We start from the raw sequence: 144,179 nt of genomic DNA, 5'->3' as shown, positions 1-144,179 counted from the left end.
GGCACTAAATAGCCAGTCACTGAAATTCACAGTGAGACCCCTGTTCTGCAGGTTTTGAAGCATTGTTCACACATCACCACAGAGGTTTTAGATTTTTGTATTTTGCAGGACTAGTCAAGACATGTCCACAATGTGGCAGAAGGATGCAATTATATTGCAATTGCCCATGAGTACAGATGTATATGAATACTAATGCAGGGTGCTCCAGAAGCAGGAGGTAATGTTAATGTCAGTAATGAAGTAATTTACTACACAACCAGGAATACTTTTCAATCTACTTCCTCAGCTGTGTGGGCTCAAGAGATAATGGCTGATCACACTTCCTGAACATTACAAAGTTTATATCCACTAATAATCTAGAAAACTTAACATTCATATTTGCTTACTATTTGCTTTAATTTACAGCCTTGTGCTAACTCATTAAACAAATGGGATAATGCCTAAATTCAGAAGAATCTTACTGCATGTTCCTGTGCAGAAATGTTGAGGCTGTGTTGTTCCAAGTGAGATTGTTATTCTGTTGGGACATCAGTTTCTTTCAAGGCTAGAAGAAGGAGTTTAATTTCACAGATCCAGCATTATGTACCAGATCAGGGGGCTGTCACCTCTCCAGTCCTTTCACCTTAGTAAATTCCTCCAGTGCTCTCTCCAGCTTTGTCAGAAGCAGCAATTTGAGGTTAGAAACATTGCCCTGTTCTTGTCACACCACCTCTACAACTGAACCAATAAAACAAGCAACTGGGCTGAATTTTTTCCCTGGTAGCCACACCACCCTCTTTGCACCTGCTCCCCAGCTGAACAAGCTGCAGTGCCGTATGGAACACACTGTCAGCCTGAGCCCTGCCCAGAACAGCTTCCCTTCCCCATGGGGCAGGACCACTTTTATTCCAGGACATCCCTCCTAAATCTCTTCTTTGAAAGAAGGCTAAAAACTCATCTCAAATTTTACCCACAGATTTCTCTACCTTCTTTCCATTGCTGGTAACTTTCACAGAGCCAACAAGTGCCATGCTAACTTCAATGAGTAGCTGCACTGAGTTTATTTTCATCTTAGAAGTACATGCATTGTATGTTATCAAGGAAAAAGTATGAGAGGGGAAAAAGTGTTAGTAGAATTCATATTCATGTTTCATTTCCACTAAAGAGAAAACAGAGAGAGTCTGGTCTGGAAGCCTTTTAGGACCAAAACAGAAACATGGGAAGAGGGCATGAGCTGTGTTAAAGCACTCTCCATGAGCAAGCCCCTGAATTTGATTTAGAAAAAGCAGTGTGCTGATCTAAATAGACTTTTTCCCCTCTAGGGATATCAGTAATAAAACCTGGATAGAATTTAGAGAAACACAGAAAAAGACCTAAAGATAATTTACAAGGAATATTGAAAGTATTAAATTATTTGAGCTTGGCTAAAGAATGACACAATAATATTTTCAGTTCACAAGCATTTTTAAACTTTATTTTTAAATGCTGTTTTCACGATGAAGTGAAGCTAATATGTGGACCACTCCTTTTAATACAGTATCTCCCTGGCAACCAGAGCAGCAAAAACAGAAAGGAGATTAAATGACCAATCATTCCTTCCATCTCTCATGTCTTCGATTTCTCTGCTGGATGGCTGATAAAGTGCTCGGACTCTGTGGCTCCTGTGGGTGAAGCCCAGTGCAGTGTTTCCTTTGGCAAGACTCGGTGTGTGCAGTTAGATGTTATGCTGTGCTGCTATCACATGGCTGTCTGAGGGAGAAAAAACCTCTCTGGAGCGCCAGCAATAAAGGCTTGGCTATCACAGGGCCAACACTGCAGAATTTCCCTACGAGTATTTTTAAGCCCTAAGTTGCAAAAACATCAAGGAGATTTTGGGAAGATCAGACAACTGGTCCAGGAACTATGGTAGGGAACAGTTCCCTGGAAGGGCATCTAGCTTGCCAGCCCAAAATGAGTTACTCACAGCAATACAGGAACTCAGAACAGATGACAGAGAAAATGCAAATGTGTTACTGACCGAGAAAAATTATAGATCCTCAAAATCATATATCTGAACTGAAATGTATAGTCTTCAAAATTATTCCAGCTAAAGAAGGAACACCTTCTGCCAGGCATGTCCCTGACGCAACCTTCTTTGTGTGTACTCAGAGTCCCTGCCCCTCTCAGTCTGAGACAGGGGGGCTGTCAGACACTCTCCCAGATCCCTCACAGTGTGCAGGGATCCCTCTGCCTCTGCAGGGAATGTACTGATCTTGCACCTCTCTGTCTTTTCTGGCTGCTCACTTGCTCTATGAGCAGAAGCTAGTTTTAACCTTAAAAACTGAAATTATAGCAATTACTTCTGAGACTGCCTTTATACCCACAGTGCAAAGGAACAACAGAGACTATAAAAACTGCTCAATCTAAGAGGGTCCAGTTTATTTGTATTTCATTTATTTCCCTCACCTTGCATTCTCAGAAGTTTAGAGTTTCTAATTCAGAGCTCTCCTAGTTCAAAAGCTTCGGGAGCTGCTCATTCCCAGGACAAGTTCTTTCTTATTCAGTTATGACCAAGGAAAACATGACTAAAACACACTGGAAAATAAAATGAAAACTATAAAATATGTTCTCAGTACTTATGGTCAGATTATTCAGCATTTGGCAGAAACCAATGAGGATATGGGAAATAGGCACAAAGAACAGCCCTAAATTTGGTAACAATACTTATTTGAAAATGCCTGGAACTCTCAATTAGCTGAATTAGGATCTCATCAGCCATATCCCTTTATGTCACACATGCTCTGAAAAATGGTTATTCTTTAGTGAAGGAAATAAAGATAGGGAAATCCCACTCAGCTGAACTGATTTTCTGATTGCATAACACCCATTTTAGTACCATTAGGTTCTGCAGTCTGTCAGCATTTTTTCCTGCCTGTGCTCACACAGATAAGTCTTATTCTCAAGAGCAGTCCATGAGGGAACTCTTTAACAGCTGTTTCATTCAGGAAACCCCACATGTTCCACATGTATCTCTTACTGAAGCTCTTGAAGGAGAAATTAGGTGACACATTCCTCAGGGACCTTGTTGGCCCTCTGAAATTAGTTTCACTCAGTGAATAAAGAAAGGAAAACTTCCCTAATTCTGTTTATCCATTATGATCTCACCTGGTAAAATGGGCCCATCTTAGATCCTCAGTAATGTTAATCTGGTAATTTCAGATCAAAACATAATTATATATTTTGGGTTAAGAAATTTTAAAATCTGTATAAATAAACAAATATAGACTATTTAATTTCTTTTGCAAATAACACTTAATGACCTTTTCCTGGCACAAATGTCATCCCTTTTTTTCCCAACAGAGCAGAAATTGTCATTACAGAAAGGGGGTAGCTGCTCCTGAATATAAACACCTACTGCCATGCTGAAGAGGAGCAGGCCTTCATACCAAAACAGCATCTACCCTCAGGTTCCTTGTATGAAACCACAATTTTGGAGGGCTGTACCATAGCTCTTAAGTGACTTCAAGCACTTCGTTCAGTCTTCCCACTCTTACCCAAATAATAATGCTTTATGGCCATAAGGGGACAGAAAATTCCAGGGGCATAAAATTCAAAAGCTAGTTAGTGTGTGCAGAGGATCTGCTCTAAAGAAGGACAGCTCTAACCACTGGGAACATGAGCCATTCCTACCTACTGTTCACATTATTTGTGCTATCTCTAACAGGACAGATACCATGTTTTGGCTTCTTGTCTTTCTTCTAAAAATTGCAGCCTGCACAAAATCACAGCACCTGCCATCTTCTGATTGAAAAGGAGAAAAATTCTTGCCATGCACTATAGCATTTTGACATTAGGAGCAATTATAAATGAGCAAATAATCACAGCTTTTTAAAAGCTTCTATGTCTCCTCCTATATTCCCCAAAATAACAAAGCCATGCGTAAAAACTTCACCTGCTGATTGTGCTGGAAGTATTGCCAGCAGGCTTTATAACTGAAATAGCTGTGGAGGAAAGAAACTTTTTTGGTGGAACATGCATTTAAGAAGAAACTGGAACTCTTCTACTGAATTTCTTTTGAGCATGTAAAACTGTCTGACTCAGTGATGCAACTTCCCATCCCCACATAAGTACTCTGGTATTTTCAAAATAATGTTTTGATTTTTAGTGCAATGTTATTTCATTCCAAAATTTTCTTCAATTGTGTGTAAGATATTTAAAAATAATGCTCTAGACTATTTTACTTTCAACATTTTCCCTCATATTTCTTATTTGCTAAAGCTGTTCTTTCTTTTATGGATGACACAGCAGGCATATCTCAAATATGTAAAATCCAAGTCACTGTCATTTGCACAATTTTTACTATTGCAGAACTCACAGTATCATATCAAAACTTCAGCAGAATTGTAGACCATCACACAAAATACTGGAAAAAATAAAAACTAGTAGAATTCTTCCATTGGCAAAAGGATAATACATATTTAATCTCATCTCAAAAGCACAATCATGACTAAGTCTGTTGGAATAATTCTGATAATGACATTAAAATTAATTAGAACGTAATTCTACTTTCAATAATGTCAGGGTTAGCAGAAGTAATCACTGAATAAACCAGCTGCTTTCCTGGAATATCTGTCTCAGGTGAAGCAGGATGCCTTTTGAAGAGGATGACACTGGGTGCGGTGTGTGCCCTACGGGGAAAATTCACCGGCCTGGTTTATTCAGTGAGGACATCCCCGCCCGTATTGGTGCCAGTGCCAGCAGCACCTTTGGTGTCCCCGTCGCAGCACGCAGAGCAGGATCGGCTCTGCTGGCCCCGAGCCGTGTCCGGGCCCATCGCTGCTGTCCTTCAGCACCAGGAGCGGCCGCTCAGCCCCGAGCGAGCCGGGAGCGCTGGGAGCGGGATGAGCCCGACACATTCCCAGGGAGCGCCAGGCCGGGCGGAGAACTCCCCGAGCTTATCCCTGGCTTCCCCTGCCACATCCACACCCCAGCATGACGGGTGCTGTGGAATAAACGACTTAGTCACACCCACACTGCGATAAAACCTGTTACTTCCTCAGTGACAAGGACATTTCCACATGTAGCTCATGTGCAGTATTAATAACGCCAACAGATGTCAGGAATTTGCAGCTGTCAGCTGTGGCTGGAAAGGGATTGCTAAAAATCAAAACCTGCAATATTTTCTAGAAAAATACTGCCATTTATGAGGTAGACTACCAGAGAGAGCATTATTTATGAAACAGTGTAGGACAAATGCTGAATTACCCACCTGATGTTTGTATCAGTAAAACATGGTAGGACAGAAGGAGAAAGAAAAGAATATGATGTTTATGACAATTTTACTCTAAAAATAGCATTGCTTGACATACACAAAGAATGGAAGATAATTTTGAGGAGCTACATGTTGTGAAACAGTGACTTTCACAGGCAACTGGCTTTAAAAAGAGGGATAGCACTATGGATGCTTGAATTTTTATAATGGTTGATATATATCCTGACACCTATGGAAAGTTATAGGATCAACCACCAGAAACCCTCTAATATTTGAACCAGTTTTATTCGTATCTCTATTTCCAGTCTTTTAGATACAGCTTTTTCCATCATTTTGTCAGTGCAGAAAAACCTTTAAGTATATTCTTAATCCTGGGATTCTGCTGCTGGGCTCTGTTCCTGAATTTACACCTCTCAACAGTGTTCTCCAGCTGTGTTTCCCTGCAGAGCAAAGAACAGAGGTTAATTTCTTTACATCTTAGGAGGGATTACTCTTTGCAACAGCTACAGCCAAGGTGGCAACCCAAATATTAACTTACTTAAGTGCAGTTCTTTTAAAAAAGCAAACACAGAGAAACTAAAATATTTATTTGAACTTACTAATTTTGTCTCATGAATAAATGCTATTCATTACCAGCTGAGCCAGCATGAAACCCCTCCACTGATCATTATTTTGCTCTATGAGAAGTAACAAAGGCTACTTTCACATGATAACAACTGTATGGCACACTTTAAAAGTTATAAGACAAGTACAAACAAAAAGATTTACAGTTAGGAAAATAAACCAGCATCTAAAAACTGGTAGTTCAATGGACTCCAAATTATGCAGGGAGGAAGTGAAATATTCAGGGAAATATATTTGGTCCTATTGTACTAAAACGTGGCATAATCTTGTTTTCATAACTGGTATTTTGTAAACAAATAGAGTGTTCATAAACAAATACAGCTTTAATAAATCTATTAAACACTCCTCTATGTAAAAGAGGAGGGTTTTTTCCAAATTAAGTATGCTGGCACATATTTTTTTCATTTCTTTGACTTTTTCTGCAGTGGTGAAATCTTATGTGGTGAAACTTGTTTTTAGGCACCAGAAGATATTTATGAGTGGTATGAAATAATTTCATTGAAAGCTAAGGACACTTTCAGTGACTGTAATGATTATAGGCACTGAAAACCTCTGCAGATTCACAAAAAATGAAATGGGCAAAAACAAGTCTTGTATGTGCCCTCTGGCTTACAGGCTTGTTTCTGGGAAAGCTACAGAAATAGCCTTGCTTCTTTTCAGCAAATCTTCATGCCTGGCCAAGAGCACTGGTTATTCTGTTCACAAGCAAGGTGCTGTAAAATGTGGCTGCACTGACTGCCTAGGTCAGAGATGAAGAAAAGAATCAAGGGGGGAAAAAATGAGACAAGGAAGGCAAAATGGCCTGTTAGGCAGTGGATGACTTAAATAACCTCAAACTCATACCCAAGCTGCTAATAATGTTTGAACAATCCAATTTTCCCCTTGGCTGGTCATGCTGTTTGTCCCTGAGAAAATGAAGGGCCAGTACACGTCCAGAGATTACATGTTCCTGTACCAGTGAAGCCTGCTTTCCCCAGAATGCCCAGCTTTTCCAGAAACCCTGCTGTTACCACTCAGCATCAAGAAAGCAATGGTCACCTTCATCCAAACCAAAACTTCTGTCTTGCCATTTCTGGTGTTGTGTTTTGCTTTGGTATAGAGCTACAGTAGCCTTGTAAATTCATGAGTAGCACTTGTGTCATGTCTTAAAATTAAAATCATCTCATTTTCACTAGTGTGTCGACAAGTTTTGTTTACTTTTCAAATATTTTCTCTTTAACAAGCCATAACGGAATCCAGTGTATATTATCTGTCTCCGACAACTAAGGATAAAGAATTTCTGTATCCTAGCAAGGCCCAAGAAGGCCTGCCTTAGGCAGAAGGCAGTTCCTGATGAGTAAAACCCGTTAACAGATCTAGTCTCCCTTACACTTGGCCTTAAATCTGTCCTGCACATGCTAAAATAACAGCACAGAGCACTGGAGCTACTTCTACAAAGCATTCCTGAGGCCAGGGCTGTTGGCTCTGTATCCCCTGCGGTTGCACGCACCATGTAGGCACTGAACAGTCTGTGACCACTCACACGCACCGAGCTGCACAGAGCAGGGAGGACTCCCTGTGCAGCATCTGTTTCCCATCAGCTGACACACCTGCACCTCTCCAGCAAAGAGCAGTGCCCGCGACTTGAAACTGGAGAGTTCAGTGCCCACCAAGCTCAAAACACTTCAGCGCCGGGGCCAGGAGCAGAATAGCCCCGGGAGGCGTTTGGCTTTGGGGTGGCTGTTCCCCAGCGCCAAACGCTGCCCGGCCAGGCTGGCGGTGCCAGAGACCGCGGAGCAGCCGCGGAGCTGCGAGGCCGCGCCGAGCCCGCGGTGCGCGGCCCGGGGATGGACGCTGCGGACTCACGGGACGGGACGGGGCCCGTAGGGACCGGCTGAGGGTGGGACCCCCTCGGGGGCAGCACTGGGCCAGCCCTACCCCTGGGCAGGGGCCGCTCCGCTCCCCGCTCGGTGCATCGCCCCGGCAGAGGGGCCAGAGGGGTCGCGCCCGGCGCCGGGCAGGGCAGGGCAGCAGCTCGGCGCCGCCGGGGCAGGTGGCGGAGGGAGCGGGGGGAGCGGAGGGCCCGGCCGGGCTCCAGCTCCCCCGCTCCAGCTCCCCGCCTCCGGCCCGCGGTGCCCGCCGTGCGGGGGTGGTGGCGGAGGGGGGTCCCCGGCCGCCTCTATAAAAGCGGCTGCGATGGCTCTGCCGGCAGAGCCGAGCGGGCGGCGGGCAGGCGGCGGCGGGACCATGGCGACGGGCGGCGGGCAGCACCTGCCCGCCCTCCTCCTGCTGCTGCTGCTGCTCCGGCCGTGCGAGGCAAGTGCGGGGCGCCCGGCGGGGCCGGCGGCCGGGGGGAACGGGCGGCCGCTCCGTGACGCGGCCCCCGGGGCCGCTGTGTCCCCGCAGGTGAGCGGCCGGGAGCCGGCGTGTCCCCGTCCGTGCGGGCGCTGCCCAGCCGAGCCGCCGCACTGCGCCCCGGGCGTGCCGGCCGTGCTGGACGGCTGCTCCTGCTGCCTGGTGTGCGCCCGGCAGCGCGGCGAGCAATGCTCCGCGCTGCTGCCCTGCGACGAGAGCAGCGGCCTCTACTGCGACCGCGGCCCCGAGGACGGCGCGGCCGCCGGCATCTGCATGGGTAGGTGGCGGTCGGGACATCCCCGCATGTGGCCGGGACACCCTCCCCGGGCCGGGCCCGCCGCGGGTGTCGCTGCCCCGCGGTTCGGTTCTCCCGCCCGCCCTCCGGGGAAGCGGCCGATCCTCAGCGCCGCCGGCGCTGCCCCGATGCTGCGGGAGGTGCCCGAGGGGCCGGGACGGCCGGGGACTGTCCCAGCGCCCTCTGCCCCTGCGAAATGCCTCCCCTTTTCCCACCAGTGCTGGAGGGGGACAACTGCGTGTTCGATGGGATGATTTATCGCAATGGGGAGACGTTCCAGCCCAGCTGCAAGTACCAGTGCACCTGCCGCGATGGCCAGATCGGCTGCCTGCCCCGCTGCAACCTGGACCTGCTGCTCCCCGGCCCCGACTGCCCCTTCCCCAGGAAAGTCGAAGTCCCTGGAGAGTGCTGTGAGAAGTGGGTCTGCGATCCTGATGATGAAGTGATTTTGGGAGGTTTTGCTATGGCTGGTGAGGAAACTAAAATTAGTTATTATAGTCATTAATAATAATAGTCATTAATTAATAATAGTCATTGTGAGCAGGAGGTGATATCATTGTGAAAATATCCACAGCATTGCCAGATCTAAGGCACATTGCTTGTATGGTTGGGGTTTTTTCTAACATAGAGTAACCAGTATACCAGTGGTTATGAATAAAGGCAGAGCTCATCAGGTAAAAGAATGATTCCGAGGATGAATATTCATGGCAGATTTAAAAGTTAATTAATGTAGTTGCCAATTTTTAAATTTCTGTTTATCTGGTGCACATTAGTTCTGTGACCAGAAGAAAACAAGGACAAGGTCCTAATCCTCCGAACATTCCCATACGAAGGGAAAAAAACCCAAAAACAAACAAAAAAAAGCTGCAGTCTTGCTAGTTGCTCCGCTAGAATATGTCACAATTTATAACATATTGTTACAACTTATAACATGTAGACTATGACAGTTTAGTCTACGAGAGACTCTCTCCCCACTGAATTCTGCAGCTCTTACAAGTGGTCAGCATGGTAGCTACAATGCCAGTGAATTCCAGCCTGTCTGTGATAGAGTGCTCATGTTTATTGATGGCATTAAAAACATTACAGAGTACTTGTAGAGGCAATGGTTATAAACATGGTGAATGGATTTGTAAGAAAACCCAACCCAACCACATTCCAAAGTGCAGAATTCAGGCTTTTAAAGAAGCTAGGTAAAATTTTCCCCTATTTCAGTTTTTCCCTCTTTTCATTTTTTCTACTGAATTATGTTGGCACCCCCTTTAAATTATACTCTTAGGTCAACATGAATTTTCATAACTTTCTTCTGAGAGTAGAGGGCATTGCATTCTCTTCCAGTCACTGCTCTTTGTGATCTTGGGCAGTTAGTTATGCCAAAACTCAGCTAATCCATTTTAAAAACAAGTGAGAAAGGATAGAGGAAGAAAAGCTTGAGTGGCTTTTCAGTGTGCTATGAAGTGTTAATTGTAAAGCACATAAGGTATAAACAAAAAGTTGGACAATTTTCTATTACCTTTCCTTTTCTTTGATTTGTCTGATGGTGACAGGCTAATCCATAAGATGCCTACAGATGAATTGTCTGCGTTCTTTCAGCAATGGCCATCCCTCTTGGGAGGCCACCTTTTTTGGGTCTTTGCCATTCAAAAGGCAGGAATGTTGTAGAGGAGCTTAACAGCAAGAGCTGTGACTCAGTTATATTGTCTCCTCCTGTTTGCTCCTGTGCTAATCAGTGAACCAAACTATTCAGCAATGCTTGCATAGAGCCAGGAGGGCAGGATGGTGGTCAGACGTGACCATGGCTTTAAGTACCTGTGATAGCTCCTGGAAATGGCTTCCCTCCTGCCTCCTCACCATTACCCTGGCTGCAAGATGTCAATAATTGACAAGATGGGGTGACTTTATGACTCTCAGGAGTAAAAGGGCTTTCATTCCATGCTGTTTATTAGTTTAGATAAAAAATTCAGCCTCTCTCAAATAATATCTAATATAAATATTTTTATGACATGGTTTAGAACAGATTTGTGATATATTTCCATTAGAAAGAATGAAGAATAAAAATCTGTTAGGGTTCTAAACTGATTTAAAAGTCAGCAGTAATTCTTCCAGCTGTGGACTTGAGTGAACAGAATCTAAATGCTTTGCTGATTACATTGATATGCATCTTTCTGGTTTGAAGCTTTTTTTTAGGTGTAGGAAGTTGCTACTCAGGATTCCTAAAAAGATAGCTTTTAAAATTTCTAAATCCTGTCAAAAGCATGGATTTTGGACCTTGTTTGTCTCACCTGTTCCTTCCCAGATATGACAGAGCTCAATTAGATAGTGAGGTTTCATGTGAGTTTTTCTTGTAATAAAGCTCTGTGGGGTTTTGTCTCCAGCCTACAGGCAAGAGGCCACACTCGGGATTGTGTCAGATTCAAGTGCCAATTGTATTGAGCAGACAACAGAATGGAGTGCTTGTTCCACGAGCTGTGGAATGGGCTTTTCCACCCGTGTTACCAACAGGAATCAACAGTGTGAGATGGTGAAGCAGACACGACTTTGCATGATAAGACCTTGTGAAAATGAAGAATCATCTGATAAGGTAATCTGCAGAGAGTGAGGCAAGGCAGCTCTTCAGCTCTAGTTCCAAGGCTGCAATATTAGGGTCTACAATGGTCCAGATGCAGCTGTACATAAATACACCTTTTAGCACGAGTGCAGCAGGCTAGCTGAGTGGGTTTGGTAAAGCATTAGACTTGCTGTGTTTGCTCAGTGCTGCACCTTCAGTGGGTGAAGGGAGGTGATTCTGCTCCTCTGCTCCACTCTGGTGACAGCCCCCAGAGCTCTGGGGCCCTCAGGAAAGACATGGAGTTACTGGCATTAATCCAGAGGAGAGCCACCAAGAACTTTACCCATGTGATAAAGCTGAGAGAGTTAGAGTTATTTAATTTGGAGGAGAGGAGGCTTTAGGGAGACCCTACAGCCCCTTGCAGTCCTTAAAGGGGCCTATGAGAAGGGTGGGAAGAGATTCCAATAGGGCCTGTTGTGGTAGGACAAGGACTAATGATTCTAAATTAAAATAGGTAGATTCAGAATAGATATAAGGAAGAAATTTTCTACCATGAGGGTGGTGAGATGCTGGAACAGGTTGCCCAGGGAGGTGGTCAATGCCGCGTTCTCAAAAATGTTCAATATAATTGGAAAAAGTTTTACAGAAATTTTAAAAGGCATGTATACATAGACTGAACAGTGCTCTCAACAACCTGATCTAGTGGAAGATGTCCCTGCTCATTGCAAGGGGGTTGGATGGGAAAACCTTTAAAGGTCCTTTTCAACCCAAACTGGTCTATGATTCTATGATAATTTAAGTCACCCCAAACGGGTCACTTCTGTTGCATGTGCAGCTTGACACCTTACAGTCTAACTTCTCCCACAAATGCAACTGTACTACCTGTACCTGTACATCAGAGTTGCTTCAGTGATACAGAATGGATATATCAGATTTCTAGTCTGTTGAGCATCTGGAACTGCAGAGAAATGTGGGCAATGTTTGCTTGAAAAATTAAACATTATCTTAATCCTTATGATTTTTTTTCCCCAAAGCAGACCCAATACTGACATTTCTGATGTAAAAAATTTGTAAATAAGAGAAAATACTTTTATACTTCTACACACTATGCAAGTGTTTCTATCAGAGAGAATAACATGTACCTATGTAAGAGGTCCATCAATTTATGTAATGTTCTGAGTGTTGGAAAGCATTTCTAAGGCCTTTGCTGTTTCTAAGGCCTTTGCTGTTTCTAAGGCCTTTGCTGAACAGTCTGCAGTTTTAAATACCATGTTTTGTAAAGGAGATGAAACATGTGGGAGGAGTTGAGGAGATTAACAAGAATGATCAGAAGTCTAGAAAACATGCTCATTTAGGGAAAACCAGATAGAACTGGACTTCTTCTGAATGCAAGGGAAGAGAGATGTGTTCTCATAATCGTATTCAGATATTGCAGCCTGTTTTGAGTGCATGGAGAACAAGAAATGGAGAGTTTAGACTGCATAAAATTAAGACATAAGTGAAAATATACTAGGCAGTAAGAATAATGAACTCTTGGTGTTGTCTAGGGCAGATGTGGAATCTCTGTGACTGAAGACTTCCAAAGACAAGTTAGTCAATCATTTGTTAAAATATAATGTCTAGAGCTGGTTGTGCCTTGAGTCACAGAAATGGGTGATGACTTTTGCAGTTTATTTTGCCCCCTTTTCTCCCCCTGAACCTAGTCCTGTAACTTGCTCTTTTGACTTGCTGATTCTCTGATGGAACTACACTGGCCTGAGAAGTTTTTCAGTTTAGTTTCTTATTGAATGTAGACTGGGCTTTTGTCAGATGACAAGAGTGGACTTTAATTATTTGGTCCAGTATCATGCTGGTGTCAAAGAACAGATCTTGCAGGTGTCACCTGTAGGTAACTACCATATGGAGGGGCTTGACAGCTGGCCTGCAAGCAAAGCTGAGTTAATAGAAGAAATAACAATTGATGATTTTGGAGTGTATCTATTGCAAGGAAGGAGACAAGGCTGTCGGCATGGAAACCGATTAGAAAAGATACGTGAAAATTTTTGTAAGCTAGACTATGTGCATAAGTAGATGTGTAAACGTGCCTTTTTAAATTCCTGTAAAACTTTTGCCAATGATATTGACACTAATTGCTTTGCACCAATGAATATAATAAGTTATTGTGATGTAGTTAATGACCTAAAATTACACTTTGTTAAAAATATATAAGCTAGAAAACACGCAGAATAAAAAACTACTTTCTTCTTAAACCCTAATCACGTGTGTATTTCACGTCCAACCTAACAATGACGCTCTGAAGCAGTTTCAGAGTCATCTTGCTGTTGAATGAATAAAGACAGCAAGTTTAAATTGTCAGAGTCAGCCTGTATCTCTGCACGTCAGTTGTTGAATGCTGTCTGTCCTATGCAATGACACATCTGTTGTCTCCATCTTTCTCCCAGAAAGGGAAGCGCTGTGTGCGGACGAGGAAGGCCGCCAGAGCCGTTCGCTACGAGTTCCGCAACTGCTCGAGCGTGCAGACGTACCGGCCGCGCTTCTGCGGGCTCTGCGGCGACGGGCGCTGCTGCACCCCGCACAGCACCAAAACCATCCACGTCCCCTTCCGCTGCCCCCAGGGCATCCTCAAAAAGCCCATGATGCTCATCAACACCTGTGTCTGTCACAGCAACTGTCCTCAGGGTAACGTGGTGTTCTTCCAGCCGTTGGACCCCACCTCTGGTGAAGCAAAATTATGAAAAGCATGAATTAGATAGCACAGAAAGTATCAGCAGTTTATACAAGACTTGACCCACAATCAGGTGAATGTAACAATTGCATATCTGAAACTTCTAAAATATTTTTCAGAATGGTCTTTCAAACTAGGTGCTCTTTTCCTACCCCCCCATAGTTTATTAAATACCTCATTTTCCATTTGCCCCATCCAAATGTCTTTTATTCACTTGAAGAAAATTTTGTACCTTGGACAGAGCCCTCTTTTTATCGTGATGGTGGCATAAAGATTACAAAGCCAACAGCTAGACTTTCCCCTTGAGTTAAGGGGATCATGCAGCAAGTTTCAGTGGGTGTAAGACTGGGCTTCTTGAGAGCAAATGTATTCCTTGAGGAATACATGATACTGCATCACATAAGCTTCCAGGCTCTTAATTTTCTTTCCATACTGCATATAAACACTCCAGCAGTGTTCTTTTTTCTTTTTAATGAAACTCTGTTTTTTGATGACAGTAAAAATCTTACTGATGGAAGTGTTACATTCTTGTGGCTTATAAAGTACCTTCTGTCAATATGTCTGGCTCTGAGGATTAAGATTGCACGTAGCCCTGGAAATGACATAGGGTAAGATCTCTTATCCTGAAGCACAGCAGGTTGATAGCTGACAGCAATTAAATTTCTCTTTGGTAACTTCACTAGCAGTCTAATCCAAAACCAGCTGAAGTCAGTGATGGATAAGAATTTGGTTCTAATCCATGTGTGTCTGTAGATATAACTATCTGGATGCAAAAATAATATATCTGTAAATTCCTCTAAAATACTAACTGTATCATTTGGTGCTTCATTTCTTAGAAAGGTGTGTATGTAAATAGAAACTGTACATACTGTAATATAACTTTACTAAGTAAATAAACTTTATGTGATTCAAAATATTTTTCCTAAAGTTGTCTTAAACTACCAGCCTTTAACAGCTAAAAGGAATGGGAAGATAAAAGGGTCTGCAGACTCCTAAAAACAAAAGATGATTTCTTGTGTTCATGTACCTCATTCTAATTGCTGCCTTAAAAGTCATGCAGTGTCTTGCTACAGGGAAGGATGAATCATTTGTGGGGTACATATTAGAAAGGAGGTTTTTTCAGACTAAGTTAGCCTGGGAGATAGGATGATGCAACTAAGGTTTGTGTGTCCTGAAATATAGTGGTGGTGGTGGCGAGGAATAATTACACGATTCTGAGTTCACATTTGGGTCTGAACAACCAACAAAGTATTTCATTGGGTCATGCAGCACTTCAGCCTCACAAAATCAGCCTGTGACCATGTTTGTGCTAGGTACTCTATGGCAATACCCTCGAGAAGTAAGAGCCTGAGGGTGGCAGTCTCATGCATGTTAAATAATACATGCAGCAGGATTGTGCCAATAGGTCATAAGTACAATTGTGGAGACATTCAGCTGCTTTGACTGTGAGACCCAGTTTAGCTTGGTGTGTGTCTATCAGTGACAGCAGAGCTGTACTTATGCCATAACTGTTCTGTACCCATGTGGTAGGAAAAAACTCTGTCTTGAGGAAAAAAGGCAGAAAGACAATTCTTAACATATTTTGGCCTAGTGTTCTACTCCTCTAAAGGAGCCTACCAAACTCTGGTTTGGTAATTCTTGAGACACAGGGTGGAATTCAGTTGAAGGTTAAGACTCCTCATTTTAGCCAGTGAAGCCTAAGGCAAAGATAACTATGGGCAAGCATCAACAGTTGGTAGGTTTTTAGTAACTTTTAAGTTATCCTTGAAATTATGAGGCCCTGGTGCTAATTCAGTTAAGCTTTAGATACATCAGGTCCTCACGTGGGGTCTTTGATGTTTTTCTCCATAAACTGCACCAATGATTCATTTCTCTGTAGTCATTGCTATTGTTATCAACACATTCCTGCCTGCCTTATGCATTCCAGGCAGCTGTAACAAGACTGTGTTTGTGCATGCATACAACACTCCCTGTCCTTGCACAATTCTATTCCTAATCATAGAATTGTGGAATAGTTTGGGTTGGAGGGGACCTTTAAGGATCATCTGGTCCAAACCCTCTCGAAGTGAGCAGGGACATCTTCCAGTGCTTCACGTTTACAGAGTCCTGTAAACTGACACTGAATGTTTCCAGGGATGGGGATCTCCACTTCCCCGGGCAACGTGTTCCAGTGTCTCACTACCCTCATTAAACAAAATTTCTTCCTTATATGTAGTTTTAATTTATCTCTTTTAGCTTAAAACTCCTCTTTCTCAGCGTTTCCTCAGAGGAGAAGTACTCCATCCTTCTGACCAGTTTTGTGGCTCTCGTCTGGACCTGGTCCAAAAGATCCATATCTTCTAATGCAATACCTTCTGTGCTAGGAAATGCCAGGACCTAGACAGGACATGGCCAGGACTCCTCAAAGCAGCTGAGAAGTGATTAAGGAGTAGGTCAGAATCCAGGAGAGATGGAAAAAGAGTTTTTTTAAAACCACTTTCACCCTACATCTCCTCCCTCTTCCCCTCTCCACCCCAAAAATCAGGCTGGTTTGTGCAATGCTTCTCTAATATAATGCAAGATGTCAAGTATTTCTCAGGGTCTTCTTGCAAATTACATGCACCTTGGTTTGCAAGAGATGCATCAACTACTGAGCAATGCAGCAATAATATCTGGACAAATTTAAACAATTTTTGGATTAATAAAATCCAGCTAATCCTGAGCCAGATGTAATTAGAGAGGAATGCAATCAACTACTGACTTCCTATGAAATAAAATTGTTCACTCACTTCATTTTGACAGTTCCTCTCTTCCATCCACACCCAGAGTTATTTATACTTTTGCATCAGCTCATCACTGCTGCATTTCTTCTCCTCTATCCTTCTGTTTTCTCTTAATGTTATCCAGATTTTGATGTCATTCCTTAAGTTTTACTTTTACTGGATCATACAAACAAAGCCCAGGCACCAGGCAGAAGCAGTTCAATAAGCAGCTTCCACTTTGCAGGCAAGTTAAAAAGCTCATCTGGGATATGAACCTGCCACCCTTTGTACATTAAGGTCATCCACTACTCTTAAGTTTGTGGGGTTTTTTTCCCACTACAAAGACAAGAGTTTTATTTCTGATATTTTTGAAGAGACATGCAGCTTCCTGCTGGGACTCCTCTTGTGGATGGTCCATCCCTTCCTTTGGAAAGGGAATGTGTGCACTATGGTCTATGAGTTCAAGAGCAACTTGAGTAGCTCCTTTTGCCTATACTGTTTCCCCAGCACTTTAAACTTCAGTCTGCACTTCAGTAAACCAGTGCCAAAATGCCCCCAGAACCTTTCTGTAACCTTTCTATGTCTTGTTTTACTTGAATATGGACAGTTACCACCTCAATCTTTGGTCTAATTTCAGCCTGTTCCCAAAAAAGCCTTTAACACTGAGTTAATTAAAACAGAACAGTGGAGTGCCAAAACTGTGAAATTGATGTAAGGAAACTCCAATGATAAGTTCCTGAACATTTCTTGTGTAGAACTGTGATTTTCCTAAAGAAGGAAAGTTAGATTACTCAGATTGAGAAAAATTAAAGCAGTTCATTTTCATATCTCCAAGGAATCATATCTGAGCACTTCAGGGAACATCACTCAGAGTTCCAAGGATGGGCCCATCCAGCAATGTGTACTGAGTATGTGCTGATGAAACAAACACAAAATATGCTGGTCAACTTGTTCATCCCAAGTTCTCTGACCAGATGTACCTTTCCTTTGCTACTGCCAGTGAAGGACTGCCCCAAAAATAAGTCACTTAACAGTTTTTCCTGTTAACAACTGGTAGACTAAGTACACCTTCAATAAAAAATATTGATGATACCCAGTGTTACACCCCACAGCACAGGTACACTGAGATGTTTATAGCCACTTCCAGGACTCTTTCATCTCTAGGATTTCATCAAAGCAGCATACTTCTTGCATTTAATCTGTTTTGAATTTCTCTAGGGCAGCAAAGATATTGAAAATATATCTTTTTTTTTTTTTTTTTGCCTTCATGGACTATGCAAGGAGACCAGCTGACAGCCTGCTCACTGATGCCTGACATTGGAGTGAAAACCTCAAAATGAGTAGAATTCTACAACTGATTTCACTAAGATAATGGCCTTTCTGTTTTCCAGTATAACTCCAGGAGCTGGAAAATGTATAATAAAATCTTCATGAAAAATAGAATCTTGCTATTTTTTTTCTAGTCCAAGCTATATTTTTCCTTCATCCTATTTTTAATAATTTCTAAGTGGATGGGGATGGGAAGGTGGATGGAAAAATATTTATTTATTGTTTCTAGTCCTACTATTTACAGATTATGACAAATATGAACTTCATGAAATAACATTTTCTTTCTCTCCTCTGAGAACTTACTACACTGGAATTTATTTTCCTTTTTTTTTTTTAATAATAAAATAATTATTTTGTACCAAAGCTTTCTATATGGACTCTTGTTTCAAGAAATCATTCTAGTTATATCCACCATGGTAGATTTTGTAATATGAGCTGTCTATTGAAGGCACGAAATTCAGTGGGACCTGAGGAAAAATTGTGCTCTGATTTTCCCTTTATCAATACCAGTTTGTGCATTACACCTGTTCTATGACCAGAGATACTACACTGATATCAATCAAGAGACTTACCATGCAACTGCAACAGGAAGAGTTGAGTTGCAAATATCTAGGAAATATTTTTAATATTAGTTTAAATCCCTGATGTTAAATTGTTTCTATAAAAGTGTAAAATTAGAGCTAAGTCTGTTTCTTTATCATTAAACATGTATTTAAAATCTCATGTTCTCCATGGACTGTGGAGGGAGCCCAGCAGATTGCCTGTCAGTGAGCTTGCTAGAGAAAAAATTCATCTCACACTGAGCCTCTCCACTCAGAGAAACAGAACTGAGTAGCCATTGCTGGTCAATTGACTTAATTGAATGATTTAGCAAAAAGGCAAAGAAACCCCTATTTATAACCCAAGATGTGGATTTATTCTGCCTTCGACATGCAAACGGTCACACTAAAATAATGAATAAAAGTACCCCACTGTCCTAAAACTCCTCCATGTCCATGGACGTTAATTTGGCTGTTGTTATTCTCAATTTCAGAATAAAGTATTTCGCCCAAAGTACTGCATTTCAGTTCATGCAGGGACACCTGGATCTCTAGTCTCATGCTGTTTCTCCTCTTCTGTAGCCTCTCATGCTGTCACCATGTGCTGAGACTGTTTTCCAACTTCTTCCATGTTTTTTCTTTATTTTCCTTATCCCACTCCTTCCTTATCCCACTCCCACTTCCTTATCCCTGTTCACTTCTACTGTGCCCTCAAGTGGTAAATGAAGGATGCACATGCACATCCCATTGCCAGAGGCCTTCCCTATGCTCCCCACCCACCCACCCATCCTGCCTTCTCTCTCTCTCCAGGAGACTTGAGCCTTCAGGACACACTGTGTCCATTGCAGCTTGGAGCTATCCATGCTTGGAGCTAATTAGAGCTTAGGCATGTCAAATTTATTTTTTCTGCTGGTAAAAGATAAAGGATATTTAGAAGGATATAATAAATTTTTTTCTAAAGAGAATAAAGTGTGTTAACTGAGGGAGATTTGCTCTCCTCTGCCTCTGGGTCTGGCTCAGCTAAGACCCACGCTCAGCACTTCATGTTGCTTGATTCATAGAAATTCAGAAAGAATCCATCCATTAGGCCAAACAGAGGCTGGAGGCTACACATACCCAGGATTGTGCTCTGATCATCAGGACAGAAGAGTAATAATGTTAGACCCCATGGGAGGATTGCTAGTTTGGGCTGTTTTGGCTTTCTTTACTTCTCTGTTTAATTATAGAATTGCACTTTAATATAAAGTTGGGAGTTTGTGCAAAGAGGCAAAGCCCAGAAATCTTTACATAGATTGAGACAGAATTAAATTCTTTGAATTGCCTTTGTATACAAGTAAAATCATTGAAATGCTTGGAAAGTTGGACCCTCACCACCTTGCAAACACTGTATTTTCATCCTGTAACATGTTATGCTGCCTACTTCAGCAAGAAAATGCACCTCTTTTGGGAAAAGGATCTGAATTTTAATACAATTAAAGTATTCTGCATAAAGTATTTAGCATTCTGCAGCTTATGTTCTCACTCTGTGGGCTGTGAGTTTGCAATTGTACATGAAAATCTGTCATCTCATAACAGGACTGTGCTAAGGGCTGCCTTGGCCACCGCTGCATTGCTCAGAGGAACGGTACAAGAGCCCATCACTTGGGGGCCAGGGTTACAAACAGTATTTCACTTCAAATTTACAATGAAAGATGTGTTTCAGCGGCCTGGCTCAGTTCTCCTGCAAACCCTGGAGAAGGGGGACACCTGGTGGCTCCAGCTCTTTTGGATTTATCAAGGATAACCCTCGGGTGAGCTGCTGAAAGCTGGGATGCATCCCGAAGGATGAGGCCAGCTGGTGTTGCCAATGAAAACTGCCACTGGCTGGGGAGTCGACAACAGCGGGGGAGGCCAGAAGTTCAATTTTTAAGTGTATCTAAAATTTTATTAGCATTATGGCAGGGCCCAGCCTCGTCCAGGACCTTCTCTGCTTGTGTAGACTTGAAAGTTTCTCATCCCAGACTCTCCATTGAAGTGGGAAAGACACAAAGGATGAAGGGAGGCCCTTTTCTGTAGACAGCACACAAGGCACTAAAAGCTCAGACTGTATGAGCAGCTTCCTCCCCACCACACACAATTTGTGGTAAGCCCAGGAAATGAGCCTTTTCTCTTAAGTCACCCTCTGCAACCTGAACCACAAGGGTTCTCCTCCTGCTCCTCCTCCTGCTCCTCTCAGCTTCACCCTTTCAAGTCTGCTCCCTTCAGAAGAAGTGGAGCAAAATGCTTTTCAGAGAATGGGAGGGATCTCAGGCCCCACAAAAGAGAGGCTTTTAGAGAATAGAAGGACTCTAAAATTCTCTAAAATGAGCCCAGGGAAATGATGGTCTTGGGAGCGGTGATTGTTTGCTCCACAGAGAAGAATTTGCTCTCTGTGTATGATGAAGATGTACTTGGGACAGTCCTGCTTCACCTGGTTACAAACCACCTTGGTTTGGGTCACAGAGTGCCTGGTGGAACATGGCTTTGCATCTCATCCTTCACCTGCATTAACCATTATTCAGTCTCACTGCCTAATCTTTCTTCTTTCAAGCTGTAGTGAACATTTTATTTTCCATATGATCCATATGGATCATATTTTCCATATGATCCACAAAGGGATCAGTGTTTGCAGCCCGTGCAAAGTGACAGAACTCCAACTCCATCAAGAGACAAGGAAGACCAGGATCTCCAGGGCTTGGCAGAGAGTCCATGCCCTGCCTCCCAGGCCCTTGGCACACACAAAAAAAAAACCAAAAAGGAAAAGAAAAAGAAAAAGAGAAAAAGAAAACTGCAGCCTTCAGGCCTGTCAGAAGTGGAAAGGTGGAAAGGGAGAGGGAAGGGACAGAAATTGTTTTGAGAAACAGGAAAAGCCTCAAGGCAGCTGTGCAGCTGTTACACAAAGTTCTTTGAGGTTATCTGTGTTCTTCTGTTTAAACTTATTTGTGCTTTTGGTTCATGGAAAGAACTGGTATGTTCTTGCTTTAATTCACATTTGTTCAGCATTTTAAATCCTCTCCCCAAATAAAAAAGAAAAAAAATCTCTTGAAATGCAAGTGCTGAACTTTACCCAGCTTTTCACCATTTCCATGAAAAGAGGTTTTCTAGAGGTTTTCCAGATTTACCACGAGGGGGAGGCAGCTGAAAAACTATGAGTCATCTGTTCTTAGAACTCATTTTTTAATGAAAAAAACTGGGACATCCACAAAAAGAGTGCAAGCAAATCTGTTTTCAACCTTAAGGAAAATATTAACTTTTTAATGTCTATTATCAATTCATATATTTCTAAGTAAAGTGGGTTTTTTTAAATCTTATTAACTGCAGTTAAGATAAAATTCAGCATTTCCCAGAGGAATGATATGTGCAAATGGAAATGATGCTTTTGCTTTTATATAGAAAGTGAAATAATAGAAATTACTTCTCCAGAACTTAAATGATCCCACAAACACATGCTGCATGATTTATATGAAGTAGATACAAAAATCTTTCTAAATTTCACATCTTACACTTCACATTGAATTACACAATTCATACTTGTGCTGAAAAAGAAGCTGTTTTCTCTTTCTATAGAATATTCTACACACTCCAAACCCTTTCCTCAAACTAATTAATTTCCTGTGTGTTTTAAACAGGGTTTTTAAGGACATATCTATCAAAAGCTAAGAACATGAAAAGTCTTAAAGTGATAACTAAGGTCATCAAAAAGCCTTCCACTGCCCACAGCATGACCAGACAAGGCAGAGAAGAGAGCCAGATGAGGCAGAGAAAGGTCCTGTCTCCAGCAGATCGGTGGCAGATCTGAAATACAAGAGACTAGTAATGTGTCTCTTGGATGACTTTTCTTGTTGAAGTGATGAAAATAAAAGGAGGTTTCTCCCTCAGTTTCTCTGATGACTGTACTTCAACAGCCATGAGGAATTTGAAGTCCAAGGTCAACATGAGCCAAGAGCTATGAAAAGCAGCTGGGGAAGCCTTTGGGAACACTAATTATGAGCCTGTGAGAAATGGGTCTTTTCCCCTGTGTGAGTCATGAATCTATCAAAGATTGGTATTCAATAGCAAGCCTTCAGAATAGGCCACCTTTGAAAGCTATAATGAATAACCTCGAAAGAAGCCCTTATAAAATCTTAAACATGCACAAGATACTAGCCAAGGGCTTAATAAAATACACAAGCCCCACATGCAAAAAAACAGGCAAAACAAACAGAAAGCTATGGCAACTCCAAACATAACAAGATGGACCTCATAAGGAGGAATTAACAGCAAATCTCTCAATAACTTGCCTTTTGTGGCCAGAGGTCTGCTATCTCCCCAGGGTACAGAGCACAGAGAAACCAAATTAAACTGTGGTTATCTGATGTCTCTAGTGAGATTCACTTCGTCGCACGTCAGAGCTCAGTGGGTAGCTGCAGTCCAGGACCGGGAGTCAGAAAGTCTGTGTTTGGTTCCCAGCTCTGCCACAGGCTTGCTGTGTAGCACTGCTCTACTTACTCAGCCTTTGTTTGCCTCAGTTTCCATGGCAGAAAGAGCCAGGGATTGCAACAGGGCTGCTGCACAGGGCAATGCTGCAGAGCCCAGAGCAGGGCTGCTCACATACCACCACGTCAAGGGGGTAACCACTGTCAAAATGCTAGTTTCTAGATGTTCAGCATCGCATATTTTTGCGTTGCTAGGATTCCTGGCAAGGAAGGATGAACTTTCAGCCCAGCCTCTCTCTATGGACAGTGGATTAAGTGATTGCTGGAAGATGTGGCATTTCTTAATTGCAGGAGGTGAGCATGCCCAGATGTCAAGCAGTGTGGTGAGGGGAGACCACACAGCAGTGCCATGTCCCAGGAGCCCGAGGCCACATTGCACAGCACACCACTAACAGGTCAGGAGAGGGGCTGTGGTCCCTCAGAACCCTGCTGAGCTGCTGCACTCTGCTTTTCCAGATATTAGTGACCATGAGTTGCTCAAGATGCAGCTGTAGGAGCAGTCTGCTGAGAGAAATGGGACTATGTCATCTGGCAATGATGATAGAGAACAGCTCTGCACCCTTTGTGAAATGCAAGCACTGAAAAGGTATCCTCATCCCCACAGTCACAGGACACCATCTGCAGCAGAGCCAACCCCAGACAATGCATTTTTGGGCTCCTGTGTTCCCTGCAGTTTACACATGGTGTCTTATGGCCTGGGGCAAACTTAGTTTCATAGAAAACAAACCTTGGAAGAAATTCTGAGACCCTGGTGGAGATCTCTAGTGCCACTTGCAAGGTCTCATCCCATCATGCACAGTCCTCTCCCATGTTACCATGAAACAACCCTGCTGCATCCAGCCTGGGTTCTGATGGAGGTGTACCTGACCACAGAGAGGGGAATTTGCAGGAAGCCTGTGGGAAAAGAGGGCTGCAGTCAAAGGCAATGGGAATGCACTTGGCATTTGGGAACATGGGATAACAGTGAGCTAGATCCTGGCACAACACTGCGATTTAGCACAATGCATATTCACTACACATAGAAGAAAGTCAAAGAGCCTCTCCAATGCCAGGAGATCAGGCAACCAGCCTGCAAAAATGACTGCCATGAAAGGAAATATCTGAATTAAAAACTAAATTAATTTAAAAGAGAAAAATTAACATTATTACAAATTCAATCCTTCCCAGCCTAGAAATGTCACCAATAAAGCTGCCTGTGTGAGGTGTGATTCAAACATGTTCCCTTATCAGACTGTCTTTATCTGCTTAAGAATTGAATCATTATCATCATAAAAAGGTTTGTGTTTGGCCTTAAAGATCATCTGGCTCTAACAACCTTCCATTAGAAAGTGTCTTGATGTCATGAATTATGAATTATATTATTAACCTCGTTGTTCCAATCCCCAGAGAAGAAAGTAACCAGGACATCCCATCACATCTGGGATCTGTGGTCAAAGCAAGTGCTGTGCAACCCAAGAGCCCACCTCTGAAGAGGCTGGGTGCACTGGGTACAGCAGCTGGAGGAGGCTGCACGACGGCAAGCCACGATGACAGGGCCAAGGCAATGGGAGCTGATTTCCCCTTGCAGACAGCCAGGGAACTAAAATGTATGAGCCAAACAATCTGTGCTTACTCTGAAATAAGATGAAATCAGCCAGGCAGGGGTGGAATGGCTGCAGTAGAGATTTGCTCCTTGACTTCAGACCACATATGGAAAAGTCAGTGGGTGCTACACCTGCCTTGGAGCATCACAGGAACGCCAACTTCTAGGCATTTCTCTCTGCCAGATCCACAGTTTGCACCTCCAATGTCTTGATTACTAACTGAACTCTTGGAGGAAAAGCTAAAAGAAGCCAGTGAATAACTAACTCATTTACAAATTTCTTTTCATTATCCTCAACACAACATCCTTGCACACAGACCTTACCTGGTTCAAAGCACTTCTAGTTTCTACAGCTTTGAGACTTGTGTTCTCTCGTGGGAGTATAAATTAGGGCTTGAATTTGTCCCTTTGGGAAAAAAAATGAATGAGTGAAGTAACTTCAGGCAGTTTACTTGCATTTAAATAGCCAAAATTACTTTCAATTATTAATAATCATTAAAATAGGCAGTGGTTATGTGGACTGTAATCCACCAACTTGTGTCACAGGAACTGCTTTCTTTTTATTTGTAACATCAGCCGTGTATTAGCTTCTATGATTCCTCAGACCCTCTTTTTACTCTCTTGTTTTGGACATGAGCTGTCATAGAAGCTGTCTGGGACCTTTGCTTTCACAAAGTCATTTTTAGCTGTTTCTATATTTCAGATAAAAATGTCATTTGCACTTCACTTCTCTGATACTTCACAAGTATCAGAGTACAATAAGACAAGACAATACAATAAGATAATAGAAACACAATAATACAAGATAAGGAGACTGGGAAGCCAGAAGTGATAGAAATTCATTAACAAGTTATCTGTGTCATGACACAGCAGAAAAGATCCCAAAGATCACGGAAATCTTCATAAATTGTTCTGTATGGACAATGAAGCTCTGCACAGGGGACAATTCTCATAAATGACTTTGGCAGCTGAGATACAGGCAGTGAGGACCAGTCCTCCAGCCTCCAGGGTTTTCTCTGTTTTGTGTCATTTGCAGGTCTCTGTTCCACTGTTTGAAGGTTTTGAAGTTGTTTCAAATTTGCATCCAGAAAATCATTACAAGAGAATTGTATCAAGATGTGGTTTTAATGGACTTTATTTTTCCAGGCAGTCCTTCCATCCACCTCCCAAATCCCAGAATTGTACTGAGTACACAAATAAGAAACAGGGTTGTGAAATAACCTCCATTGTGATGCAGACCAGGCCAAGGCTCAAAAGACTGTGTTGTTCAGCCTGACCTACATCAGAAGGAAGTGTAAAACCTGATTCCTGATGCCCTCACTGTGCTGTGGCTGCGAGCCAGTCTGAGCACAATCCTGTCACTGCCTCTTACAATCTCTCTGCAGAGTGGTACTGCTTTTGATCTGCTTCCTGTAGGTCTTGAGAGCTCTGAATAAAAGTCAATTTAAAAAAAAATAATGTGAAAAATCTCAGTGTTTTAATTGTGGTAAAGATTAAGACAGAATCACAGAATCACAGAATTTCTAGGTTGGAAGAGACCTTTAATATCATGGAGTCCAACCCATGTTCTAACACCTCAAGTAGATCATGGCACCAAGTGCTAAGTCCAGTCTTTTTGTGAACACATCGAGGGATGGTGACTCCACCACCTCCCTGGATAGAAGATTCCAGTATTTGACCACTCTTTCTGTGAAAAACTTCCTCCTTAATTTTAGCCTGTATCTCCCTTGGTGCAGCTTGAGACTGTGTCCTCTTGCTCTGTCAGTTGTTACCCGGAGAAAGAGACCGACCCCCAGCTCACCACAGCCACCCTTTAGGAAGTTGAAGAGAGTGATAAGGTCACCTCTGAGTCTCCTTTTCTCCAGGCTGAACAACCCCAGCATGAAAAAAATCAATCTGTGTTCTCTTAAATGATATCTGTATAGATAGCCAGAAAAGTTGCACAGCATGTCATAGGCTGCAATGACATTGCCACCAGAAGAAAATTGCACCTAACAAGACCATGTTGCAGACACTTCTGAAGTATGAACAATTTTGGCTCTGAGTTATTCTGTTTCAGTTCTAGATTTTAGTGTTTCAGATAGAGAGTCAAGAAGTATCAGATGGCACACACAAAGCAAGTGCTTACCTAAAACAGAAATTGTAAGACTTAGACCAAATGGTTTCTGACTAAGAGAAAGGTTAAAATCTCAGCAGAAACGTTTTCCAGGTGTTTATAAAATACTTATATCACCACTTGGAAAGCAACCTAATTACATGTGCTTAGCATGATGGTGCTGGCACTTATAGCTCTGGTGCAATATAGATAGTGATGAAATATAATAACAATAGATCCAGTGTGGAATTAGCCTCCACACAAACACCTAGCTCTCTTTTAACTGGAACAGCAGTCCTGCCTAGCAAACAGCAGCTGAGACTGTCCGGTGTCCCAGAGGTTGGAAATTGCAGAGCCATTCAGATCCAGCAAGAAAACCACTGTGTTTGGGCCAACCAAAGAGCATTCTGTTTCTGGGCAAATTAAAACAAGGTCTTGGTTTGCATGGGGAGTTCACACAAAGTGTTTTCATACAGCCTTGCTTTACTGTCCCTAAATGCTAGGACATGCCACTGTTTTTCTTGCAGGAAGGTGAGGATGGCCCTGGCTTACACAGCACAGGGAGAGCCTCAGACACACCAGTCCTGGTCAGCCCACAGGGAGAGCAAAGCAGAACCAAGGGAGACTTGGGTTGTCTGGGCACTGGAGGAACAGAAATAGGCTGAAGAAGGTGAGGATGGCCCTGGCTTACACAGCACAGGGAGAGCCTCAGACACACCAGTCCTGGTCAGCCCACAGGGAGAGCAAAGCAGAACCAAGGGAGACTTGAGTTGTCTGGGCACTGGAGGAACAGAAATAGGCTGAAACTTTATGGTATATGATGCAAAGCTATTAATCTTGGGGATCAAGGGTATATGACTGAAACATGATATTGTGATTTGAGAACAGCAGAAGAGGAGAATGACTGTCATATATTACAGCTGCTACAGTGAGCCAGCCAGACATGCACGTGGAATACAGAAGAATTAACATTTCTGTGGGTACAAAATAAAACTGATAGTCCAGCTTTTAATCAGTACAGGTAAAGGACTTTTGTTAGGAGGAACAGGATTTTATGTGCATTTTTTCTTACAAATCCATTTTCATTAAGGATGATTTTACAGCTAGAGGAGCTAAGAAGGAAACAGGCAACAGGAATGCCTGCCTTACAAGACAATATGAGAAGCATCTGTCTTAGCCTGGAGCAAACACTCATAGAGAAAAAGCTATGATTACTCTCTATAAACACAAAGAGGTAGAAAAGCTCATTCAAGAGCATGTGGGCACAGGCTGGCAATGAAGTTTAGGCCTAAAGTTTACAAAAGAGTTCCTAATGGAGAAAGCAGTATATTCCAGTAGGTAGGGGAAAAGTGCCAAACTAAACTTGTTTCCAGGACAGGGCTTGTTAAAGACCTCTGAACCTTCTGTTTTACTGCAGTGGCAAAGTTGCACAGCATTTAAATTGAATTTAAAGTTGGGTTACTTTACAGACCTAGGCATTGAGAGAGTCCTGGCTGTGCACAGTCTTATCAAAGGAAGCAGCTGGAGACTTCACTGATACCCAAAATAAACTGGGATGCCAAAATTGGGATTTGCACCTCTTAAACTATTTCAGAGGTGCCAATTTTGGTGTGGGACCACCAGACAGCAGATTCTGGCACCTTTACACACACAGTAACAATTCTACTTTCCTTCAGGTGACAAGTGTAGGGGTGCTGCTCTCTCACGTGTTTTATCTTAGCAACAAAAACATTTGTCTGGGGAGTACAATATCAGCACCTGTTGGGAACTCAGCCTGTTCCATGTTCAGTGGGGAATAAGTAAAGCAAGAGGAGGTCAGAAGTCTCTGGACAGACGGAACCATCCCTGCTGTTCCTGCTCCTGTCCCTGCTCTGTCATATTACCAGGCATTGGATAAAATATGAGGACAGCTCTGAAAGTAGAGAGGAGAGTCCAGGCCTCTTCCTTGCCAGCTAGATGCCCTCTGCCCTGAACTGAAAGGTCATGTTTGTGTTCTTCCTCTCCTGCAAGGAATGCTGCAGTTTTTCTGCAGTTTTCCCAAGAACAATGCAGTTTGCACAGTCCAGAGCAGTCTAGAGCTGGTCCCTAAAAAGCTGCAGTTTGAGGGGAGCCATGGTTTTGAATGACAGATGCTGTTGTAATCACCAAGGTATGGGAGGAGAGCCAGCCCTATACCCTGCATCTGCCCAACTCCCACTTAACCAAACAAAATGTGAAAAACATCCCTCTTCCTTTCCTCCCAAAATACTATAGGGTTTTGGACAAATACTTCTGATATGTGAATACAGTAGTGCATATGAAATGATGAGCTAAATAAATCATAAACTGGGAAGACAAGACCACAAAGAAACATTTGTAATACTTCATAATACTCTTATTTTTAAAACTGTCAAGCAGAGCAGGCAACACAGCCCCCAACACATGAAAGGAAGGGACATGCTGTAACATTTAACTTCAAACAACATAACACAAGTGGACTGTTGATCTTCATAATTGTTTAAGCCAGTGTTTTCAAACTTTCAGAGTAATGGGACCACCATTAATGCTAAGACCCTATTGTGGACCACCATGTACCCTGCATCATCAAACTTTTAATTGAAAACACAACTGAAAGCTGTTCAGCTTGGTTCTGCGGCCCATCTGTGGACCGCTTACCATAAGATTGTGGACCACCTGTGGTCTGCAAACCACAATTTTGTAATTATCAGTCCAACTGACTCAAGACCAGGCATGTGCCAGAAAAAGCAGTGGAGGGGTACTAATGTCATTACAAAGATATTGTGCATAAGTAACCATATGGATACAGAGCTCTTTATACCACCCGCAGCTTTCCATGTGGGAACACTCTTCTAGTTCCTGATTGTCTTCTTGCTAATGTCTCCCATACAGTGTATTTTTTGCAGCATATCCTGGGATTTGTTTATGTGTATGAGCTTTGTGCCACAGCCAGTAGCTACAATTAAGGCATAATTATAAGTGGTAAGGAAGGGAGGAGAACTTGGCTACCAGTAAATTTCACAATCAATGGTTCTCCTGCTACTCATAAAAAAGTTTAATTGCTCCCCTTCTTGTTTGCTTCATTATTTAACTAGTTGTGAGCCAGGCTGGTTTTTAAAGTCTCTGAGTCTTGTGAGTCTGTATTTAAAGTCCTGGTTCTCCTCCTCACTGACAGGAGGTGGAGCAGTGCAAACCAGAGATATCCAGCCACAAATGACTACTCCGGGTCTTGCCCAAATACAGTTTTCTTATATGTTTTGGGCATCCTTGAATTCTTGGTTTATGTTTTCAGGTTCATCCAAACTCTAATTACACACTGAATAGCAGATACTTGTTTAACCTGCTGTAATGCATGTACACACACGTACTCACATACACAGAGGGTTTATCTGCAGGACACAGTAAGGTGCTGTGCAGAGATGCCTTAACTATCTATAGATGTCCTTGCTGAGGGCTGCACAGCACTGCACAGAGCCAAGCTCAGAAGACCAGTGCACCTTAAAAGCCAACATTTTAATTCAGGGTGTAGGTGGATACCACAAGGTAGAGAAGCCCAAGTTGTCTCTAAACAAGTTTACTCAGTTAGTACAAATAGTGTAGCCATGAGCCCATGAAGCAGAGTAGGCATATTGTTAGGGACATATTCTTTAGTACTAACACACTTGAGGTTTCCATGGTGCCCTTGCAAAGGAAAACTTTCATTCTGTCCTTACTCTCTAGTGGACAGGTAAATAAATGCCAGGAAAGTCTCCAAGGCGGCAACAGGCTTAGAACATGCAAAGATCAAAGAGGAAAGAAAGCAGGATTCTAGCTGCCAGAAGGAGTAAGTGAGCCACTTTGGGGCTTCTTGACCATCCCTAAGGTGAACCCTTGCAAATGCATTTAAAAGTTCAGAAGAAATTGCATGTGAAATTAATCGTTGGCACTTTCCAATTTGGAAAGACCCTTTGGAGTGCATTTGTAGCTGCTTGGGAAGCAAACAGCATGTTATTGTTTAGATACAGAAAGGTTGGGTCAGTTGCTCTAAATTGCACAGAAAATCAGTGGCAGGGCCAAAACCAAGGCAAGGAGTGATGATTACATGTTCTGTTCCCTTGACCCTGTGCCTCCATCCCAGTGCTGCAAAAGGCAGCTCACTTGGGCAAACACAGAGAGGGAGGGAGCAAGGAAGAGTAAGATTAAAAACTCTGGAAAAGAGATTGCAGAGAGGAAGATGTTGCATACCACCCCTAAAAAACTGACACATGGAAACTGCAGCAGCGCTCCCAGGCCAAGCCTGTGGAGACAAATGTATCTCTTGTGCAACATTAGGGAAGGGAAAAGACTAAGTTATTTCAAGAATGGATTTGAGCCAATAAACCAACACAAATTTGCTGTGTTGTAGCATAATTTTTTCTTATTCTTATCTTTGACCTTTTATTGGGAAAAAAATAGAGCTGAGCAAAGCTGTACTCTGGTAAGAAAAATATATCAGTAGCACGTGGCTTCATGAAATAGAAGAGCCATGGATGTGTTTTATTCAAGGAAGATCATGTAGATATTCTTGGTTTACACAAACACTAAGCTGATGCTAATGCTTGTCCATGGCACTCCCCACAATGTGCTGTTCCAACACTGCTCAGTCTCTGTGAGAAATGGATGTGACATCTGATTAAACAGCCCTAAGTCTGTTGTTGTAGAGCACAACACAGCACAAAGTACCATGACTTCATCAGAAGGGCACAACAGAGATTTAGTATAGCAACACATTGCTTTTCTACTTTTTCAAGATATTTACATTCACTCAACATACACATTCACTGCCCATTGGTTACAAGAGAGAAACAAAGTTCTCAGTGGGTGATCAAGGAGGCACATCATTCTGTGAGCCAGCTAGAGTCTGTATCTTCCAGCGTTCTCTCCTTCATCATGTCTCCATGGTGACAACCTTGGTGTCTTCCTCAGGAGAGATACAGGACTGTCCTTTATCTTCAGGAGGCCTTTGCTGGTTCACAAGAACAGCACAGAATGTCTTTCCTACATAAGGCCCTCCAGGGGAAAAGAAAAAAACCTCTCTTCTTTTTTTCCAGTGCTTCAAAGCACATGTGAGCCCAGTGATGCCAGAGGCATTCACAGCCCCCTCCCATGCTCGGGGCCAGCCTGCAGGGGCAGACACTGAGCTCTCTTACACATGTGGCACGCACAGCAGTGTGTTCCTCACTGCACACTCCCCTGTCACAGGAGTGTGTTCCTCGCTGCACACTCCCCTGGCACAGCAGTGTGTTCCTCACTGCACACTCCCCTGGCACAGGAGTGTGTTCCTCACTGCACACCCCCCGGCACAGCAATGTGTTCCTCACTGCACACTCCCCTGGCACAGGAGTGTGTTCCTCACTGCACACTCCCCTGGCACAGCAGTGTGTTCCTCACTGCACACTCCCCTGGCACAGGAGTGTGTTCCTCACTGCACACCCCCCGGCACAGCAATGTGTTCCTCACTGCACACTCCCCTGGCACAGGAGTGTGTTCCTCACTGCACACCCCCATGGGCACAGGAGTGTGTTCCTCACTGCACACCTGCCCTGGCACAGGAGTGTGTTCCTCACTGCACACCCCCCTGGCACAGGAGTGTGTTCCTCACTGCACACCTGCCCTGGCACAGGAGTGAGTTCCTCACTGCACACCCCCATGGGCACAGGAGTGTGTTCCTCGCTGCACACCCCCATGGGCACAGGAGTGTGTTCCTCAGCTCCCAGCAGCTCCCACAGCTGGGCTGGCACATCAGGAGGCAATGACTCCGTGTCCTTCTGCAGCCTTGCAGCTCTCCGAGAGGAGAGAGGCAGCTTTTATGTTCTTGACAGGGCTGTGTGTGTGCACAAGCATTTATATGTTTTAAAAAAATAGTTTTCACAGATTGGTTTTGAATCTGGGAGCTTATGTGTCTGAAATAACACAAAGTCTGTTTCACTCCTGATACCTCAGGTCCTGCTTGGAGGAAGTACAGAAAGAAGACCAGATCTAATCTCATTTTATTTCATTTTGGATGCTCTTGCAAAATTCAGAAAGCTCGTGAAAACCCAAAAATAGAGACAGCAAAGAGAAAAACCTGGAGGCAAAGAAATCCAGATTTATTTGGGTTGCCCCTAAACACTGCACAGCACTGCTTACTGATGATATTCCTCAGGTATCTTATGACTCACTGAGCTACATAAATCAGTCTCTAAAGCCCTAAGTGGTTCATATTTAGTTCACCTCTATCCCCTTGCATTCTTCTCCTTATTTACTCTCCCCAACCTCCTTCCATCTCTCACTATGCCCATTGTGACTCCTCAGATAAGCAGACTTACAAACTAGTTTTTGTGTTGTTTCAGGGCAGGTTTTGGGTGCATGTTTCTTTCTTCCAATTTGTCCCGGCAGCTGATTTGTTGTTTGGTGGGGTCTCCCCACACTTTCTCCCACACAAATGGTTCCTCTGAGGCCTGCCACAAATTTTCACAGTAGAAGAAGTGGAATGAACTCCTAAGCTCTATTTAGCTTTCACTTCACCACATACCTTAAAAGGAATTCTTATTTTAAAGTCCCTCTGAGGGACTTAGTGTCCACATCAATGTAGGCAGGATCTTCAGGCACATTTCCTGTCCCTAACTCTGGGAGGTAAAAACACTTTGCTGATGTATTGCCATGCTTACACTGAGCTCCTCCTGTGTCTTAAACTGCATAAATAACCTTGAACCCCAAGCGGTGCTGCAGCTGAAGCAGCGCCTCAGGGAGCCAACATCTCTGGGACTGAGCCCACCAAACAAAGCTGTGGGCAGCAGCCCCAGGGCACTGGATCCACACCATCCTCGTGCTTGTCCTCCCCTCGAGTGTGGGGCAGCCCAAGGCAGCAGGGAGCACCTTGACCCAGCATTCCACGTCTTTCCCAGAAATAGCGATGGTGGCCGACTCTCTGTGCCAGGCAGGAAAGTTCAGCAGCCCTGATACTGCCAGGGTGGCTTGGTCAGCAGTCAGGGGCTCAAGAGCCACAATTCAGCCCCTGCAGCTGCTGTGGTTAAACCATCTTCTTAATTACACAGGAAAATATGCTTGAAATCGTGGGTTTCATTGGCTCAGTTCACCCTGCCTGAAACCACAGCAAATGGGCAAAAGAAAATCAAAGTTCAGAGCCAATTTTGCCTATCTGCACCAGCCCTGTCAGGATGTGGGGACACCTGGGAACCAAGGGATTTTCCTGAAACAGAGAGAATCATAACAAAGACTGATTTTTTTTTCACAGTTTGTTGTAGTTCATTTTAGTTTTTTAGTTGTTTTTTTACTCCACTCTCTAAGAAGTTACTGCCACTTATACCAGTTTTTAGCAAGCACTGAAGGCTTCTTTATCATATGCACAAACAATTTTGCTAAATTTGTCATAGGTAGCTACATCCAGAAATTTGGAACAAAGAACAAACTTCAAGAGAGATCAGCTTGCAACTCTAACAACAATTGCCCTTGCCATGCAATGATGTTTTTAAACCATACAAAATGATCTTTGGAAATGTAGGATACATAGTTTCAGCAGCTGTGCTTTTAAAGATATTGTAGACTTCTTACTGCAAGATGAGTGAAAATTACTTTCATCACACTGTTTGGAAAAAATAGACAAACCTCAGGGATTACTAAAAATGTATAAATAAACCAAAGTGAGCATTCTGGGAAGGAGTAAACAGCAGCAGTGCTTGAGATCCAAAATTGTGACCCAGGTAACAATACTGATCAAAGCCTTCTGCAGGAGGCAAGATTAGAGAGTACAGAACTAGAGACACCACACAGGAGAGCCTTAAGCCAAACAGAAGAAAACAACCTCCTAAAGTTGTAAAGGGGCTTTTTGCCCACCCTGTGCCATGCCTCCTTCCATTGTGCAACGCTGGTATGAACTTTCCTTAGTGACTCTTTTGGAATTAAATTTTTCTCCCATGAAACATGCAGATTTTTATGGACCAAATTAAGATTATTAAATTAAAATCCTGGATGCTTGACATTGAAATATGACTGAGGAAAGAAGTCTGAAAGCACACCAGAAACAATCAGTTCCCTTGGCAAAAAGAATAAGCAAATAGATACTTTGTAGCTGGATAATGTTATGTTGTGCTAGCTTTCAGGAATATCAGGGGTATAAGCTCACAACAGACCCAGGAGAGCAAATTTAAATTCTCTTCTAACTCAGAGGCAACCACATGGAGCTCTAGATTGGGGTTTCTTCTTTAAAAACATGTCAATTTATTTTACTGAATCATTCACTACATCTGGAACCCAGGACATGTAGCCACAACTACTAAGCTGTGGAATGGTTACTGCTCCCTGTCACTGCAGGAACCCTGTAGGATTCCTGCAGAGGGTACCAGCACCCTCAGGAGTACAGGAGACGTTCCAGACTGGTCTGCACATACCATGAGAGGTGTTGTGTGTGCCTGGAGAGAGGCACAGAGGAGCAGCAGACCTCCTCAAACGGAAGAGTGAACAGAATGTGGGTCTTTTTGACATATACAGCTATCTGCACCCCCAGTTTACAGGGACAGGCTCCCATACTGACCCCTTTCCTGTTCCTGCTGGGTCTCTCCTTCCAGACCACCCTTCCTGTGGTTCTTCATTGTGATCAAGAGGGGGTAGGAAGAAAATCAAAATCCAACCAGGTTAATGCATTAAAGCACAATGATTATAATCACCTTGTGAGTCTCATGGCAGGCCCCACTCTCCTGCATCAAAAGCCTGAGAAAAGCTGGAGCTCTCTTATGAAAAGCAACAAGTCAGTTTCACAGTTTTTCTTCTACTTTGTCCACAATTAGGCAAGGAGAAACATTGACTTTGTGATGCTTGTATCCCAGTCATCTGCTCTGTTTATGCTGGATGTTGAGTTCTACACCTTTAAGATTGGTTCTGAGAGCAAAGTGGGGAGAAGAAGCTCAGAGTTTGTTTTTAGAATCTGCCCTTGCTCCCCTGCATACTCTCTCATGGACTGTGTTGACTGCAGCACTGACAGACAGCGGGAGAGAGCTCTCCTTTCCTTTTTAGTTAATTTTTTTAAGCAGAGAAATTCCCCAGACTGTGGCTTTTCTTTTTCTTGGAGCTGATTGGCCTTGCTCTGGACTGACAACCCAAAAACCACTGGGAGCTCACACCTGTGGCCCACCAGGGCCCGGGCCATGGCATTTCCAGCACAGGAGGGATCGGTACAAGACTGAGCGAGCCGAGCTACACCCCATGAAAAGGACTTTCTGAGTTTGCCATCTCTTCCAAACAGCAAGAGCTTTTATTGCTTAATATTATTCTCTTTTTAATTCTTGTGGATACTTTGCTTGTTAAATAAACAGTTTGTTTGCACTTTTCTGCAAGGAAATCTTTTCCCAAACCAGGAGGGGCAGGAGCCGCTTGAATCTGCTTTCTAGAGGGACCCCTTTGGAAGTTTGTTCCCAAATTTGCCCTGACCCAGGACAAATAATAATTTGGCTTTTAACATAGATCTTCCACTCTTCTCTCAGTGCTCTTTACTAGTAATGGAGAAAGGGCAGGCCACTCGATTATGGTAGGGAGCATCAGGAAACATCTTCAGCTTGAGAAGTGAGGCAGGGAATCCCCAAGGACAAGAAGGAAAATGCAAATGGAGGAGTAGAGAGCACACAGCTCCTACAGGAACAGACATGGAACAACACCTGCAGAAACTCTTACATAAAAATACAGACCCAGCTGGAGGCAGCACCAGCACTGGGGTTGTCTTGACAGTTACAAAGGAAGGAATTGGAGAAGCTGGTTTGCTTTAATTGCATGCAGACAGGATGAAATCCACACCAGCAATTCTGTGTACTCAGTGCTTTCAAGAAGTCAAATTACACAAAGCTGAAAACAATTATAAGCCAAATTATTGCAGGGAAAGAATTTAAACAGGAAAAATGTGAGTGATAATTGGGAACTATTTAAACACAATTTACTAAGTGCCCCAAAAGGAACATTCTCACATTGCACAAAAGAGGTCAAATGGAGTTAAAAACAAAAGCAAAGCAAAACAAAACAAAAGCACAAGCTGGCTTTGAGAGGAAATTAAATCAGCTTTTGTGAAAAACTCCACAAACAATCCCCCTTCACAATTCACCCAGCAACAAAATATTAAACAAACAAACCCCACATATATCATCATTAATAAGGAAGGAACTGCTGATAACAACTGTGTATCAGATACCAGCAAAGACAGATGAAAGGAAACAATGGAATACAAAAGGAGGGGGAGGGAGGGGGTTAGCCATTGAAATGATAGCAGGGAGGATAATTTTTTTCCTAAGCATATCAGAAGAAAAAGGCCTCCCATGAGTTGTAATTATTCACTGTCAGATGGTAAAAATGGACGAATCATAGTTCTAGGAAGTTTTGGTTTTGATAAAGATCATAATATTTTCACTGTGTTCTTAAATTTCTATAAGGACATTTTGATTTAAAACTGGAGAATGGGGGAAAAGTAATGCAACAATAGAAATTCAATTTGTTGTACATTAAACATGTTTAGAAATGCTGACCCAAAGGAACACTGCAGTGCCTCTGAGGCAGGCAGCAGGGCCCAGGGGACAGTGCAGGTCAGGGAAGGCCTAAACTGGACCTTTCCTGGCTGCCAGCACAGCCCTGGCCAAAGCACAGACCCCAAGCCAGGCACAGAGTGCTCCCAGGGTCTCAGAACACGATGTGGGGAGGAAAAGGGCACATTGCCAGCTGTGCAAGGTGGTGGAGATGCTCTGTAGGAAACCCCTCTCCCATGGCACAGATTTGCCAGCCTCTATGCACCACGCACACAGCAGCACAGACTGAGTTTTGAAACGCCTCTGGGTGCCTCAGGAGCTCAAAACTCAACACAAGTATGACCTAAGCAAGGCCATATGTGTTGAACAATGAACTCAGGCCTCTGGACTGCAAGCCAGTGCCTGGGTAGCAGTGGATCAGGCAGAGATGGACAGCATACATGGGGCCAGCATGAAATGGCTTTCACCCTTCATGTCTGTCTCCCCAGCTTGGCAGGACCTGGGACCTTACACAGCCACCCTCGGGTTTTGCAGACTTTCTGCCAGTTCATTTTGCCTCTAATGCAGCCTGATACCCCACTCTTGACAGACTATTGCCAACAGTGCTGCTGCCCTACAAGAGGCATTTTTAAAATTACTCCAAAGCCCAGACTCCTATGGTAACTTGATCAATGGCATTTATGATGATTTCCAAGAAGTCAGGCCATGAGAGCAGTGGTTTTCAATTGCTGTGACAGATGCTATGAGCTTGGCTCACAGCTGGTTGAATGTGAATATGTTACATCCATTTGAAAGGATTTGGCTGAAGAACTGGGAGAAATGCTACCAGTTAGCCTGGTCCTGGCAAACACCTCTGCTGTGCTGTGTGTCAGGCAGAGCCATTTGTGGGGAGGGAAGATGGCAAGTGACATTTTCCCTGAAAATCCTGAGAAGGGGAAAAATCTGTAGGCAGGTATGTGGAGAGCAAAGGGAACATCCTCCTCTGGCAAAGCAGGAGACCTTCAACCGAGCAGAAGGTGGAACAGCAGCCAGGGGCTTCCTCCAGGTGCCAAGAGGGGACTGGCAAGGCTGGATGCACCTGGAGAAGCTGGTACAGCATGGCAGGACTAAGCCTAGGCTTGAAGGAAAGGACCTATCGATAAGGACACATGAGCAGGAGGGAGATTTGTTTACAGATTTTTTAAATTTAATCCAAAATTTCCTTGAAACTTTCTTGTCATGATTTATCTTCCCGTAAAGCATGGCCATGGAGTTCACACGCTCCTCTGGCATCTGGATGCACTTATTTTCAGAAAAAAGCACAGATCTTCCAAGAGCACTATATATAATCCACTCTTCTGACAGCCAACATCACCTCAAGACACAGCTCAAAACCAGACCAAGGCCTTTTCACCCATTGCTGCAATTCCACCCTCTTCAGACAAGTTTTTTTGCCTTGAATATTACTCATAGATTAAGAAAAAAAGAAATTCCATCTGTGAGAAGCCTTAAAAGAATATTTTCCTGGCACATCCTCCTCAGGATCAAAAAATCCCCCAAAAATTAACAACCAAAGGACATTAAGATAGGTGCTGGCTAGAAAAGGAAGAAATGCAACCATAGAAGCATTTCTGCAAAGCAGAAATGGGTTTTGCTGCCTGTTTCTGCCACACTTAAAGGATAGCTCAGAGGGGAAATAGTGGAAAATGACACTGACCTTAAAGGTCTTTTCCAACGTAAATAATTCATTGTCTGTATGACCCCACAAAGCAAAGCTGAGGCTGTGGTTGAGGCTGTATCTGGCTGAAGCCCTTGCCCTTGTCCTTCCCTGTCCTTGGTCAGTAGAGGCCTGGAACTGTGGATTTTGTACAGGCTGAGTGCAAAGTCCTTTTTTCCTTTTGTGTACAAAAACCCATCTGGGTTTCCCAAATTTTGGTAGAGCATCTGTAGAGACAATTGGCAAACCTGTACCCAAGCTTGGCTTGATCCAGCTCCTCCTGCCTTTCTGCCCCTCTGGCCCAGGGGCTGCTCTGCTGCTGCCACCCAGCAGCTCCCAGGGCACCCTTGGAAGGCTGTGGGACAAACGTCACAGAGGGGTGTGCAAGCCCTGCAAACAAGAGGGTCTGCGCATGCAGACCTATTTTTATAAATTTCTACACAGAAATGGAGACTGGAAAGCAAGCTCACTGAGCGTTTATTTGCAGCCACTGTGTTGCTGAAGGAGTGATGCTTCTGGTGGGCTCCACAGCAGGGGCTTCCCTGGCCCCTTGGGATTTTCTTCCCTTCTTAGGACTGGTCTCTTCTGTGAGCTCTCTCATCTCAGCCTTGTGGTCTGCCAAGGGGGCTGCAGCAACGCTTCCCAGAGAAAGACAAAAATATGTGGGAGCAAAATAGTTGGGCACCTCTTTGGAAACTGTTCAGACACACTTCCAGATTTAAATTCTATCTAGGCCTACAGTTGCTTCTCACTCTAAGAATTATTTCAAAGAACAGTACTAATGAAAACTTAGCACTTAAAAATATACCTTACATTGCTTAATAAAATTTTAGCTGTAAGACTTTTTATACTAAAAATTTTAGAAAAAACCACAGATTTTAATGTCCTCAATTAATTTTCTAAGGTGAGAAACAAAAGGGACTCGATTTGAGCCTCTGCATTGAGAAAAAAATTCCCATGAGCTGTTGCTTGATTTTTCATATTGTGAGGTCATCTTGTTTTCCCAACACATGATGTTTACTGGTACACCTGAACACAACAGGACAAAAATAGGCTGAGCTGTACATGCAAAACAGATTAACAGGTACATGAAAAGATGTCAGCTTAATATTTATATCTTTTGCTTAGATGCTACTTAACATTTTACAACTTTAATACCTCTTATACATGTATTTTAACTTTTACCTCATTGAAAAGAGAGATTTTAATTCAACAATTAAAGACTATTTAAGAACTGTTTTAAGTGTTAAGTGCTTAGAAATTTTCCAAGGTTCAACATGTAAATTTTCATTTATACTAAGAAATCAGTTGAGATGAAGGTACCACTTAAAATACAGGGTAAAACCATATTTTGTAAAGCACTTGCCAATAAAGTGTGTGGGTTTAGAAGAGATAAAGAGGTTCTTTAACAATCTTTGAAACTTGTGAGTAAAACCAGCACCAGCAAAAACACTACAGGGCAGTCGATCTCATATGAAGACAGGAATTAAAATGCCAAAATCTATTTTGCCCCTTTTGACTCTCCCTCCTTATTTTGCAGAAACTTTTTTTTCAGACTCTGAGACCTCAGACCAAAGCACTTTATCTAACCAAAATAAAAGTCCATTTTTATATTGTTCAATAATTTGTAATACCAAGGATCCCATCAAGAGACAAAGATTACTTACTTTGTTTGTTTCTTACTGAAAGCTCATTACCTGGTAGATCCTGAACTACTGAGTTCACGGAACATTAGTCACTACTACTTTGCAGGGACCCCTAGAGATCCATCTTTGTTTTCTCATTTCTTTTTATATGCTGTTTTGGATAATCAGTGAATGTAAGAATTTATTGCAGGTTAGCATACTTAAAGAACAAAACAAACAAGCAAGAAACTCTCTAAATGCATGCATTTGAAATAAACTTAAGTTAATGGAGCAAGGAATTACTATTGCAGAAATGCAATGAGCAAGTACCTTTATACATATAATTCATAGATGACAGACATAGTACTTAAGTAAGGAGATCAAGGTTATTTTCAACTATTCATTACTATTCCTGGAAAATCAATCTACATTATTTTTAGCACAGGTTAGGAACTGGAGTAATGATTAAGTGATTTGCCAAACACATGTTTAGACAGACTTGGAAAATGGGAAGCAGTGATTTCTTTCCAAAGGGAACACGTAGTTTATAGTCACAGCTGGTGTCACTATGCAGAAGAGTTCAGTCTTATAATCCATAGTGTAAGAGATCAGATTTTAATACAAAGCCTCCTATCACCAGAGTAATAGGAATTATCTTAGACTTCAGTCAAGTCTGGGACCTACTCTGAAGCTGTGGTAGGACAGCAGGCAGCTCAAAAGATATGAGAGGATTCACAGTTTGTAAATACTTTTTCCTAAACCTCAGTGCACTTCTCCCCCAAAGGAAAACCCAATGTTGGAAAATACTTTGCACCTTTAAACACACGATCAAGTGCTCTCAAAAATCAAAGGGATTTAAGTATAGAGATGTGAGCTAAACACATATTTAAGTATCCTGTTGGATAACACACACACACAAATTTGATATGAGTGATTGAACCTACATTCCAATTACTGGAACATGTTGAGAGCCAAGGCTGTTGGTACAGCATACCCATTGTGCAATACCCCAGTATTTTGCCAAGGAGTAGTTCTGTTAGGGTTATGTGTCTATAAAAAAGATTTAGGAAAGAGCAGAGATGATGAGAAGGGTTTTCTCCTTTTCTAGCATCCGGCTTTATCTAGAAAAACACTTTTTAATTTCACTATAATTAGAGCTACTTAAGGTCATGTTTCCTCCTTTATTTTCAGCTGAGACATTTATCCAGGCAGCTTCCATACTACAGACTGGTTCTCTGCTGCCCCTCAGCTGTGTCTTTCAGAGGCTCTGGGGGCAGCTCAGTCCCAGCAGGTGGCAGATGTGCCGGGCTCATCCCCTGGTCTGGGATGTGCCGGGCGCTGGTTCGGCTGTTCAGAGTCACCAGGTGTGCCACAGCCAGTCTGTGTCCCACTGCACCCATCCTCTCAAACGCCAGCCTAATTCCAGGAGACTTTCCTGGAAATTACAAGTATCAGATGAATAACATTATTGGTTCTTCTTCTTTATTCAACCAGCCTTGGAGACTTCAGAGTTTGACTAACTGGCCAGGCCAGAAAGAACAAACTGTTACTTAATATTATTCCATCTGTTTTGCTGTCACAGTCAGAGATCATCTATCCTTGCAAAAAATTATACTGTGTGACATTAAATACTCATCTTTCCTAGAAAGGTCTGGAGCACTGAAATTCCTTTTGGTTTGAAAGGAACTTCTTGGGACTGTTTTACACTTATAAGTGTATTACTTTGTACAGCTTGGGTAACCAGGACAATGCCAAGTTTAAACCACAAGTAGGACCCAGTGTAAAACTAATCTTTCCCCCTCAATAAATTTGTTCATAAATGGCTTGACAATGTTCTACCTAGACAGGAAGGACAAAAAAAAAGTCACAGTGGAAAGTCATGATCTAAAGATGATTCAGCATAAGACCAGCATGAAAGGCAGGAAGAGATTAAGCACCTTTCAGAGGGAAATACCACATTTTACATTGCAAATAGAGGGCATCAAAGAAAACTCAGATGAATCAGATAATAGCAGGAACTTTTTCATTCAAATGTTAAAAACATTTCGAAGAAGATATCCTGCATTCACTGACACTTGCAGTGAAGTGCTGTAAAAATGTTTTTTCTGTTGAAAAAGCGAAAAAGCAAAAAAGCAAAAAAAATGAACAGAAAAAATGGCATTGACTAAAATGGGCTTGTGAGGATTCAGTGAGAGGCTCTTTAGCTGGAAGCAAGGGTGAAGCAGCAAAGAAAATGTTTGATACAGAAACAAAAGTTCCAAGAAGGAGGCGTTTGGGAAAGGGGAACAAACTGCCAGTGAAGTGGTTAAACCAGCTCTTGGCTCACTTAAAGTGAAGTGAGAACTGGGGACATTTGCAAAGGCAAGAATAAGATCATCTAACAAGGATTTTCCATTAACAGTGTCTGATGTGATGGAAGATGCAGAAACTGCATTTCTATCAGGCCCACATCTCCTCAAGGCTGATTGTTTCCTTTCACAGAAGTGGCATATATAGGACCTACAAAACTTAGAGATGTCAATATGTACACCCACCATTTGCATCTTCTGCTTTCTCCTGACTAGCGGGTCTATTGATGCATCTGTGCAAGTCCCATCCAAAAGAAAACACTGGGCAGAACATCACTTCTGTTTATTGCAGCAGTTGGGTCCAGATTTTTACCCAATGATTATATGAGTTGAAATAAGTCCATGGACACAAAGGTTGTTGAAGGTAGGAGATCAAACAAATTACACAATCACATCATTGGGTCAGAAATATGTGTCACTCCTGAGAAGAGTGTATTTTTCACACACAGAGCATTGCCAGCAGTTGCATTAGACAAATATCTGGATTTATGGAGCTGCTGAAATGCTCTGCTGAATAGAGCTCTGCAGTGTCAGGACATTACTTTCAGGCCTATAAGCAAGTAAGGAATCTTATTGGAGCCCAGAGAAGCAGTCAGCACCATTAAAAATCAAGTTATGTGGTAATTGAGCAATTAGGTATTTAGGCTATGGCCTTAACATTATTATTTCAACACATGCAAAGTCCTCATGCTCTGGACTGAAGCTCTCTTAAGCAAGAGAGAGTTAGAATCATAGAATCATAGAATCCTTTAACAGACTCAGCTGCCTCATAGCACCACGGGGCAAGCCTGCACCAATATAGGTGACTGAATTCCTCTGAAGCATTAGTAAAGGTAATCTAAACCTTTCAAACAGGCTTCTTTGTGACTTAAACAGATAAAGGCTGCGAAGGATCACCTCAACTTAATTTCATCTGTCTCAAATGAAAATATCTTTAGTCCCCACTAGATCATCTCAGTCACTCTATCACTAATTGCCACTCTTTTTTGTTTTCTAGGCATATTCTGTCTTACTTCCTAACCCATTTCCAAGTAAATGAGCCACAGGAGTAGAACTCTAGCTTTTTAACCCTTTAGTGAAATAAACTGCTCCTCCTCCTTCTGGAATGGATTAGAGGGAAGCAATTCTGCAGACACTGAGGAAACAATAACCCTGCCAGGAGAGGAGACAATGTCTTCTTCAGCCAGCTCAGTGCAGCTGAGAGCCTGTGTCCAAAGCGCAGGAATATCACAGGATCTGCCTCTGCAACACCAAGAAATTTAACCTTGGGCTGGAGACGGTGGCTTGTTAAACCACTCTAGGAAGTCCCACAAGACTATATCCTTAGGCAAAAATTAACAGTAAATTATGTAGGGATGGACTCAATAGCTGCTGAAGAATCTTTGTGCACACTTTATTTGCTGGTGTACGTTTAGTTATGAGAGTGGAAAATGCAGTCCTCTCTATGGCATCCATATTATGAAACTAGAATTAAGCAAAGGTACCCAGGACATAAATGTAGGCATGTGCTCACATAAATCTAAATCTGTAAGATAAATACAAATATTAATTGAGCCTCTTTTTCACGAATCAGTTGCAACAGCTTCTTTTCTTATTCAGAAGAAAAGTGCTTGCAGGTTAAAGAAAAAACCAAAATAACCCAAAAATCAAAATACCTCAACCAACTAAAAAAAATATTTTGGGAAGGAGTGGGTGGATTATTTAAATACCAGTGAGGAAGGCGAGCTTGTTAGGATAAGAATGATGTTGACACAAAAGGGATAAGAAGGATAAGAAGATATAATCTGACCATGAACACATTAAGACTTGCCATTTTTTATCATTACAGTTCTGGATTTAGTTTTCACTTAGAGCAGAGAGGCCAACAGCTTAACCCCAACTGCTTGTTGCAGTTCTTACTGGAGGTTTCCTAGACCTGCTGTGATCTCAAAAACTCACTACTGAAAGTATTTGTACACTCTTTTGAGTGAAATTCACAAATGCAGCCTCTTAGACTATGGAGTTTGGGATATTTTTTTTCTGTTAGGTAGTGCTTATGATAAAAACAAAGCTTCAAAAGCCCCATCCCTTGGGAGAATTACACAGTGCATACTTGATGCTGAAATTTTGGGTGGGACTTTCCATGAGCATCTGTATCTTCAAATGTTGTAACAGTAGTGCAGCCTAGAAACTTCAAATCCTTTTCAAGCCCTTTTAGTATGTGCTGTGTTATCTTACAAATGACAAGCCTTGAAGTATTTACCCTCATGAATATCCAACTGCCTTTACAAATTCCCGGCCAGAGAGGGAAGGGCTGAGGCTCTCAGCCCTTCTCTGTCAGCCACTCTGGGTAGCAAATCCAGCATCTCCAGTGGACCACGCTGGGATCTTCAATGGGCCCCAGGAGCAGCCAGGTGAATGGTGTGAGATAGCACGGCTGGGGGTGCTCCCCTTTAGTTACACAGCAGGAAAGAAACATTCAGCGTTTGCCCCACTACAGACAAAAACAAAGGGCTCATTTCTCTTCCTTCCCTTCCTCATTTTCACCTCACCCTTTCCTACTCCCTCATAAACCTGCTCAAGATTGCTGACACCTTTGCTTCTCATGCACAATGAAATGCTGTTGAAAAAGAAGCAATTTCCATGTGGAAACAGAATTTTCCCAAGGGGCTCTACAAAGGCCAGAAAACTAAGGAAATGTAAAACCTTTTCTACAACTTCAGCTCAACATTAAAAATGAGCACACCAAGGCCCTCAGAATCACATACTTCTCCTGCAAGGAAGACAGTAAACTTGAAATTTGTGTTGACGACATTATTTAATGTACAGTTGGAGGGTTCTGAGACAGATTGATGATGAGAGCCTGACTAGATCTGAGCAGAAATGGAGAAGCCCACAAAGGACAGCAAACAGGGAGAAGGAATATGGAGGGAAGAAAGATGAAGTAATGGGCAGATTGTCAGGCAATACCCCAGCCTTGGAAAAGAGATGTGGACAGCATCGCTTTTCACAGATAATGGCCAATGGGAGTGAGATGGACCCATGCAAAAGTTCAGGAAACTATCTAAACTTTTTTCTTCCTTAACGGATTGAAGCTTTCTTAATGAATATTCCAAAGATAAAGTTTAATATGGAATTGACTGCATCAGATTTTGGGTTACAACTGGAAGAATAGCTCATGATTTTGACCACAGGAGGGCTCCAAGGTTTCATGAATGCATATGGAAACCTGTTGAGAAAGGGTAGAATTAGATGCGGCACAGAAAGTGAAAGCCATGGAGGTGCATGGTTCATGGTTCTTAGTTCAATGTGGAGGTCTACAAGCCCAGCTGAGCATGCTGCATATAATGGGTTTTTTTTAAACAAATGAGAGAAACAAAAAGAACAATTTTCCTGCAAACTTCTTCTTTCTCTACTGCCTTAAGAGGATTATCATAAAGATGACAGTTGTTAGATCCTCAAATTGAAGTTTGGGGATTCGATATTTATCACACGGGAAAAGACTGATTACATCTGCCCCAGCTCTGCAGCCACGCAGGTAAGATACAGCCCAGGAGAAGCAGGAGAAGGTATCACATCATCTGTGACCTGCTTCCAACTGTCTTCTTCTCTAGACTCTGCAGAGGTATGCACTAAGTGTACTACAAACCTGAGTACAGCAAGGGGCCTGTGGCCATGGGGAAGCAGGGACAACTGTTCATGTGGCACTACAATGGAGGAGGAAGAGGAGGATGTAGTTACTGTCAGTCAACCCAGAAGATCATGTCTGTGCACACAAAACACATCCCAAAAGCCAACTAGAAACATGGAAAAGACTACAAGTACAAATGACAATGTGCATCCAGCAGAGAGCAGGTGAAACCACAGCCGTCAGCTACGTCCTAGAGATGTGTTGGGTGAAAATAGGCCAATGAACAGAGGTGATCTGTCGCAGTCAATGCTGAGATAGAACCTGAACTCTGGCTCATCTGGATTGGATCTGAACTTTCTAGCCCCAGAAATGAAATACTGACATTAGGAACAGCTAATTTTCTCTGTTAGCAATAGTCTAGCTGGTCATGGCCTGTGAGGAGTAGTTCTGGTTGATTCATCAGAGCTTTGGCATTCTACCCTCAGGGACATTAAATGCCTTCAGACAAAGACACCTACCTGGGTAAAGGCCACCAGATTAAATACTCAGAAGAGGGTTTTTATCTGAAAAACTGGCCCTGGGTTTTAACTGCACTGGAAAAGAAAATGGGGATATATCAGGAACTTCCACATCCTCTTCAGATTAAGTGTGTGAAACTTGACAGAGCTAAAAGCTGGTAGGCTAACACTAAAGCTATTTGCAGATGATTAACAGATCAAAGCTAAAATAAAACAGGGAGGTTAGCAGAAAAAAATTGCTGTGTAAGGAGATAAGAGAAGTTTCCCATTTCAGGAGACAGAAGAGAGTGAACAGGTTGAAGGTCCAGGAGATGCTGCCAGAAGGGGATTTGGGCTGGAGATTTATATGGGGGGTGTGCAAAGTTCCTGTTTTCTCTTATCCAGCCTCTTCTGATATATCAGTCCTCCTTGTAGAAAAGAAGAAATAATCCCCTATATGCTGCACCCAGCCAGGAAAAAAACATTGATGAAAATATCCCCTGAAAAGGATTTAATCCTTTTCTGTTGAGGGTTTATGATGTCAAATAATGCCACCTCTTTTCTAGTAAATTCCAGTTTTAGGGTCAATCAGTTACAGCTGTGCTAATCCACAGTAACTAACTTCTTTGCCTGCTGGTGTCTCCATGGTGAAACCTGCAGATGAAACCTGGGTGACCTCCCTCTGCCTTTCCCTGCCGTGTTCAGAAAACAACAGATAAGGTAACGCAGTAAGGTAAGGCTCCACAACAACTGTGCACATACCAGGGATGCTGTAAGCAGGGCAGGGACTTTCCTTTGGGAGGGCAGATCTGGATAAATTACATCCCAAATTTTTGACTTGTAAAGGGAAAGAAACCTGTGGGTTTTTTTACTGCAGCTGACTGTTAAAGCAATGCTGCTTTTTATGTCAACATACATTTTAGTAAATGTTAGTTTGTACTCTGTAGTGACAGGCTGTTTGCAGTAACCTTGGGAATACTGCTCTTATCTTGTATTTACACAACAAGTGCAAAGAAACGAGATTAGGTATTTTTCTGCAATGTTTAAAAAAACTTTTTTTCTCCTCTCTTGAAAAGGGCTGAACTTTAAACATTTCGAGCACATTTCCCTCATTTGGAAGATGTACAGTTAATGTGGTATTAATCATTTACTGGCAGGTCTATCCTGGTCAGGCTATACTTATATTTTCATGACTGTACCATGTCTCTTAGGTCAAGTGCAACAGTGGTCTGAGACTGCAGTAAGGGAAATTGAAACTAGTCAAAAACTGACCTCGACTAGGACCACATACAGGATGGACAGACAAGTACTGTGGCATCTCTCTGGGATACAGAAGGACTCTGGTAAGGAACCAGGCCTCCCAAAGCATTTTGATGCATGGGATTGATAGAAAACCAATTCAGCATTATTTATCGCCCTCAAAGAAAGGGAGTTTTGCTTCTCTTGCCCTGGATTCAAATTTTATTTCAGCCACATGATTCTGAAGCTTTTGCTTTACAAAACATACCTTGTACTCTCCTGTCAGTGATAGCACTAGCAAAAATTATTTCAAAATGTCACATACTAAGCCCTGTACAGGAGTGCTGTGACCAGCTTTACAGGCCATACTATATGCATGCCCTTAAACAGACTATCCAACCTCTCCATGCCACAGTTTCATCCCATGCCTGTGGTAACAGCAGCCTCCCAGATGTTACATTTATCTCTCTGTGCCAAACCAGCAGAATAATCCCAGCTGCCCTAAGTGCCAAACTCATTGGAAGAGCACCGTACCGGAGCAGAGAGGAAGAGGCAGCTCTGCAACACCCACACCCTCCCCTGCTCTGGGAAAGCCAGCTCTATCCCTCTCTCACAAGGCAGAACAAGTGAATTTGCCCCTCTGTTGGTAGGGCCTTGCAGATTTTGTAAAAAGTAATATATAAAGGGGGAATTTTCTCAATTGCACTGCAAGCAGTATCTCCTCTGTCTCCTGCAGAAAGGAGCCAAGATAATCTGCACACAAGTGTCATACAAATTTAATGGTAGCTAAAGATGTTGGATGTGGATGTGAGACTGAAGGGAATGATTTCTGGAACATCAGTTCCTGCTGCTACAAATTTTTTTCCTTCAGTCAGGTCCTGCATTCTGTCCTCACTGTGTAAGACAGACATTGCCCAAGTTCCTGTTCTCTCCTGCAACTAGCAACACCTTCAGAGGGAACCTCCTTCAGCTTTCCTGAAAAGGTTTTTGGTTCCTGGCTGTGTGCAGGAATTACAGACCTATTTCACCTGTTGTACCTGACAGACTGATGGATAGGAGGAAACCAAATGTAAAGGAAACAGGGACTTCATAAACTTCCCATGTGTGTGTATTTTAATTTGTAGTCTCAAAATCTTCACACGTTCAGCTGACCAACTGTTTGCATACAAAGCACTGAGAAGCAAGGGACCATGGCAGGGCTGCTATGGAGCAGCTTCCAGGGACACAGCAAGATTGGCCTAATTACACATGGTTATTACTCACACTAAATCCATGTGAACTCTGGAAAAACCTTCACAAGATGGCACAAACTTGACAATTAAATATTTTCATTTTCTTGCTCATCTAGAGATGAAATTGCTTTACAACACAATGCAAACTGATCTGCTGTTAGCAAACCAGAACCAACATTCAAAAAAGTGCAGAAACTGTTGAATATTGTACCTAACTCCATAAAAGAGGCTAAAGGCTGGACATGGAGAAGAGGGGAACAGCAAGTAGAAAGTCTCTAATCAAGCTGTTAGCTGGCCAGGACAGAACATAATCAGAAGTCATTAAATACTCTGGTACTGTCAGAACAGGATGGGGACTTTTGCTATAATTTCTGCATCATGACCATTCTGTTGGTCAGGTTACTTGACCTGCTTTCAGTGCTTATCTGTTAAGGATATGTGACTGTGAAAAAGGGGTTAAAAAAAGTAACAGTTTCCTGTAGCAGGGTTATTCTAGTTGCACAACTACATCTGAAGGATTTTTCCCAGAGCAAAAGGACTTTGCCAGGTGTGCAGGACATCACAGCTTTTGTCATTGTGGCAGTTGCTCAACTGAACTGCCTCTAACCCATTGAACATGCTTCAAATTTACATCACCAAGTGCAAACAGTTATTACCTAAATCCTCAAAAATAGTGTTTGCTCCACAGAAAAATTCAGTGCTTATTCTCCTCAATGGACCTCTTGCTGAAGCCAGAGAAATATCAAGAAAAGGCAATATGTAACAGAAACAAGAGGTATTTAATCCTTTCAAAATGGTCTGACAGGATTGGAAGGCAGAAGGGCTCCTTCCCTCTGCCCTAAGCTAACATTCACCCTGAAGACTACTGGAGGCAAATTATAAGTTTCCTTTAAAATACCTGTTGTTCCTGCAGAGCTCATGTTGCTCAGAGGGATTTACAAGGCCTTAGCCTAGAGCTTCTGTGTTGATAAGGCATCTTTCAATAGGAAAAGTACTCCATGCCATGTGCAGAAGTCACCACAAATATTTCTCAGCAGAGTTATTTCTGCTATATTATGCAGTAAAATAAAACAGCAATACCATGCAGGAACATGGAATCAAAGGTTGAAGAGAAGTAGGTAGGACAGAAGTAAATTACTAGTATTTACTGTCACAGTAAGAAACTTAGTCAAAAAATTGATGTTTCCCTACACACTAATCACCACTGTTCAGTGAAACCAAGAGTTAAATTGTCTCTCCTAATCATTTTCAATCACTAATGACATTTCAGAAGCAAACTTCTTTGAACACAATATTATTTTTTCAGAGCTTAAATGTTCCTTTGGTATAAATTTCATGTTATTTTGGGAGAAAATAAAAGAATTACATAATTTGTTCAATTTGATTAAAAACCCAAACAAACAGAGCAACAGATTAATGTCAAAGCAAAACAGCAGTGGTGGTCTTTAGTTTAGTTTATGAACCACCACATTAAATCATCACTAAAGTTCATGTTGAAGGAATTAGGTCTTAAGAGAAAGTTCTTTTAAATCCAAAGGAAATACCCTTTGTAGTACATGTAAGAACATTAAGTTTATCATGGCAAGAAGCCCTGCTGAAAGCTTACAGGAAAATATTTCTGTGCTACCAGACAACCACAAGAGACAATTTTTAAGTTGCAAGAATAGGATGTTTCCCATAGCTTTGTGCAGTTTATTAGAATTTCCATCCTAATATTTTGGAGTTATTATAAAGTATTCAAGCTTTGGGCTTTACTAAATTAAACAGAATTAGGCAGACAGAAAAATAAATTTTTGTCTGGTCACAAGAGCTTTATTATCTATGTTAATATGATTAATTCCAGTTTACTACTTTCTCTTACATGGATGCTACAGGGATGCAAGTTGATGTGCTAGAATAATTTTACTTAGGAGACCCTGGCTACTCATCTGTGTACATGGCTGAGATGCTTTCCAGCCCTTCTCTCTTCCCTTCAGCAGTTGCAATCCTCAAGGAGAAAACAGACACAACTTTCATAGAGAGAGGAAAATGTGTAAGCCCAAACGAAGGCTTTACAATAGTGTCATTAGTGGGTTCAGCCTCAAAGGCACTCAAAACAATAATTCCTCTTTTCCATCATCTAGGTACACTAACACTCCATAACAAACATCTTCCTTAAAAAATCCTTTCCAGAGTTCTGGAGCAGGGCCAAGTGGCATCAGGCATGGGGTATCCCTGCTAGCTCACAACAGCAAGCATCCTCCCGTCCCAGCTCTCCCCCTAAGGCAAAACCTAACCAGTAATGACTGCTCTGGGTGTCTATTTTTTGGTCTCATTGCTGAGTATGAGGGCAGGGCACCTGGGCCCCTGGCAGTCCTCTTACCAGCAAACCTAAGGGTTTGAGAAGGGCTCTACCCAGTAAGAGATCTGTCAGCACTCAGCTGCCCACAAGTCCCTCTGAAGATCCCTATGAAAGAAAATCAAAACACATAAAAAAAACTGAATGTGTGGTTTATTATATTTAAGATGCTATTTGTCTATAGTGTTTAAATATCTCTGTCACACAGTTATGAGTAAATGAGTGTAATTTTACATGTTCAGTATTTTGATACACAGTACAGGACTACAAGTGTGGTAAAGGAGCATGAGAAATTAATATTTCCTTGATGCACGCATCAAACCTTGCAGCACCACTTAAAAGCTCAGAGTAAGGACTCAAAATGCAGTACTACAAGCACTACTAAATCAACCAAGAGACATACCTATATTAAACATTAGAGAAACAAAACAAATGACACAAAGGTTTAATGTTTAAGATTTGATACAGGATTAAAATACTAATATTTTTAATGTCCTGGCCTCAAATTAATAAATATAAAAACAATATAAAAATATACACCAGTTGATAAAAGGATGCACTGAGTAAGGTTAGAAAGCTAAATTTCACTTTCAAACGTATGCAGGTATGTCTTTAGGGAGAGGATTTCTGTGTAGCTGCGACTGGTCTTTCGGAAGAAGTCCAAGCTAGTGAGCTGCTCGATGTCACGGACACGTGCAGTGTGCATCTTAAGAAGATCTTCAACCCACTTTGACTCATCCTCTGAGCTCTGGGAAAAAAGGAAAAAAAAAAAAAAATTATCACAAGTCTTGTCAAAAATCATCTCCAAAAGCAAATGCAACTTGTCTACACATTTGTTCCAGATTTGAAGAAGAATCTCAGTGCTTTATTCAAGAATGAATAAGGTAAATGAATTCCAAGAAAATGAATTTGACATTTTAGATGTAAGATGAATCCTGCAGTTTTATTTCAGTACCCATTTTATGATGGGGTTGACACAATGACCATAATCATCCAGAAAAAGCTAGCCTCAAGTTGCAGCTATAGGTTTTTAGAAGATCCACTGGTCACTCCATGTTTTTCTATCTCACAGAAAGAACTCCATATTAATCGCTTTTGATTTACCAAAGACCAAACTCTAGGCTGTTTGGCTTTGAATTCTACACCTACACATTATTCTTAATCTAATCTAATACAGTAATATTTTAATATTTCCATTTTACTTTTAGAGGACCTTCACAATTCATTACACAGTCGGACAATGGTTTGTGTAGGTACCTAAAAACTCTTGTGATTGGAACATACATATTATTCTCTGATAGAAAAAAGAATTTACCAAGCATTTCCTGATACAAAGAAAAAAAAAATTGCAGGAAGGTTATGCTGCCAGAGTGTTTGGGGTCAGGTTGTGTTCTCTTAGGGGTCAGCTGCTGCCTCATGCCTTGTGCCGACACCAGCACATGTTGGAGTCATCCACAAACTAAGGTAACTTGCAAACACATCAGAAAATCAGCCCTGCAAAACACTGCAGTGACTGGCTGTTTGTGTGCCTTAACCAGCAAAGCAACATGTGCCACAAGCACTGCACCCAGGCCTGGGGACAGCACAATGGGGCCCAGACACGGGAAAAGGACAAAGCAAACAGGACTTTTCCCCCTTTGGCCCCTCTGGCTGGTACCTGTACGCCACTGCTAGGGAAGTGGGTTATATCTCGGGTATTTAGACTTCATGTGTGTGTCTATTCTTGGAAATTAACCCTTTCCCGACTGCCTCAGCAATGTCCTCCTACCAAATGATCCTCTCATGAATCAAGACTAAACTCCAGCAATGCCAGGACCTACCCAGTGCAGTAGCTGAGCCACAGACTAGGAAGTGGGTCACCCAACAAGAGGCAGGAGGGAGAGGTGATCATTTGCACAGAGAGGACACGAAGTCCCAGACAGATCACAGCTGGCTGCTCTAAAACAAACGTCCATGACCCAGTCAGCACCTGTTTGGTTCAAAGCTCTCAGCCCCAAAACAGCTTTCCTGTCCTACCTCTAACAACCTCAGGACCAAAATCAGGTCTGGAACAAGAAAAGAGAGATGCAAATTAAGAGGGAAGAGGAGGGAGTATGTCCTGCTCACTCCCCTTTGCCTGCAGTGCCGTGCTCCGGGGATGCTCCTGGCAGCACGTGGCCACAGGAAGCCCCTGCTCAGCCTTCAGCCACTACAGGGGTCTGCAAACAGGCCTCAGCAGCGCTGCCAGTGCAAAGGCAGCCACTGTGACATTTTTGCTTTCTTCAAGCCTTTCTTCTGAGCAGGAAATCTGCAGAGCTCAAAAGGAAGTTATGAGCAAGCTACAAATTTCACTTTTTTTTTTGAATACAAGCAGTTTGCAAAAGATCTGCAACATGAATAAATTACAGGATAGGGAGGCTTGTTTAACCTAGTCCAGCAAGACAGCATTTGCATGACTCCAGAAAATCAATCAACTGATCTATGTTTTATTTTTTCCAGTCCACAACTGGCCCATGAAGCCTCAGGCCCAGAAGCAAGGATTTTAAGTAGGGATCAACCAATTCAGTATTACCACATAACAATGAATGAAGTGTATACATTTAAAAGTCAGTTTTTTCCAGCTTTAGTGCTTAGTCCTACTTAGTCTTATTAGGAGACTTTTAGAAGGAAAAAGTAACAGTTGAAAACATGGAGATAAATAGGAAGAGGTGATCAATGAGGAGGCTAGCACAAAACCCAGTGGAAAAAAAATACCAGATATTCTGCACAAGAATCTCTCTGAATATCAATTGGAAAGCTGAACACGATGTATGTAGACAGGTGGGTGAGGAACTGACTTTAGAAAAGAAATTTATATGCTTTGCTGAAAGAGAAAACAGTGACCTGGAAGAATTTTCTAGGAATTCTAGTTTCTAAGGTTCCTTCAACTTTGGTCTTAGAAAGGACTTTTTGTCATGTTTTCACACTCACGTCTTGTGCTAAGGTGATTAGATGCTAGCAAAACCCCCAACAGTTGAGAACTCCTGTCAGTGCAGAGGAAGGTGGAATAGCACAGTGGAAGACGCAGATACAGGAGGTCCCAGGACAGAATGAAATTGGGTTATCCAAATTGACAGGCAGAAGAGAAGGATTTGAGCTGTGCACGAATGTGAACCACCATTATAACACAGCTATGAAAAAAGCAAATTATAGGCAGTATCAGAGGAGTTGTGTCCAGTGGAAAGAAAACCATTTTAATTTTGAGATCTAAGCTGCAGTACTTAATCTCATTCATAATCCAGATGAAAAAAAGATTGGACTGGATGAGATGCATAGGAAGTCTATTCTACTAACAGTCTCATCCTCTCTTACAAGAGCAAAAAAGATCCTGGGTCTTCCATGAACAGAGAGAAGTTATTTGCCTTGAGAATCATCATAAATCACCTCAAGGGTAAAACCCAGAGAAGGCTATTTAAGACATAGAAAAATGTTGACACAAGAATAAATGGGCATAACCTTGCCATGAATAAACACAGTTTAGAAAAGGAACAAATTCAGATGAGAAGAGTGGTGGTGTTCTTCAACAGCTGTGTGAAGAGAATGTGTGTACAGCTAGAGCAGAGGGAAAGCTAATATTTCTTCAAATCTTAAAAGAAAATGGTGGAGAGGTTAAGGCAAAATTCCTATATTATCCCATGCATTTCATCCATGAAGTATGGTGAGGTTTTATGCAATCACTTCTTTGAATAAATAAGTGTGCAAAAGTAAGGCTGAATGCAATCGATGATGGATTTCAGTGGCAAAAATTTGCCAACTGTATTTTCATTCAAGAGCAACATTTAAATATTTTGGAGTGGTTCTTTGCTATATAAAAGGCATGGACCAGTATCTGCTAATGACCTTGCAGAAGCACTGAAGACTCTTTCAAACTGTAAATACTTACTCCATACACATTTACAAGTAGCATGATCTACAGAGAAAAGAAGCCTGGTTTGAAATGTAAGAAATCAAGGCCTAAAAGAGACCATTATTGTAAAGAGCTCATTAAAAATATTTCAGCAGTTTAAGAGAGTTATGACACACAATACAAGGAGGAAAAAATAAGTTACTTTGTCATAAAATTACATATTGGCAGAGTTACAGGGCAGAGACACTAATAACTACCAAAATAGTAATTTCCAGATCACTAACTGGATCTTGATTCAGAGAAAAGCAGTCCAGGGAAAAGCCACAATGCAATATATGTAGGACTTCCAGAGACTTCTGGTGAAAGGTGTCTCTGCCCAAAACAATTGAGATCCAAACAGGACCAGACCTGCCCAAGAGAGAGGGATACTGCTCCAAAAGCATGGGCCCTGAAAGCAAGCAATATTTGATGAATGAAAAAGAAATAGTGTTCAAGGTCAGTTGTGCTCAGAGTTGGAATTACTATTTCTGCTTGTAGCTGGAATAGGAGTCTTAGCTTTTTTTGCCAATACAAAATTTATAACATTAATGCATTCATTCAGGAAACAGTTGTTTGATGAGTGAGAAAGAAACAGTGTTCCAGGTGAATTGTGTACAGAGTTGAAATGACTATTTCTGCCTGTAGCTGGAATAGGAGTCTTAACTTTTTTGCCAATACAAAATTCATAACATTAATGAGTTCATTCAGGAAACAGTCTCCTGGCAGCCCATAGTGAAGTGTCTGTGTGCAGGAATCCACCCAGCTGTGTAATGGGAGAGCAAGTTCAGGCGGAAGGACAAGGCTAAATACAGCTGCCTGGGAGCTCTGCTGTCCTCACGGAGTGCCAGAGCCTACAGGGGACCCAACACCCTCCTGCCACACAATCAGCTGCCAAGTGTGCACTTTCTGCAGCGCTGGCCAGACCAAAGCCTTCATCAAGATCCTTACAGTAAAGGATCTTGCATCCTAATGGAAGATAAGAAAGAAACCAGGAGGGTACTTGACCATCTCTGGAATAAGAAGCCAAACCTTTCCCTTGAATCAAGGTGTTCTGGAAGCAGCAACAATTGGCACTCTACCCTTGGCAGGTTACAGCAAATACTTTTAATACCGTGTGGGTTGGATGTAATCATGCTGACTGATGCACCCAGACTGCTATAGCAGACAGATTGCATTGTATCTGCAAATGGAAACTGACCTCCATAAACACATCAGGCTGGGTGCCAGCACAGTATGTTTATGCATACAGCCTCCTCCGCGTCTGCTCTGAAGTTACACTGAAAAAATATAGAATCCTACAGGCAAAAAAACAATACTGCCAACCTTCTGTATGTCACTTCTTCCAGACAATTTTAGGTGCAGCAATAGTTCCTTACTTTTGCTGCTGTCATGGAGGAGTGTTTTTATCTCATGAGCTAATGACACTTCAACAGAGGCACAACTGTCCTCTCATCCAAGACATTAGTGAACACTTGCTTCTATTAGTAATGAGCTTCCACATGTCTCAGGGACACATTTACCACAGGGCTGCAGCAGTGCAGCTGAACTCACATTGCAGCTCTCATCGTTGTCAGGCCGGTGGGGAAGGATGTATGAGAGAACAGAGAGTGGTCCATCACACTTGTCAGCTGGCTGAGTGAAATCTAAGCAGCTGGTTATGATGGCATAGTAATGTGTCGGAACAGGGATTGCACTGCCTTCCACAAACCTGGGGGAATAAAGCAAATATTTATCCACAAAGGATGAACTTGTTTGGGAGAAGGTTACACAAACAACATGGTCTTTCCTCTCCTACGTGTGAGGACACTCATACATTGTTGAAATGTGTTTGATTCCTGAACACTATTGAAAGGGAGCATTCAATTAGCTCACACTGTGCTACAGAAATACCTCATGCAGTGCTGAAAGGCTTCTTCAGTTCAGAGACATAGAGAGAATGCATTGCTGAATTAACAAAGACTTGAGCATGTAAACTCAATAGCACAGCTCTTAAGTGCTTCTTAAGTAAGGAGAATTTTAGAGACAATAGACTATGTGGAACCAAATTGACCTTTGTCTGGAGGATGAAAACAATTTCAAAGTCAAGGTGGAATAGTTAAGTGCTGAATTGTCATTTCCTTATTTTAACCACTGTCCTACCTACATGGGCATTCAGTCCCAATAACTTTAGAAAGAGCTAGAAAATTATGCTTCCTCACAAAAAAAATTAAATAATGTGCAGTTAATTAATTGTTTAAGATAAAACCATCATTAAGCAAAGCAATGGCAAAGCAATTTAAAGACAAATACTTACTGTTTTATTTTGTCAGGTGTGTCATGTAAACCATCATAGTCATAGTCAAAGATTGGTCCACTTATAACATTGACTCCATTTCGTTCAGTGGCATATCTCTTCACCAAAACCCTTTGGAAATAGTTCCATACCTCTGTGGGGGAAAAAAACCCAACCCAAACCAATCAATCAACCAAAATTAATTTAACAACCCCAAAACTCAAAACAAACAGAAAAAACCCAACCAAACAAAAACACCACAACACACCAACATTTGGATAAGTCAATATATGTCAAGATTAAAAAGTTTTTTCTTCCTCAAGATAAAAATCTAGAGGTCAAAAATTATTGACATGACAGTAGGGGAAATGAAAGACTAAGCATTACAGAGTTACTGCAGCTTCATTCAGTTTTGTCAATAAAGTCTATTCATATTTTGTTCTCTTGTTATTTTTTCCCCCAACCAGTGATGAAGGAAATACATGCTACCACTCCCAGGACAGCATTGCCATAGGCCTTGCACAGACATTCTGCTGCTCCTTCACCAAGCTGTAGAAACAGCAATTCACAGGTATTTGATATCTCTTTAAACACTGCCTTTGTTATCTGCTTACAGGGAACTGTGCTGGGGTGGTGTGTTTAGGGTGTTTTTATTAATCTTAAAAAGGATACAGTACCATAATTAAAAACTAAACCCAAACATTTTAAAAGAAAGAGAAGTGCAAATTCATTCAGTTAAATACTCCTTTGATACAAAATGTTTAACTTTTAAACTAGGTGCCATCAAGGGTGACCAAAGTCATGTCATTGCAGCAACCTTTGGGAAGAGCGTGATACACTTTCTCCCACCATGTCCTCCTCAAAAAGTTAACATTCTTGCAGAGATGGGAAACACACTGGAACCTATCATTCTTTTCTTCTGCTGCTTTTTATTTTAACCAACAGAAGTGTGGGTAAACAAAACTTCTCAGACTTGTAAGAGTTTAACTCTTGTCTTGCCAGCTCAGACCATTAAGTCCATGGTTCCCTGGAGCTGGTGGCAACGACAGCCTTAGGACACCTTGAACACCTTGTTGTAACACTGCTCAGTGCCACACGCAGTCCCAGCTGGGGTGATGCCCAGGGCCCCACCTGCAGTGATCTAACAAGAACCTCAGCCTAATCACTTGGCAATACCACTCCTGCAGCTGCTCACTCCTCCTTTGCATGTGCTTTATCAATAAAAACAGTCCAAAAATGAAAGACTCTCCCTTGTCCCACTGCCTCAAGTTTTGTATCTAAATAAGATTGCAGCTCCACTTCCCACTGCAATCACATACAGAGCAATGCCAGGGCAATGAGGGGCCAGCCCAGGGGTATCATTTTTGGAGCTCCAGCAAAGCAGGAACTGCTTAAGCCAGTCTCATTATGGAAAAAGTGGACACAGAATTATTGCCAGTGGGGATGGGATGGGACAGTGAATTACAAACACAAAGCAGAGGAGGGAGCCTCTGCAGCCAGCACTACCACCACAGCCAGCACATCACTGCACTGCCACATCCTATTTAACCTGTCATGGAAAAAGATCCATATAATGAGCATATACTTGGCTCTCAGCACTGCAACCTGTACACATGGAGCAGTATGTAATTTCCCAGCAATGACATTAGTACCAGAATTTTTTTGTAAGGAATCTGTGACCCACATGTGAGGAAGAAGGCCACTATATAAAATGAGCTGCTAGAGGTGGGCTGTTCTCCTGTGATTAGCATTTCAGCCAAATACTTATATTAACATTAACATTAAGAGAATTTTTATGAAGTGATTCTGGAGTGGGAAATCCCCAATAATTTTTCACTCTTTAATCAGTCAAGTGCTTTTGCTTAGATTTCCAGCAAACATCACCACTGGGTCCTACACAGAGGTTTTTCAGTTAAAAACACTCTTTTCTGGTTAAAAAGGAGAAGTTTCCATAGGCTTTGATGTTTATCCAAACCCCTCTGGCCTAAAATCTGAATTGGAAATCTCACAACAGGCTCTTGAGATTCTTCCAGGGCTTGTCAATCCCTGCCAAGCCAAAAATGCCACCAGAATAGCCTGATGGTTTTCCTACCTCTTGGCAAGACTAGAGAGAAAAGGGATGTGCAGACAAAGGAAATGTTAGTAATATAACCCTGCAGCACTGAAAGTCTCAGACAGGTTTAAATCATCCCTCATTTTCCATAAATTTGTTTTCTCTTCTCTTTTTTTTTTAATAGGTAATAAAAATGTTCAGTCTCCCTCCAAGGACATGGATAGAAAAATGAAATGTAATCACTTGTCCCTGAAGTACAAAATACCAAGGGCACACTCCCAGGCTTGTGCACACTCTCAGGCTCCAGTTGCCTAAGTATGTTCTTCACTAGCTTGAGCTACAGACAAGAAAATCTGAATGGTCTTACAGGAAGTGAATTACTGTGGCACAAAGCACAGCTGCAGACCTCCAGCATGGCTGTGCCATTACTTTAACCCAGCACCAAGGAAAATAAACCTTTCTCAAAACTTAAGCCTTTCTTGTGGTATTTTGCCTGCCCATATCAAGCACTATACAGGTGTCCACAGGTACTAGCTGCTGGCTACAGGTAACTGAATTTAAAGTTCTGAACTTGTCCTAGCAATTCATTCTATAATCCAACACAAAGTTAGAAAAAAAAGCTTGCTGGTAAAGAGAAGTATAGTCATGGAAAGAGCACTTACTTTTGAAGGCAGGATACATTGGAATGATATTTGTTATTAGAAAAGCATCATATTTTGCTTCTGCAGAGGAACTTAATTCTGAAAACAGAGAAACAGAAAAATATTAATAAGATGAAAGATAAGGATTTCAGAGAATATAGAAACGTTTTGAAAATGGCTTCAGACATTAACCAAAAGGAATACCATAATCTAAACAGCAATCTGATTGTTATATTCAGAAGTGCACACTACATACACAAAATTTGTCTTTAATGTGACAGCTGAACATGGAAAGGAAGAATTTTATCTGTACTTCAACTGTCAATCAATTCAAAATATTTTCATATAGCTTATCTATTTCTGCCATCTTAAAATGCAGAAAGCTCTGCAGGCTTTTATAAAAGATGCCAAGGATTTCTTGGGAGAGGAGTGTGGGATTATGTTCTAGTTTTGAGCAAGCCTCTGCAACTGTAATTCCATTTCAGAAATCCATCATAAAATATTTCAGCCACTGAGTGAGGAAGACGGAGCAATGAAGTTCAAAACTGTGACAGCTGTGCCTCTTCAACATTTACTAGTCCCAGAAGATCATGGATCCAATACTGAAGCAAAGCAAGCACATCAGGAGAATTGAGGATGCTTGTTTTACACAGGTTTTCTACTATCACTGTTTCTATAGGATAGTAGAAACTTTTACAGTATGCAAGAGACTAATTCGGATTTATGCATTAAATATGTTTATCTTACTGGTGACTGAAATCAAAATTAGTCTGTTTATATCTGGTGGGGTTTGCCTGAAGTTATGTTCACACCAAAAGTTTTCCCTACAAAACAAGAAAACTACAAAATCCCTAGGTAGTAAAAGCCATATAAACTTACGAGGAGGAAAAAGGAATCCATAGGAGAGCTGTTTGTCGCCTCTGTAGGCAGAACAGCTCTGGCTGTTTCCTGGAGAAATGCGGAGGTCAGGCCTCACACAGCTGGCAAGGTGCTCTGGGACACCTGACACCTCTGCCTGCATTGAGGAACATGGAGACAACAAAAAATGTACTTTCAGCTTTTACAGATAAAAGGAAACTAGGTCATACTGTTGACAGACTACACAGAAGGCCTTGCGTGCAGTAAAATAAAGCACTTGGCTGTACCACCAAATCCTGCTCCTGCATTGCTGCACAGCCTCTTCTTCAGGGAGCAGAAATCCCCACGGGAGAAAATTCAAATGAAGTCACTCATAAAAAAAACAAACCCCCCTTGAACAAAACTTAAAAATAAAACAGGAAAAGAAATACACAACCCTTCCCCTTAAAACTGTTCTCTGATTAAGGAAAAAAAAGAATATGGGCATGGTTTACAATGGTACTTTGATGTAATTTCTGGTAGGAAGATTTCCCACCAGAAAAATTTCCTGGGGAAGGGAAATTTTAGGACTTCAAGAACAAAGATACCACAGAAATTTTACCAAGATTTTTAAGAACATTTCAAGAGTAGAGAGAACACTAACCTGTTTGGAAATAGTGTAGGATGTCCACAGAGGCATCAGGAATGTTTCACTGTAGCCACTTTCAAAGTCGTGGTGATGCAAGATATTGTATTTTGTGCGGTACAGTACAGCAGGACGTCCATATAAAAGATGCTTCTCTAAAAATCAAAAGAAATTACATTTATGTTTATTACTGAAAATCTCAAGGATGAAAACAAAAAGGGGTGTTGGCTTTCCAACAGATGTTGTATTTTTCAGTGATCATTAATGGGATACTGACCCCAAGGAACTACTAAGGAAATCTTTTGACAGAGAGAGAACAAGAAGTCTTAAGCTGTTCTGGCTGAACCCCACTCCAGGTTCACAAACACCCTTAGGGAATAAAAGTCCCTTCTACACTTCAAAGCTTGTTTGTGTCACAGGGTGGAGAGAGGATGTTTTTTTCCAAAAACTGGAGACTCTTTAATGATCTTTGTGCCCGTCAGTCACACATGAGGTGATAAGGACTTTCTTTTCATAACTTTAAATCAGTCCCAGCCCATCAGTCCTGCCACTCTTCAGTGGACCTTCTCTCCTTCCTATGTTTGGTTTTTTGGTTTTTTTTGGTCTCAAAAGTGGGGCAAAAGCGGTCACTCACTCAAAGAGTAGTTTTTTCCCACTTGGCTGACACAGATTTGTTCTGAAGACTGATGTGCTATTTTTTGTCCATAATATCAAAGCAACAAACTAAAAAAAATCCTTTTCCTAACTGTGGCTACAAAAAGACACCCCCAGCTCTGTAAAAACAGCCCTTCTTTCTTGGTAATATGTTATGGTTAAATGTCCTTAGATAACTCTAGCAAGCTTGCTTACAAAAAGAAAAAAAAAATTGAAAGGGGTAGAAGAAAAATAAATTTCCTGGATAATCTTGCATTGTCCTGTACAGTCCATTGAATTTGATAACCTTTTGGCAAACTCACTTGGCTTGCTTTTGGAAATTAAAACATAGAAACAAGAAAAGTGGCCTAACACAGTTCCAAGATAGGCATATAACCTGAAAGAAAAGGGCATGTTTTATTAGTGCTCGAGTACAAACAGAGGATGTTTTTATAGGGCACAAGGAAAAAAGTAGGAAATGCCTAGTCTAAGGACAAAGATGATAAACTTGCTTTATTCAAGAGAAGCTGAAGTCATCTTTTTTTTCTGCCTGTGAATATCAACATGGTGCACCACGATGTAAAGTGCACCATGAAGGAAAATAAAACTGGCATGAAGCAGAAGTGCTTGCTTAAATAAGGACACATCATGCCATTTAACAGAGAATTGACAAATGAGCAAATGTAACTGGTTTAAATGCTTACATCTTAAAATAGACCAAAAATAACATTTTTATACTACTGCAGTGAAGAAGGATGAAAACCAGAAACCTTCTGAAACTCTTCTTCAAATAAAGATATTGAGATTCGAATTACAACAGTGAGGGTGTTTTTTCCTGATGCTATAAATTGTCACAGTGAGGAGCAGCTCTTCATTAATTGGGAAAATCAGTACAACAAGATGAAAGCTGCAGAGGGGCAATTTAACTCACAAAGAAAAAGACTACGGTCACCTTTTGAAACTAAAGGATAGGCTGCATTGCCCTTTTACAACAGAGAAATTGAAAATACTTTCATAAGGGAATTAAAACAAATCTCCTTAATCATCTTAACAATGCAATTTGAGGGACCTCAAAAAATCTATGCCTAAACTGAAAGCTTCAGAATTTGCCAATTTGGACAACTGTTATGGTAAGGGAAATGCTGTGAATTGTTATGCTGAACTCAATCACCACTGTGAGAAGGAAAACTCTGCTTTGGTGAGCCTTTCAGTCAGTAGAGTTGCTCAGAAAAGCAGCTCCCATCCCCTTTCCTCTGGTCCTCTTGCCCCACTTAAACCTGGACCACTGCCCTGATGCAGCTGAGAGTGCAGCCACACAGAAGTCAGTGCTGGCACACAGCAGGAACTAGTGGCCAGGAGAGCTGGGAATGCTTTCTCCTGGGAGCAACATTGACTTGAGCACTGAAGAGGAACAGAATTGCACTGAGCAGCCTGAACTAGCAGAGCACTTCCTTCACTGTGTAACCTGCACCCTAAGAGCCAGGCATTAAGACTCAGATTGTCAAAGCAGCTGTAGCATCCTTTCTAGGTGAAACCTAAGCCTGGATAACTATGGTAAAACCCAGCCCACAAATAAAGTCTGGTTTGTTCCCCACTTACAGCCTGTAGTTGAACAGAGTACTGCCTCATGCACTCTCTCCTTTCCTCTTGTCTCTGCCTTCACATATGGGCTTAAAACTTCTCGAGGTGATGGAATGGAAACTCGCATTGCTTTGAACAGTACTTTAGTCCTGGTTCAGCAAAAGGTCCTGTGTACCTTCTCAAGTGAGCAGCACTTCACCTTGCCCACAAATCTCACATGTGTCCGTGGGCTACCTTAGCAAGTACTTGAAATGACAGTTTACTACACATCACCTAAACCACATCAGGAGTTGCTCTGGTATTAATGATGCAAAGTAGTTTACAAAAGAAAATTAAACCAGCTTTCATTAACTGAGGCATCAGGCTCTTACCTTCTGTTCCCTTGATATGAAAGCGCTTGTTGAGTTCATCCAGCTTGTTCTTCTCAAGAACAGAAAAAAAGGAATGAGATTAGGACCACTGGAGCACTCCAACATCTTTTTTACTAGCATCTAACAAAACAAAACTAGTGCTATAAGACAGTGAGGATTTTCCTGTCTCCGCTTTTACAAAAAACAGTAATTTTTCCAAGGGGGCATAATGACTTCACAGAGGAACCTGGGAAATTCTTACAGATCAAACCCTCTCAAAATAAATAAAATGGCTACAACTTTACCAAAACTACCACTAAGAGTGGAGGCTTCCACAGATCCTACACACCTACCTTATCATCACATGTACATCCTATATCGAAATCTGATGCAGAAGGTAGAGCCACAGGATACAGTGGTTTAGCAACTTCATCTGGCACAGTTGGTTTATAAACATTGGCTCTCAGCAGGTGATTTAAACTTCCGTGGGTGCCATTATTGGGAGCAGGCTTTAATCCAAGCAGATCTATGAAAATACCAAGGAAAAATGAATGGTGGTTACACTACAAACATATATTCAAGCAGCAACTCTATTGAGCCAACACGTTTCTTAGTAATACTGCTTACACCCCACAGCATGTTAGTGAAAGCTTTAAATGTAATAAAAACACTGATTTTTTTTTTTTGTCCAAATCATAAAATTGCAAATGTCGTACTAATAGTATCTTTGGCTTTATGACAAAATGTTAATTTGCACCAAGACACTGGAAAAGTTTAAAACTGTAAAAAGTTATTATATACTATTTTATTATAACTACTCCTTCAGCTTCCAGTGCAAACCTATGTATGGTCCATGTGCTGACCTCACTCCAAACATCTGCAACACAGTGATTTCTAAATAAGGGCTAACTACCCCTTAGGCAGTCAAACATTGCATGTTTGGGGGAAAAAGGTGAATTACATCTTTGAAACACCTTAAAGTTTCATTGTGAATTACACCTTGAAAGTTTCATTGTTCTAGAAAATCAATACTAAAGAAAAGACCCTAATGAACACCTGTATACATCATCAGATTCTTCACAGCTTCAGTACAAATTCAGGAAACATAATCATACAAGGAAATGCTATAGAAAACTAAGTGATCAACCTGAACTGCTGCATGAGACCTGCAGATGCAGAAGCAGTCTCTGAACAGAAATCTCTTTCCTAGACAGCTGAGATGTGGACACCACACATTGCAGAGGTGTCCATTTGATCTCTGTCAAGCTGCAACCATCAAAACTACAGTAACCCCCTTTACTGACCAGCCAGTTCCAGAGCAAACTGAGACCCCTGAGAAGGGCCTTCAGCCCTCCTGGCAAGTGCTTGGGAAAGGGGGACTAGGAAAAAAAAAACACTGAGAGGAAGTCAGGGCATAAGCTCATGGGTGCCTAAATGATGGCCTATTAAAATAAGTTGCTGCTTTTGCAATTTCCCAAGCAGGCAGCTTACCACACATGACGTTGTAAAGTTCAATGTTTTCAAAAGGAGGCACTTTGGTCTTGTACTTGAAGGTAGGGCCATAACCTATAAAGACGGTCTTGAAAAAAAGAAAAAAAAAAGAATATGAGAGAAGAGCATAAAATTTATGGGGTTTTCACTAAATATTTACATTTCAGAGACCTTCAATGACTCTCCCACACATTGCTCTTACCTGCATGCTGTTTATCTTGTTGTCATAGCCATGGTCTCCATGAAAGAAACATTTTCCTGTTGGTTTCTTGTAAACATCCATGGCTTTCCTAAATTGAAAAAGTATTAGAAATTTTCGTCAAAGGTGGCTGACCTGACAATATTCTTCTGGGCAGGTAGGCTAAGGTTACAGGGCAACGCATTGTAATAATTTATCTTTCATGAGTAGCAGTAGTAGGGACTTGTAGACTTATAAAGCATCCCCAGGGTTTCTCCCTCTACTCCTGCTCTAAGAAACAACTCTTATTATTGATAAAACGTCAGTATCTATTATTTTCTCAGATTTTCTCATATCACATAATCTCCTGCAGACTGGAGGTGCTGGACCTCCAGTCCAACAGAGGCTGCTCAGAAAGCACTTCTGTGATGTTACAATGCTGCAAATGTCATACAATGATATAAACTGCTTTCACGTGTTTGCCTTCAGCCCAATAAACAAAAATGGGTAGCAGAAAAAAGCAGAAAAAAGAAAGATCTTCACGAAGACAAGTAGCTGGGATAATAAGTCCTATACCATAGGAATGCTAATTATCAGCTTGTTATTGAGATGGGGTTTTTTACAAAATATGTGGGAAAATAAGTATTGTGTCACAGTAATTATAATCACCCACTTATTCCAGAGTATTTCTATACAGTTTTATAGGACCATGTGCAGACAATACATGCAGAGGACCACATTATCCTACAAATTAATTTCTTCATCTGCAAAAAAATAATGCTTGAAGTTTGATTTTGGCCTTATAAATTACTAGAGTTGCAGCAATTAGGGCTGTAACTACCACTTTCTTGTAACTACCAATTACAGTTGCACTAATAAATGAATTACTGGTGAATGAGATCTCTGAAAATTAATAAATAAGCCAAAGAAAGACTGATGTAATTAATAAGAAATTACTAAATATAAATCAACCTATAAATCAATCAAATCCCATCCATTCCAGTATAATTCTTAACGCTTAAGCTTTTATAGACCTAAAATTCAGAGTGTGACTCTTTGAAATATACACAACCCTAACCACGGAGCAGCCTGCCAGCAGCCAGTGGAGTTACGCAAGAAAGCAAATGAGGTTTCTCATTCACTGCTTCGGCAGAACGATCCTTGCATAATTCACTAAGAGATAAGCACAGATGTCAAAAGGCACTTACAACACACTGTGTGTTTGCCTGGCAGCTATATGGGCAAAAAATCCTACCATAATTTAAAGCTCATAACAGTCTACCATGAGCCAAAAGCTGTGTCATCTTCCAAGAAGCATTGAGTCAGATTCATGCAAAAAGAGTCCACCATTCTCATACTGTGACACGCAACACGTGGCAAAGCATATTCAAATAGAAAGCTGTGCACCTCCCATAAACAAAGGCTACTCCTCTCCTGTTCACTCTATATGTGTATGTGCCAGCTGGTTTTTCCTCATTCAATTTTTAGGTAACTAATAAACACCGCCCATATTCTGTAACAAAAAATTCAGAGTCATGAGGCTAAGAGCAACCCAAACCAGAGTTTGTGCCAGAGCTAAACCATCCTGGCTTTCTGTGGATTTGTTTTTAAATGCAATACACTGCCAGCACAGCGCTTTGATGGCCACTCTGTGACATCCTTACACATTTTCTCAGACATTCACCCACTCTGCCATTATCTCCATTTTCTTTCCATTCACCTACTGCATCCACTCAAACTCTTGTTCCCTAACATTCCTTCACCACATAAGCCTACCCCTTCCTCCCATATTCCCTGCTTCCCTGTTGGACTAAGCTTGCACCTCATTAGAAAAATTTATCAGCTTCCACATTTGAGCTAATCAGACAAAGCCACCAAGCTGCTTGAGCAAATCAGTCTGGGTTTCTACTTTTTATCCATCAACTGCTTTTCCCACACTTAAAAATATTTTGTGTTCTCAAAACTCCTCCTTCTCCAGGGCAGGGGAGCAGGATGCTATCAAGACAGAGCAATCCTAGGTGTCCCATTTCCTCAGGAGAAAAGACAGGAGCTCAGGATGGCAGCAAACACAAGGGTTTTACCTTGCCACATGCCATTTGCGATCCACCAGTAAATGGACATCCTCAATTCTTCGGTTGTTAGCATAGTGCAAGCGTTTAGGCAGGTGCTGTTTCAGGTAAGGCTTGAAGTGCTGGTCAGGCTTTCTACACTGAAAAATAAATGGTTACAAATAGCACGCTGTCAGCTAGTTGAAGATGCACACAAAAGCTTTGACTACAGAAATCAAGCTGTTAAGGTCATCACTGATGGTGTCTGGAAAACAAAGTGTACACCGAGAGTATTTAGTCCAGTCATTTCTGTGCAGTATTTACATGCAGCCAAGGCCCTAGGGAGCCATTCAAATATATATTTGGAAAGTTTGATTCTCGTGACAGTCTTTATAAAACTATCAAACAAAATATTACACATACTTAATTCACAGATGAATAACTTTATCAGAACTGGACCGAAGTTTAAGTTACAGCGGAAACCTGAATGCTCAAAAATACACCTCATCTGCAGATATATTCAAAGCCATCTGGTTACAAAACTTGGGGGATTTTGTTTTGTCTTTTTAATTTTAATTTTAAATATTTTTCTTCCATTAATGGCAAGGTTAGAGTTGAAGGCTATCAAAAGCACTTTTTCAGCATCAAAGTGCTAGTAAAATGCTTGCCCTAAAAGATTACTTTCCAATTTTGAAGCAATGAATAAATAGACTCAATTCAGGCAGGAAAAAACAGTCCAGGATATTCTGTCTCTGTACTGCCCAAAAAGGTTATAAAAGCTACTAGAGCAGCAAACAGTGGAAAACATGACTAACATTAACCTGTGCTCATGAAGGGCAGCATTTAACATTCTTTATTTTTAATTTACAGTTGGTTGATTTTTCTGTCAAAGAGTGAGAAAAGAAAACTGAATAATACCACAAATCAAGAAGTGAACAGTGAAGTACAGATAGATACCTCCCAGTCCTAAATACTTACTGTAAGGTTGGCAACAATCATTTTAGGATCATCTGTAAACAAAGGTAAAAAAAATAGACAAGATTAAAAATTTCCAAAAGAAAACACAAGGTTTACATAAGCATACTTCCTAATACTTCCATGACCTTTACTAAAAGTGCTTTCTATTTATCATAGAATCACAGAATGATTTGGGTTGGAAAAGACCTTAAAGATCAAGTCCAACCTTTAATCCATCACTGCCAAGTCTATCACTAAACCACATTCACAAGTGCACCATCTTTTAAACACCTCCAGGGATTGTGACTCCACCACTTCCCTGGGTGGCCTATTCCTATCTTTTTCATAAAGAAATTTTTCCTAATATCCAATCTGAACCTCCCCTGGTGCAGCTTGAGGACTTTTCCTCTTGTTCTGTCTTTTGTTACCTGGGGGAAGACACTGACCCCCACCTGGCTACAGCCTCCTTTCAGGGAGCTGTAGAGAGTGACAAGGTCTCCCCTGGGCCTCCTTTTCTTGAGGAGACAAATACTCCCAGCTCCCTCACCTGTTCCTCTCAGACTTGAGCTCCAGACCCTTCCCCAGCTCTGTTGCCCTTCTCTGGACAAACTCCATCCCCTCAGTGTCCTTTTTTGAGTGAGGGGCCCAAACATGAACCCAAGATTTGAGGTGTGGCCTTACCAGAGAAAAATACAATTACAGGACCGGTACAGTCACTGGCCACACTGTTTCTGATCCAGGCCAGGATGCCATTGGCCTTCTTGGCCACCTGGGCACACACTGGCTCATGTTCAGTCACTGCTGACCAGCACCCCCAGGTCCTTTCCCAAGGGGCAGCTTTCCAGCCACTGTTCCCAGCCTGTAGGACTGCATGGGACCCAGAACTTGTTGTGACCCAAGTGCAGGACCCAGCACTTGGCCTTGTTGAATCTCACACCACTGGCCTTGGGCCGCTGATCCAGTTTGTCCAGATCCCTCTGCAGAGCTCTCCTACTCTCCAGCAGATGAACACTCATGCCCAGCTTGGTGTTGTCTGCAAACTGATTCAGGGTGTCCTTAATCCTCTCATTCAGATAATCAATAAAGACATTAAACACAACTGGCCCTGATACTGAGCCCTGGGGAACACTGGGCCCAGCCATCTAGAGAGGTTTTTACCCACTGAAGGGTGCACCTGTCCAAGTCACAGTTTCTCCAAGAGAATGATGTAGGAGACAATATCAAAGACTCTACAAAACTCCAGGTAAACATCCACAGGAGCAGGTCACCTTGCCATAGGAGACCATGTTGGTCAAACAGGACCTGACTTTCCTAAACCCATGCTGGATGGGCTTGATCCCCTGGCCGTCCTGTATGTGATGTGGGCTTGCTGGCATGGACTTGCTTAGGTAGTGCTCTCACTGTTTTATAATCTGGGCCTTAGATAATACTCATTTTGTTTTCTGCAAACACATACTTTCAAAACTTTTGTCTATTTTAATTTACTTTAAAATAAAAAATTATCCCCAAACACAATGATTTTCCTTCAAAAAATTTTGAAAGCATACTTGAATGCAACAATGCACTCTGTTAGAAGGAGTAAGATAAATATGTAGCATTTTTTGGTCACTTTTAACATTTGACCAGTTTCACAGGCTACTGCTGAGAAAGTGAAAAGCAACGGTAAAATATTCTGGATTTGGTTTTGAGCCATTAAAGGGACATGCAAGAGGTAGAAAGCCCAAAACCCAGTAACAGTCCATACTAACTGTGCTCTTCTGGGGGGTGGGGGAAACATTTTTCAGTTATGAGGGGGAAAATAGGCTAAAATAACATATTGGGAAGTGAAAATCTCTTGTTCAAATACCATTGTTTTGGTTGCTTAAGGCATGATCTTGGTAAGCTTGAAATGGGCTCTATTACATCTCAAAATACAAGCTGCAGGCTTTTGCATTGCAAAGGTGTGTTTGCAGTACTGAGACAGTATTAAGGAACAATAAAGAATAAAGAATGTGGTAATTTGCCATTTAAGGAGGTAAACCCCAGTTCTAAAGGTAGGAAACCTGCTTCTTTGTTCTACATTCAAACATTCGAACTGCTGATTTATAAGCAATTGCAAGTATTCAAACTAGGAAGCTGCACACAGAGGCCAAAAGAGGAAAATGTTATTGTGGGAAAAACAGTGGCATGACTCAGAGGTCACACAGACAAGCTGATCTTTTTGAAACATATTGCCATTCATTCTCTAAGGAAAACTTATTCTTCTCAGCAATTTGGAAAGACAAGGATTAAGAGATCTTTAAAAAAAAGACCTCTCAAAACTGAAATTTGTTCTCAGTAGACTGTGTAGTGTAGGAATTCAGTCTCATGCTAGTCTATAAAATTTGAATAACACATGCACTATTTTCAACACATATTTACACACTCATCATATATTCTTTGAGCATAAATATCCAAATACTGATTTGTATATGCATTTATTTTGCTATCAACTTTTTTTTACCTGGCAAAAAATTTATAGCAAAAAAAGGGAAAAAAACCAGTATTACAGATGTTTTACCACATTCTTAAGATTTTAGCTATTTTTCTGGAAGTATTTAATCTTCAAAGATGGATCTTTCTATGAAATTTGTCCTCACCCAGAGCACATTTGAAATGTTGTGAGAGAAAATTTGGCTATCCCAGATGTCAGATCTTCCCCTCTATCAAATTGTCACTCTTGGAAACATATGGTGCAAAAATCACAGGTACTTATGGGTTATTTATGAGTTACACAGTTTGCACGGTAGCTTAAACTGCTGGCAAAGCCAGGTTTGCCCTTGTATGCTGAACCAGAGCAGTCAGGGTGCTGGCACAAAGCCCGGTCCTGGTACTGCTGCCCTGGAGGCAAAAGGAGGGCAGTTGGTCTGAAATGCTTGAAATTACAGAGTTAAGTTCACCAGAGGACTCCTGCCTGAGCCCTGAGCCTATTGTCAAGGATAAGTTAATCTCAAACACTAAGTAAGGGTAAACTTCTAAAAGCATGGTTCAAAATAACAATAAGTTTTACTGACAACATTGTTGTAAAATATCCTTCAACATCTCCAGTCTGTTGCTGTTTAGAAACCCACATGATTCTCATCTATGCCAAAAGTATGATAAAACTACTGAATTCAAAATTAACAAGTCACTTATTTCCTATTATCTCATAAAATGTACCAGATGCTTTTCTTTTTTCACATCCAAGCTGTGCAGTGCTGAGATCACCCAAATGCAGCTTTAGTTGAAGGAAAAAAGGAGGAGAAAAGTGCACTTACAATGACACATAAACTGGCACGTGAAACTGGCTTGGAGCTCCCATTCCTCCATGATAAAAAGAGTCGGGTTTAACCCAAAACTTTTAAGCACTCCCCAGAACAGTTCTACCACTGTGGGGTCTGTGAAGTACAAACTGGAAAGGAAGCGAGCAGCTGTCTTCCGTGGGATTCCCTCTGAACTTCCTGCCAACACCCTGCAAATTTATACTCTGTGGACAGCATCATTTCAAGGAAGGAATAGAGTCTAGTTCTCAGGATATAAAGGGTACAATTAAACTAACTTACACTTTAAGTTATTGCTAGACCTAGGGCGAATTCGCCCTAAAGATCCAGGCAGCAAAATTATATCATCCACATTAGTCAGATAGTTGCTTAAAAATTCAGTTCTTTCACAAGTTGTGTCTTCCATCCCTGCAGAAAGGAAATGCAAAATTAATCCACCCTGAAAATAAACACATTTTCCAAAACAGCAAAAAAAGGAGACCCAAACACCCTATGTATTATTTCCTTCTGGATGACCTCTTTACAGCCATCTAATTCCAGCACAATACACTGGTGGGACTCCAGCTAGGAGCACCTATGCAAGAGAAATACCAGCCTAGGCATTGTAGGAACAGTCACCACATACAACATGTGTGCACTGACTCAACTCCAAACTCAACTCATGGAAAAATCAAAGTCTGTTTCTAGTTTAATGTTCTGCTTTGGGGATTATTTCTTTTTAAACAAATGATTTTAAGAGGAATAGCACACAAAAGGTATTGTCTGTTGGTGGTCTGCTCTAAGGCAGCCGCAGATAAACAATTTTCTCTTGCAGATATTTGTGGTGGGGAGGAATGTACTGCCAGCCACAGGAGGTTCTCAGCACAGAACTGCTACCCCTGGAAATCCTTCCTGCCCCTTACCCTCCTCTATCTACATCCAGAAACGAGGCATATGCCATTTTATTGTTGATATAGCAGTTCATGTGAGACTGCCAAGAATAAAGACCTAAAAAGAAGAGGACCTTTGGTGGCATCACTAAAAGAAGTTATGCAAACCCAGGTTTTCCTTTAAAATTTTCTTTTTATCTTTGCAAATATTTACTATTTCATATACTGCAAAGTTTATTCTAATGTTTGAAGGAATAAGACCAACCAAATAGTATCAGTGCTTTTAGGTGATGACATCTGACCATGAAATATCTTATTACCTCCTTCCTCCATTATTTTGATTACTTTTCCATCTAAGTGAGGCACAGTCTTATATTCCACAGATATAAGAAAGTATTTCAGTCTTTCTTCTAATAGGATAATTTGATCTACTAATTGCCATGGAAGTACCCCAATCTAAAGTCCTATTCTTCTCATGTACAGGAGAACAAGGCTATTAAATTTTTCATTCCATAAAAACTGACAAGAAGATTACTCTAGGCAAATTATAGCCCTCCAATACATGCATAAGGAGCTACACTTGGATGTGATATCAGAAACACCAAGATTTGAAAAGCTCTGAGTAAAGAAGTAAATAAAGATCACTGTTATGAAAGAAAAGTGTCTCTTGAGGACAATTACCAGGTGAGCCAAGTGGCCCATTCACACCAACTGGCTTTTTTGGGGAGAGTTAAACTACCAGAAAAAAATATCAGCACAAAAATATCTTAAATGGAACTTTGATTTAGGTTACCTATTATATTTACAGCTACATTGCTCAAGCATTTATCTTCTCATAAATATTATGGTTTAAAATTTACCATGATCACCAACAAATATGACATTGACACATCGATGTAGTTTCAATTGTTTCAGTCCATCCATTAGCTGTCCTACTGTCTTGTCAATCTCTCTCAGGGGATTCACCATCATCTGTATAAATATTCAGAAGGAAAAAAAATTAATTGTCATTGCATTCAACTTCTACAAATGGGGGTCCTTTGGCAAAACTCTGATGGGAAAATCATCCAGGTCAAGAGGCAAAGCCTTGGCTGAGCTGTTACTCCTACAATTATTGTACCATCTCCTTTGTATATCCACACCATGACTGTATTGTAAGAAAGCCTTGCTGAGATGCTGACAAGACAGCAAAGGGTCTTTATGGCTGATCCTAGGCCTCCCATGAACATGTGTACAGTTGGTAAAACAATGTGTAGATAGCAGAAAAACACATGAGACTTTGGGGTTCAGTTCGTTTCTTGTAGATAGAAAGCAGTGCTTTTAAAAGAAAACAGGACTTCATGTGAATGGTTTAGTCAAAAAATTAGCATGAAATGAAGCTTTAGACTTGGGATTCACATGCCAAGGCACTTAATGAAGCTCACTTCAAAGGACATCTGATACCAGGATGACATGGTGCATGTCACTTGAGTAGCACATGGGGCTCAGAGTGAGTGTTCTTCAGCTTCAAAGCCAAGCGTTTCTAACAGCTCAAATGACAGTTCTGGCAAAATTGTCAGCAGGCCCCAGAGGACAGATACTGAACTGTGATTTCTTCATTAAAGTTTCTTTTATATATTAAAAAAAAAAAAAAAACAAAAAGAGAAACAAAACAAACAAAAAAAAACCCAACCCAAAGCCCCCCAAAATACTGAAAAAAGCAAGACATAGGACTATGTTTTCAGCCTTAAGAAAATGAAACATTTTTTACCACATGACACAGAGAGGGGAAAAGTAAGATTTTAGGCAGAAGACTCATTTTGTTTTGATTTTGAGAATAAAGCATTTGTTGTCACTATATGGCAACTTCTTCCTCACTTGTCTGTTTGATTTGGCTGGTTCAAATATTCACAATAAAAAATCCTTCCAATGACAAAGAGGATGATAGAATCTGGATGAGAAAAAAAATAGATTTCAGCAGAATTTTCTAAAATAAACACCATGTTAGTGTGACCCAGAAAGAGATGGTTCAGAAATTCTCCCTCTGCCTGAATCATTAAGGGAGAGATGTCAAATGAGTCTGCTAGGTTACTTGACAAGAAATGTCAACTCCCATGTGGCACTATAAATACAGAGAAGGGACTTACAGGAGAAGGAATCACGGTGGGGAACAGGAGGAACAATTTCTGCAACATATGGAAGTGGTTCAGACAAGGGGTGAAATTTTGAAATATTTTAATTCAGGAAAGCCTAAATAGTCATTAAAGCTAAAACTTTGAAACCTTCAAGTTCAAAAAAAAAAATTTTCTGTTTCAGCATTCTTCCATTCTTCCATACAAGGAGTTTCTTCTACAAATGGAAATTCCATTTTTATGAAAGTCTATTTATATTGTGTCAATCATATAAGGAAATACATCTTTTACTCAGAATCCAAAATGTACTCAAGGAAGCTGGAAATCCAGATAAATTTCCCAGTAATGTCTTCCTTTGTCAGCAAGCTTGAGTCTTCTTTTCAAAATTAATAATGATGATAAACAGCACCAATAATTCAAAGATTTCAAGTGATAGTTCTGTTTAGCTACCCTCTTCAGCAATCTGATCTCCTCTTACAGCTCCTCCCAGATGCAGATTTCAAAGATTTACTGGCTAAGAAAATTGTTGCATAAACCTTTCTTCACCTATTATCAAGACTTTGGAAGACTGTACAGAACCATTTTATCTTTAAAGATACATGGATTTCTAGGATGGTGCTACAATAAAGAGTTTTGTAGCATTGTGAAAGTGCTAGGTGTGGTACCTGAAATATAAAAAATCCAGCTGGATTCTCTCACAAGTTTTCCCATTGAGAACATCTGATTAGAAGGAAGAAAGAAAGAATGAATCATACTTTTAATATTTTTAATAATTGAGAGGATCCATTCCATATGGCATTTCATTGCTTTCAAACAGCATCAAAAGATTAACTTGCAAATATGATGATAACTACTATGTAACAGTAGGGAGTTTTTTTCTGAAATAATGGCATCAAATTTTCACAGCTGACTTTTAAGAAGAAGTTCTTTAGGGGTAAGTTTGGATGACCTTTTCATTCAGAGAAAGAAAGGCAAAAACAGAGCTACACGTGTTCACGTCACTAGGAATATAATTTCTACACTATTTCATGTCAGAAGGGTATCACTTGGAATGGCAAATTAGGGAGTAATAGCAACATCATCCATAGTAGTTATTAGTTCTCCTCTCAAATAAACCTTAAAATGTTAAAAGTTCTCTGGAAAATTCCTGGGGTTCTATATGTGGGGGGTTTTTTTGCATGTCCCTGTCTGTCATGATTTTACACTTAAATAATGTGTCTCAAAATAACTCTTTAAAGCTGAATTGTGCAACAAGTCAAAAAACATTCCCACAAAAAATCTCTTGAGAAGAATGTTTATAGCCTGTTGTAGGATGCTGTGGAGTGTAAAGGCTTTTGTTTCTAGCTTAAAGGAGAAATATGTAGATTGTTAGTGCCAGGTGGATAAAGATTGTACACTAAGAAATACTCTTTTCATCCACTTGCACTTTTTCCTAATAAAGCAATTTCTATTTGATGTTTTCCTTGTGAAAACAGACTTACACACCACCTCTTGCAAATGCACCATTTAGAAATCCTGCAAGAAAAATTCCTTACCCTCCAAAGTCACAAAATGACTTCAAAATGTGTATTTTTAAAACAAATGTTCTTTCCCTTTCATATTTTATTAGTCATATTTTCAAGATATTTCCACAACCAAATGATGTTGTGGAAACATAACTAGACACAAAAGCTCAAGTAATCACCATGCTCCCATGAGCTGGAAGTTAGGGAGGCTACAACATATTGCAGAACTTGTAACAGTTCAGAAAGTTTAGCAGCAGTGGCAGTGTCTTCCCAGATTTTTCTGACATTGCCTCCAGCTGATGGCTTTTCTCACTCATATTTTAAAAAATAAAGACTATAAAGATAACTTTCCCTAATGCAAACAGTCTGAAACAAGATAAACACAGCTCCCAGAAGGCTTGATCTGGTTTGGCTGCTCTCCTTTGGGTCCTTCAGTAAATTTATAAAGGTTTTGGCTGCAAAATCCCAACCTGAAGCATGGAGAACTCCCAAATTGAAAAAAATAAAGACAGCTTAGTGCCTAAAAAGTGGCACTTCCATCATAAATTTTTGGAACTTACTTTCTTCCGACGAGTTTCCGTAGAATACTGATCCACTCTATGTACTTTTCTTCTTTTCTTTGGAGCTGCAACTGGTCTTTCCTGTCTCCTCTTAGGAGGAAGCTTTCTCTTAGGTCTCTTAGGCGGAGTAAGAGGGGAGCCATAACTACTCTCCTGTACTGGCAGGGAGAGATGTCTGGACTCAGAAAAAAAGCCTGTCTCAACTCACATCAGATAGTAAAGCTACCTGTGCCAGATAATCCTGAAACATAAATGCTATGGCCTTATCAAATGTTTAGGCTTTTGGACAATTTAGGATCTACCCCTTTTTAAGGAGGAATTCACCAAATTGTACTGAAAGCAGAACAGCAGTTACAGGAGCAGACAGCATAAAAGCAAATTAAATTGATGTTTCTAAAGAGAGGTGGGGCTTCTGTATTTGAAAAGGCATAGTTATATAGGGGGTATTAGTTATCAAATATTAATCCATTAATATTACTGAGATTTAAGTTAATTTCCATTACAGCAAAATTCACTGCACACAACTTAATGAGTGTCCAGGGTTGAGTACTGATGGAAATGCAACATTTCACTTGAACAACAGTTCAGGTGTGAGTATTAGAGGCTGTCCAATCTCAATGACTTCTGCAAGGTTTACCACACCAATGTTTTGGCTGAATTAGTGAAATCAAGTCCTCTCATCCATGGCACTAGCAGGTATCACTACTGAGTGCCATGCCCTGCGCCTCACTGAAAGCACCAGAACCCCATTTGCCACTATTTGGGGTCTGCAGATCAGAGCTACGCAGGTGAGACTCGATTAACATGGAGCTTCAAATTAGCTGGGTGGGGCACATTAGTGGCAATGCATGAGAAATCTGTGCTGCTACCTCCCTTATTACCAGTTTTATGGGCATTTTGAGAATTTAATTTCCTAGCTGTTTCAGAGTGGCATCTGATTGGGTAATGGTGTTATTTCTAAATGCACAATTACCTAGGATAGACTTATGGAAGGAAAAAAAAAGTAGAAGGAAAAAAGCCTTAAGATCTAGCTAAAATAAATTACTCTCCCTTTAATCAACTTGCTTGCAATTTCAAATTGTCCAACTCTTGCTGACTGTCACACAACTTGCAGGCTCTTGGCACTGCTTGAGATGGTGTGAGAAGAGCTGACAGGTGACACCTACCAGGAGATAAACCACAATCTGCAATGGAGCACGCTGAGTGGGCTGGGGAGAGTGGCATTTATCATGCTATTTAAGTTCTATGTACTTAGGCAGCTTCTCCCAGATGTTGAGTTACAGAGCTCCATGAACAGGGAAAGGGGAAGAAGGGGATGTTACCATCTGCCATGCTGTTTCAGTGCTTCCAACGCAAGCAGCTGGAAAGGAGATTCTAGTCCAGTCTCATTCGTCTTTCTCCAGAAAGGCATTTTAATAAAGCAGCACCAGAGTTTTCTGTTTCTAAAACGCTTCAAGCTTTGTGCAGTCCTGATGAGAGGAGCGGCAGGGAAAGGAAGGACTCTCATGTCACTGTCTCTGAATTGGCTCAGACAGAGCTCCACAATGCCAGAAACACGTGAGTGCAGGAGACCGCAGTCTGAACACTGAGGTGACTGTCTCAAGACAGCATGTTAGAGGAGCAGCAGAAATGGCTTAGCACTGCCAGATTTTGATGGATTTCAGAGCTCTTATGGTAGTATATTTCTAGAATATTTTATGTAAAAAAAGTTAGCTAGGAAAAAAATAAAAAAAGCCAAGTTCTTATTAAACCAGCCAATTCTTAGTCTTGCTTGAGAAGAGTCAGGACAGAGTTATGGAGGAGGGAACTGAATCCCTCTCCCCTCACAGAAGGAAACTGTAACATCACAAGGGTAACCAGCCAGCCAAAGCTTTGCTTCTTGACCTGGATGGACCAACCTACCAGAGTTCAACTGCAGAAGCACAGAGGGAAAGAAAAAAAAAAGGCAGAAGTAAATCAAAAGCAAGCATATTATTTTATAACTCCCACAACTGTTCCTGAAAACATAACAGAACCCACTGAAATACCCCCTAAAATGTTTTTAAAGAAAAAACCCCATAAAATGCTCCCACCCCAAAGCAAAAAAACCCAAACAAAACAAAACAAAACCCCACCAAACCTCAAAACCTAGACAACCAACTCATTTACGCTGAAATTCATGTTAGTGGATATGCAAAGTTATACTTGTGGAGACTAGTTATAATATCAATTCCATTTATATAAAACACTGGCAATTCACCAATAAATTTTAAGTGTATCTAAGTCCCTTTGCTTCTTGCTTTAAGACACTCTGCACATAGGCTGCTGTGCTTGTGCTGGGAAGATCTAAGAGCCATCTGGATGCCATTAAACCACTAAGATTTAAATTTATTTAAAATAAATCTGGAACATTATTTGGTATAATAAGCTCAAATAAAAATTCCCTTCATTATAATAAAGATTTGGAGGTTTTCAAGGTAAATAACTATTCCTCAAACTACTAATTGCAGTAAGAAAAATCAGCATGTAATATTCACTCTTCAAAAGAAGAAATAAGAAGCCCATTGTAAATATAACACAGAGTTGTTACAAGCTTGTTTTCAAACTTTATTGTTTGGTTGATCTGCCTTTGCATGAAGAAAAAAATGGTCAGTAATACTCCAAATGTCTAACTGCTGCCAGTCATGTACAAGGAAAAAATTATTTCATAGGGAAGTCATGCTCTTGGTATCAAGGAATTAGCTAGAGGGGATCCTTTTGAGGACTGTCTTCCAGATGATGTAAATTTCATAGCTTCTAAATACTGAAACCAGTGTTAAGAGAAACAATATAAAATGCTTCCTCTAGCTCTTCTATCCCGAAACCAGGCCCCTAGCAAAGCTCAGCATCTGTGTACTTACACAGCTGTATTCATTTACTTAAGTTTCCATTCACAAAGTCTGGTCCACTGTTTGAACTGCAGACCCATACATGCTGTTCTGCTAACTCATCTGTTTCAATTTGCTAAAAATCAATTTCATGGTCTTCTTGTGTTTAATACAAATGACATGAAACTATCTATTTGCAAAACTTTCATAAGCCATTAATTCACACTTATCAAGAGCTGAAGCTTTGCCTTGCAATTAGAGATCAATCTTCAGATAACAATCCACAAGAGCCCTCCTACAGCGAAGAGCCTTTGGTGGCTTTTTGCTTTTATAATGACTTTTCCTATTTTGAACACTTTGCTACACTTCACTTTTTAGACTCATAATTAACCTGAAACTAGATTGCCACACTGGATGCTAAGCAGATTTGTTAAACACCATCAACTGAAAGAACATTTACGATGCCATCATCTTAATATTCCCCTTTTAAGTCCATGGACAAAGCTCCATCATTCTGTTCAGAAGGAAGTGGCTGTATCCAGATAAATAAAATTAAAGTTTTCAATCATAAGGCACATATATAGTAATTGTAACATTTCACTAAGAGGAACTATAAAGCATTATTAAGAGCTACATCATTAAATCAGAGAGCTCTCATTACCAGTACCTTGCCTGACTGAATCAAACACAACTCCTGGGCCAAATGACAACATGGACACATATCCATGTCTGTCAATTTAGCAAGTGTTGGTAGATCTTAACCCCTGCTTATCCAGAGAAAGGACTGCTTCTGTCTATCCAACATGGTGCTTCAGTGCTGATCTGGAATAATCACACCCACTGCTTTAGGACCATGGCTCAAACTGCTCCAACAGGGCTGCTACTCACAGCAACTTCATAACCTCTGCAAACTGTTTAAACTCAAACATAACTCAAAATATACTCAAAAATAACTCAAAATAACTCAAAAATAACTCAACTATACTACAAAATATTAATGCTGCTTCTCTTTGCTCTCTTCTACTGTCAAGAACAGCCAGCAGATGTTGCCAAACAAAAAAGAAACTACTGCTGGGTACCTGGCTGCTCAAGGAGATTGGCATTGCCTTCCAAGGGGCAGGCATCAGATACACTCCTCACTTTTTTAAGATTGCACTTGTTTACTTGTTGCTTGTAAACATTTGTTTACCCTTTGAAAATCTTACATATAAAACTCCTGCAGTCTTGTGATGGGTATCTGCAGGCATGCATTTGCACTGAAACCAGGGGACCTTTGCAAGACGTCAGACATCATTGGAAATGCCAGATCCCAGCTACTCAAAGCAGGATATTTGGGTAGAGCATTTACTTTCTCTCCCCACATATCCCAGACAAGTGCATTATCTCTAAGTCCTTGTCACCTGGACAGTGATGTCAGGGGAAACAATGCCCATCAGTCCCAGCCAGCTACACAAAGTCAAAGAAGAGGTTAAACTACTGCAGCATGTTGCACATGATTTTTCATTAAAATGCCTTATGGTGCTTTAAAAGTTTTTCCAAACTTAACAGTATGGTCCTGAGGGAACATTATTGGAAAAGCTTTCTGAACCCCTGTAGGGCCTATATGAAACTGGAACTAGCAGCTTTTTACATTTCCTGACAGACTGGAATTATTACTTTGGCTACTGCTGGCTGTCAGCTTTAAAGAAAACCTTTTTCTTCTCTACATTTTATCACAATATTTTCTGTATTATATTTCAATTACTTTTCAGAAGGATAAACTGTTAGAGGAAAGTTAAATTATGTTGTTGCACACAAATATACTCCTGTCTTCACCAAATAAATCTTTCCATTTGCATTATTGTATCACATCAAGAAATATCCTCCTGAAAGGCAGAGGCAGTTCCTTCTCCCAGAAGTGAATTTTACATGATCAATCCTTTAGAAGACAACTTTGTTTTCTCTGGCAGAGGGGAAGCATATACTGCAGAAACAGGTGAGAACAAACTCGCTAAAAATGTTACTCCTGAGCAGCATCAATATTTTGGGGAGGGAAAAAAAGTATTAGAGACACCTGCTTTTTCTGTAGAAAAAAAAAAAAATCTGTGCTAACCTCTGAGTTGAAGGGACCATATCTGTGGCCAGCAGCATCTGGTTGCTCAGAGTAGAAAGCATAAACATAAGGCCTGAAAGAAAGGAAGGTCTTGTTCAGGTTAGATTTTCCTTTAACAACATCACAAAAACACAGGCTAGCCAGGTCAAGTCAAACCGAGTCAGCTTTCCAATGAGACTTAGCTCTATGGAAAAGGAACTGTTTCTCAGTCACAGAATCCTACAACAATTTCGCAGTTTTCTGTTTCCATGGTACGATTAGTTGTTTTGCAGCTTTATTAAACCCAAGAACACAAGCAAGGAGGCACATGGAGTACCATCTGAGGACACATGCTCATTCTAAATCTTGGAGGAGAAATCCCAACAGCAGCTTGCCTAAGCCTTGCAGCAGCATGTGAGAACTTGTGCAGTAAAACCCACTCATAATTAAAACCTTAACATTTTCCTAGAGCTTGGTGTCCAGTTCTACAACTGCCATTGCCTGTAAGGTTGTTAAACCATATTAGGCTCAGTAGGACAAGAACAATGCAAGTTAATCCATGTAATTACATGCTTCTTGATAAGAAAGAAATTCATATAATACATTTATTTGGAAGAATCAAACTGCTGATGGTTAAAATCTGATATGAAAAAAACCCAAAAAAAGCCAAACCAACAAACCAAAAAACTCCCAAATCCCAAAGAACTCACACTAAGCACAAAAGCCAAACAAATCCTTAAATGAGTTCTGGCTTGTAACAGACAAACATAAATTTCAGAATTAAATTTTTGCTTGCTCTTCCAGCTACTTAGAAAGAGAAGACAAACTAGCAGTTATCCAACAGCAGATAACAAGTGAATTACCTTTCATTGTCTGGAAGGGTTAACCACTGAAGTATTGTTAATATTCTGCGCTCATGGGGGATGACACTGGACCACAAAATACAAAGATATACCTTGTTATCACAGAATACAAAAAGCATCAACAAAACGTTTGCTATGAACTGAATTTAATATTAATATAATGTATCATGATAGCATAATTTGCTTTTAGCATCCTGTATCTTCTTTGTTGCTTAATACTGATTCTTAATTTGCAAGCAGAATCACATCAGACCTCCTGAATGTTTGCATACTCCAAAAGAAAGATGATTAAAAGTTTGCAAATGTACTCAGAACTCAAAGAAGTAAATTTACCTCTTCAAGCAGGAGTGAATAAAAGATCTACTCTGGTGGCTTTAACCCAGATGTACCTTTATCTATGCTGTCATTGGATAGCTGGCATGGGTAAAATCCACTATATCGCTCACATCAGTACAGGTTTAAAAAACCACCCTGCTCTGGTAGTACTCATTTTTCCTGTTTCCAGACATTGGAAAAATTTCATTGCCTTAACAGTAGCCACTGAGGGCCAGGCTGGTGTGAATCAGAACAGAGCCATGTGAAACACCAGGCCAGCAGCACAGGGACTTGGACCCTGACAGTTCCTCCCTCTGCAGAACAGACCCATCTCACTTTACTGTTTGTGCAGTGCTTGCCATTCTCACTTGGCTGCTGAGGCCAAGTTCATGCTATGAGAATGACTAACCCTAGAAACTGTTAAAGTTCCAAATATCTCATCTTAGGAAAGCTCTGCAGGTCAGTGACCACACAGTCATTTTAATACAATGGCACAGTCAGTTCAGAATCCATTAGCTCAGGGGCAGAATCCCAAGGCAGGAATCAGACATCACCATCAGTCATCACAATAAACTGAATTCAGCACTCTTTGGAAATCTCTGGCAAGAGAAATAGAGATGGCAGCAGCCATTTCCAAATGCCTTCATTTTTAATGCCTTGTAAACAAACAGTAGTCCTCAATCTCAAACTACATGGAGAACTTTGGGTTGTAAAAATCCATAAAAATGAGAATTTATACTAAAATTTGCATATAAGGCAAGATTTTAAACTGGAATAATAATTTTGGATACTGTCTAACTTTTATGGTTTTTTTACTTGTGCAATATGAAAAAAAAAAGAAAATTAATTAGTTCAATTAACTCATTTCTGACTAAAACATTTTGAAAATTCTGTTTTCCTGAAAAAGTCTGCCTGAAAATTCTCCCAAAAATATTGTGTACCAAATGAAAAAATAAAGTTTTAAGACATATATATTTCAAGCATACATAAATTGTCTGCCTCACTCCCTTTCTAGCCATTCATACAACCTGTCCTTAGCCACCTTTTTTACATTTTATATCCCCAAGCATGCATTGGCCAGGGTGTTTATGTAGACTATGTAGCTATAGATTAGTTTGTAGAGTACCAGAGTGGAGCTCTGTCAGATTTCATCTTGCAAGCCTAAACCTATCATCAGCTTATTCCCTCAATGTGCTTTATGATATTTAGAACAGTAAACTATATTATTTCTAAAGGAATCACAAAAGAAAAATAGTCAAATTCCCTTATTACTTCAGTCTTCTAGCTTAAACATTTTCTTTGCTCCTGTAATCCTGCCAGAAGCAGTAATAGAAAGACTGATCTACGTGAATTCCTCAAAACTTACCAAAATTCATTCATTTTTGGTTGTAAAGATACATTTTAGTGGGAACAAGGGAAAATAAGTTGAAATCGTTGAACAAGAGAACAAACAGCAGAGATCTTCAAGGCTGTCTCTTAGGAAAGGAAAATTGGGTATCTTGCTCAAAGGACAGACTGTATTGTAAAATGAACGAATCAGAACTTTGAGTAAATTAGACTGGTGATGTCAATTAACATAAGAGTACAATAAGAATTCTTCCACACTCAGAGGACTAAGAAACATTGCTAGCAATACTAAAGAAAAAAAAAAACACACTTTGAAATAAAAGACAGTAATTTTTCACATAGGCACATTTCTTTAGACAAGTGTTAAAAGTCAGTGCATGAGTCTAAAGCAGCAAACAGTAGCATCAGCTTTGGTTATCAGAAACATTGCACAAATAGAGGGCTACAAATAAAGTCTCTAATCTACCAAATGATTAGAGAAAGGAAAACAACTTCATAAATACTTATATTGAATTAATTCTGAATTATTAGTTTAAAACCTCCAGAAAACAGAAGGTACTTACATAGACCAGAAGAACGTGCCAGCTTTCACCCCTTGCTTGGCTGCAGTAATCCAAATCTAATGAGGAAAATATAAGAGGATTAAAATGTGTTCAGATCTCTAATTGCTTTCTGAAATCAAAAGAAAATGTTTTCAGGACACATTCTTCTACCCTGAGCCTAGAAGTGAAAATTGCAGTTTTCAGCCTCGGCCCTAATTTGAAAACAAGGAGTGACAAACCTATGCAAACTCTGCAGCAGTGGGTTAGCTGCTGTGCTGTAGACTTTCACCCCTAAATCTCTATGTTTTTCTAATTAAAAGCACTAAGTTTTATGGTTAGGAATTCCTCCAGTATTTAATTTCGTTTTCAAAACCCAGTACTACTCACCTGACCCTTTTAGCGTTCGGGTTTTGGAGGATACTCAGTTAGAAAGGAACATACCTTAACACTAATCAGTGTCTGCATAAATGTCCCTCTTCTCCGTACCCTACAATCAGTAACCATCAGCAGAAGAAGTGTTAGAAGAGAGCACACAAAAAAGGCCACAGAGAGTGACACAGAGGCGTTAAGACTGCAGGGAAGGACACCTTCCTACACAGGTGTTTAAGAACTTCTTGAGCTCATCCGATGGGGTGATTGCTGGGAATGGCCAAAAAATCTCCATGAAATTTTCAAACCCTTTTTTCAATCCTTCAAGTACCTTGTATTTTTCTAGCTATAAAGCAGTTTGCAGCAGAAAGTTCTGCAATGCAGTCACACACTCCGTGAGCACATTTTTAATTTTGCTTAGTTTAAAAGCTGCTGGTTTTCAATGGGGTTATGGTACCATTCTCATACTCCAAAATAGTTAATTAATCTTTTCTCTTTCCGCTTCTATACAACATTCATGATATTCCCCTCTATTCATTCCTTTTTAAACACAGGTTTGTTTGATCTTTCTCTAATGAAAGCTATACCACATAGTTCTGGTTATCCTTACCACCCTCTTTCTCTCTTCTATCCTATGACGCTACACAAGGCAGGGGAATGAGAATGTTGGAGAATCAGAAAGGTTCACAATCAAGGAAAGAAAACATTGTTTATAGCTCTACGGAACTAAATTTCTCTTGTAAGGAACTATCCAAATTACCTCAAAACTCATTTCAAAAGTGGCCTGTGTATAGAGCTAGATTATTTCTTTCCATTACTTATGCATACTACAATGTATACACTTGATGAAGCTTTAAGACAAAATGTAGCTCACTTATGTAATAATTGCAGGTTTTTGTTTACTTTAAATCAACTCTAAAAATACAAAGTCCCTGTACTTTGCTCAAAGAGGCACTTATAAATTGTCATCTGGACATGCATCATTCAAACGTCATGCCTGAATCATTCACACATCAGTCTTAATTGAAATTGATTTGGCACAGTAATGAAAGATCAATTGCACAATGAGGTACAGTTAAAAGCAATTAGATTTGGATATTGTAATGTTATTTATGGGAAAATTGGTCATATTTGCATTTCCATTGCCCTGGACACAACCTTTACCTGTCATCTTCTACTCCACCAAATCTGACTGGACTCAGTCCAATTAAATTAAAATTACATCTATAAAAGATCTTTTGTTTTCATTTTCTTCTAACTTTTTAGTAATGCTAGAAACCTCTTTTCCAGTGAAAACTACATCCAGAGTAACACTACAGAAAGGATGTTTTACTAAATATGTGCAGTGAGATCAGAAGCAGAATGGCCACGGGTTTGGAGCTCACTCTTTGTTTTCAGGTGCTTCTCCTGAAGAATCTGACTTCAGGCTTGGTTCATATTTACAAACACTCAAGCTGCCACCAAAAAGGGAGTCCCCCAAACATCTCCCCCAGCCTCTGCAGCCCCAGCCTTCCACCAGCAGCACATGTTGCATGGTGACAATGATCACAAAAATGATGTGGCTGCACAGTAACTACCAAAAAGAATTGCTTTCAATTTGGGGGTTATAGTTGAATATTGTTTTCAGTATCTCAGGATACTGAAGTTTGAATATCACAGGATACTTGCTCTGATGGGATGGGACAGAAGGATGCAAGTGAACAGGAAAGGAAGCATGCCTACAACCCGGTGACCATGTCACTCAGCCCACACGCCGCAGTCAGAAGTATGATTGCAATGCAAGGATGCTTGTTTGTGCCACCTAAGTCAGCACATCAGGGTATATAACCAGCTTAGATACTGTCTCATTAAAGGCAGTTATTCATTACATATTCATTAGTGCCTCATGGTATTCACAAGTGAAAAGGGGCCCACACTTAAAGCAATTTCCTTTGCATTGCAGATTTATTCACAGAGAAAAGCCCAGTCCTGGCAGAGAAAGGTGGTCAAAGACACATTCAGCATGAAATGTGTGTCATCTCCTACTGTTGTTATGCTCTGTCTTGCTCTACTTGGAGAACTATTTCCCCCACAACAGATTTTTCTTTGAAAATGTTTGTGTTCCTGCATATTCTAAATAATTTTGCAGATATCTTTGGGAAGGTACCAACAAATTAAGCCCAGAGAATTCTGTGTTTGAATTTTACCATCTGCAAACTCAAGTTTGAATTCCTAGTACTTTGATCCACACAGGCCCAAACTGTCCAGTCTGCCTGGCTGTCTAAATGCAACCAGCCAACTTCGACCCTCAGCAGCTGAAGACATCCTGTGCTGCTCCTTACACAGCTGAATTCCCCTCTGACCCTGTGTATTTTAAGCAGGGATTTTAAACAAAAGTGCCAAAAGACACTCTCCCTCCAGCCAGGCAAGTAAAACACTTGTCATCCTGATAGATGAATAACTGGATCATTGGTATCTTGCCAAGTAGCCAGCACATCTGTGAGAAAGAGGTTGCTATATTTTTATTCTCATTGAGCATAGAGTGTGCTTCATGAACATCACCTGAAAACAGCATGCATTGGACTAATGCACATAAATGGAGATGCTCCCAGTTGTGCAGTCCTAAGAGCAATAAGGGCAGCCTAAAGGCATTCAGCCTAAAGGCTTCAGAGAGGGAAGAGCTGCACCTGCCAGTATTTCACCTCAGGAATGCAGCCATTTACATTGGCATTAGCAGTTTAGATGAGTACATGTGTCTGCTGCACTTGAAATAAGATGAATAGCTAAGACAAGGATCTGTTGAAGTCAAAGATCAGCAAATCAAAGGGCCCCTATCTGTCTGCAACATCTGAGTGAGTCTCAATGACACCATCCTGACTTTGGCAGGCAGATCCTGATTCAACTCAAGCTTACAACAAATCACTACTGGACCTCTGCTCTCCTTTGTTTTTTAAGAGGAAGGGAAAAAAACCAAACCAGCCAGCCCTTTGATTTATTTAAGTCCAAATTAAGAAAATTCAACACTCACCACAGTACCTAAAACTGTTACTCAGCAATATGTTTGTGGATGTCTTTCAGCATGCAGAGAGGCAGCCATATCGAGGTGAAAGAATTTCTATTTGCACTGATCAAGCTCTAAATAAAATACTCATCATGTTTTGGAGTTGAGACACTGCTGATGCATCTAGCAGCAGCTGTTTCTACTAGATATACCTTTGTTACCCAGACCCCTTAGTGGATAGGCAAAATTAGACAACAGACTGGAGCAACTGATGGAAGCACACAAGTTTATTTAGTACTTTGGTTATAGGATAATAACTTCAGTAGAAATCTTGGCAGCAAACTCTTAATGTAGTCTTATCACCAGTGAACACCTCTCACTGTCTAAGTTAAGTTAAATTCACTGTCTTTCAAGGCACTCTACAAGTTGCGCAGGAGGGTGGGATAGAAAAAAGTTACCAGATGCCCTCTCTACTTTGTCCATTCAAACTAGCTGAAATTAGGAAGCAAATAAGGGTTATTGCTCTGCAAGGTCAGTACCATTTGTGAGCTTATGCAATTCATTTGCCATACATAATTTTGTTGGGTTTAACGGTTAATATGTTAGAATTTAACCATGTCAAATGTCCTCTCCTGGCTTGCATAGGGGACAAGCTTAATTGTATTGCAAACTATATAAAGGACATATTTCTGAATTAATTTGCTTAAGCAGAGAGAAGGGGAATAAATATTTGAAAAATCATGAGATCAACCACTCTACCTTCCTACCATCAAACCAACAATATGCAGCATTTCCAATATAGAAAGACCTATTAAAATATGTGACCACAAATTCAAACCTAGTATACTGGCATGTGTCCCAAAAAATAGTATACATGCTTTCCTAGACATACATGAAACATATCCTGTAAGTTGAATTGCTTTTATTTTTATATCCTTTGTGTTGAATGACTACAATTCTTCTCCATTATTTATGGATGAAAGTAGACAAGGCTAAGCAATAAGTTAGATGTAATATGGAACATGAAGTCGCAGGTTCACCCTTCTTCTTACTGCTAGACACACTTGCACACAGGTGCAAGTGCAAGCACTTAATCCAGGTTATTCAAGATAGCTGTGGAATTTTCTTTGAAAGCCTGTACAGAAAGAAAGTAGGACACTTCCCTGGTTTTAATCTTCCATGAATAAACAAGAGCCCACAACTTCACAAAGGCTGACACATATTTGATGTGTCAGATGAATCAAAAGCTGATGTAGCAATGAGAAATCCCTTCCAGATCTAGGCAGAGGTGGGAAGGATGAAATCACAGCATTTGCCAGTAAAGAAATGTGTACAAGACTGGTGCAAGCATGTAGAATTAATAACACTCCTGCACCATTTGCAAGTTGCTCTGCCAACAAGGTAAGATGTGGAGTAGCCCCTTCCACACTTTTTACATGACAGAAATGTTCTCCCAGACTGGGCAACTAAGTATTGCCTTCTTGCCCAGACAGAAGATTTTTGGTACAAGAAGTCTATTGAATAGACAGAGTCCTGTTGCTTGTTCATGGCTCAAGCTGGATAAAAAGAAGTACTTATAAAACAGAATTACAGACATCTCTCCTTCTGTTTCCTCTACCAATCAACAAAGTGACTGCAAGACCTGCTCAGGATGGAAAGGCAGATGACAGCATTCTGAAGCTCCATCTGTAATTCTTCACAAAATGAACAAAATTCCAATAATGGTTTTATTCTAAATACTGATATATAAATTTGGATTAATCAGGAATATCAAGCTGGGATGCAGGGTGATGCTAGCTAATGCCCACAGGCATACCTTGAATACTACCAACACAGCTTCACAACATGCTGTCTGATACCTAGGAATGTCATGACCACATTTAAGGATTAATATCTCGAGACAGGCCTTTTTTGAGGGTTGTAATCTTTAAAAGGTTGATAGTGAATTTAAAGCTACATACAAGGCACTCTAAACATCCACCAGTACTTTTATAATTATGATATTTCTGAAGTGAAAGACATCTCTTGGATCAAACTCAAATGCAAGCCTGGTTACCTTGTGAAGGAGCCTCTCTGTCCCCATTAACCAGCAGTTGTATACCTTGCCTCTTCTGACCTTGCAGAGGCTAATGGGTTATTTCTAAAGATCATGAAAGATCACTTTAAAAAAACCCAATATGTGTAGTGTAAGTTTAAACTCACTACATCAAACCAAGACATGTAAAACTAGTGCTTAACAGAAGCCAAAGACAGCTGGGGCCTAAATTTAGTGCCTAAAGTTACTTGGGATGAAAACAAGAATGTCAGTGTCATGAAAAATGAGCAATAAACTTAGTTTCCCCCATGGGCCCTGATGCTCACCATTTCTGTGAGATGCTGTTGCAGTATGAGGAGTGGTTTTATGGCTGTTTCCTATGAAACACTTTTGTTTTGAAAACAAGGTTGTTTTAAGCTTATATAATAAATCAATGCTGTATACTAAATCAGGAAGTCCCATAACCAGCTAGAGTACCCTGAAACACTTCCAAGCTACTTTCTCCCCCTTCTCTCTTTCCTAATGCTATTAATATCTCATAATTCATAGGGTAAAAGCATCCAGATATTCATCTGCCAAATCCCACTGATGTCTGGGGTAATCTGGCTGTTTTTCAGCAAAAGACTGAGCATTAGAATAACTAAAGAAAGAAAGAAGGAAAGACCACCAAACCCCTCTACATTTTCATAGAGCCGTATACAGTAGGCCAGTTTCCAGGAGCAAGAAAATATTTCAGAAATTATCAATGTTAAATTACATTCTATTCTAGGCATTTTAGCCATAATACAAAGCTGGGAATCTCAGACACTTTTTCTGCCTTTTTGCAGAGAAAAATAGTAACTTCCAATACTGTGAAACCATATTCCACTCTGCAGGTTTTGAATACTTCCGTTTGAGACCCAGGACATAAAAAGAGCCAGCTGAATATGTGATATGACAGACAGGATTCCTTTGATACACAGACCAGGTATCCCTTTCTATCCTCTTAATTGAACTGTCTCATCTTCCAATACCCAGCCGCTTTGGGCAGTCTATGTCAATGTCATATTTAAAGAAAATTATTAAAAGGTGTTAGAAATGGACTGTATCTAACCAATATATAGACAAAGATAAGTTCTTCTCGTATAAAAATCTGCAGTTCTCTTATCAAATGTGCAATTATTGCACATGCAGAGAGAGGATAATTTAGATCATATTTCTGTAAGAGATCTATCATCTCCTTATCCAGCTATTGTGACCACTCTATCAGATTTGCCCAATTTATGTGTTTCCCTCATATTATTGTGTACAGGGATTGAATTATAGTCCTTCCTCTGGGCATTTGCTTCCAATTTTCCAAAGACATGTCCAGTTTATTACATGATTTGTGTGTTTCCTTTTTGACAATTTTTCAGAACAACTGGTTTATTTTATCATCCCTTCTTGGGTATGCAACACCCCCACACACACACACCCCACCCTCTGAGGATTTCCTCCAGCATAAGGTCACCCACTATTGCATAACTTTCTTGAACTCTTCTCAGATGAAATTTTCATCCAGAAAATCTTTTATTCCCTGGAGTAGCATAGGTGTGGGAATTAACAATGCTCCCCACACAACACAGCAGGTGATGAAGTCTTCATAGACTTATATTGTATTTCTAAAATATCATATTTTAAAAGTAGACACACTTGTACAAGCCCTAACAATTAGTTCTCCACTAACTCCTATCTAACCATGATTAAGGTAAGATGCAGAATTAAATTTGCAATGAATAATTAAATTCCAACTGCTTAATGCGTTGTCACACAGCAGTTGAGCCACAGGATTATCTGTGAGTGCAACTCCATACTGCAGCAGGTTTTAACTGTGTGGCTCTGGCTGTAGCAGAGATAAAGAGGTTACACACTGCAGCTCTTTTGCTGCTCCTAGTTTTGATCCTGATTCCTTGCTTCCTTCTGGAAAAGTAATAGCTATGCTCCTCACCCTGTCTTCTCCTCACCACCCATGCCAAAAGCTAACCCAGGTCATAGCTAGAGGGGAGTGCCTACACTCACTGACAGGCTTTACAACAGCACAAATACCTCATTCTGGCTCAGCTACAGCCAGACACATCTGCCTGTCACACACATCTGCCTGCAGCTCTAAATTGCCTTGTCTCACATTTGTTGAGGACCAAATGACTTGCAGACAACACAGACACTTGCGAAGCCTACAACTGTCAGAATAACTCCCTTTAGCCTCTTGGGATATTTCTGTTTTAAGAGATTTGAGGGATGATATCGATCAATTTAGCAAACAGAAATGACAGATTATGGTGCCCCCAAACCCCTTCTGATTTCCTCACCTTTACCATCTCACTCTTTTGTGAGGTTAATTCATCAGAGAGCATTTAAACCATAGTTCCCTAAGCAATCAGGGTAATGAAATGTGCATGCACCTTGGCTTCCTGCACTTAAAACTTACTGGTTTCACTTTTGTCAAAGCCACCACAGCAGGCACCAATGGGGAAAGAGCAGCAGAAGTAAAGGGACTGGAAGGACTCCATCTCCTTGCCTAGAATAAGGGTTCAGACCTAGACAAACCAGGTCCAACACAAATCTAAGAGACTGGACCAGCCTCTGCTGCTGTGTTCAAAGCAGAAATTAATTCTCAGATTTCCACAGCCTCTGGAACAGTGTAACAGGAATCAGGTAACAGTGATTACTTCTGGACTTTAATAATAATTATGAAATTATGCCATGCTATGCTGACAAAATATTTACACTAAAACTTCTCAAGAACATTACTAGGACAAAAACCTAGGAAACCCATAATGAAAAGGAAACATTATGCCATAGTAACAAAAATACAGTGTTACACTGCTGCTTCAAATGAGGGTTTTATCCTAGCTGTGTCTAATTTATACTTATCAGCACAAGGACCTTTCCATAGTCAATGGATTTATTATTCTGAAAAGCAAAAGCCAACTCAAAACATTACATTAAACTGATAGACAGGGCCAGCTGGGGGGAGGGGGTAGGGATTAGGTACAAATTGTTCACATATGGTTTTTTTAATTATTATTATTGGCTATGTTCCACAGCACAGGGGGAGGGGAGAAAAGGGAGGAAGAAAAAAGTAGGAGGGAATTTGAAACTTACTGGTTGACCTCCCCACCATCTGTGATTGAATTTCTCTCGCCCTCGAAGACTGAAGCTGGCATCAAACACTGGGTCATACATCGAATTGCCAACAATCCCATGTGATTCAGGATAGAGTCCCTTTGTGCAGAAGTAGATTAATTAGTAAAACCCTAATGCACACAAGTGCAGTGCTTCCTAGCTATCTGAAAGTACCACTAAATTATTTTAAAATAACTATCTTTGTAACTACATAATAGAAAATATTTTTACTTTCAGATAAGCAAATTTAAATCTGGCTGTATTAATGAAAGCAGTAAGAGATGATTGAATTGTGCTAAAAAAAACCCCAAAACTCCTGTTACTCAATACTTTGAAGTTTTTCACACTCTTTAAAAGTTAGTTTGAGGTCATCAAAGAAAAAGTATATATGTATAAAAACAAGATCTGTTTGTACTTTCAGTTCTCTTTTATGAATGCCCTTTCCGGACACAGTAATTCATTCTCTGGTTGCAAGAGTAACACTTAGCATTTCCATTTTATACTATTTTTATCTTCATGACTGCTTCTGTTAGATAAATTATTTCCAAGAAAAAAAAAATTGAGGCAGGTCACCCAAAGCCATGGCTTTCTACCATAATTTGTCCTGCAGTAAAAGCAATTCAGAGAGAAGAGCAGAAAATTCCTTTCTCTGGGCCGTCTCCCCTCCCAACCTATTCTTTCTCCATATGCTCCTGTCTCATCCATTTAAATGTTTGTGCAGTGGCAGCACAAAAAAAAGAAGGGGAAAAAATTTCATCTGCAGGTGGAGAGTCCCTTACAGCAGCTTTTGGAGCACTATCAATGTCACACAGGTGTGGGGGCTGCCAGCCCTGCCACCGCAGCACAGCAAAAGCTGCTCTCTCTGCAGGGCCAGACACACTCAGCAGCTGCACACTGCCTCCCTGACTCCGGCTGCTCCAGCAGAGAAACAACTGCTGGTTGTATTCAGGGCAGCATTGCAGGAGTGGGTTTTTTTCCCCTAGGAAAACTTTGACCTCTAATTATGCAGCAGTACAAATAACTGCAAAAGCAGACATAAGAAAGCATAGGAAAGCTGTGACAGTATATAGTGGTGAGATACAACCCATTTCACCACTTCAAAATAAAAGAAAATACTTAAATACTTTTCTTCAAAATGAAGAAAATACTTCACATAAATAAATACCAAAAAGCACGGACAATGAAACACTTACACACATATACATATATATTATTTTTTTTAACCTTGCTTCCCATAACACATATTTCTACTACGTTGCAACATTTCATCATGAAAAAATCCTTCCCAGGGACTTACAGTAGCAAGGGTGTACAAGTTGGGGAATGTTTTTGTAGGGTAAACAGGTCGCATATAAGGAGAATGTGTACCACAAGATCCTGAAAAATCAAATGCAAATGTGAGGAAGCAAAGCTCTTAGACATGGAAAACCAAACAACAGACAGTAACTTCTGTGACTCAAAATGATGCAGAAACTAGTTAAATTTTAACTAATTTAAATAACTTTCTGCTGCTTGACAGCAGTCAGCAATAAGAGCAGTGCACTCTTTGTACTTCACAACTGACAACTGAAATGATGCCTCCAGATGACTACAGAACCAGCTATATTCCCATAGATTTTTTTTTTTTCCTGAGCTAGTCTCCATCTGGAGTCATTGGAAGTGTCTTTTTAAGTAAAACAACATGAGAAAACACAGGTTTATTTTAAGTAATAAATACACCAAAGCTGCAGTTTCACACTGGGCTTTATGGCCTCAGCACCCCCCCCCCCCGCCATCACAGAATCAAGATAATTGAACCCAACTATAGTTGGCTACACAAATGTGAGGGCCAGCACAAACTCAGGGGAAAAAACCCAACACATTTCAAGGGTACAGGCACACACAAACCAACATGCAGTACAGAGAGGCTCAAATATTCAGTGCACCCAGTCCTCCACAAACCCAAGGGGATGCCCATTCCCAGGAGGATGAGTGCAGGGCATGTTTTCAGCCAGTTACCAGGCATCCAAGTCTGGCTTCTGCAGCCACTTATCCATACCTCTGACATTTCTGAACCAAGTGTAAAATTTTGTGGGCACCTACCAACTAGCCTGTAAGTATGTATACGTATCATGTACTAAAGATGAATTTCTTTGCTGACAGAACCACATAAAGGTCACTGATTCTGAGCAGCCTTTCACAAAGCGCAGCAGCTGTGTGCTGCATGATTCAGGGCGCTTTCAAGTCACCAGCAGATCCCACCTAATTTAAAGGGGACTTCTGCCATTTCATCTCCATGCTGACCCTTCTGCTGCTCAACAAAGAAAGCAATTGAGCTGCAGGAGACTGTCCTTCATTTATTTGCAGAAAATACAGGTACTCACTCAGTTTTTCAATATTGGGCATGACCTTGTTCCCCTTCTTCATATATGATGCACGGAAACCATCCACAGAAAAGATGATCAAAGGAGGACGAACAAAGCTAAAGACAAAAGCACCAGAAATATAAAGCAGCATTTCAACATCTTAGTTTTTCTAATTTCCACTTGCTCACTGAGCCTCTAGGAAATCCAGAAGTTCAGTTACTGTATAAACTATATACCTACAGTCTTTTACATACTTAACAGATAATGAGAAACTGATAATCCTCACACTTAGTAACAGCCAGTGCTCACTCACAGCCAGTGAAAGGGCTGATATCCAACATAAAAGACATCTTCCCTGAACTAAAAACATATAACCCATAAAGGCAAATGGTTACAGAAGGTGATGGAGAAGGAAATTTACCATGCTCAAGTACCCAGTCTAGCACACAATCTCTAGTTAAAAACCACATGTCTCATGATTGTTGGTCTTCTTTCTCAAACAGAAGTCCATGGGGCATGCTCTGTGAGGTATAGTTCATTCTAACATACTAAAGATGACAGTATTTCTTATCACTTTACTACTTTTTGAATTTACTACTGCTAGTGAAAGTCAAGTCCAAGCAGGTAGATGCATGCCATGGATGGACACATCTGGACTTTTAACGTCATCTACTGCAGGGATTAGCAGCTGTCACTGTCACCAGAAGAAGCATCTCCAAACTATCCTCCTAACAGCACAGGCTGAGCTGCAACCCAACACAGCACCAGAGAAGATGCTTTCCTTTAGGGATAATAGTGAGACAAATGGTTTCAAAAGTTACTTACTTTCTCCATATTACTCATATGCCCAAGTTCCTCGCTAAGTCTGTACCCCACAGCAGTTTAGAAATCCTTTGATTCAAGGGCATAATGCTAAAAGTACAAAATTACACTTAAAAAAAAAAACCAAACAGCCGGAACTGTGCTCACGTATGGCTTAACCGGAATTTTACTGAAAGCAGAAAAACCCAGGCCTTTCCACTGACTTCAGAGGAGTCTGGCTACCTTCCCTATGTACGTAAGTGAAGCAGGCAAACCCAGCAGCAGGTGATTGAAGACCAAGAATTCAAACCCAAATATCATCCACCACTACTCATCCAGCAGCACAAAGGCAGATGCATGACAATATTACGAGCCTAAATAAAGGCAAATGCATTTCAGTATCATGAGCCGAACTGCAGAAATGGTGAAGCCCAGGAAAGCATCCAACCCACGGTTACTCAGCCTGCATGACAGAGCCAGTGCAGAAATGTGACGGGCAGAGGTCCAAGGCAGAGCTGGGGACCGCTGACTTTGCTGCACTTGCCTTTCCAGATGCAAGCAAAACAAACACTTACCCTGCTGGACATTCAGGAGCCTTTATCTCTTCACAGTCATCATCCACCCAGTGGGTTTCTCCTACCAGAAAAGTCACATTGGAGTTTCAAAAAACAAAAAAATACAAAATCTGTGGATACAGCCACAGGTTTCACGGAAAATATACATAAAAAAATAAAGTCTAGCTCCAGTTAATGGACTGACTTGTCATACTTCCCATGAATAATGAGAATGTCTTTTCACAAAGCTGAACAAGTGATCTGGTTATATTCTATTCAACAAAAATATCCAAACTAGCACTTCTACAAGCAGCTCTAAAACTGGAGTTATAAGTGTCCTTTTGACCGCAGGAGACAGTGGTAATGCTTTAGACACACTGGTCATCTATTTTAATTTTTTTTATTTTTGATGTGTCAAAAAGAGGTAGTGCTGCTTCTGTCTGTGAATTCCCACCCTCCTACCATCAGCTCTCATGGTTCCATGAGCTGATTCAGCTGGCTAAAGGCATAGAAAAAAATTCATTCTGGGGAAGAAAAACAACTCCAAATAGTTTCCAGATGGCTTAGAGAGGCGATCAGCTCATGGATCAGGTGAGACTCAAGCTAAAAAAAGCATTAAATACTCTTTCAGAGCTACATTAGTTAAAATTACTTTGTGTAATCAACTATTTTCTTAAGGTTTTCACTGCTGAATGCTGTCTATAGAGTGGCTCATGACTTGCATTTTTACAGATCAGTTGAAAAAAACCAAATTATTATCTAACAACCCTACTTTCTGAACCTGGCACTATTAAAGGAACTGCAATTCAATTAAAAGAACGAAACAAAAAACATCATAGAAAAGACCTGCTGGAAATGTGTGCTGCAGCAATTCCAACTGACCATGACAGGAGGTGGATGGACAATTTCCAAAGGAAAAAAAAACCCAACACGCTATTCTCAGATGGCCAAAGGCACATAAAAAGAGGAAACACTGTTCTCACATAAAGCTTAGTCATGTCGGAGTTCCAGGGTCGATGAGATAGTTTGTTATACCCAATTAAATGAAGGTTATGTACATTAAAGCTAGAAACATACTAGTTCCTCTGTCTTGACCCTTGTGAGAGGAAGCTCACGAAAAAGGCAGGAACTGGAATCTATACCAGTATTTAAGTGGTCTCAGCTTCTGGCTTATTTGGGAAGGGGAAGGACAATCCACGGGGATTTGTTGAAAAATACACACTCCATCTGGATTCCCAACACCAAAACTCGAGTAAACAAAAAGGCCCATTTTTAGTGTATGGATGGATCTGGACAATTACAATTTTGTGAACACATGCATTTGTCCAAAATAGTGAAACAATTTCAAACTGTAACCCTTACCCCTACAAAGTCAATGAATGAAAAAACCTAAGAACTCTGTGAGATGCAAAAACCCACAGAGCTCATTACCAAGGATCAGAAGGCCTGCTGTCAATGGCAGACACACTAGACAGGCATCCGCACTCTAGAAGAGCAGAGCAGTGGATGAAAATAAAGTCCTCAAAGCCCATCCACCCGCCAGGCATTGCAGGCTGTTCTGCAGCCATTGTGTCACCTGAAGCCCAGCCATAGCCCTTGCAACTCCTCTTCCACAAGAAACAACCTACAGATATTAGGTCAAGTGGTTGGAGCAGGAGCTTTTGTGGTGGGGGTGGAGAGAGGTCTTTGGGACAGAGGTAACATATCTAGGAATGCTCCGTTCCTTCTGGGATCATTAGATACCCCTGCACTCCCTGTGATGCAGAAAAACGCATCTGAACACTTTAGAGTTCAGCTTTAAACTTCACCCACCTTCACCTCTTCTCTTCCTACCATTACCTCTACAGGCAAAGACAACATCCTTCAACCTACTATTTACCTCGGCTAGTGCCCAGACATTTACAAATGCGATTCCCCACTTCCCCCACCTCCTAAAAAAAAAAAAAAAAAAAAAAAAAAAATCAAAGCGAGACAAGGAGAGTTCCTCTTTTAGATGAAAGCTCTTTACCCTGCCTTCAATCGGGCTTGGAAAGATAAGAGGTAGAAAGACCAAAGACCTACCTTTGCAAACGACTTGGTAATTAGTACAACAATCTCCTCTACTTAAGCAGTCTTCAGAGCAGTGACAAGCATTGTCATCATTCCTGGTTTCTCCACAGCGATCTTTGGTACACTCCCAGCCCCGAGCTAAAATATTCAGTGTAAGCAAGAATGAGAGATTGCAATCAAAACAAAAAGTATTTATTCACGCTATAAGGAAAACACTTTAGTCGTTAAAGTAGGTATGTCAACCAGAAACAAAAAGGACGCTCATCACTTGTAAGTGCAGGAGGGCTCCTCCACAAACCAGTGTGTGAGTATTTCTGCTACCCTCCGGTGTTGTACTCCAAGCTTTGTACAATCTGAATGCCACAAAAAATGCGGAAAGGAAAAGACAAAAAAGGATCTTCACAGAAAAATGGTGGAACCTAAAGCACAAACTAAGAATTCTGGTGTTTCTTGGGTAACCTTTGCTTTTCCTCACAATTACTACAGTCCCCTCTTCAATTCCTAGGAAATAAGAAAGTAGAAAAGAGACTACATCCATGCAAAGTGATGCCTTACTCCCACCATCAGTTCCACACCCATAGTGCAGATCCAGCACCAGCCTCAAGGATATGAAAAAGAAAGAGCTGTTCTTCAAGGAAAAGCAAGGCATGAATGCTGTGAGAACTCCATCTTCTCTTCTCTTGTAAATGAATTTAAGATCTGGCCTGTGTAAATTACATGCTCTCTCAAGGGTAGTACATTGCTTTGGAACAGGGCCTATAGTTTTAAACATATGGTTTTCCACAATAAGGCCCACACAAGAAACTATAAAAATCACTTTAGACAACATGCACCCAGTAAAAAAACCCACACATCAGAGTAATGTGTTTTATCCCCTTTTCGGCTTCATTTGGGGCTTTTTCCTATAAGTGTGTAATATTTACAGATCACACATGTGATAATTGCCTGAATAAATGCCTGTGGGAGTATATGATCGCTAGCACAACAGCCCCAGGGGCTATAAAGTATCCATATGCATATGTGAACATATGTGTCTGCTGTGGACAGGAGGGTAAGGAACTGAAATTCTGCCCTTTGGTAGCAGACATTGTGCTGAAAGTCCTCAAAAAGAGCCTCTCATTCTGCAGCCATTTACAGCAGGGGCAGAATAGCATCAGCCTAAAATTCAGACATTTGTGGCCTGGAACAAAACTTGTTTTTCATACTAGATTACCTCACTCTTTCTTGGTACCAATCTATGAAAATTATATAATCATAAACAGAACTGAGGAAGTCAGGACTTTCAAGCATGGCACATCCATGGGCACTGATATTTTAATCATTACACTTTCCTTCTGCCTGCTTATTAAGTATTATATTTCAATAAAGCAAGAACAAGTTTAATGGCAAAAATAAAAGGCACCTGTGTCAACTCTGACCACTGTGCAAACACTGAAGGAGATGGGTACAACTAATAATTTAAATGCACCATGCTAAGAAATAAAATATAACTCATATCCCTCTTTGAAGTTTTCCTTGCCTATGACTCATGGAAAAAAAAAGTCCAAACCAGAAAATGAACCAATTGCTATATTTCCATCCCCCAGGGTCCAGCAAATTGAAGTCAAATGTTTCTACCAGCGCAGTAATATGCATCCTAACACCTGGAAATCAGGATCTGGGGCATGGGTAGCAAAACCTGGCTGTCCCCTCCTCCAAGAGGACCCATACCCCTTCAACGATCCCAGCTTCCAAGGCAATCTCTCAAGTGAGCTTGAATTGCTCCACTATCAAGTTAGCAGTTGGGATGAAAAAGGATGGCTGACACAAAATGACTAATGTCCAGTTTTTACCATGGCTTTTGATTGTAAACTAGAGGTCAGGTGGGTGCCTGAACATTGATTATTGCTTTTAATTTTGTGTCAGAAGATCTGCTTTTCAGGGTGGTATGAAGAGTACCTTGCTTTTTCTGCTCCCCACAGTAAGGAGCAATAGGTGCACAGTCCTGCTGCCCCTTAAAAGGAAACCTGAGCTGCATAATGGGCTGAGCTGAGCCTGCCCAGCCAAAGCAAGGTGAGGAAGAGATGCAGGTTATGCCAAGGAGTGCTGTTCTATCAAGCAGGTCACTGGCAGAAGCCAGGTGTCAGCAGGGCGTGGCAGTGCAGGGCAGGAGACCCATCATACCTGTCTTTAAGCACAGCTCATCAAAGTCGAAGCAGCAGCTGTTGTAGCTCTTGCACAGGTTGTCACAGCGGCAGCCAGGAGGCTCTGCCTCTTGAAGTTCAAAGCATCTGTTTTTGCAGGAGCCAGAGGTATTGATCCAGGGGGAATCTGACAGGACTGTGTGGAACAAGAAACAGGGCAACATCTGTCAGGCTGGCAAGGGATGGGACAGGCAGCTCAGCCCTGAGCCACTTGAACGAGCAAGACCTCGGATGCTTGCTCTGGGAAAGGGAAGGGAGCACAGAAGAACTGCTCAAAGAAACGAAACAAAAAAAGAACAAATTCAGTAAAAGTTGTTCTTTTGGGGAAAATAAGAAGCAGCATGCTGTGATAACATCCTGCAAAGAAACAGCCCTGGCTTTACCTCTGTAACAATCAAGAGATCATTAGCAGAAATGTATTGAAGTCTCCAAGGCCCCATTCCAGGAGCTGCAGCTATTCCACAGAAGCAGGCCTTTGTTTTTAGAAACCAAGTGACATTTTCATGGCTGGCTGGACAGTTTACATAGGAAAGGACTCCAATTAATCTACATGCAGACAGCAGGACTTGGTCTGCTACACTGGAAGGTGTCAAATCAATGTGAAGCATGAAAGAAAACTTTAAAATGCTCTATAAATTAATGGAGAAATAAAGTAAGACTTTTTGATGGGCTTTTGCAAAGCACTAAATTATAAAAACTTTTAAAAATACATAAGTATTTAAGAAATCAATAACTATTACATATATAAATAAATGGAGGGCTGCCAGTCTGCAAACCATGAATAATGTATTAGACTTCAATAATCTATTTATTAGTAAGGGCCCTTAATGTCAAAGCTGATATATGTCGGCTCTTTTCTCAAAACTTAATATTTTATACACTTTATATATTTTAAAAGTTTTTCTTGTAGGAGAATCCTACATAACAGCTTATATGAAGCAGGAAAATTGTGTGCTGTTCTCGAGGTTTAATTGTATTTTATGAAATAAATTATGGAATGTATGTTATCCTTTAAATATAGAGGTGTTCCAAAAACTTCACAATGCCCTGAGACACTTATTAAAATTAAGTATTTGAAATTGTCTTCTGTTTTGTTTTCTTTTGGGCCATAGTTTGGTTTTGGGTTTGGCAAACCTCACCATGATTAGGAGTATGACTTTTAGAGGACTGACGCAATGGCACTTTTGGGAAATACTTGCTCTGATATTTTCTTATGTATTTTTCCCCCTACACTTTCACATAAGAGAGTTTAGTTTCCACATAAACTGAAGGGAAATCTCTTCCCAAATAAGATGGCATTAAGTGAACACTGTGAGAATGGATGGAAAAAATGATGAAGGGGGGGTTTGGAGGTGACACTGTAGTAGCTGATGTGTCACCACCTCTCATCCCATGCACTGCTGCTCCACCACTTGCCTGGGAGTGGCACTGACTGGACACTAGCACAAACCACTTCAGGGAGTTAACCTGTCAGAAAATAAGTGTTGCAGCAAGATCATAGGTAAGAAACCCAAATGTCCCATGGTTGCAGTCATGGCTCATGGCAGGTTCAAGGCACACTCCTATAACTGCTGGAAAAGGTAGCAGCAGAAAACTCCATCTTTCTGGTTTTGTGGGGTTTTTATTTCAATCAGATCAGCAGTGCTCAGGATGAGAAACATCATACACACAGTGAAGTTTCACTCTACAGGTATATACCTACCCTGCAAGCATGCTCTCAGTGAGCCATTAGGATTTTGGCCATCTGAAATTCCAAGGAGACAGAGTGTGCATCTATGCTGGCAATACACAGATCAGTATTTTCTTTGCTTACATAAGTAGGTCACAAATCTACACTAGAAATTAATCACATGAGAATTGTTTCAAATCATGTTAACACTCAAATTTTCAGAGTTATGAAGCTGTGGTCCTTATTTTTGATGACAGCTCTTTCCTATCAAATGCTTCTGAAAATCTACTACCAAAAAATATTTTCATGTTATTGAATCTCTTCCACTACTTTCTTTTCGGGAAGGTAGGTAATATCTAATCACAGATCCAGTAAACTGCAAATCAAAGGTATTGGAAACTTGAAGGTATTGCATACCAGCATATAAACCAAATCTTTACCTGGACATTATCCTTTTCATTTCAAAGGGCAGAGAGGGAGACCTTTTCAGAGGGACAAAAAAAACCCCAAAACCAACACATCAACATGTGTTTAGGAAAGAGAAGGTGTAAATCTGACTGCAGATTACGTAAGAGACAATTAACTGCATTCTAGGAATGCCTACCTGTTGTAAAGAGCAGCTCATTTGCACCAAAAACCACCCACAGAGAAGCTGTGCAATCTCAGAGCTTGAAGATTTTGAAGAAGGGCTAGGGATCTAGAAGATCTGTCAGAAGTACTTCTGTAACAACTGACCAGGTCTTGGGATATGGAGGTCTACACGGCTGTTCAAAATCCCTTCTAGCTCCATCTTCTATAACTGCAAGAAGGGTTTCCATATAATGTAAGAAAGGTTTAGCCCACCTACCTTGTCTAATTTTTTCACATCTCTTGACAGCCACCTCATTAGTGATGTAGCGAATTATCCCAAATCACTTAGCAAATTCAAGTCACACGTCCTGAGTCAATGTAGGACACTTTCCATAAGGCAGCACAAAAGAGAACTTGCTGAATTTCTCCAAATACATTAAGATCACTCCTTTGTTTCTCATGCTTGACCTTTCCTTTGCAGCCAGACCATGATTTTCAGGTCATGCACAATGCCATGGCACAGGTACTGGTGCATGCAGAATAGTTTGAAAATATGTCATCAGGAGCTCTCTCCCTGGTGAGCACTTTCAAAATAACAAAAACCATTGTATAGAACAAACTTAGTTTAAAATTCTTTTCAAAACTCCTGCATCCCTCCACAGCTCTTGCAGTCAGATGGTGCAGCAGGCACTGGGACCTCAGCCTGAAGATCCTTCCTTCAACATTTCATACATAAAGCTTTTCACACTGTTTTCCATCCATTCCTTTTATTGCCACTAAGTTCAAAACAGTCATCTAATTGTCTTGTATATCATAGGTTAGAGAGCAAACCTAAATAGGGCAATAGTGCCTTTGTGATTCAGTTCAAGGAAGCTGTTACATTTCCATTTTAAAGGTGGAAAGTGCCATATCAAATCATTTCTTTTGATTCTGTCTGATTAAAAGGTTTAAAAATAATGAAATCAATTTATTTGCAGTAGGGTTTAAAGCAGGATTACACAATATAGACAAGCTTACAAAGTCATTATAAAAAGGAGGCTACCTAGTAAAAATTTGCCAGTTTGGATCCCATATGGAACAACCAAATACTTAAAACATCTGGAGTGCTAGTTCTGTTAGATGATACGTCTATTATGAACTTGCTTTTCATCTTTGCAATGAGTTAAATCCAAATGGAAAGCCAGGTAAGGGAAAAATACAAGTGTTCCAACAGAAGAAAAACATTATCCATTTTTAATTGCATGCTTAAAACTACAGTGAGAAGAGAGAAATATTTCTCCTTCCAAAGCATTAAGTTATCCTACTGTGATCAAGAACCATGATTCAAGAGATTACTAAGGCCATTTTCCCTGAAAGTGCTTTAAAAGATGGCTAAGAAAATTCATAAAGCAAGTAATTTACAAAGGCAAAGTTAAGGAAAAATATGAGCTTTGATTCTCTACTGTATCTTAAAATTTTGAATAAAAAATTTATTTCGATTAAACAATTTGTTGTATACAAACATTCAACATGTTAAGTGTACAAAGACATACATCTGTACACTGCAAAAAGAGAACAAGAAGGGGTGTTTTAGCCACTGTGGTGGTACTTTGGAGTGCATTTGCAAGGGACTAGGCAAAAACCATGATGTTTTTGGCTCACAGCAGAGTTCCATGCTAGATGAAAATGAAAATTTGCTTACAATCACAGCATACCTCTGGAGAAATAACAAACTGATTTCTACAATAATATTTGGTAAAGAAAGGGTTTTGCCAACATAAAATAATTAATTCTCAAGTCAAGACACTTGGGAGCAAATAAGCTAAAGAATAGTGATGTTAAAAAAGAATTTATACTAATCTTTTTTTCTGTACATTTCATTGGACTTCTAATGAAGTATAATTGGAAGTCATGCAGTTCAGAGTGACTAAGGTTCTTTGATCACAGTGCTTTCAGTTAGCTAAAACCCTGTACATCTCCAGTGTAACTTTATACTGTTTATATTTCACTGTTACTATACACCTTTATGCTTTGCTATAATTTTTTTCCTCCTGCAATAAAAGTAACCAAGCTATATAAACACAGAATGGACAAAATCCTCCATTATTTTGTCTCTCGTTATTGCACCCTTGACTGGACTACTTCAATGCCAGGCGCTGGGTCAGTCCCACCTGTAAACAAATTTTCAATATATTTCCAAAAGTACCCAATCTCCTGCCCTTTTCAAGAGATCCTGTGTTTCTTTCTTCTTTTCTGGAATGCTGAGCTAATCCTCCTGCTATTGGAAGGAGCACACAGCTACTGTTCCCAGCCTTGGAGGTGTTGAACACCGCTTGCTGGCTCAGCAGGGTTGGCACCGATCAGCTGCCATGGGACCCCAATATCAGACCTCTGGGTCTTCAGGAAAAACCAGCTGAGCTCTACCCTAGACAGTCACCAGTGACAGCAAACCAACTGTCACTCAGGATTTGAAATGCAAATATTTCCTATCCCTATTACAGACACTACACATCTGTTCTACAGTTAACATCCTAGAAGATTTTTAGAAATTATTTTCCAAGCAATTTTTCTTTTACTGCTAAAAAGATCAAAAGCAACAGCCACTATCTTCTTGATTACCTAAAATGCCTCTACTCAGAGACCAGCAGCCCTGACATCGGCTGTGATTAGACACCAATTCCTCAAAGAGGGAGGACAGGAGGACACAGATACATTACCAGGAACACAAGAAACTCTGGCCACAGCAAGCAATTTTATAATTAAACTTCACATGCTATCATTACAGACAGGCACTGCAAATGAAACCCTTTCACTTCAGTTATGTTAACCCGCTCTAAGTCAATGACCGCGAGTTTCCCTTCTCCTGCCAAAGGAACAGAGACACAACTCAAGCCCGCTTTTTCTTGAATAAAAAAAGACTAGTTGTCTGGTTTATACATTTTTCCATTTGGACTATGCTTGAGCTCACAGAACCCTATGCTGCCCCACAACACAAATAACAGTTCCTTCTGCAGCATGTTCTTGCTGTCTTCCAAAAAGAAAAAAAGTAGCAGGCGTAAGAAAAGCAGAGGACTCGGTGACAGCACATCTGCACGAACACCTGCTCTCCTCTCCCAGCCCTCTCTGCCGTCAGATGTCTGCCGTCTACTGTTCACAAACCAGCATGACCTCAGGAGCCACAGAAATCCCAAAAGCTTTTCTCACCAGTGCCTCTTGAAAGCATTAATCAAGTTTCTAGAAACCGCTTCAGTGCTACCAAAATAAATCCACCACCCTTAAAGCCATCAGGGAGTTTCTCTTAGCGCTAGAAGGAAGCCATGCAAAGTACAAAACACAGCAAACACTTCACAAGCTGAGGAGACCAGTCTCTGTGAGACTGACAGCGCTCAGTCCTAAAATAAGCTAAATTTTCCATAGTCACATGCACACAGAGCAAAAGTTTAAGTAAATAGGAGACCTATAGGTGAGTCCCAAAGGTCAACTGACTCAGGCTCAGTGAGTTATTTATTCTTCTCTATATCCTACAGGGAAAAGGAACAAGCAAACTACTGTTACAAAGTAGGAATGGTTTCTAACCGCAGTCTATAACATAAGGGTATATGGTGATGTACAATTTATGTCTGTTACTGTACCTGAAACAGGGCCCTCATCCCATTCTTCAGATCTCCTAAATCGATTTGTTGTAAATCCCATGCAGACATTTACTCCAAAGGCAAAAGCAAATAAGGATATAACCTGCAAAAGTAAAACAGCAAAGTAAGCAAACTGGGCAAGAAGCAGGACTTTTGCACTAAGAGCATTATGCATAAAGGGCAGAGATGGTCCTCAGTACATTGGAGCTCCCTAGCACTGCAGTTCCCATCACTGGAGCAGCAGCTGACAGCGTCACCGTTGGAGAGTAACACAAACCAGAAGGGGTTTATGAATAAAACATCTCTTTCTGGAGCTGAAACGCTCCTTTTTGTAGGAACTTATTGGGAATGGGAGACGGGCTACTCCTCCTCTAAAAGTAAACACGCTCCTCTCCTCTCCTCTCCTACCTGGTGCGAGTGGACGCAGCCCTGCTTAGCCATACCAGGGAATTCTTGAAAAGCCTACGCCGCACTGTCGCCTTTTTTTATAGTGAGCGCAGAGCTCTGTTTGCTCGGGGAGTTGAGGCTATTAGCTACGAGTAATCCCACCTGGTGAGGTTGACAGGCTCGTGTGATTTGTCCAGGGGGTGATTTCATCATGTTTCACTCACAAATCGCAGCTCCGACTGCAAGAAGCTCCAGGCATCATCGCTCGCTACGCCCTCCCCCCAAACGCACACCCGCGCGCTTTTATGTGGTTTTCTCTGGCAGAGCAGGGCTCGCTTGTGCCGCTGCGGCCAAGAGCTGTTCCTGCTCGTTTTATTCTCCTCACAAAAGTAACATGCTTAAAAGAGAAACCAAATGCGGCTCCATCTGGCTCAGAGAAGAAGAGGGGGGAAGCTCGCCGGGGGCTGTGCACTGCAGATCTGCCGCTGCCACCCCCAAAAGCGGCCCGGCCGGTGTCAGGTGTGGCAGCGCCGGGGGCTCGACCCGAGGCGCGCCCGCCCCGCTGCCCTGGCACGGCCGGGCGGGTCTGGGGCTCGCTCTCCGCGGCTGCTCCCCGAGCTCCGCACCGCGCTGCCGAGCAGGGGCCTCTCGAAACCGGAGACACCTTCAGAGCTGGGGGCAGGGGGGCGTTTTTCAACCGTGTTCTCCCGGGCTGCTGTGGCAGGGAAAGGCTCGTATCGATGGAAACACAAGCAGTTTCATCTGAATAGCTGGAAACCCCAGACTTCCAGAAAGGAAGGGAAGTGACACGTTCCCTCTGTCCCACATTTCCCCATTTTCATCAACAACAGAAAACTTGGCTGTTTGGATAAGCACTTTTATTTACAAAGCAAATGATAATGCTGAACAGAATTACGGTTCAAATCAGTGGCTTAAATATTATTTGCCCAGGCAAATTATTTACCACTGTAGTTTGCCACTTTTTTTTTCTCTGATGAAAGCTTCTTTCATGAAAGTGTTTACTAACAATTACATTTAAAGGGACAGAGTCAAGGTTTGTAAGCCCTCGGGTGGACTGAGCTTCCCTTGGGACCTGTCCCATATTCTATACTGGCATTGAAAGACACAGTGCAGTTTTCTTTAAAATATTTTGCAGTATTAAACACATACAATTTTGAACTTTTTTAGAGGCAACTTTTACCTGCTGAAATAACTCCCCCACCGTGTAGCTCTACAAGACAGAGTCTAAAAATCCCTTCTCTTTGCTGCCCAAGTGTCAGCCTGCCAGCCTTTGCTAGGACCTGATCCTTTTTTATGCAGTTTCTTAACCGAAAGTGGCTCCATTGTGCAGCTGCAACTTTGCATTGCAAGGCTCAAGGCCATGTAATTAGCTTGAAAATTCCTACACAAGGACATTGTATTCGTTTTCCTTGCACAAACTGAGACTATGCATTCAAGACCCATCTTCTAATGTTCACTTTATCACTATCTGTGCTGAAAAAAAAAGAAAAAACGTTGCAATGGCCACTATTTTTCTAGCAAAAAGCTGTTGTGCAGAGATCTAAAGAAAAGTATTCTTCAAAGGTTTTACTATAAAATTCTTTGCCCTTAGCCTCTAGTATATCCTGTGGTCAAACAACTTCATCCCCAAACGCCAGGTAAGTGCAGCAGCGTGTGACCGCAGCAGAAGGGAAACCTAAAGTGTCACAAATGAAACTGCTAACAGTGTTGCCCATGTATCTTAACTAATGGAGCTCATGGTTTCAGAGCAAAATATGGGAATCGGCAGCTCCAAACTCTCCTCCAGGCTAGGACCTTTGGATCACCAAGGGACTTGGGCAAAACACAATGGACTTTTCAAATCAGGTGGCCAATTTTTTGTGCTCAAACGAATACATGAAGTCTCTGAGATGCTCTCAATTTCAGAACCTTTGCCGTTCCTGCATATCTTCCTAACACACAGGTCCTCAGTTTTTTTGGTAAGTTCCTACATATGTTAAAAATGGCCATTCAGAAAAAAAACCTTAACAAAGAAAACCAAAAAATACAGCATTATGAATGACTTCTACCGATTTAAACACACATATTTCATTCTTCCATTCGTGTAACATCTCTGGAGCTTGTAAATTTCACAATTTTACATAAATGGAAGAGCTTATTTTATGTTTCGTAGTCCATGCTACAAGTATATTAAATAATTAAGGTCATTTGTAATGTCCTTTAGAACTATAGATGATGACTCTGAAAAGGCTAATCTTTTTCATCTGTGTTATGTAAGACATTTTCTAGTAGCTCTGAACTGAACACAGTCAGATGCACAATGTTCTTTTTGTCACAAGGCTTGTGCCTGAAGCTATCCCACAGATTCAAAAGGAACTTATTAGCATAAACAAGGTCTAATGATTTTGTTCAGGAAAAATTTCACTGTTGGGATCACTGGCAACTGATTTTTCAGCAACTAATTGCCATTTTACTAATCAGAAAAGAAAGGACTAAAGCTGAAATAATGTATTCCTGGCCCACGAATTCAGCAATTCAGTGGAAGTTTTAAGGCTTAAATGAAACACGTTAAAAAGGAATTTTAACGAGATCATCAGAATATGTAATGCCTCTTCCTCAGTTTTTGTGTATAAAAATTGTCCTTTGGCTTTTCAGGCTTGTATGATGACAAGACTGATTGTTTAACACGGGTTGCAAAGCTTACAAAGAGACACCAGATGGCGCCTCACAGGAGAGGTTCGTGCTGTTCCATTTCCAGTTACAAACATTCACTGAGTCGCAGAAACATTTAGGTTGGAAAAAAGCATTAAGATCACAGAGTCCAAACCCATGTCCACCACTAAACCACGTCCTTAAGTGCCACACCTAAACGTCTTTTAAATACCTCCAGGGATAGTGACTCCACCAGCTTCCCTGGGCAGTTTGACAACAATTTCTGTGAAGAAATTTTTCCTAATATCCAGTCTAAACCTCCCTTGCTACAACCTGAGGCCATTTTGTCTCATCCTGTTACGTGTTACTTGGAAGAAGAGAACAAACTCCACCTGGCTGCAGCCTCCTCTCAGGCAGTTGTAAACAGTGATAAGGTCTTCCCTGAGCGTCCTTTTCTTCAGGCTAAACAGCTAGTCCAGCTCCCTCAGTTTCTCCTCATCATGTGCTCCAGACCCTCCTCCAGCTCTGTTTCCCTCCTCTGCACATTCTCCAGCTCCTCAATGTCCTTTCTGAAGTGAGGGGCTCCAAAGTGAACCCAGGATTCAAGGTGCAGCCTCCCCAGTGCCAGGTCACTGCCCTGCTGGCCACACAGTTTCTGATCCAGGCCAGGGTGCCGTTGGCTGCCTTGGCCACCTGGGCACACACTGGCCCATGTTCAGTCACTGCTGATCAGCTCTCCCAGCTGCTTTTCTGCTGGGCAACAAACTGACTGAGGGTGCCGTCAACTCCCTTGTCCGGGTCATCATTAAAGATATTAAACATAACTGACCACACTACTGAGCCTTGGAGACTGGACACCAACTAGATTTAACTCTATCACCACTCTCTGGGCCCGGCCATCCAGGCAGTTTTTTAATCCAGTGAAGAGGGCACCCATCCAGCTCATGAATAACCAATTTCTCCAGAAGAATGCTATGGGAAGTGGTATCAGCTATTCCATAGAGTTAATATAAGCAAAGCAGTATACTTACAGTCTTATATAAACTCATTTTTCTTGAGCAGTTTTTCTAATGAGAAAAGGAATGCAGAGAAATCAAGTATGCTGGCTGAGTCAGAGGTTGGGGATGGAGTGGACTGCAATAAAATGAGCCTTTTTAGCTACTCCTGTCAATTTTGCACTGGATGCTGGATGTATGGGGTGACTGGGGGACCAGGGTGAAAGCCTCCAGTAGGCTTGACAGCAACATGAAAGACAGAAAGGTGAAGGACTTCTTTATAGTGCCTCAGAACTCTCATCCTCCTAAACACAGCATCCACGTATAGTTGTGGCCAAGAAAAACAGTCAGTTGAGTGCAGAAAATAGCAATTTCAAGGAACAAAACCTTTGGATAAACCATAGAAATTCAAGTTGTATCCACATCAGTTGTACTCAGGTATAAGCACTGGGAAACCAAATAAACTTCCAACAGTCAGAGTGAGCATGGGGAAGAGTTGAGTACCTTGCTGAAGACACCCCAAGTCTTAACAAAGTCAGAGAGGCACAACATATCAAGTAGAGCTGATTCCTGTGTATAAAGGATTTTAAACCATATTTTAATTACAGATTCAGAGAATGGTTAAAGTTGGAAGGGACCACTGGAGGTCATCTAGTCCAACCTCCCTAATCAAACAGGATTCCCTAGAGCACATTTCTAAGGATGGTGAATATATCCAGAGAAGGAGACTCCACAGCCTCTCTGGGCAGCTTGTTCCAGCTTGCTCCAGTCACTCTCACAGTAAATAAGTTCTTCCTCACATTCAGATGGAACTTCAGAAGGCACAGGACTGACTGCCAAGGAGCTATGCCCTCTGCTACCCCATGAGCCTGGGGAGACCCACAAACCAGGCTGTGCTCACATGAAAGTACACCCTCCTCACCGCAGTTTCTCAAAACACCACCAGTCTTCAATTATCTGTCTGCTCATCACTGCCCCGAGGGGAATGGTATGCAAATCATAGTGCCTGCTGCCCTGGAGGGCTGTGCTGAGGATGACTTTCTTGGCCAAAAAGACCCATAAAGCAGTGCCAGACTCTCAGGGACAATCATGGACAAATTAAAGTCTTCAAAATTGCAGTTTGCTGCAGCCCAGCCCCTGAAGCACCAAGTGCCTTAGGCACATACAGGCCCATCAGCATTTCTGAGCATTCTATATGATGCCTGCAGGGTTCATAGGGCTGGAGGGAGAGCACCCAGATACAGCCAAAACTCACTGAGTACCACCAGCACAGCACGTTGCGCCCCTCCTCACCTCACCTCACCCTCATGTATGTGTCCTGCTCAAAACACAGGGACAGTGGGTTCATGCCTGGCTGAATCTGGGTTCTGCCTGCCCGGAGACAGAAGAGGAACCACTGGCCAGGGGAGGACCCGAGTCCTTGTCTCTGCTTTACTTATGTAAAATGTTTGTATCCTCACTGGGATGACTGAAACGCTGGTGAGCAGCGCGGTGAGAAAAAGGAGGACATAATGCAGCAGAGAAATAAATTTTCTCACACCCCAGATCAGATACAACAGCTTCAGTGGTTCAGTGAGGGTTGTGGATTTGGTGATGGCACTGCAGCTCCAGAAGCTGCCTATGATGCCTATGGAGGGCTGTTAGCCCAAGTGCACTCTCTACACACAATCACTATTGTGGTGGCACAAGCAGAACAAGGTTTATGAGCCAGGTGATGTCTTTTAGCAGGAGAGCTAGGTCAGCTGGAAAGAGGAGAGGAGTTTTCAGTGACCTGGAGAAAGCTTTGGGTGCTTGTCTGTCTCCCAGCAGTACCACAGCTAACACACCACCCACTCCAAGGCACGGTATTTCACCTCTCACTGAGAGCCACACACGACAGCAGCAGCGTTAACAGCAGTTCCATATCTATGGCTTCCTCATCTTTAAAGAAACTACATATACCAAATTCAGTTTCTGGACTATATTACTATTATGAAGCAGCTCAAGTACTTCACTAAAAGCACTGAGAATTGTATTTCTTAAGACAGTCATATATAAAAATTCTAGGAACTGCAGAATAAAAACTGTTCTGTAATGAAAAATCTTCAGGGAGAATATGAAGGAGTGAAACATGGAGCCACAGGGCCCATGTGTGTTTTTAGCACAGCCCATAAAAGCTGTGTATTCAAGTCCTCATTCTGGTTTTCTAGTGCTTGATATGGATGTCACAGGTGCCCATTAACAGCTTTACATCGGTCTTTTTCAAAGAGTTGTAGATTTCAGTGGTGTGAAATCCACCCACCTACCCCCCAGACAGCAGTCTGGAGGTTTCAAAGGCCTTGCATGGTATCTTGCATATGCCGCACACAATCACTGTTAATTTATTTAAATTTTACAAGAGATACAACCTATTACATCCCACAAAAACCATAGACTCTTTAAAATAATGAATTAAAGCTAAATGGGAAAAAAATCCAACCAAAACAAAAACTAACAAGCAACAGTGAAAAAAGCTAAACAAAGACAAAAAAAAAAAATCAAAACCCACAAGGATGGGAAAGCTACTTAAAGATGTAAAAAGCAGGTTTTCTAGACTTCAAATAATCTTTCCAGTTTCTTTTTCTAATTTCTATGTACATCCTTTACCATTTTCAAATTTTTCTCAGTGGAATATTAGCTTTGAATCTCCTGGGTATATAAAACTTCTTGAGAGGACTTCTACAATAACTCTGTAACATATCTCTCTGACTTGATTACATTTACCCTCAGCTCAAACTCCATTTTGGCACATTTTCAAGGTCAAGGTTTGGATATGATTAAAAATTTCCAAGTGGTAGTCTCTCCCCTACAAGTAAAATGTGGATATAATTAATACTGTTTACTTTGTTTTCTTTGCAAACAAGAGTTTCTGTTTGTTTGAAATACTTTTTTTCATGTTTTCAGCACTTGGATCAAAAAAGAAATATTTTAATTAATATCTTTCTGCTAGTTAATCTTAAAAAAAACCAACCTGATATTTTCAAAGCAGCAGAATCCTATTTGATTTCAGTTTAAAGAGATATGTCACTAAGAATACTGTTCTTAACTTGCTTGCAGCTGAGGCTTTTTTTGCAGCATCAGTACTTGAGAAAGATCAAAGTGGGGTCAGGCTGGAACAGAGGATTCCCACACAAATGGAGACTTGCCTTCAGATGGGCACATTTTCCTCCTGGTTCTATGCATAAGAGGCATCTAAGGCTGAAGAACTGGCTGCTGTTATGGTGATGTGTGTTTCCACCTAAAGCTTTTTTTTAGCATGGTAAATATATGCATGAACATAGAATAGACCTTGGCAGTGTTGCAGTTAAGGCAATAAAATTTAAAAAAAAAAAAAAAAGCTGTGGTCCCTCTGGGGCTTGAACCTTCTACACATGAGCCTCAGCCTGACTCAAGCAGATCTATTTTATTTGCATAAGGACTGCAGGTCTACACCACTAAATGCAATCAGTCCAACACAAAGAGAAGGAAATCCTGAAGAAGTTAGGACAGCTGATGAAGAAGAGATGTCCTCTTAAAGAGAAAAACAACAATTATTAAATACTGCCTAAACTGCCTGATCTGATTCACTGGCCACACGAACATTTATGTGGCACAAGATAGAACAGGAACTGTCCAGGCTTTTGTTCATGGAAAATTGCATGAAATGGGGGAACAGCTAACATGTTAATAAACTTAATCCCATCTGTAGCCCTTTTTTGGATGTACTGATTTACCTCATAGTTGAAAGACACATCTTTTAAAGCTATCCCTAGCTGTTGAGAGGGGTGAGATATTTCCACACCTTGGAAATAACTGGCTCTTCTGGCCTTTTCCTTCAGAACAGAAATAAATACAGCAAACAGAATCCAGATACCTAATGTCTACCACCAGGCCTAGTAGACTGGCAAATCCTTGCTATCTCTTCCATCCTCTCACCCCAACCATTTCTAGAGATACACTGCAAATCAAAACAGGTAAAAAACTTGCCTTCCTTAGACAGGTTTTACAGTTGGATCAATTTTCCTGCCCTGGTCCTCAGCCCTGGCAGCAGTGAGACACAGTGAGCCGCACACTGCTGCTGGGAACTGAGGAGCATCCGTGGGCAGGGGAGTGGGGAGGGGGCAGGGACAAGCTCTGCTGTCCCCCCATTCCCTCTGCTCCCAGGGGAGCGCTGTCACCTCAGCATTCACTAAACACCCTGCATTTCTTAATAGGCATCTGCTGCTGCCCGTTGTAATGGCAAAGCACAAAAGGGTAAAACAATCACATCTTGCTTTTGGGTCATTTCGGACAGATGGGCCACTTTCCAAGCATCACAAATTTTCCTGAGTTGAAACATGTCACCGCAAGTTCAGTTGAAGGTCACATTTTTTTTTCTGATTTCAGCTGAGTGCAAAGATGACAAATGTAAGTACAAAGGGAAAAACATCCTGTTGGAACAGTACTCCCTGTTTTCTACGGGTGAGAAAAGTATAGGCAACATTTCAACAACTAAACAATGTGATCCATTGCTGAATGATTGCTTTAAAAGCCCATATCATAATGTGTAACTGAAAAAATTTCAAAGTCTGCAGGAATACAATATAAAAATAATGAAGAAAAATGGTAGTAATCAAAAATATGCTACTCTGCATTCGTTTGCATAAGGATTATCAGGGGGTTTTAGGCAAAATACTTTTTTCACTTTCTCAGCATAAAACTTTGGAAAGGAGTAAAGTATTTTTTGTAATGGATTAAACAAATAAACTGCAGGGAAACTCAGGTCACTTAAATATTAATAGATTTCTTCATTATTTTAAAGCAAATAATCTTACTGAGTTAAGCTTTGTTTAACTCATATTTTGGTTTTTTATTTAGCAAAACAAAACTTTCAGAAAGACACAATTCATTGGTTTAGTGATTGCTGACTGCTGTAGACCAATAGCAGCTCTGCTCTGCTTAGCCTTCAGAGAAGGCTCCCCGCCCTGGTAAATGTCCTTTTCACAGCAGACAAGACTGAAATCAGCTTAAAATTACAGTTGTTGAAGATTTCCATGGTAGAGACAGATGTTCCTGGGCATCCACAGAGAGCCTGCAAAGCTATTTAATTTATTATTTTTTCACTGCCCATGGCTAACCCTTCTCCAAAACACTGAAACCAAACAACTTTGATGGCAACATGTGATCTAACCCATGTAAAAAAGACTTGAGTAAACTACTGCTGTGGTGAAGAGAGCAGGGACATCTCCTTCACCAGCTGCAGGGAGGGCCTCCAGGGCCTGCTATCCCTGCTCAGATGTGCAAGCTCAACATTTCAGTCTTTTGGGAGAGGAGGAATACTATGAGTAAATCACCTTCAAAACAAACAAAAAAAAAATCCCAATACACTTTGGGCAAAGAAGCCAGGATGGATGATGGAAAGAGGCAAGGAGCAGCAATATGCTCAGGTGACAGCTGAAGTCATCAGAGAAGGAGTACCCCTACCCCTGTGTGAACTGAGTTCCCTTTGCACCGAGACAGAACAGGAGCACAAGCTGCCTCTCTGGTAGCTTAAGCTGTGAAAGTTGGTTTGAAAATGGGTGTGGGACTATAACCTCATGTTCATACTCCTGCTTCCTGGGAGTCTAAGCCTGCTGAATCATCTGCTTCATTCTGCAGATAATTCTAGCATAGTTTTGGAAGGTACTGAAGTAAAAATAAAGCAACACTAGGAAAAGTTTTGTTGCTTCCCACTCTGATGCATTATGAGTAAAACAAATAAGGCAAACTCCAAACTCCATTGTATAAGTGCAGGTGGAAGTACAATCAGACTGCAGGACAGAAGGCACAGGGGAGAGGCACAGGAAACTTTTGGAGAAGTGGCAGATTCAACACACAAACAAGGCTCAATGCTGCCAGCAGCAACTGCTAGGACAGCACAGTAAATGAAGGGCACCCAATACCCCACGACTGTCACAGCCATCTCCTGCCATCTGTGGGGAATGCTGGGCTGGCTTGGCAGCACAATGGGAGGGCAGAAAAAGACATCTTAGTGTTGAGAGTGAAAGGAGATGAAATATATTAGGAGAACAGAGTTTTGGAGACTCCAAAAGGGAATCTCCTTCTTCTTCCTGCTGTTGTGAGGATTGGAAGGAGGAGAACATCCTTGTGATCTCTGCCCTGTTGCTAATGCTCTTTCAGTTGTACCCTACTGCACAAGTCCATCATATGTTAGAGAATGTCAAAGCAATAGAGTGTCTTTAGGTGCACTGAATTTATGTAGTCAAGCACAAATGACCTGGGCCAGTGCTTTTGGACTTGCAGCCAGCTGAGACTGGGACCCTTCAGGTTGTTTCCTGTAAGCAGAGACTTAGATTCTCTGGTACAATCCTGTCATTTACAAGGAATATACAAATAAATGCTGTTCCCCTGAGCAGTGAAAGGAATCTGGAGATCCCAAAGGCACTTAAGGGCTTCTTAGATTTTTTCCAGATGAAGGGTCATCAGCTCCAAGGGAATTTCACCCCATCTTACAGCATGCCCTCTCTCCAAGCTGGAGGGGTGACCTTTTCTGGGGTTTGCCTACTGTCTTCACTGCCATTTTAGCTGCTCAGCCTCAACATGGAAAGAAATAAAAACAGGAATTCATGGGTGATGGCAATATTTACAAAAGATTGTTTTGTCAGTACATTTTCTCTTACCCCATAATTACCACCTTTTCATCCCCTGGATATCCAGTTTATAAACATGTTTATGTTCATGTTCATGTTTATGGATGTTTATGATTGTCCCAGCCAAAATTCATTGTGGGTGTGCAAAGAGCCTTTGAAGAATGCCTGAAACAACTGAGGAAGTTGTACCTCAATTCTAGTGTCACCTGGTGCAGGTACCAGATTGCAGCCACAAACTCGTACTCCTTTTTCTCCGAAGATGGCTGAACCAAGCCATATTTTCTCTTTATACAGTCTGTGAACTCTTTAAGTATTGCACTGACCATCCTTCAGTGGTCCTGATACAGATGAGTGCCAGTTCCCACCATCCCACTCACACCTGAGCCAAATGCCGACACACCAAACCATGGGCTGGTGCAGCTGGGGGGGCATTCAACTGTTACAGTCCTTGCAGTTGCAATCACAGTTTCCCTGTCCCCTTTGGTAGCTCTAGCATTGAATTTGGTGCAGGGCTGGTCCCCCTTTGCTGCTGCCACAACACAGGTTCCTCAGCACCATCCTGTTGTAGCTCCAAAATTCTTGTTCCATTCCCCCTTTCTCCTGTCACTGGCCAGAAAAGGTTTTCAAGCTGTCACATTCATCAACAGCACCAGGGACATAAAGCTAATGCTACTTTAAATATTTTTCAGCAGAGTAAGATACAATAGGTTCAAATACACAAATGTCCTGTGGATAGTAATTCCTATCTTGGAATTCACTTCAGTGTCTTTGCCCTTTTTACTGCTATTTGTCATGAGTGCTGGTGCATCGTGCTGCACCAAAATCTCCTGCCTCAAGGACTAAATTAGACAATCTGGGGCAATTCTGCAGAGCCCAGTTGCTGTAGGCAACTAATTGAAAATTCAGGGTATGGGATGAGATGTCCCTGGGCTGTATTCCTACCCTGTGCTTTGTTATGTTTGCAAAACAGCTGAGGGAAGTGTTTCAATCCTGTCCCAAGTTTGCACAGGGCTCTCTGTAAAACCTGGAGCGATTCCCCAATGGATGTGTCTGGGAAGCAGTGGGCTAGTGCTGGCTGAGTGCATGTGTGGCCTGGCAGCCTCAGCAGCTCATCCTGCCATGTCCCAGCAGCCATCTCCACTGCCACATGTGCCAATACCGAGCTTGAGACTTGGCATAGATCAAGAAGCCTGCATGAACAAACCATTATTACCCAGGACAATGCATATATCCCAAGTTTTTTGAGCACCACAGGTATGAGAGGCAGGACCTCAGCTGAACGTGCCATTTACAGCAAGCAGCAGGGAACAGAAATCTGTGAAGGGAATAAAATGTGACATTTCAGTGAGGGGGATGGGAAGCAGGTGCTGTTGGAGGGAGGACTTCAGGAACAACCCTGGCCATGTCCCAGCGTGGTGTATCTGCAGATTTCTACATCAGATGACATGGGAAGAAAAAATTAGGTTATGGACAAGGATGGTGAAGAGCCAAGTGACACCAAAGCCAGAGAGGTCTTCAAAACTAGGAGGCTTTCAGGTGAAAATCTTTAACTAACCTAAAAATACATGGAAACACAAGAACAGAGGGTGAGAATGCAGAAACGTGCAGTAGTGCTTTATGTGGAGAGGCCGGAGCTGCCGTGGAGCAGACACAGCCTGTCCCACCACAGGCCGGGCTCAGGCCCTCACCAGCCCCTCACGAGGCCAAGATGGCGGTGCCTGGGGTAGAACAAAAGAGAAGGGGGTAAAAAGCGCTGTGCAGGTAGTGCTGAGTGAGGGGAAAGTAAGAGAAACAGCTCTGCAGGCACCAAGGTCACTGAGGAAGGAGGGGAGGATGTGCTCCAGACCAGAGCAGGGATTCCCCTGCAGCCACCAGAAAATACCTTAGAGAAGTAGGTTTGTCCTGAATGACCCTGGGCCATGGAAAGGCCCCAGAGCGGGGCAGGGAGATGTGGGAGCAGGAGGGAGCAGCAGAGAGGGGCTCATATTTAATTCATTCTTACCAAGTTGAGTCTTTTTTGCCCAAGACACTAAGTGGGTAAGTGATCTTCCTATCTTTATCTCAATCCATGTGCTTTTCCATCCTATTTTCTCCCTCTGCCCTGTTGAGGAGGGGGAGTGATAGAGGGCATCTGGCAGGCAGACAAGGCCAACCCAACACAGCTTCCTAGTAAAAAAACTCTACAAGAAATGACAAAGTTAGATAAACAAAGGGGAAAGCTTTTGGACAAGACTTCTGAGTTATTTCGCAAGAAAAGCAGTATGGAAGGAGGGCATGGAGCCCCACAAAGAAATGAAAAGAAAACGGCTGGCTGAGAGCTGGAGAAGAGCAGGTGTCTGGACACAATCTCCCAGTCATGGATGTAATCCAGCTGCAGTAGGAGAAAAGTTCTGTCTGGCTTAGGGCAAGTGGACAGGAGCTGAGCAAACCTGCTATTGTCTTGTATTTTTAATCTCTTTTTATCCAATTTTTCACATACAGCACTATCAACTAGAACTTCTAAACAATTCATTACTTCAGTGTTTTGAAACATGAAGCCTTCTAAGACAAAAGAAGGCTTTTGTCTTCATCACTTTTGTGTACAGTGTGTACAGAAAAGTGATGAAGACAAATGTACAGATTCATTTACCATGAATCTCATGGAATTTAAACACTGTACACAATAGGAAAATATTTCCCCAAAAGTGATAGAGCCAATATGTATTTATTTCTATATTTATGGGGTTTTTTTGTGTACCAAGGCAACAGTTCTCTTTTATTCTAGCTATGTGGAGCACACAGAGTTTCCTGGGTTTTGAGACAAAGAAAGCCTGTGAGATCATTTGGTCTGTCTCCCTACAAACACATTTGTCATCTCTCCCGGTGGTGAGCACAGGGGAGGGTGCATCCCAGCTGGGCTGGTGTGGGTGGCATGGGGAGACCTGTGCTGGGAGGCTCAAAACCCCTCACCCAGCAAGGTGTGGCATAGGTCAAGGGTGCTGTCAGATTTGGAAGCATCTGAAAAACAGTTTGTGTTACTGGTGTGTCAGCAATATGAGGTTTGATGTGTTTCCATAAGTGGTCCGTTAATCTGGGGAAGTACCATAAAAGAGCACAAACAGCACACAGGCATTCGGACAAGCTGCTGCTAGCCCCAGCACTGCCAGGAGCAGTCTCATGCACCACTTCATTCATCTCTCACAAACATTCATTACCTCCACTTCCAGTTCAGCTAATATCAAAGGATTCATTTGGCATCCTTTGGTAAAGGCTGCAGTGCAGGCACTGCTATGAACAGCTCCAGCTTTCAAGAATGAAACTAACATATCTTCAGCTGTCTGGCATTCAAACTCAGCTGGCATCTTTGATGAATAATTGGAAACCTCCTTGCTGCAGTGACATTAAACTTATAGTTTAACCTTCATATTACAACCTCTGAAATAAGCTAAGATTTTGTAGAATAAATATTACTACAGAAATGGAGCACTATTTTGTTTTCTTAACATCTTATACAGGCCAGCCTCCTAGGAGGAAACATTCCCCAGCCTTGCACTTCATGAAAAGCTCATAATCTACAAATGTCTCTATCTGTCCCTTAACAGGTACAACAGGTCTTCTGTGGGCAGCCAATCTTAGGGGCACAGTCACCTTTGCTTTCTTTTAGGTACAGGCAACCCCCCAGTATCTCTCCCTATCCACCAGGCACAGCCACTGCTCTCTGCCAGCTCCCACCCACCTCCCCACAGGTCCAGTGGGGAGCTGGAGCATTCCTGTAAACTTCAGGTAGAACTGACACCCTTGAAATGCCCTAATTCCCTGTTTTGTTTTTTCATGGACAAGTTAGTGTCCCAATTCCACTTGCAGAGCTCTGAGTTTCCATCACAGATGTGGTGGCAATAAGGAACAGGGTGCACAGCACTGACACATGCTGACAGGAAGCTTGGATAGATCAACAGAAATTAGAAGCAAATTACAATCAAAATGTAAGCAAATCAGAAGCAAAAGAAACTTGAAAGAAGGACCCAAGACTAATACTTCAAAATCAGAATAATCAAAATCATCGTGAGTCCATTACGAGTAGAGGAACTATGAGGCATGCAGTGTTTCATTGCTCCTTATCCAATTTATCTCTCTAATCAGCACTTTACAGTTGTGGCATAGGGAGTTATGGGAAAAAAAAATACAGATACCTGAAATGTTACTACCTTGCTTAAAGGAATCCATATAGTTCCCCTGGAGAAAAAGGCTTAGGGAGAGGTACCTGTAACAGGAACTTTATTGAGAAAGATTGCCTTCAAGATTGCCTTCAAGCCCAGAACTTTACCAGTGAAGCTCCAGACACTGGAAATTTTAATATAAATCAAAAGCCAAGTGATGGAGGAGTTCTAAACTCATATTTATGTACTTGCATAATATTAATACCATAGGAGGTAAATATAAACAAAACACAAGATACTTTGCTCATGTCTGTGCTGGATGCCAATTTTGATATTGCTATAAGGTAAGAATATATATGAAAAGCAGTTTATATTAAATAGCTTAAGAGAGGAGATGCCTTCAGGAGGCAAAACAAGCTACACAAGAACTACTATGGTTTCCAAAATACATTTTCTTCTCTGTGCATTAAATAATATTTTCTCTTTTATTATAAACCAGGGGACTTTCAACATCACCCCTGAATGCATTTTGGAAGGACTTCCTGCTTGCCAAATCCCAATCCGAGTTGCATTCTGCAAAACCACATTCATGCTACTTCATTAGCTGACCTTGCTTGTCAGCTTTTATTTATATTATTTATTTAAGGCTACTTTGGCAAGCCAGGAAAACACGCAGGGCAGAAGGGTAGTGCAGATGCTCCTACCGTACCAGCGGGTCTTTTCTCTCCATGTCAGAAGCTCGGCGCGGAAGCCGCGCTCGGCGCTGCCTCCGGAGCGGCTCCGGCAGATGCGCGGGGCAGGGAATTTCCCGGGAAGGTCGCGGGCTGCCCCGGCCGGGCGGGCTCCGGGGGTGCCCCGCGGCCCGGCCCCGCTGCGGCGTGGCCGAAGTCAGGGTGCCAGCTGCCCCGGCAGCACAATGGCTCCATTGGGAGATAGCTGGGGGACAAAGGCGCTGCTTTCAGGAATGATTTTATATGCATACATGTGACCTTTGCCTGAAATGGTTCTTTGGAAAGTGTCCCTGTCCTGAAGCTCTGCTTTCAAATGCAGAACTCTCGGGCTCTTGCTTAATCTGTCCTTCTTTTTTCCTATTTTATTTTGTGCCACAGATGCCTCAGAAGAGGTCATGTGCAGATAACAAGGTGGTGCTGAGCTTTTTCTCATAATTTAATAGAGTAATGGATAAGATTCCTTTCTTCACTTTGCAAAGTCCTTCACCGGGATCTGCTATCTGGAGCTCCTTTTCTGACACATCCAAGCTCAGGCCACCTTTGCTAGAGTACATATAATTTTAAATTTGTACATCCAGATAACAACAGCAGAGCCTTTGGGTTTTTAATGTATTGGAGTGGCTTTTGTTAAATCAAATTTATTAAATTTTATTAAATAAATTTATTATGAATAAATGTATTTGAAAATTGTTTAATTTAATTATGATTTTTAAGTATTTTGAAGGCTTCTTACTTGAATGGGTTTGAAATAGTGGCTGTCAATACACAGTATGCATGAAGTCCAAATATCATGCTAGCTGGGCTGGAGGTGTAGGTGTGAAGACAGAATTTATTACCTTTACCTTGGGATATGGCAATGAATGCTGCAGCTGAAGTGATGGGCCCTCAGAGTGATTATTTGTTAGGTTACAGGGAAAGTTAATAGCAGTGTGACTCTGAGGTTAGCCAAATTTTCCTTTATAAGACCTTGATTTTTGCTGTTTATTGCTCTGACAAATTTATATTTGCACTGATATTTTGTGCTGAAAAGAGTTGGGAGTTTTTAATCTATTTTCAGTTTGCAGCAAAATACACTGAACATTTTTGAGATTAAAAGAAAGAATGTGTTCTTTTCTATACAAATGTTAACCAAAATTATCTGTCCTGTCCATAAACAGATCTCAGGCTTACATACCCTGGAGCAACAGACCAGATTTTGGGGCCCAAGAATAGCCTTTGTCAAATGAATACATTCATTCATTGCTACCAAATTCCATACAAATTTTGTCAAGTTATAGATCTTTAAGAGATCTACGTGTATGCTGAGCACTGTGTGCAACTTGCTCGCACTCAGTGGTTGAGCTCTCTGGAGATCATCTTCTCTGGGTGACTTTGAGGCCCTCACTGACCATGGGTCACAACAGAAATTTGTGAATTAAAACAGCAGGTTTATTTCAAAGGAAAGCAGTTGTAAAAGGTGTTCACAGTCCCAGCCAGGTCCAGGAGTGTGGTCATGGCTGTCTTTCACACACCACTCCCTCAGCACAGTTGCACACAGAGCCTGCGTCTCTCCCATAACAAGTGTGGTGTTGAGCATGCTGGGAAAGCAAATTTCTTGTGCTGAAATAAATCTCAGCCCACTCCCCAAAAAACCCCAAACCCCACTGTGAAATCTTCCCAACCATCCTCCCTGTTCCCTACAGCCCCTTCCTTCAACATCAGTCTTTTAATAGAGGGAACATTGAGAAGGAGGATAAAATCAAAGCTTTGAGGAGCTTTTGCATAGGTCCTGTCATAAACAGGGTGTCTGTTGGAAAGACAGCACAGAGTATGTGATAATGCACAGAGAACACAGAAGCAGACAGATTTCAAGTGTTTGAGGAATATTAAAATTGCAAAGAATTTTAGATACAAATCTAGTTAGAGTACTACAAGTAATGAATGCAAGGAAATTAATATATACATATATTCTGCAATATCTAAACACAAAATATCTGAGTAAAGGGAGCAAAAAAGTACCAGAGAAGAAGAAACAAACTAGCAAACGCACAGATCTCCACCTCATACATAGCAGGCTGTTGCCAACACTGTGCTCCCTATACTTGCTTGAATTCCATGTGAAAAAAGATGCATCTCACCTGCCTCAGAAGCTAATGTGCAGCGTGCCATGCCATTGACAGCCTTTTAACCCCATCTCACTTAAATATAATTTTCTTTTTTTTAAATTTGATTTTAGCTTATCACTTTTCATTATTTGTTACACCATGAAAACGAATCTATTCTACAGCAGACGTGCTTAAACTTAGTGTTACAAGTGTTCTATTGAATAAAGACATGTCTACATTATAAATTAAATTATTTCTCCACATTTACAGAGTTAATATATACCTGTATTTGAAGACAAGCACAAGCTTCCCTACTTAGTCTCAATCCAGCATGGTTTGCAGGAACTGGCAAGATTTAGCATTTCCCAATATATTCATTGCACTCTAAAAATATTTTGGTCAATCTTTACATCAGTTTAACACCACAACATTCTCGGTCATACAGCTACTCACTTTTGAGTCATACTCAATTAAAATAAATCTTAGGCAACTCTCACTCTGTATAAACACATTCAGGCTATTTAGCAAAACAGATGCTGCTGTCCCTCGGTGTCATGGGGAGCAGTGGGTATTGCTTTAGGTTCTGCTTCCCCAGAATTAACTACCTCAGTTCAAGCAGGAGCAGTGACTTGGGGCAGAGGGACACACACTGATGGAAATGGAAGCCATTGCCTGCCCTGAAGGGCTTTGGGAATGGATTACTACCCAAACCCACAAAATTTTGAAATGTGTATGTATAAGGAGTTATTTAGCATCCCTAAAAGGTGATCTGTGCAGTGCCACCACCACTCTTTTACAGGCTGGGGCCATCACTTCATTTTCACAGAATCATAGAATGGTTTAGTCCAGAAGGGACTTTAAAACTCATCTAATGAGAAATTCCTTCCTAATATCCAATCTGCACCTGCCCTCTTTCAGTTTGAAGCCATTTCTCCTTGCCCTACCACTACATGCCCTTGTGAAAATATCAAAGAGCCTCTGCTGCAGCAAACCCTCAGTGAGCTGTGATCAGAGACATTGGATCTGCCTTCTGGACCTGGCTCTAGGCAGCAGCAAGGCACAAGTTGCTTAGATCAGGGCAGGGCTGCACTTGCACAGGTATAGCTGCAAGTAAAACATGTCAGACACCAAGGTCCTATTTTGATCATGCAAAACATCCAAAATAATGAAAACAAAAGTGGTAACTTCCCTGGTACACTGGGTTCTGATATCAGTATTCAGGAATTTGATTTTACAACAAATGCATTGAGGAGAGTATAGAGTACTCACTATAAGGGGCATAGGCTCATGCTTTCATGTGTAGCTAAGGTTTAATGAAAAGGATAAAAAACATTATTTATTTTTCAATATTCAGAACACATAGAAGAAAAGATTGTACAAGCTCAGTTTTAAAGAAGCTGTTCTCCTCAGAATCAGAAATCTGAACATCTCTTGATCTCATGCAATCAGAGGGAGTAGCTATATAATTAAATCAGGCCACACATTGAGCAACTATATATGGATATATATGGAGCTAACATTAAGATCCTATTTTTAAAAGCTGTGTTTACAGATAAGCCAGACAGTTAGAAACAAAGACCTTTTAAACATAACTTCTTTTAATCTCTGCACTTACTGCACTCATTTTAAACAGTATTAATGCAAATAAATTCATCAGAAAATTATATTGGCAGCTTGATGTGCCATGGGTATTACAGCACTAAAATCAACCATAAAAACCAGTGCTTCAAAAAAATTGCACTGCAGATAGTCACGAATAAAAGAAGATTGTGACTTACAAGAAATATACAACCCCTCCTCCTGTTAATCTGTTCCATATTTGATCACTGAGCTTGCGTTGCAGTTGAAAAATATCCCGAGGGACTACTTAGTGTGCTGCCTAATCCAGCCATCCACCCCCTGCAAAGCACAACCTCATGCGATTTTGTTTCATTATGAGTTTCTCTGCAGCTCCAATGACCCGACTCAGTTTCACCTCCAGCAAGCAGATCTGAGCATGAAGAAATAGCTTATGTGGCCAGAACTGTGCAGAAATATGTAATCCTGTACCAGCATAATAGTGTGAGCTGAGCTAATGGAAAAAACATACTTTGTCCAGTTACCTTCTAGGCATGGCTGGAGTTACTCCGTCTGCAATCTGAATGGATTATGTGGTCTTGTATCTCTGACTTTGCTTTGGCATATTTTCTTGTTCTTAACCCTTCATTGGCAGTATTACAGCTACATAAAAGCTTTGTTCAAACTCCAGAGCTTTACCACTTCTGTTAAACAATGTTTTTCCTGCCATTAAATGTTTTTTATTTCCAGTAGACTTTGCCCACCAGTGGGGATGTTACAGTATCCTTTATCCTCAGTTAAAATAAAAACATGTCTTCCCTCTGAAACTTCATCAGACCCAGAGCTTCTAAAAATCATCTGTAAAAATATTAATCCTCTTGTCCTGGGCTGTGTTAACCACAGTATACCAGGCCACAAGCAGTCATAAAATATCACAGCTTTACAAACCTGCACCAGCAGGATCCACCTCTGTGAGGGTGTCTGCCATGGGGAGTTTAGGATGGAAAAGAAATGGCCATAAACTGTAGCCAGGGGTAAATGTGTGTGAGGAGAAAAAGTTTGGATGTGTGAAGAATCATAAAGATTGTAAACTAAGGCTTAGTTCTCCCTGACCAACGTGAGAAGACTCTGCATGGGCTGCAGCTCTCCTCTGAGAGAGCAAGCAAGAACTACCTGAGATTGCTCACAGCTTTATCACTTTGGCCATCATGCAGGGCAGTCCAAGCCCTGGATAAGGCCAGCAAAAAGCCACAGGGCAGAACAGAGCATTAGCAGCATCAGCCAAGATCCCTGGCTTGAGGGCTGACACCATGGCTCCTTATCTACCTGCCTTATCACTAAGACATTGCTCTCTACACCTTCAATCCTTCTCTTCTACTGGTTTTCTTGTCCCAAAGACAATCCCTTATGCCCTATCCCAAACAACATCTCTTTAATCTAACACAGTTACAGCTCCACCTAATTTTGAAGTTCCTAGTCTTGCACAATATGTTCAAGTGAAGTCAAAGTCATCCTGAACAAGATGTACAAATTTCTTAAATCAAACAGTAACTCACAAATTGTAACTAGGGACCAAGTTAGTAAAATCCATAGAGAAGGGAACAGAATAAATTTCAAGGCTGCTCTTACCTGCTACAGAAAATCCAGTGTTGAAACCTGTCTATAAAGGCCTGACAAGAGATGCTGCATTAGGAATGAGGGTTATGAAGATTAAATAAAAAATAATATGATGATTACACACTCCCAGATGTTAACACCAATCCATAGGTGACAGTAGCCAACAGACATAAGCAACAAATGTAGTCAATCCACCCTAGAGAACAGAGGTTTACCCTAGAGGACAAAGCTTACAGAGGAAGGACTGATGACTTCCAAGGGTCCCTCTGCAGGGCAGGGGTTGAAAATACACAAGGATTTGCAGGTGATACATCAAGATCAGCCTTTGAAGCACAGTCAGGAATTTGGACCACTCACCATCTACTGTACCAGCAAGAAGCTGTTGGTCCAAGTTGTGACATGACCTGGGTGTAGATGCAGCATTTGTAATTCAAAATCAGGGGGTTGGCCACCATTACTATAGTGCTTGGATTTTCATCTTCCTGAAAAGAAAGTTGAATCTCCAGAGAAAATAAACATCTCCATCTTTTTGGGGCAGGGGAAATTGGATAAATTTTTAAGAAGTAAATAATAATAATAATAATGATCATGATAATAAAATTTTCTTATTTCTTACCATCTACATATGGGGTCTAAAAGCTGTTTCACATGATTTAACAACTCATCCTTGTTGTGTGAAAATCCATTGTGAGAAGAAGCTACAAGCCCAGCTGCAACATGGATTAGGGCCTAACAAGTGCTAGACTGAGCAGGTATCAATCACAGTGACAGCTCCTCCTGCACTGAAATGTACTCAATTCTGGGAAAAAAAAAACCCAAGAGTGAACTGGCTTGTTTACCTTTGGATGCTGCAGAGAGGAATTGACTGCAGTGAAGGTTTTTGGGTTGCACAAATCAATTTTACATGCAACTACTTGAGAATTCTAAAAGGACTTGTTTGTTCACAAAGCTTAGTTTATATTTCTGCTTACAATTCATACTTCTGTTTTTGATTTCTCACAACATTTGTGTCCTTTTTCCAGACCCCCCTACAAGTCTTTATTCACTAAAGCTTTCAGAGTTTTGTTTTTGTTCTAATGTTTTTGCCTTCTAATGTTTTTGCCTTCTAAGTTGTTTTTATTATGATGTACCACACTGAGTGCTATAACAGCCTGTGAGGGATAGTTTCTAAGAAGAATAAATTATGGGCATTAATACAACAAAGCACAGAGCTTTTGAACATTTGGTTTCAACGTGGAAAGATTCTCTTTCATATGAGAATCATGTTGAGGATTTATTTCTAGGGGACTTTTTCTGCTTTTAAGATCTAACGAAGGAGTATTCTACTGAAGGCTTGATTTTTTCCTTGCACATTCAGTCATGGTTATTGCAGAGCTCTTCTGCTGTTTCTCATTTCACTGCAAGGTACCTATGTGCATATGAAAGGTATACTGTGCAGGGCTTGCTTTCAAGTTTTGCATTAAGTGGGGGGAAAGGAGGGTATGGGGGTTTTGTTTGAGCTTCTTTTGTGAAGAGAGATTAAGGGAAGCATACGGAAACCAGGGGCAAAATAGTTCCTTAAATAAATCCAGATCTCCCCTCTGTAAACACATGCCAACCAAATATACAAATTACAGCAAATTGGTTGTCTGTGTTCACAACTGGGCTCATGCTAAAACTAAGAACACTGTAAGCTTGAGTTAGAACATTTATTTGGACCTCCTTGAAAAGTCTTCCTTTCAGTAAGTTCAATCCTGCAACATAAGTAATTTAGCTCTCATGAGTAGTCCCATTGAATAAAAGCCGGGCCTGGATTTACAGGGTCACCTAAACCAACAGAGGAGTTTTGAATGCAACATTTTCCCATAAGTCACTTCCCATTATACACTTTTGCCACCTGGACTCCATCTCCTTAAATCTGCTTTATTGGTCCCATATGCCTTTATTCCATGAAGTGCTCGAGCTTTGATGGAATCGAAGGGACACAAGCAAGCACCAAGCAGCTTTCCTGAGCCAGTGCTGCAGCCGCGCTCCCAATTAATGCCTCCATTCATAGAGCTGTGTCCCCACTCTGCACGCAGGGAACAGCCTCCCACTTGTAGTGGCCAAACATGCTGCCTTCCAAATCTGCTGACAAAATCCACTGCATCATGGCTGCCTCCAGCTTGCAGCTCTGTGCCCGTGGCCTTCACACGATGGAATTGCCTTTTACTGAGTACTGCTGAGTGCTGGACACCAAACACTTCAACTCCTGTAGGGTTTGTGCCCTCCTAGTGCCCAAGAAAGGATCTCACCCATAGCCCTGCAGGCCTGGAAGCTGGCAGCCCCCAGCTGGCACCACTGCCCCCTTCTTGTACCATCTCTGGCTCCCACTTGGCACCCAGGAGATATAGTTTAGTCCTTCAAAAGGCACAAAATACTTTTTTCCCCCGTGATTTTGGTTGGATCTGGTTTCTGGCTGTTTAGCAAACTGACTCACCAGGTCCAGCTGAGCCTCTGGGCTGATTCTCAGGAATCCCCAGTAGTGGAGTGGGAGGAGGACAAGACCACCACATTCAGAAGTCCTGTATCAACTAACTGTAGAATCACAGACGAATTAGGGAAGAGAAAGACACAGCTCCATCTATCCTTCTGGCTGCATATCTCTATACACCGTCTCCTTTTTGTCAGCATTTTACAATACAAAAAGTGTAAGAAAATAGTGCAGATTTCCTGAAAACAATGGCAGCTTTTGGACCTGGACAGATTTTTAGCAGCCCCTAAATGCATTTCAAAGCTGGCATGTTAGCTGTACGCCTACTTTTAAGGTAAGGATGCAAACAGTTTGATTATATCATACTCCAGGTCAAAAAGTGGGGGGTGGGAACCGCAAACTTTGCAATGTTTGACTTGAACCCAAGTGAAAACTTCTGAAGGCTTTTGTGGGTGTTTGAACTTTTTAGTGACAGGAATCAAGGTAAAAGCAACTTGATTGTTTCTTTTTATCACTTTCCAGCCTTGGTAAAAAGCCAGGAATTCGTTAATTACTCTGGACACCAGTGGGGCTGGATTGGCAGCAGCAAGGAGCTCCGAGCTTTTTCCTTGTAACTCCTCTGCTGAAAAACTCCTGTGTAGTTCCTTCCTCACAACATGTCTCACAAGGAGATTTATGGCTGTGTTTTAACCATGTGTCAGCGAGCCAATGCATCAAGATTTACAGCAGAAAACTCGGAGACTCATCTTCTGCTGAATTTTCCCAGCGATAGCTATTATAATTTATGAGATTAAATACTACAGAAAAGTGGCCTAGATGAAGGAAGCTAGTCAATGGCACTGTATCCCTTCCCATCCCTGCAAAGAGTAAGCAGGACCTGAATAATGTGATCAGAGTTTTTAGCTGCAACATGTTGCTCACAAGCAGCAGCAAGTTAGTGTCTAGGAATACCAAGAAATGGATATTTATTTGTATGTCCTGAGGTTTTGCTTTAGTTCTTGCAGGATCTCTTACCATCAATACTACTTCTGTCAATTAGTTTTCAACCAGACTCCCAAACATCCCAGCAGAGACAAGGACCTATACAGTAAATGTGAGGTGCTGATCACTTGCCTAGCCACCTTTCACTAAACAAAGAATTTAAAAGCCATTTCTCCAGGGTTGATTGGTTTTGTTTTGATTCCTTTTTTTGATTTTGGCAGTCCACGTGCACAGGGCAGGAGTCTGTGAGACTGGAACAGAGAGGCAATGCACTTGTGAGGGGATGCCAAGGAAAAGGCCCGAGGCAGGTGAGAGCTGAACACCTCTATTTTCTTTACATTTCCTAGCACTGTACTTCTTGACAGCTCTCAGCTGCTTTCATGACATGGATGCCAGGGAATGAACAGCACAGCAAGGAGTCCCTGTAGGTGGCCTAAGCAACACAATTTGCTGTTACAGAGACGTACTTTTTTCTCAGACCTTTTTTCCGCCAACAAAAGCTCAAATCTAGCTAAGGTGATGTCAGCTATTCCCTCTCATTTTCTGGCTCATGCCTAGAGTATAATCTTGGTCCACATTTCAAATATGAAACCTTTCATTAGGGCTTTGAGTATTTCCAGTTTAAATTGTTGCAATCTCTTCCATGTAACCAGAAGAGCATATAAAACTCAGACACCCCAGCAACTTGCCAAGTTGTGCTCAGCTGAGTTTCTTGCTTCCATTTGGAGTTAGCTGTTATGGATCACAGTATTGAAATAAACATATGTCAGACTGCATTAATGAAGAGCTGTTGAGCTTAGAAAACTCCAAAAATCTCTTCATCACAGCCTAATTTCAGGTTTCAGAATTTTTTGCTTAATCTCAAAGATCCAGATCCGTTATTCTCAGTACCACTGCTGATTCTTATCACCACTTTTGGCTCAAAAGGTGAAAAAGGTGAAAACACCTCCAGATTCAGCCTGCTATGCCTCTTGCTATCATCCCACCCCTACATCCATTACCTCAGGGAAAAACATTTAATAGAACAAGAAGACTGGCAAAAGAGAAGAGAAGACTGGCAAAAATTAACAGGTGACAGCACCCATCCTTCTTCCACTTTCTCTTCTTGCCTCACAGACAGTAATTTCCACATAATTTTTAGCATATAAACATCTTTCTGCAAAAAACATATTTTACCTTTAACAAGGTAGTACCTTCAGAAAATACATAATTACTACTGAAGTAGAATTTTGCTGTTTAAACTGTCAGTCTTCACACATCTTCCAGGGGACCAATAAGAATTTCAAAAGTAAAATTAAGCCCAAATATACTTTAAGAGATGACTTTTTAAGGTGTCTTCCTCCATTTAAAAGGATTAGTAGAGCACAGTCCCATCATGTTTCCTTCCCAAGTTACCTGCAAGACATGCAGGAATACTTGATGCACAACAAAAAGCCAGTTTAGGTATAAATGCAATATATGCATAGTAGAAATAAAACAGGTAATAATTTTTAAAATTTAATTATTGGAGCATGTACTCTCCAGCAGAGTTTCACCCATCTATTAATTCAGCTTATACTTTACCAGTAGGTAAAACCAGCAGGATTAATGTGGAACTATGCAAATAAATAACAGCAATAATACAACATCAAGAGGGTTCCAAGAGTGCTGCCTCTCTCTTGCAAAGCACCAGCCTACTCTCTCTGATCCCTTATGCTTTTGCCATTCATCTCAGGTTGGACGTAAGATGAAATTGTTAAATCAGAGGCTGGGGAGGATGCCAGACTTCCAAACCCAGGCTGTGAAAGGCCCCCTCTGTCCATTGCAGAGTTTCACAGGGACTGCAGACAGCAGATCTGAGACAGCCTTTCAGGCCTGTCTTTATCAGTCAAATCTCCTCTTGTGCTCTGGAGGAACCCCCGGAGAGACTTCAGGCCCCTGGCTGTGCTGGTGCGAGGGGGCTGGGCTGTGTGCACCCCCAGCCAGCCAGACCCCAGGCTGCCAAACCTTCCCTTTACACAGGCCAGCTCTCAAGCAGCACCAGCCTACCTCTGCTTGCAGGACTTGTGATTCTTGAAAAAGTTTTTTATATCGAGAAAAACAAGATACTTGTCAGGAAGAGAAATTAAGCCTCTTCCAGTTTTATTACATTCCTTCTATTTTATAGGTAGGCTTTTTCTTTTTTGTTTGCTCTCCAAAAGACATTATAATATAATAATCAGCCACTGGAAGGAGTTTGCTTTTGATTTGCTTTGGATGAACTGCCTTAGATAGACTGTGTCTGAAGTAGAAAAAATTAGTCCTGTATTTACTAACATGCCACAGGCTCAGGGAGAAAAGAGGGGAGTAATCCCTCAAAAAGGGCTGTTTCTTATAAAACCCACCACAAGTAATCAATATACCCAAAAAGAGCAAAGGCAGGGATGGAGCAAACGCTTAATGTGAACCAGACTGAGTAACACACAACAATCAGCTTGATGGGTGAAGTAGTGATTTGGCAAATGTTCTGACATTTCTTGCCATGGGATTTCCGGACAGTCATGGTGAAAGTAAGTAAACATGCCTCATCAGAAAAAAACATTAGCAACAGGCCCAACAGTAACACACAGCTGGGCTGTTCATTGAGAGCAGGGATTCCTTCCTTTACCTGATACTAAATCTTACCCCTCACATGGGGCCACAGAGCAGCTTCGACATGAATTTTATATAAAAAATTCACTTCCATCAAAATACGTCTGAGCTGGAGGTGCAACAACATGATTGTCAAGTTCACCCTTCATGACAAAACCAAGAAGTTCCCTGAATTAATCCAAATCCACTGCAAATGTTTGAGAAAACAATCCAGGAGCTGGCACTTTCTGTCTCCCCAGCTCATGCACTTTCCATTACACAAAGAAATTATATATTTCAGCAACAGGATTACCCAGGCCTTTCTGAGGAAAGCCAAAACAATTTCCTCACCTAGAAAACAAAAATGAGAGGGTTAAAACATATTAAAGGTTTAAAACATTGAAAATACTAATTGCTATTCCCATGTAGCAACTGAATCTTGACTTTTTTGTTTGTATTTCATTGAAGGAACTCCTCCCATCCCTGGGGAGCATGAACTGTGCAGAATGGAGAGAAGCAGAAAAGGGACATCTCGTTTTGTCAAGAGATGCATTCAGTCACTCAAAAAGGAATATAATATATAAAATCACTTAATAAATCTTCAGCTCAAGAGCCACTATTCAAAGGTTCTTACAGCGTCTACAAACTCAGATGATGTCCTAATGCCCAGCCCTTCTTTCTGAATACCTGCAAAGAGATGTGAGCTTTTTTGGTGACACCAAACTTGGGAGGGAGTTTGAGACAGTCCCCTAAACTGGAAATCAACAGCAGCAATTGTATACAAAGTTTGGGACTCTTGGATAAAACATCAGGGGTCATGGGGAACATTCCTGCATTAAAGTCAGTGTTTGATTCCAAAATTTGATATCTCCAAGATGGTAAGAGAGATTTAAAGAAAACAAGACTATCACTCAAAGTGTGACAGAGGGTATTACAACATCATCTCCAACAGGCATTAACACTGAGTTTTAAACACTGAGTGCTGGGATTTGATGCAGCTCCAGCAAAGTGCTATGTTAAGTTTTGGAGAAGATGTGCTAAATTTGGAATGTTGTCCAAAGAGAAAACCAATTATATTCACCAAAAGTCCATCTAAAGTTTTACAATGACCCTAAACCAGGCGGATTTAACAAGGGATGGCAAGTAGCTGCTGACTTGACTCGAAGGTCACCTGTCAAATACAAACAGTGATCAAGTACTGAGAAGTCACACAGTGTTCAACAAGCAGCACAAGGCTGAAGGGAGCTTGAAGTGTGGCTGAGGGAAAACCTCCTGCCTAATGCAGAAGGAGCTCCCACCTGGTTTTGTGCTTCTCTGCTAGTGGGGACCTGATCAAGGTGGCAACCAATTCTGTGTTGTAGAAGACATCCAGTGTAGGACCACAATTCTCCTGCACTTTTTAGTATGTTCATATCTCTGCAACAGCCAGCTTTAACATGCTCTTAGGGTATCAGCACTATCACCTAAATTTCAAATACGTCACCCAAAATGTACTCTAGGTCACTCAGACTAGGACAGATTTCCACTGCCACTCTGTCCTGTGGTCAGACACTGATTCATGTCTGTTGCTCTGGCTCATATATGTCCTGTTCAGGTGCTTTCTGTACAGGTATTGGTGCTGTAGACCCTTGCTTAAGGCAACATCAGCCACAGCAACAAACAGATGTTCTTACACCCTTGCTTCATCTGCTTCCCACATGAACACCACTCAGCAAACGCAGGCAGAGAGCTGTTCCAGATCAGAAATGTTGAACCAGCTTGCTCTCAGACACATCCATTAGCAATGCTAAATGCTGCTGAGAAAAAAAGGGCACAGAACACACCCTTGCTGTTCAAATGCTACAGAGCTGCACATCAGGCTGTAGGACCAGCTGAATCTTCCAGGTGCTGCCAGTGGTACTGACAGCAGTGTAGCAGCTCAGCACAGTCACTGCATACAAATTCCTTACTTCTTTATTAAGGAGCACCATTCAAAGCTTCTCTATGGACAAGATGATCAAAAAATGTCCTTGCAGTGATGTCCAAGCAGCTACCAAAATATATTGACAGCACTCCTTTCAGGTAAAGGCAGCACCACTTGCAAATGAGAGACAGGGCCATTACCAAACCATTTCTATTACATTTAAGAGCCTATCTTAAGACTTCAACAATGCCAATTTCAAGAATACACTACTACCACAGTTTGTAATAGGCACTACCAGAGACTGGCTGTACTGGATGTGTGCAGCACAGACTTGTTACCTTCACATGAACCCATCAAGACTCAGCAGTTCTCCTAATCAGAGCTGGGCTCTGCTGAGTGCTGAACAGAGAAGCTAAAAGCCAACCTTTTCTAAAAATTTTCCAAAAGACCTGGCAACATCTCATAACAATTCTGTCTATGGAGACACAGAAACGGGATCCAGCTCTCCAGAAAAAGATTGAGCTGATCTGAGCAAGACCAGATTTCCCTGCAGCCCCATTCCCCACTCAGACACTGTGTTGAGATTGTCTCATTGTACTTGAATGCCAAGGTACTGCATAAAGTTGCCCAGATGGGCTTATGCCCATTCAAATGGCCTTATTCATATTCTCCAAAGAGAGTGCTCTGTGGCTTGTTTTTTTTTATAAATTATTTTAAAACACTGAATTTTAAAAGACTGAAATAGAAGAGCAATTCCTATTGTGCTGGTGATGTGCTGCCTCCTTCATGGTTCAAGAGCAGTACTGGAACATGTCTGGCTTGCATGAGGTAAGAGATTGGCAACCACAGCTGCTGTAGGCTGTCATCCCTTTGGTAACTCACAGCTACAGAGGAATAAAACACGTGCTTTGAGCAAATGGATATGAAACCTGTTGGCCAGGAGCAGTGAGACTCCTGAACCTCTGGCTACAACCCAGTGGATCATGGCTCTAAATTATTCTGTCTCATCATCTTTGCCCATTGTTCCTTGATGCCCAGCTTTTCTTCCTTGTTGCTATTGCCTCTCAGATTTTCTTTGACTTTATGGCCTGTCACTGGCTCCCTTTCACAGTTCTTGATCCATTTGCTTCACTTAGCTCCCTCACTTCTGCTGCCTCTGCCCTGGTGGCAGTGATTATGTGAACTGCTTGAGCCTTGTATCAAGGTGCAAAGTCAGTGAAATTCACAGGGCTTTGGTTTTGCCATGCTGGAGTCTCTTCTGGAAATCAGGCAAGGACTTCTAAATCACGCGAATGGTTTGGCCAGTTTTGCCTCTCATGTCCACCGAAAAATGTGAGTCTTTCAGTATTTCAGGCAGATGTTAGTGGATGATGCAGGGAGCAGATACACATGGTTGCCAGCCATTGAGTTGAAGAAGCCCCAGAGAGAGTCAAGAGATAATAAAGTTGAGCAAAACTGAGAGTTAATCCAGAGCTTGTAACTTGCTCTCAGCTCCCCTGGGAACACACAACACACACTGAGCAATGAATTCCAAAATATTAAGAAATAAGCTAGCGTGTAAGAAAAATAAGGATCTCCTGTTGAATTAAAGAGTTAGGTCATTAATGCTTGTTCATATTACATTACTCACACTTGAGAGACAAATAACTATCTGTTGCCTCACTAACCCACATATTTATTTGAACAAATATTTCCCAAGAAGTAGGGAGAACCATTTCAACAGAAAAGTTCTATATTATGGTTTTATCATAACAAGCCACTTCACAGTACGCTGATGTGTATCGTATACAAGCATCCATTGTGAAAAGCTATTAAGTGTATCTCATTTTACAGTGCTGACATGTTGGTTCATTCACAGAGGTCATTAGCTCACAATGGGGCCTCTCATTTCCCTATGCCTTTCTAAGGTTTTGCTATATTTCAGAATCAAACCTTAGTATGAGCATTATTAACCCAGAGGGGCATGATTGGTGCCATATAATGTCAATTTATATAGAAATCTTGCAATTACTCAGAATAAATTTTATTTATTTACATATATAGAAGGAAATCTACAGTCTCTGAATGGAAAGGACATAGTACATTATTAGGTCAATTTTGTATGCTTAAGATGTTTAACAGAGTAGCCTTCCAAAAAGGAAAAAATACCCAATCCTAAACAAAATTACCTATTTTCCTCTAGTCTGAAAATGCTGCTCAGTCACCTGTTCCCTGGCCAGCCTGTAGACAGTGCTGGACATGAGCAGTATGTGGAGGTGAATTGCTGCCTGTATTTTGATCAAACAGATCTCTGATTGCTGCTGGAGCACCAGCATGACCCCCAGTCCAGAAAGCAGAGACATGCCAGGCACTGGTGCTGCTCCCTGTCCCCAGTCACTCCAGCACCCCAGAGCAGTGCCAAGGGCAGAACACTGCATCCATCTGGGCCATAGAAAATACTGGAGACAGTCAAAACCTCTGCAAAAGCAAAACAAGTCTGGGGAGTAGACAGTGGCAAATGAGCAGAGTGCCCTCACCTGCACACTGCATGTGCAGATTTTACCACCTCCGTAAGGGTCTCAAGGCCATGAGTGACTGTTTGGTGGCATGTACTGATGGCCTATGCATAAAGGTACTTCCATCTTCTGGTTTAGCTCTTCATCTCAATGAGGTTTGAAATCATGTCTGAGCTGGATGACTGTGAAACAATAGTCGAGGAAAAGAAAATGTAGAGAAGGAAGAGGGGAGACAGAAGAGCAGGGGGATGGGGCTGGGGAGAAGAGGAGCTTGAGAGTTGATGGGGTGTGAGGTACACAGTGAGAGGTACACAGTGAGAGGTACACAGTGGCTCACCTTCCAGCCCATCCCCTCCTTGCCTGGCAAGGTGCTGCTACAGCACCTGCTGCCACATGAAATGTCCAAAACAGCTCATTTGTGTGGTTGATGAACATTTCAGTCACAATGCAGAACGTGTGCTGGAGAAAAAGTCCTGGAACTTGTGACTGCAGCCCAGGCGCCTGCAAGTGCTTTTTTGCCCCCCTGAAAGGGCAGAGAAGTAATAAGTATGTAAATAGAGGACCTGAGTAGTAATTTGAAGGAGGAGGGAGATGCTGCCTTCACAGAGATGAACTCTGCAGATACAAAAAGAAACTAAAAAATTCTGTATTATACTGGGATCCAAAAAGCTGGGATGGTCAGATCCCTCCAATGAATGTCAAAGGCCTGAGAATATTAAGTACTACACATGCAACAACTCACCACCTTCTTTTAACAGTAATAGTATTGTGGATGCTTTATACTAATTAATCTTTACATTATACATCAGTTACCAAAAAACACTCTAGGATTTACAGCTTCCCTCTTTTCTGTAGCAGAGAAGTAACTGCCAGGAGTCGCTTCAGGAGCCCAGCACATGAAGCAGGATCACCTCAGCCTGAAAATCTGCCCAGACTGAATCCTCCAATCATCCTTGGGTGAAGCCTCCATCATATTTAAGCACAAGAAAGGTGGATGAATGAGAAAAACTGGCACTCAAACTGAGGAAGCTGGAAGGGGCTCTCAATGGCATTGCGATATCTCTTCAAATGGTGGCACTGATTACCCAAAATCATCTCAGACTCTAGGGAAAGGTACAAGTCATTGCCTCAACTCACAGCCACAGTCAGAAACACATACTGCTAAAAACACAGCTCAAAGGTTAATTCCCAACTGTGTTTCTGTGCAGCCCAAGTATACATCACATACATTAATACAGAACAGGTAAATCAGATTCAAAGTCTATTTGATTTTTGTAAAACAGCTGTAAATCATGTATTTAGAAGCTTTCTCTATTACTGATAGCACAAATCACTAAAGGAAAATGAAAAGTGAACCTCCAAGCTGTTAGATTGTGTGGGATGACAGATATTCAGTCATGATAAACTACTTGACTCTGAAAAAGAAATGGGGCTCTTGCTGGGTTCTCAGTTAAGGAATACAGCACTCAAGGACAGTGGTCAAAAACTGAGCAGCTGTTGTACGTTACATACATTACCACTTTCTTGTTTTCATTTCCCAAGTGATTTTATCTCCAATTAAATTTTTAAACTTTTTTTTTTGCAAAAAGAGTACTGTTATCAGCTGCCCTTTCCATACTATTTTACTATGAGGTTTTCATATCTCTTCATCATAACTGTAGCCAACAACCAATTCCTTGAAGTCCTTTATCAGTTCTCCTACTGTGTAATTGTATTTCTCTTCCATGAAGAGATGTACAAAAACTTTTGTTCTCTCTCCTACTTTGTGTCTTAATTCTACTTAAGTGCTGTGTTTCACAGAACACCTGGAAGATTTTCAGTGCTATAAAAAATATGTCTCTGTAAAAATTCGACTTTCAAAATAAAAGCAACAGAAAGTGTTCAGTATTTTGAAATTAGTCCACTACTCAGTAACAAACAGAATTCCAACATTATAAAATGACATTTGAGATGGAAAAGCATTTTTTATACATACTGCTTCAAATGCAAGCAAGATGTTTGCACAGACTCTGGAACTGTAAAGGGACAAGGAATTGTAAGGGACAAGGAATGTCTGTGTTTGGTTCTCAGAGAGGAGAAATAAGATGTAGCAGGCTGCTGGCCACAGAACTGGGAACAGACCATGAAAAGCCATGAGAAGACTCAAACCCTCAAGTGTAGGATAGCTGCTCCTAAGCAGCTTAAACCCTCTGCTTTAGTGGATGTCTTTGAGTGATTTGTCTTTCTGGAACCTTGGACATCCCTCTGACATCTATTACATCTATAAACTGGAAGAAGACTTGAAGGCAAAGAAACAGTAGAGGAAAACAAGTGATGACAGCAGCAGCTCTGTGATACCTAAAAGCAGCAGGAGCTGCCTCAGGAGGATGAGTGACAGAGCTGATGGGAGACCTTTAATCTCGCCAAGCCTCTCTTCCCTGAGGTAACAGACCACCCCAGACCCTTCTCTTCCTCCCTATCTCAAGTTTTTCTCTGTACAGAAAAACTAGGAATTAAGTGACTAAAACTAGCATTGTGAAAACTTCCTTGAGCTCTGTATCAGCTTGAAAAGTTGTAGTCAAATAGTTTCAAAACTTCTAAGAAACCTTTTTCCCTCATATGCTTTGATTCAGCTTCTGGGTGGGGAATGAGCTACAAAGCACATAAATTTCAAAAGAGACTTTTTTTCCCCAGAAATATGGTTTTGAAAAGGGGAAGAATTAATCAGGTCTTGCAATATGCCTTCATTTGTACTCCATTTTCAAACTCTGCCTTTTTTCAGGGAATTTTTAAATTTAGAGATTTAACCAGTTACTTACACTTCACAGTGTGCTTTATTTACAAAACAGAGGAATATTTAGAAAATGAAAAGTGCATTTTCAGAATGAATTGCTTCAGATTAACTCTTGTGAAATTCAATTCTGTGGATAAAAGAAAAACACATTATTATTATTATTAGTAGTAGTAGTAGTAGTACTACTACTACTACTAGTATTACTAATAATAATAATAACAAAAGTAATTAACTCTATTTGACCTGAAATTACTTTTGGAGTAATTTCTGAAGTGAGTTTCTTTTCCACTCTATTATTGAGACCAATTTTTTTTAACACAGCAAATAAAAAAAAGTAACTGCCAGTCATAAGCTCATCTCGCTCCAACCTTCCAAAATGTCCAAAATGAATCTGATTCAAAACAATCACTCAACCAATTCATGACAAAATTAAGACTCCCAAAGAGGCACAGATGTGAAAACTTGAATTCTCCCCATTGTATGATTTTCTCGGAGCTAAGTCCCAAGAAGCAGTGGAGCCAGATGAACGGGCTGCTGCTGCCAAAGAGGGTTTTGTTCCTGCTCACGCCTCCCTCCCTCCCTCCCTCCCTCTTCCCACTCCACCCTTGACTTCACAAGCCAGGCATGAGCCTTGCTGCCTACTCAGCCTCTGCTCAAAAGTTTCAGCTCAGTAACAGTGCAAGAATAACCCCAATTTTATTCATGGGTTAGAGAGTTGTGTCATGCCACTGAAGAGCCCAGTGGCATGATAGCAAAAAAAAATCCTACATGTAGCTGTGGGGTCAGGAGCTGTGGGGGAAAAAGAGCTTCTTGCTGCAGGAGGGACAAGCTGCTAAACCAGCCCAAAGCATACCCACAGAGATTCACTTTCATTCAGAGATTAAGGAAATCCAGCTACATGTGCTTTCATTTGCTCTGTCACTTTATAGTGGTTACCACAACCTAAGCATCATACTAACTGAAGGATTTTTCAGTAAAATGCAAAGTGGTTCAAATGAAATCCTGACTCTTCTACATCTACAAAGATTGCTAACATTATAGATTTATCAGGACAAAAATAATAGTAAAAGAAAGCCTTAGAAATGTGTTTAGAATATGGATATTTATGGTATCAGATGCCTATGCAATAATGCAACTTTAAATATTAGCCGCTGTGACTTAATTCAGATGCACTCATATATTACTGTCATTTAAAATTATAAAATCAGTAAGTAAACATGTATTTTAGAATATATATTTTAATGAATATATAAAAATTGAAACATACAAAAGTATTTCAATCTCATCTAAACCATTTTTACTTGTTTTGTGTATTTTAAGGGCTGTTGTTTAATACCAATGCTCCATTAAAATCTGGGTTCTTACGTTCTAAGAATAAACTATGATAAAGAACTGAAAATAATGACACGACTAAAAATTTCTTGTATTAGAATTTGACAAAATTCTATTTCTATGAATATGAAATCAACTAAAACTAAGAAGCTCTTTTATTCCCAAAGGCTGCACAGTGTAAGACACCAATTTCCATTGCTAGGAGTCCTTGTGTCAGCCTGAGCGCTTTATGGACAGCAGAGCTTATTGATACAGGGAAGTTTTGAGCTCACCCAAGGACTCCATGAAGGTTTCAGCATCCTGCTCTCCCTCCCTCCACAGCACTGGGACACTCCTGAAACTCCTGCTTACTTGGACTCTGAAGGAGAGGAGCTATGTCCTCATTAGATGCTTCAGCATGCCTACAAATTTAAGAGATGCAGGATTTACTTTGTGGACATTTTATTCTATAATTATACTGAGAAATAAAGAAAAAACCCAATGAAAAGTCTGCATTAGAAACACATACAGATATTTTAGCATTACATATTTGCCCTACACTTATGTGGGTTCTAATGTTTATATGACAAAATAAACAAAATAAAGGAATTGGATGTTAAAAGCTGTTATACAGAAATAAATTCTCCAGTTTATTTTGCCTATTTTCAACAACACATTAATTTCTACTTACATGTATAATGTGCATTCTTGCAGTATTTGGGTAACACCCCACTCAAATAAAATATTTTTACTTTTGTTCTAAGAAGAGTGCACTATAAAGCAGGAGTTTTAACTAAAAATCAGATCAAGAGCAATTGCATGGGTTACAGGTAACCTATGAGGTTTGAAGGTGTAGAGAACAGAGAGATTAATCCACTGTCCAAATATCAAATTTTAACTTGAATCAATGTCAGGTTATAACTTTGAAATAGTCATCAGGTTTCCAGCAGAAGAAAAACTCAACCTAAAACACAATTGGTGAGAGCAAAGATCTCAGTTTCCTAAACCTTCTGCAAGTGTTGGTCACATCCAGGGAGGCACCACAAGA

General features: G+C 41.2%; 2 protein-coding genes across 2 annotated transcripts; one reads left to right on the top strand and one right to left on the bottom strand.

The window, feature by feature from the left end:
* Window positions 1–7,861: 7,861 nt before the first annotated feature.
* CCN3 (cellular communication network factor 3) lies at window positions 7,862–14,661 on the top strand. The gene is made up of 4 exons (XM_064706572.1): window positions 7,862–8,465; window positions 8,702–8,953; window positions 10,856–11,061; window positions 13,470–14,661. The coding sequence occupies exons 1-4, from the start codon at window positions 8,030–8,032 to the stop codon at window positions 13,761–13,763; spliced, it is 1,188 nt and encodes a 395-aa protein (XP_064562642.1). The 5' UTR covers window positions 7,862–8,029; the 3' UTR covers window positions 13,764–14,661.
* Window positions 14,662–52,054: 37,393 nt separating this feature from the next.
* ENPP2 (ectonucleotide pyrophosphatase/phosphodiesterase 2) lies at window positions 52,055–123,564 on the bottom strand. Its single transcript, XM_064706573.1, is given in 26 exon segments — window positions 52,055–52,382; window positions 57,090–57,246; window positions 57,832–57,964; window positions 60,526–60,603; window positions 61,384–61,519; window positions 62,006–62,142; window positions 64,573–64,624; window positions 64,905–65,077; window positions 66,043–66,130; window positions 66,245–66,332; window positions 68,302–68,429; window positions 69,247–69,278; window positions 72,786–72,911; window positions 74,233–74,344; window positions 82,487–82,559; window positions 83,329–83,394; window positions 85,554–85,609; window positions 94,040–94,159; window positions 95,358–95,437; window positions 96,424–96,521; window positions 97,782–97,842; window positions 99,822–99,947; window positions 101,973–102,128; window positions 107,843–107,945; window positions 123,348–123,474; window positions 123,476–123,564. Coding segments are annotated over 26 exon segments (2,766 nt in total). The 3' UTR covers window positions 52,055–52,211.
* Between the last annotated feature and the right edge of the window lie 20,615 nt (window positions 123,565–144,179).

Source organism: Zonotrichia leucophrys, chromosome 2, assembly GCF_028769735.1.
Source record: "Zonotrichia leucophrys gambelii isolate GWCS_2022_RI chromosome 2, RI_Zleu_2.0, whole genome shotgun sequence".
Taxonomy (NCBI): domain Eukaryota; kingdom Metazoa; phylum Chordata; class Aves; order Passeriformes; family Passerellidae; genus Zonotrichia; species Zonotrichia leucophrys.
This window is presented reverse-complemented; position numbering and strand designations above follow the sequence as displayed.

Bases quoted from the DNA above. Each gene is read 5' to 3' on its own strand.
- CCN3 (XM_064706572.1), top strand. From the start codon at position 8,030: ATGGCTCTGCCGGCAGAGCCGAGCGGGCGGCGGGCAGGCGGCGGCGGG. The intron at 8,466-8,701 runs GTAGGTGGCGGT...TTTTCCCACCAG, and splicing joins GGCCGCCGGCATCTGCATGG to TGCTGGAGGGGGACAACTGC. The intron at 11,062-13,469 runs GTAATCTGCAGA...TCTTTCTCCCAG, and splicing joins ATGAAGAATCATCTGATAAG to AAAGGGAAGCGCTGTGTGCG.